The 125,964-nt window shown below is 44.3% G+C and overlaps 1 protein-coding gene across 2 annotated transcripts; it reads right to left on the reverse strand.

Annotated features, from left to right (window-relative positions):
• Nucleotides 1-25,902: 25,902 nt before the first annotated feature.
• GXYLT1 (glucoside xylosyltransferase 1) lies at nucleotides 25,903-95,294 on the reverse strand. Of its 2 annotated transcripts, XM_040343869.1 has the most exons (8): nucleotides 94,999-95,294; nucleotides 85,804-85,896; nucleotides 62,981-63,155; nucleotides 51,192-51,317; nucleotides 46,297-46,548; nucleotides 40,553-40,676; nucleotides 37,611-37,780; nucleotides 25,903-26,346 (listed from the first exon to the last, which is right to left on the reverse strand). In XM_040343869.1, the coding sequence occupies exons 1-8, from the start codon at nucleotides 95,154-95,156 to the stop codon at nucleotides 26,185-26,187; spliced, it is 1,260 nt and encodes a 419-aa protein (XP_040199803.1). In that variant the 5' UTR covers nucleotides 95,157-95,294; the 3' UTR covers nucleotides 25,903-26,184. The 2 variants fall into 2 exon arrangements, with proteins under 2 accessions (XP_040199803.1, XP_040199804.1); XM_040343870.1 differs by lacking the exon at nucleotides 85,804-85,896 and having other exon boundaries at nucleotides 94,999-95,292.
• Between the last annotated feature and the right edge of the window lie 30,670 nt (nucleotides 95,295-125,964).

Here is a 125,964-nt window from a genome sequence, read left to right on the forward strand (position 1 = left end):
TAGTGAAATGATATCCACCTGTGTGCAATCTAAGTGTCACATGATCTGTCATTACATATACACACACCTTTTTGAAAGGCCCCAGAGGCTGCAACACCTAAGCAAACACTGCCATGAAGACCAAGGAACTCTCCAAAAAAAGTAAGGGACGATGTTGTTGAGAAGTACAAGTCAGGGTTAGTTTATAAAAAATATCCAAATCTTTGATGATCCCTAGGAGCACCATCAAATCTATCATAACCAAATGTAAATAACATGGCACAACAGCAAACCCGACAAGAGACGGCCGCACACCAAAACTCACAGACCGGGTGTCAGGGAAACAATACTGCCAGTCGATGTCCGGCACGCGTGCACGGTGGAACGGCACTTTGGCGCATGTGCGTGCGCGGGCCGGTAGAGCGGCGCGCGCGCATGCACGGTCCGGCGGGGCACGGGCGTGCGCACGAGTGCACCAATCAGAATCCTGACCGGCCTATTTAAATCAGCCCAGGCCCCATAACGGGTTGCTGGTTTGTTATCAGCTTCTGCCTAACCCGACTTCCTGTACCTGAACTTTTTTTGGACCCCGATCGGCTTGACAACTCTGCTCTCCTGGACCTGACCCTTGGCTTGTCTCCTCGGGTTTGCTGTTTATCTCCAGCCTCTGACCTCTGGCCTGCACCTGGGACCTGTTACTCTCTCCAGCCCCTGACCACCTGCTTGCACCTTGGATCTGCCTATCAGTCTCAGCCCTTGATCTCTTGTTTTGGACTTATTGAACTGTCTCTGGTATCTGACCCACGGCCTGTCTTCAGTGACCTCCCTCCAGTGTGTTCCCACTGTTCAGCACCACCTGATCTTCTAGCAAGCTTCATCTTCACTGCTGGTAACCAGTGCCTCTTCGCGCCATCCTCCCTCTGTCTCACCTCCAGGGGGCGGAGTGCATCAAGTCGCAAAGGTGAGCCGCTCCTGACAACGGGCAAGGAGGGCATTAATAAGCGAGGCAGCACAGAGATATAAGGTAACCCTGGAAGAGTTGCAGAGTTTCAAAGCAGAGACTGGAGTATCTGCACATAGGATGACAATAAGCCGTACGCTCCATAGAGTTGGGCTTTATGGCAGAGTGGCCAGAAGATAGACATTATTTTCAGCAAAAAACAAAATTGGACATTTAGGGTTTGCGAAAAGGCATGTGGGAGACTCCCAAAATGTATGGAGGAAGGTGCTCTGGTCTGATAAGACTAAAATTTTACTTTTTGGCCATCAAAATTATGAAAGGCAAATCCACTTTGCACTACAAGTGCAAACTAAAAGTGCAAAGTGCACTTGGAAGTGCAGTCGCTGTAGATCCGAGGGGGACATGTCAGGAAAATAAAAAAATGAATTTTAGCTTGCACATGATTGGATAATAAAATCAGCAGAGATTCCCCTCATTTCAGATCTACCCCTCTGATTTACAGCAACTGCACTTGCAAGTGCACTTTGCATTTGTAGTTTGCACTTGTAGTGCAAAGTGGATTTGCCTTTATCAAATAACCCCCATTGTGTCCAGATATGCTATGGTCCCCTCTAAATCAGGCATAGACTTTCCCACACTGACAGTTAATCCCAAGCTTTAGCCGGCCGATTTAAGCCGGCATTCAGTTAGGTCTGATAAAAAAGCTGAAGCTTTGAAACGCGTCACCTGACTTGTCTGTGGACGTCACATCTGGCCAGGCCTCTCATGCATTCCATGCTGATTATGAGAGAGATCGACCTTCATTCTGCAGTCCAGCTTGGATGCACCCAACTTGGGAGCGGTCAACCCACTGTGGTTCTCTGTGGGATTTTTACATTGAATCTGCACTTAGTCTGGTGCAACCTGCTCTTTTCTTTTTAGATCTTAGCCATGAAGCCATGGAATGTTTGGATCCAGTTAAACTAAATTAGAGCACCGAATGAAGCTCTTTTTAACTAAAACAGAAACAACCAAGCATCTTGTAGTGTCTGATTTAACTCATGATTTTTAAAAGTTTAAAATGGAATACAGCACTGTAAAGGGGCAACCCCATTCCTATTGATCATGTTTTGGGCATCACCTGGGAGTTGAAACAAAAGTATTCAACCAACCGAAAACAGTGTCAACATATTTAGGCAGACTGAGCACAAATTCAGCCTGCAGATCAAACTGATGCAGATAAAATTTTTGCTTAGGAGATTTCACAGCTGAGAACTAGGGATGAATACAGAGATATTTCATGTGAGAGGGAGTAATAATATGTTTACAACAACCTCTAAGCACAGGTACACTTAGATAGGCTAGGAAAATAAAGAGCACTGCTATGTTATGACACAAAAATACTTGTTCCAGGGCAGTGGTTCACTAGGTAATAAAAGTCCAGATCAAGAAGATAGCCCTGTGGTATGCAAATCAGATCCTACATTTCTATCCTGACAGCCTCCTTTTAAGTGTAAAATAATGAATATGAAGTTGAATCTGGTGCAAACCAGAATAGTCAGAAACTGTTTTGACCGCATATACACTATTATAACTGAAACTGAATTTCCAATGTCACTGAATAAAATCTTTAAAGCCTTTTTTTTTTATACAGAGCGAAAACACTCCTATATCTGCAGGTTATACAGAAATAATTTGAGAGCTTTTTGATTTTTATCAAAAGTGCACTTCAAACAAGACCTGGTACTCACATGGGAATATGAAGAGCTCATGCTTTTAAACACTAAGTTTCCAGGCAACGTTAATGTATTTCGGGAATTCAAGACCACCAGCATCTGCTAAATAAAAAGAATAAACTATTAACAGTTTGAAGATGGAGAAATAATGTCCAAAACACAAGAACACAGGAAATAGCTGTTAGTGCATACAATAAAGGTGCCTCTTTCTTACAGACATCCATCATGACAGAGGAGTTAAGGTTATCCGCACTTTCCAGAAAAATCAATATAATACATCAGCGTTGACTTGAAAATATTGCTTTGCTTGTAGCCAACTGTCTTCATTGATATATTGGAAAAACATCTGACTGACTTGTGAGAAAAAATGAAGGAAATGTGCCATTCCTTTAACTGCAGAAAAGATCTTGCTCACAAGCACAGATCTTAAAGTGAAAAACATGCTGGGCTGCAATCTTCTGTGTGTGATTGTAAGCTCAGATTTACTATTAGACATGTGCGTTCCCGTTCGTAACGAATGGATTTTCGTACGAATTTGTTAGTATTCGTACATTCAGATCAATTCGAACATCCGAAAAGCTGAAAGAACCAAAATACGAAAATTACGGAATTACGAATAAGCAAAATAACAAACAAGCGAAAATACGAACGTATGATTGGACAATCTTACTAAAATACGAAACACCGAAAAAGCAAAAGAACGAAAATGACATCTATAACGAACAATTTGCATTCCGTATTTTAAATCTTTTGTCTGTTCGTATTTTCATTCGTATGTTTGTATTTTCATTTGTGTGTTTTGTAAATCCGTTTCTTTGTCAGTTTGTAAATTTGTGTACTTGTATCGTTCTTTCGAATGGGCACTGGGCAGTGTAGTTAGTGAGTGATTACTTAATATCTTAGCCAATTAGCTTATCTATTTTGTGCTGAGTCACATTGTACAGTGTAAAGCCTCGTACACACGATCGGACTTCAAACAAACTTTTCCGTGGATTTTTGTCTGAAGGGAGTTGGCCGGACTTTTGAAACCAAAAAAGTTTGTCCGATAGAGCGTACATACGGTCGGATTTTTTGGAGAACGCTCATTTTGACGTTTGTTGGCAAAAAGTCTGACCGTGTGTACGGGGCTTAAGAGAAAGTATATCTTAATATGGATTAGCCGTGTGTTGCTATGTATTTACGAAAGTACAAAATTACGAATCCATTAAACGAAAATTAGTATCTAACAAAATTATGAATTTCGAATCAACGAAAATAAATTAGACAGAATTACGAATCATTCAGTATAAACGAAAATAAAACTGTTACGAAAATACGAACGGGTCCGAATAGGAAAACTTGCGTCTTACGAAATACGAACGGGCCCGAATAGGAAACCTTGAGTCTTACGAAATTACGAATCTACGGAACGAGACGAAACTGAACAAAAAAATACGAAAATTTTTGTTGTGCACATGTCTATTTACTATCCTTAGTTGGGGATTTAGAGTACATATATCATTAAATATGCCTGTGCCAGATACTCATGTTGGGAAAACTGAAACTAATACAATCCACACACAGCTGAAAGCACCATTCTCTGTAAACCAAAACATTCTCTACAGTAAAGGTCTTACATGTATGCTCCACTATGGTCCACGCGGTGGAGCTTACATAGGTCACTATGCAATGCAGACAGACGATGGATGGGTGGGAGGGACTTGCAGGATGCTGTATATAGTTTCCTGAAGAAATCACAGCGCTCAACTTCAGCACTTCTCTCAAGAGTCCCCAGCTCTGATGCAAGCAGTGGACTGGTTCTTGGGAAGTTTCTTTATGTAAATATCAAAATGCGACTGAAACACACCATCCATGCTCAGTTTGGGACTGGCCCTGTCTCTCTTGAAAACTCCAAAGTGGAGAAACTCCTTGCTGCTCCTGAACACACTAAATTGATTTCTACATACTACAATACGCTCACAGACAGGGTTCTTCCAAAAGAGGAGAAAACTTAGGGAAAGGTGGCTGGTTATCAGGAGCGGACTGACAACTCATGGGGCCCCCGGGCAATAGAAGATGATGGGGCCCCCGGGCAATAGGAGATTATGAGGCCCCCGGGCAATAGGACATTATAGCACCACACAGTATACACACACACATACATACAGTATACATACACACACAGTATACATACATACACACACACACACACTAAAAAGGTACTGGAGAGGTGGGTCAGCTATAATATTGGGATTTTTATTAAAAACAGATTTTTACATACTGTCCCTGGTTTTACTGAGGCTGGCAACCCTGTTGGGGCCCCCTAGTGGCATGGGGCCCACAGGCAGTGCCCGAGAGCCCAAATGGTCAGTCCGCCCCTGCTGGTTATCATTCCTGAACTAACGGAGGTACAGTGGGAGGACGTGTTGGCCTCCTATGTGCCTATGGTTCTCTCAGCTAGAGATAAATTCATACAGCTCAGGTACCTACACCAAATATACTAAACCCTGTTGAGATTACATAGAATGGGATGGAAAGACAACCCCACGTCACAAATGCTTGGCAGCGGACAGTTTCCTTCCTCCATATGGTCTGGGAATGCAATAGAATACGCCTATTATGGTCACAAGTGACACAGTTTATAGCCGATACATTTGATCTGCCGAACATTTGTAGCCCGCTGATGGGATTACTGGGAGCCATAGAGGATGAAGTTATGAGTAATAGTATGAGAACGTTGCTTAAACTACTTTTTTTTATGTTAGAAAAATTGATTGTCCTTAACTGGATAAAAAGGGAATATCTCACGCTGTCAGCCTGGAAGGGCCTGGTCAATGCTAATGTAACAATGTATAAAATGACTTATGAATCCAGGTGCTGTCCCAAGAAATTCAACAAGATCTAGGGGAAAGTGGATTAATTCTGGAGACACTGTGCAGTCCGACACTTGAGAGATTCCCTACTGACAGGACGAAGGTGAAATTATATATAGAGTGAGAGATGGATGCGAGAGTGGGGTATTAGATGGAGAACAGCACACAGCATACAAGGTTACTGGGGTGGTTACCCTCATCAGGTTGTTGTAAGATAGGATTGGGATTAATGGGCCAGATTCACAAAAGAGATACGACGGCGTATCTCCTGATACGCGTCGTAAAATTAGGGCTGAGCCCTAGGTGTTCTAAGCCATGTTAAGTATGGCCGTCGTTCCCGCGTTGAAATTTTAAAAATCACGTCGTTTGCGTAAGCCGTCCGTGAATGGCACTGGATGCCATTTACGTTAACGTCTAAACAAATGACGTCCGTGTGACGTTATTTAGCGCAATGCACATCGGGTAATTTTCCCGACGGAGCATGCGCGGTACGTTCGGCAGGGGAACGCGCCTAATTTAAATGGTGCCCGCCCCATTTGAATTAGGCGGGCTTGCGCCGAGCGGATTTACATTACACCGCCGCAAGTTTACAGGTAAGAGCTTTGTGAATCAGGCACTTACGCTGTAAACCTGTGGCGGTGTAACGTAAATCAGATACGTTACGCTGCCGTGGAGCAACGTAATTCTTTCTGAATCTGGCCCAATGGGCCTCTATTTAGGCTAGGCACGTGGTTGGAGTGTTGTTATAAGTTGAAAAAAAAAGGAGCTGAATGTATGTTGAAAAATGCCGTAGAGATGAACAATATATATTGCTGTGTGTACATGATATTGTTTATTCTTGGATAATGCTTTACTTATTGAACTTGTTGACTTGTATATACATTTGTGAAATAAAAACCTTTTAAAAAATATATATATTTATATATACTGTACATCAAAATACATTGATGAGTTGATGAGTCTGAAAGAGTGGGTGCTTCTAGACAAGTTGCACTTGCAAAAAATTCAGTAAATGAAAGGGGTAAGCCAAGGATAATAATGCTGGGGAAGAAAATTGGTCAAATTATAGTGGGAATCTGTGCAATTTTGAAGGTAAGGTTTAAGTTCAGCTTTAAACATAACTATTGTGTGAAAACATTACCTGCATTATGTCCTGGGCCTGGCCATACTCAAGCTATGGTGCCATTGTTGACATGGCATGCCAAAACTGAAGCTACCCAATCCCCTCTCTACCCAGTACCCAGAGAACTCTCTTCACATGCATCTGTGTGTGTGAAGGATCAACAGATTTTAGAGGAAGTAAGAAACCAGGTCACAGTCTTTTTAAATGAAGTCTGAGGGTACCTTCATATGAACGTGTAGATCCAAGAGCTTAAAGAGTCACTAAAGGAATTTTCTTTTTTAGCTAAATAGCTTCCTTTACCTTACTACAGTCCTGGTTTCATGTCCTCATTGTTCGTTTTTGCTCTGATGTTGCTGTAATTCTGCTCTGTTCTGGACACTTCCTGGTTGTCTGTTTCCTTTGGACCACAGTACTGGGAGCTTCTAGTTTCGTTTTCAAACCCTTACTTCTCTATGGCTCTACACAGCACAGAGGCAGCATAACATGCAAAAACGAAACTGAAACTAAAGGTACATTATATGATTGTTTTTTAATCTATTTTTAATCATTTTTAAAAGGAATTATGGGCCAGATCCACAAAGCAGATGCGCCGACTTAACTCAAGATACGCGGCGTAATTGAAATTTACACGGCGTGTGTATATTTGCGCCTGATCCTCAAAACGAGATACGCCTTAAAATCCGTTTTTTCCGTCCCACCTAAAATAATTACACCGGCGCTTTTCTGTGCGCAAATTACGCTAGAAACTCCGCTGTTTTGATAGGCAAAGATGCAAATGAGGGAGATAGGGCGATCCACAAAATTAAGTGTGTGCGCCGTAGATTACGCCCTGTGCGCTTCTGTTAGTTTCAATGTGTAAATTTACACATTATAAAAGGTGCCCTAATTTTACACATGCCGTGTAAAGGTCAGCTAAAGCAACACCATTAAGGAAGAGCTGACCACACACACTTGCTGGACTACAATCTGTATGCCAACATGCCAGGGGCATCCATGCGCATAGCTAGACTAGTGACTTCAGTGACCGAGGGTACCTCCTTTCTGAGGGAACAGCAGTCAGGAGACGCCTCGCAGAATGCATCTTTGCACAGTAAACACACACATTAATTATGTCACAATGAGAATGCATGCATGCACACCCACTGTGGTCCCTAGCACAGACATATCACATGCACATCTAATTGGATTAGATCCAAGTACCCCCCCCCCATTGGTACTTGGGAGCAGTAACGCCACGCCACGGCTCCAATTCTGTTACTGTGCATTAATACACCATTCAGGAACCTGGGATCCCTTCTCCCTGGTCCTGGGGATCCCTTCTCCACCAAAACTGAGGGTGACACCCTTATTTAATCAGGAATGCCACCCCCCCCCCACATTCACACATCATTCACACACATAAACCAAATCATAAGTACAGTTTACCAAACAAAATCATAAAAAAAAAAAAAAGTACCCCTGCAAATTAATATCGGCGGCGTTTGCTCCGTCTGGGCTGCCCACGGGCACGGCCACGGCCAACTGGAGAATCTTAATGGGGGGGTGTTAGCAGGGGAGGGAGTATATTCATGGGGGGTGAGTGATCAGGGGAAGGAGGAGCCTCCCCTGGTGTCTGTCCTCCTGCTGGCCTGCCCTCCAAGGCCACTGCTATCCTTGTGAGACAGACAGTGACGGCAGCCGCATTGGCCTGGCCAGCCCTTGTATTGTCCTGGACAGCCCGGGTATTGTCCTGCACAGCCTGGGTCAGGGCAGTCACCTCCTGGGCCACGCCTGTTGTGGCGGTCTGCAGCTCACACAAACATGTGATGACCGCCAATGAGTTGGTGGCCACATCACTGAGTGACTCCTTCATTACACCCAGGCTGTGCTCCATCTGGGTCAGAGTGACTTTTATCTGACCCAGAGTGCGGGTCTGCCGGGCATTGTCCTTCTGCAGACTGGCCGGCAGATGCTCGGCCACCCCCCTGGTCTCCTGGGTCGCCATCCTGCCTGCCCCTGAGGCTTGTGGCCTGGGAGGAGGGGGGAGAGTGACCCTTGTGGGTTGCAGCCTGTTGGGGGAGGAGTGGGAGGGGCTACTCCTGATGGTGGCCTGACTGCTGCCAGCCTCTGGGGTAGCCTCAAGTGTAGCCTCAAGGGTATCCTCAAAGGTCATCATATCAGAGGCCAAAAGGACTTCCCGGCCAATATGAAGATCTTCTTCCTCCACCCCCTCATCCTCCTCCCCCTCAACCTCCTCATGAGGGGAGGTTTGGCCACTCCCCTCCCCTGGGGAATCCTCAGCAGCCTCTTGTCCTTGGGGTGGTGCAGCAGCCTGGCCTGATGGGCCAGCAACCTCCTGGCCTGATGGGCCTGCAATCTCCTGGTCATCTGTGGAGGACACAAAACAATCACAGGTTTGAGGATCCACACACTTGGCACATCTTCCCTTCCCCCACCCACACATGCTAATCACCAGATAGAAAAACCAAAAAAACTTACCTGGCCCCACAGGAACACCTGTCTGATATCCACGCAGGCCCACCACCTGCTCTGGCTGGAAACACCGGGCCACTGCCCATTCCTCCTCACTCAGACGGATGGGGCAGGGTCCCCCTCCTCCAGTGCCCCTGGCATGGGCATTGATCTTAGCCACCTTGTTCCGGACCAAGCTCTTAATTTGTTTATCTTTTTTTTGGATGCCAGCGGGGGTCCTCGTGTCTCCCCCCCCCTGCCGCATTAATCTGATCCGTAACCTTCTTTAGAATCGCCTTCCTTTGGGCCGGGGAGGTGTTCCGGCTCTCAGGCCCATGTAAATAGCGCCCATATAGGACGATGGACCTAGCAAGGATTTGCTTCTCAACCTGATTAAAATTCAGCTTCCTGCGCTTGGGTGCCATCACAGACACCACTCAGCAACAAGAAGAAACTCACAGGACAAACAAACAAAAATACACACACAACAAACAAAAACACTCACAGAAGAAACACACAAAAAGCAAAACACACAAGCAGACAGCTACTACAAATTCAAAAACAAACACGCAAAAAACAAACACAAAATACAATCAGAAAAAATAAATAAATAAATACACTCAGAAAAAAAAAAAAGAAAATACACTTAGCAGAAACAAACACCAACTACTATCTAATACTCCTCCAAAACTTCTCTATCACACACAACTCACCAACAAACACCGACAAACATTCAGAGCAGAAGCAACTTGCTCTAGGAAGGGTAACACAGGGAAATACTTTTGCAAGGGAAGTGTGTTTGACTGGGGCTATTTATACACAGGGCGATCCTCAAACTAAGTACGCTTGGCCTTTTACCTATCTCACTGATTGCGCCGAGCAAAGTTCTGCACATTACAAGTGAGAAGCAGATTCGTGCGCGCATGCGCAGTACGGCCGGCCCTTCATTTGCATGGGGTCACGGCTCATTACAATGAAGCACGCCCACTTCCTTCCCACTTGCAATAACCCCGCCTTACGCCTCGGAATTTAAGTTACGCAAGCGCAATTTTGTGCGCAAATGTGCTGTGGATACAGCAATTACGACACCAACTTAGGGCACCCTAACTTAAATGACATAAGTTTTGAGTAACTTAATTTGCGGCGCTGGCTGTGGATCTGGCCCTAAGTCTCTATACCCTGTAAACAGTCATTTGAGTAACAAAAAAAAAAAAGTTTCCTTTACAACTCCTTTAAAGCTGTACTCCAGTAGTGACAACGTTCCACACTCTACAAACAAACAAACAACAAACTGCCTAAAGTAGAAATGTTCTGCTATTTAGAGTATTTTGTTGCTTCTATGATCTCTGCTCTTATCAAAGTAGTAACTTTGGCACCTTTTGAAAATAGCTGTCATCGTGATCCACACTTCCCAGGTTTGATCTCTTTGCTGTATTCTCTACTTCTCACTGACTCCTTTCCACCTCAACATGCTTATATGCATAGATGGGAATCTGACCTTAATATCACCCTGGAGTCAGAAAAAAAGAAAATCTGGGACACTACTGTATTGTGTTCCCAAAACATTTTGGTGCTTGAAATTAAATACAAGATACTGTGTATTGTTGGTATCTAGTCTCAACTTGATTTGCACGTTATACCCCGAGGCATGTAAGGATCTGCTTTAGCATTTGTTCAGACCCGGGTACCTGCATGCACATATGGTTGACTTGCCCAATTGTCTATACTCTATAGACCAAAGTTTTACAATATGTTGAAAACACTATTGCATGTTGATATTCTGGCACTTCCTGGGGAAGCTTTGCTCCAATTGAAACCAGATGGGCTTTCTATAATCTACCAACACATTTTTACAGCTAGTTATAGTGAAAGCCTGACTGTTATTAGTGTCAGTAAAGAATAAGATACACTGATACTCACTAACAAGAAACTTACTAACACTGCGCATAAATTTCACAAAACGTGGGACCCGTGGATCTCACATTACCTACTAGATTTCGACTGGCATCTGCTGGACCTGTCCTCTGGCATATACAAAGTCATCTGGTCAGTCTACTGTGATTATTTTACATTGACTGACTGTAGTCTTTATATACATGCTAATGAATACTGCATATGTTCATTGTATAGCTTTATGTGACTGTTGCCACCAAAAAAAGATTGAATGAAAAAAAAGAGAAGTGACACATCTATGTGTTGTACATATACAGTGCAGAAAACTGTGGAGGGGACACAGCAGGTCTTTCCACTACAAGGTGCCTGTAGGAAACTACAAGAGGGGGGTGGCTACAAGACCAGTCATCCTGCACATGAAGAGAAAGCAGAAAAGACCAGTCTTACATTACAATTACAGGCATCTTCCTCACAGCAACAATGTGCAGGAGTTGTTTCTAGGGATGAGCCGAACGGACCAGAACCTTCGAACGGACCGACCGTTCGCGCAAACATTTAGAACCCCATTGACGTCTATGGGACTCAAACGTTTGAATTCAAAAGTGCTCATTTTAAAGCCTAATATGCAAGTTATTGTCGTAAAACGTCTTTGAGAACCCGGGTCTTGCCCCCGGGAACATGTATCAATGGAAAAAAAGTTTTAAAAACATGGAGTTGGACTCGAATACGAAGCTCATCCCTAGTTGTTTCATGTCCAATTACTGCACAGATCTAAATAAAAAACATAAACCACACCATGTAAAAAAAAAAAGAACATGACTTCTCTGTTTAGGCAGCATTTGTTTAGCCAGGATTTCAGCTTTAATACCTACTATGAAATCAACTGATTTGCAGATCTCTGCAGACATGTTTTGAGGTATCACAGACACCTCAAAATTTGCATCGTTTATATCTGCCTGGTGTTAACTTTAACCATTCCATACTCTATCCACAAAAAAATAAAAAAGATTTGGCTTTATAAATACTTTAAGCACCCTGTGTAGCCCTTTGGACTAGGATGTAAACAGGACCTCCATTTCTCTCCAAAATTTGTTTACGTCCCTTCCCTTTTAGTCTTTCAACTCAGACATGCCAAGACCTCCCCTGGCCACTATATGGCCCTAGAATTTTACAGCTAAATGACAGGGCTTAGTGCTACAAGGGGACTGAGCTTAAATAAAACCTGTAGTCATTGCAACATGCCCTGCAATTACATTGATCCATCATAGTAGGCATGTGTTTGTAGAGGGCTATTTATCTGTCTATCAGCATAGGATAGTGGACACCTCAAAAGGTAATTCAATAGTAAGGTCTACATAAACATTGCAGCACTAGATCACAATCCTACAAATATTATGCTGGGGAACGTGTAAACCAGACAGTGACACTTTCAAATTCGGTAATTATATTAAAATAGGACAGTGTTTAAATATTGGGTTAGTAAAAAAAAAAAAAAAAAAAGTATGATGGGAAGGCCTTTAATAAGTATGAAAGTTGAAAACGACTACAATAATAATAATATTAATGCCAGAGGAAAAGCTAACTGTTTTTACAAAGGAAAGCAATCATAAAAAATAAATGATGCACTAGCATTGACATCTGCCAATCAGCAAGCCTATTGGGTAATTAGGCCTAAACACCTGCGTAAACTGCTATGTAATGATTATAGCAAGCTGTGGCATTTTATGGTTACCACAACATATCATTTAGTAAGGACACAAGTGATTATAAAGCCCTCGGGAGGTTGATTTTAGGAGGTATTTAGTGCCTGGAAATTCTGCTCTACCATAGTGTCACAGCCTATAACAATGAGATTGCATAATGTTTGATCAATAGACAAAAAAAAGCCCTAGCTTCAGTGATGGCTTAAAGGGGTTGTAAAGGATTTTTTTCCCCCTAAATAGCTTCCTTTACCTTAGTGCAGTCCTCCTTCACTTACCTCATCCTTCAATTTTGCTTTTAAATGTTCTTATTTCTTCTGAGAACTGCTCACTTCCTGTTCTTCTGTCTGTAACTCACCACCGTAATGCGAAGCTTTCTCCCTGGTGTGGAGAAAGCCTCTTGAGGGGGCGAGCAGGAGTGTCAGGACGCCCACTAACACACAGCTCCTTTCTCTCTCTGCAGAGTAGAGAGTGTCCTGACTTGCCTGCTCGCTCCCTCCCTCTTTTGTGAAAGAGCCCCCCCCCAAACCATATATTTTCTAAAAGCACACAATCAGAAGAATAAAAATACTACAGATTTTTTAGACCCTGCGGTATTTGTGCAAATGTTAATCAAACCAATATATTTGCAAAAAATACACTAAAACCATTATTAGCAGATAAAAACACAGCACATTTTTACAAAATTCCTATAAATATAAAAGCTTAACTTGTATTGAGTTAATAACAAATATTTGTAATATTTAAATTGTGCCTTTTTGCGAAATGGTGAAAATTTAACAGATGCAAAAATGTAAATATCCAAATTTCTCCAAAAATCTGAAGGTTTTAATTTTTCCTTATAGCTTTCAGAATTTGTGAAAGAGCCCCAAAACCATATATTTTCTGAAAGCATATGACCTCTAGAAAAAAAAACGAAGGTGCTACTGATCAAATCTATATATTCGCAGAAAATACATTAAAACCATTATTAGCAGATAAAAACACAGCACATTTTACAAAATCCCTGCTAAATCCCTACTAAATATAAAAGCTTAACCTATATGGAGTTAATAAATACCAAATATTTGTAACTTTTTTGCAAAATGGTGAAAATCGAACATACCCACAAATTTCTCAGAAAAACAGGAGGTTTTAATTTTTCACTTACAGCTTTGAGAATTTTAAAAGACCCATCAAACTAGACATTTTCTAAAAGCACAGGACTTGTAGAATAAAAAAAAGTGCTACTGATTTTTTTGGCACCGCAAAAATTGCGCAAATATTTATCATATCGCTATTTTCACAAAAAATACACTAACATCATTAACCACTTCAGCCCTAGAAGAATTGGCTGCTGAATGACCAGGCCATTTTTTGCTATTCGGCACTGCGTCGCTTTAACTGACAATTGCGCGGTCATGCGATGCTGTACCCAAACAAAATGTAAGTCCTTTTTTCCCCCCACAAATTGAGCTTTCTTTGATCATCACTGTGATTTTTACTTGCCAGATATTTCTGCAGCTCCTTTATGGGGTGTGACATTCATTGTGCTGAATACCGGCTTTGGATTAAAGAGACGCAGAGTGCAGGGCTCAGGGGTTGGGCATAGGTGATACAGAGGTTGGTATTAGTAAATTACCTCAGTAGTAAGTGACACATATACACACATAATTATATATATTTCAACAAGGTATAGAAGCACAACAGTAGCAAGGACTCAGAAGCACAACAGTAATTTCACAAATTGTCACCTGTGGGTTTTTTTTTCAATCACAGTAAAATCCCCTCTTTCTGAGATTGATAGTGGCAACCAAGTGATTTATCTTCCTCCAGATGGTGGGTGAGGCTAGCAGGACTGTGATTGACTTAAGCAGTGGCAAATTAGTCGTCCTCCTCCTGGAAACAGGGACCGCCCCCTAGCACCCAATCTCGTCCCCATCACAAGAGCTGAATGGAACCGTGAGTGGCAAATGCAGCTACAGCAAAGATTGAGAACCAATGTTTCCCATCTTGTACAATGTGTGGGGACACAGTGCCTCCCCCTCAGTACAGCTGTGAATTCTGAGATCAGAATGCATTAGTGATGTGCTGCTCTGCTCATGGGGAGGGAGTTGCGTGCTGGAAAAATAGGCTTTGCGTGCCAGGGGTTGCCTACCCCTGGCCTAGCCATTTAGAGGAACCCAAAATCCAAGGAAGCACCTTCATAATTTCCCAACTATCACATTTTTTGAGACCCTGAAGCACCAGGACAGTAAAAACACCCACAAAATGGCCACATTTTAGACAGTAGACTCCAATAGTCTCAACCGTGGGTCGCAAGGCCTTCTCCCATTAAGATAAAAAAAATGCTTTGGTTTAGGTTTCCAGACGCTTTTAAGAAAGCGTCCTTAAAGTGATTGTAAAGTCTAGTTTTTATTTATTTTTTGTTAAAAATAACAAACAGGTTATACTTACCTGCCCTGTGCAGTGGTTTTGCACAGAGCAGCCTGGGATCCTCATCTTCTCTGGTCCCACTTCGGCTCTCCTTGCCCCTCCCCCCTGTTAAGTGCCCCCATAGCAAGCAGCTTGCCAATGGCACTGCGCTGCTCTCTTAGCCAATGAGGAGGGGAGTCACTGCCAGCCGAGACACTACTGCAACTTCGCTGGATTTAGAAAGACATCTGATTAGTATTAGAGGGGCTGAGGGGGAGCTGAACACAGAAGGCTTTTTATCTTAATGCATAGAATGTATTAAGATAAAACCTTCTGCCTTTACCATCACTTTAAAACACAAGATGTCGTTCACCACCTTGTGACATTTTTGTTAAGATAGCCTACTGCATCTGCCAAGGGCATACCCCATTTTTTTTTTTTTAAGAGTATAGTTTTTATAATTTTGCATACCATAAACAATAAAACAGTGCTGTAAAAAAAAAACAAAAAAAAAAAAAACATCAAAATAGAATGTACTGCATTCCAAAGTTCAACACTGTATTAAAAAGTTATTAAAAGGGGCCACATTGCAAAATGCAACCTTTACAGTCACTCCCACATTTGAGAGCCCTCGTGCGTTGTTTTAAAAAAAAAGAAGAAGAGGAAAGGAGGCAGAAGAGAGAAACATAAAAAAAAAAAAAAAAAAAAGAACATAAAAAAAAAAAAAAGGATGAGAAGCAAATACTGCAGTGGGTGGCACTAAAAGACAGGTTTAAGGTAAGTTCCTTCATTAAATTACAAAATAAATTCAAGGAAGAAAAAAGCAAAAAAAAAAAAAAAGCAGTTCAATGACCTAAATAAGTCAAGAAGTCTTGGAGAAGATGAGAGCCGTATTCAGAAGTTCACGCCACGGGGACCATGGATTTTTAATTACTCCTCTCTATTATAGAGAGAAGCAATTAAGTCTTCCATTTGCATAATCTCATTAATCCAGACAAACAACTGGGACAAATTTGGTGAAGCAGTCTGCTTCCAAAGACTAGTAATGGTAGCCCTAGCTGCATTTATCAGATGAATTAATAGCATTTTCCTTTTTGGTCAATTGTATCACACGCTGGACAGTTGTGTGGAGTTTACCCTCTATAAGTGAAATGGAAAACAGTGTTGTTGATTTACTAAAACTGGTTTCTATGCAGAGCTGCACCAGATTTTGCACTCTCCAATCAGCTTCCAGTTTTTTTTGTCAAAGCTTGATTGAACAAGCTGAAGCTAGAAGCTGATTGGCTACCATGTACAGCTGCACCAGATTTTGCACTCTCCAGTTCTAATAAATCAGTCCCAATGTATACCAGAATGGATTAAGTTAAGAAATTTAGAATCCATGTAACACGGAATAAAGCCCAAGCAGCCCAACATATGAGATAATAGGGCTAGGAGTGAAGAAATCTAAGCAGATTGGAATATTTTTTGAGCTAGCATACATGTCGGACCAAACAACAGATGGGGGATTGGGTTCAGTGGAACCTGCGCCGGGCTTCAAGGAAGGCTCTCCGTAGCAAAGGTGTATTGTATTGGCTTAACCACTTAAGAACCTTGCCTGTTTTTCAGATTTGGGGGCAGATCCTCAAAGAAATTACGCCAGTGTATCTCTTGCGCGTCGTATCTTTGTTTTGGTATCCACAAAACAAGATACGACGGCATCTCGGCTAGATCCGACAGGTGTACGTCTTAGTACGCCGTCGGATCTAAGCTGCAATTTTTCGGCGGCCGCTAGGTGGCGTTCCCGTCGAATTCTGCGTTGAGTATGCAAATTAGCTATTTACGGTGATCCACGAACGTATGTCCGGCCGGCGCATTTTTTTACGTCGTTTGCGTTCGGCTTTTTCCGGGGTATAGTTAAAGCTGCTGTTCTGAGGCGTACTCAATGTTAAATATGGCCGTCATTCCCGCGTAAAATTTTGAATTTTTTACGTCGTTTGCGTAAGTCGTTCAAGAATAGGAATTTGCGTAGAATGACGTCACCGTCGTAAGCATTGGCTGGTTCCGGTTTAATTTCGAGCATGCGCACTGGGATACCCCCACGGACGGCGCATGCGCAGTTAAAAAAACGTTGTTTACGTCGGGTCACAACGTATTTACATAAAACACGCCCCCATCACATCCATTTGAATTCCGCGCCCTTAAGAGATACACTACGCCGCCGTAACTTATGGCGCAAATTCTTTGTGGATTAAAAAAAAAAAAGATAAGTTACGGCGGCGTAGTGTATCTTAGATACGCTGTGCCCAGCGCAAAGGTACGTGGATCTGCCCCTTGGTGTTTACAAAATAAAAAAATTAGAAAATTACTTAAAACCCCCAAACATTATATATTTTTTTTCTAACACCCTAGAGAATAAAATAGCGGTCATTGCAATACTTTTTGTCACACCGTATTTGCGCAGCTGTCTTACAAGCGCACTTTTGGAAAAAATTCACTTTTGAAATAAAAAAATAAGACAACAGTAAAGTTAGCCCAATTTTTTTTTATAGTGTGAAAGATAATGTTACGCCGAGTAAAATGATACCCTAAATGTCACACTTCAAAATTGCGCCCGCTCGTGGAATGGCGTCAAAGTTTTACCCTTAAAAATCTCCATAGGCGACGTTAAAAAAATCTTTTGAGTTACAGAGGAGGTCTAGGGCTAGAATTATTGCTCTCGCTCCAACGATCACGGCGATACCCCACTTGTGTGGTTTGAACACCGTTTTCATATGCGTGCGCTATTCACATATGCGTTCGCTTCTGCGTGCGAGCTCGTCGGGACAGGGTGCTTTTTGTTTTATTTATTTGATTTATTTTATAAATTTTTACACTAAAAAAATAATAAAAATGGGTCACTTTTATTCATCTATTACAAGGAATGTAAACATCCCTTGTAATAGAAAAAAGCATGACAGGTCCTCTTAAATATGAGATCTGGGGTCAAAAAGACCTCAGATCGCATATTTAGACTAAAATGCAAAAAAAAATGTCATTTGAAAAAAATGACAAGAAAATGTCCCTTTAAGAAGCATGGGCGGAAGTGACGTTACATCCGCCCTGCTATGCTATGGAGCCATCTTGCCCTCACTCGTATACCAGCAGAGCAGGGGACAGGACCCGATCGCCTCCGCCGCTGCTGAAAAGATGGATACATTGGTTGTGGCAGCAGCTGCTGCGGTTACCGAGATATCCATCTTTAAAAAAATTACGTATATATACAGTGAGGGGTCCTTAAGTGGTTAAAAGGGGTCAGCTGGATTTAGACTTTAATTTGTCCAACACCTCTTCACAGGTTGATAATGCTGCTGTTCAGGGGTAGATAGTGCTACTCCACAGATACAGTAAGCATTGCCACCCTAGGACAGGAAGTGTGTTTTTGGCCTGATCACCAGATAAAAAGGAAAACAAATGCAGCCGCTACAGATCCTGGTAAGGACTAGTAAACTGCAATATATTTGTTTTTTAACTTAACATGCTTTAAACGAAAAAGGCACCACACAAGATAAGCGTTTTTTATGAACATTTAATAAAACAATTGAAAATATATTTCCATTCCAGAAGACCCAGGAAAGAATTCAAGAGCTGAACAGTTTTAAAATGATCCAGTAGATAGGAAGACGTGAGAAATACCATGTTATGTAAAACAGACTTGAAACTACTTTTCCATACAATATGGCTGATATATGAAAGAACAACCAAAAAGGTTTGATAGAAAGCACATCTGCATTCACAGTTCTTCACAAAAAGGTTAACAATGATTGTCAAAACATATATACAGTACACATGAAAATACATAACATACAAGGCACATAATGTGACAAGATAAAAGTCTTTCCTCACAGTTAAAATGTCCCAAAAACCAAAACTGTGATATCGCATTTTTTAAGAAAAAGTTAGGACAGAGAATATTTGTTAGATGTGTAAGGTCCTGGGGCTGCACATCACCGTTATAATAAAATAGTCAAATTCCCGATATACTAATACACACGCTGTGCTTGGCCCCTATACTGCTCATCAGTGGAGCTTAAAAGAGAAGAATGGGTTGGTTTGATTTTTTGATAGTCATACTTACCTTAGTGGATGCAGCATTAGGCTGATGCTGCAGATGTCCCCCATCATCTCTGCACCGAGAACCGAGCCACCAAACACTACTGATGGCTCCTCGGTTCTCACTCCTCCCCTAGCAGAGCGATGCCCACTGTCAGTATGGCTTCTGCTCTACTTCTCATCGCTCCCCGCCCCTGAGCAGTGGAGGGGCGTGGAGTGGCCTTCTCATCGGCTCGCTGAGACTGCCATCAATCAGGGCAGCTGGCAGATCCCGACTTGGAAGTCGTGATGAGGCGCTGCCCTGACTGATGGTAGTGATGTCAGCGGAGAGCAGACTTCAGACCACTAAAAACGGGCCACAGGAATGCAAAACGAATTGCACGTCTGTGACCCTTAGTGCTGGTTCACACTGCCGCGACTTGGGATCCGACTTGTGTCGCCCCAAGTCACGCAACATGAGAAATTCAATTGACTTAAATGAGAGCCGTCTGAATGTACACTATTGAAGTCGCTCCGACTTCAGAAAAGGTTCCTGTACTACGCCAAGGCAACATGTACCCATTGATTTCAATGGAAGTTGCCTCCAAAGTCGGATCACTGTCTTAACTGAAGCAACCCCTCCCTCCGAGCTGATTATTCTGTGATTGGCCACAGCCAAAGTCGCCTGTCCTGGAGGCAACTTTAAGTCGTGTTGTAAGTTGCTCAAAGTCGCACTGAAGTCGCCTTGCAAAGTCGCTTTGCCCCTGTGTGAACTGGCACTTAGGAGAAGTCCAGCCTTTAAAGCTCAGGCTGGAATTCTCCTTTAAAGTCGATTTAGGCAGAGAATAAAAGACCCCCCCCATAATTTTACTGACGTTTTGTCACCTATTAAACAGCAACCTGAGCTAAAAATTTTTTTTTTTTTTTTTTTTAAAGTGTATTTTGTGCGTGTACTCGAGAGAGGAGCCGGACTGCAGGAGTTGGGAGTAGGCAGGCCTCCCCCAGAGGCAATCTGCCACCTTTCTCCATGCCCCAGGTGGCAATGGCGGGTGTGAGGGGGTCCTCCCACACAGCCCGCCCTACCTGCTCCGCTTTGAAGCCCAACGGGGCAGAGGGACTCTCTATAAGGGAGTGAGAGGATTAGCCCGCTCAACCAGCCCCATTAGTCCTTCGCCTCTCTTTAGAGACCGCGTGGTCAATGTGCGTGTGTTAACCCAATTTAGAGTGCGTGTGTAGGTGTGGTGGTTTTTGTGGGAGGGGGGGGGTGGGCGTACTAAGCACAGGCTTACCTTGCATAGCACACCCACCGGGAGCCGGGCTGAGACCACCATACTCAATTCACATGAAGCCGAGACCGGGATCCGAACCTCTAGCTGCAGAGGTGAATGGCTTGTCAGCGCAGTGCCAATCGCGTTGAGCCACCGCAGCTCCCCCTGAGCTAAAATTTAATCATATGGGTTGCGTGCAGCTAAGCAGACTGACCATGTTAAAAAATAAAATAAAAATTCTCAATTTTTAAACGGACCATAAAAATCTGTTTTGTAAAATGGGAGAAAAAAAAGAGAAGGTAAAAAGGGAAGAAAAAGAAAAGCTGAGCTTTTCCAGGAAAAAGGTGAACCCTTTCTAGCTACTTCTAATTTGATAACCCAGAACCTAGAGCTGTGAACATCAAACCTGGCCTGAAGGTGGAACAGTATGCCAGCTGATTTCATAGACAGGCGTGAGCCAGCAAAGGCATTGTGAGAAACCCAGAACCTATGGAGTTATAACATCCTTCCAAAGAAATAACAAGTGTTAGTAAAATTTGCTACATTTACATTACAGCAAAAGTTAGACACTGGACTTGATCCAAGTTTGACATATACAATTTAAAGAAGGTAAAAACAAAAATACATTCCCTCACATCTGACATCCTGCAAAGTTATAACCTTAAAATCCTCATCTGCCTTGGCCCTCTCCACCTGTCACCATGCACAGGGTGAACGCAACTGGGCCAACGTGACTAGATTTTCCTGCTCCAGTGTAAACCTTATCAGAAAAATAAGTGTCTTGGATTTATGTCATTTTCCAGTCACATACTCGGAACAAGCATGCAGCTAAGAAAAATCAGAATATCTTAAAGTGGTATTAAGCCTAGGTTCACACTAGTGCGATGCCGGGATTAAGCGCGATTACATCTCTGGTTCCCGCTGCCTTGTGCAAACCACTGCGGGTGTCAATAACAAAGTTAATGACACCCCCAGTTTAGTTCACAGATTGCAGTGCGAACTGTGAACTGGCACAGCATCTGAATTGCATAGGTGAGAACACCCATGTGTTTTGATTAGTGTTTATAGTACACTATTTTCTGTGCAAATCTAATCTAATCTACAAACGTATGGCTGAACTCGCATTGCTCAGAGATCGCATGTGATTGGCACCTGCAGTGTGGGAGCGAATCAAATGCGATATCTGCAGTGTGAAACCGGGCTAAAGGTTCAGCTAAAATAAAAATAGTTATATAGAGAGAGATATTATTTATATATTATGCTTACCTGCCCTGTGCAATAGTTTTGCAAAGTTCAGCCTCAATCCTCTTCTTTGGCACTCCTGGCTCCTCTCCATGACCAGTGCCACCAAATGGCCATCTGCTTGCTATGGGGGCACTGGTGCGTGCTCACTCCTGAGCCCCACTCTGTGTGCCCATTAGCCCCGTCTCCCCCCCCCCCCGCCGTTTTCTCATTGGCTTACTGGCTGTGATTGACAACATTGGGGGCCCATGGCTCCCGCTGCTGTCTAAGCCAATAAGGAGAGGAAGTCGCGGGACAGCTGAGGCTCTCGTGCACATCGCTGGATCAAGAGGGGGTGATGTGGAGTGAGCAGCACAGACGTTTTTTTTTAACCTTTATGCTTAAATTGCATGAATGAAAAAAAAAACTTCCGCCTTTATAACCACTTTATCTCTGTACTTATATATGCTGGTGACCATACAGGCTTATCAGGCAAGACATGAATAGTACAATAAAGAAGAAGTGCACAGCGCAGTAACACACAGCAATGAAATACATTGCTCAATGTTTAAACTACAGTTAAACCGATCCAATTGCTGTAGGTTACTGTAGTACTTTGCACAGTCGCTGCACTGTATTAAATGAGCGTGTTAATATTTTGATCAGAAACATAACAGTCTAATTAAAAGAGATAGTAAAAATGTAGCATTCAATGGCAAATAAATCAATATTTAGCAGTAACTATAGTTAAAAAAGCAGTATAGTCCATTGTTTATTTTAGCCATACTTCTCACCTGGATCACAAGAGTGCACCTAATTGTGCTCTTCTGTGACCCAGAATCAGCGGACAGTGGGATAAAGCCTGCTGTCATCACAGAGCTGCTAATAATAGTGGGATCCACCCAGATGCCGATCCGACACCTCTTCCTAGCCAGGTGTGCCAGTGAGTGCTGGAGGGGCAGAGAATGAGTGATCAGCTATGATGTCATCATTCAGTTCTCAGTGTTAGAACCACCGGAGGACAGCTTCATCTATATGGACGAGTATGTAGGTTTGGGTATTGTTTTTTATTTTATGTAACCCACACTTCTCATTTCATATTCATAAATATTTGTCAATTAAATGAAGAACTCAAAAGGTTATCCTAGTGTTTAGATATTTATGGGTGCCTAATGCAGTCCCTAACCATGAGATACAATAGAGGGTTCAACCGCATACTAAACACCATATATTTGCAGCAATGCTAAAAGCAATAACAGCTGCCAGGGTTCACAAATCTGTTCTCATTTAAATTATATAAACAAATAAATGAGCATCTGCCACCTATATTTGGGTGACATGGGGGGGGGGGGGGGGGGGCTGGCATACTAAGAAACAGGTTCTGTAATTCTTCGTTATCAAAAAAATAATATACGTCCACATTGCCTCAATACGAGTTAAAGCGGAGTTCCGGCCACAATTTCACTTTTTAAATATAAATACCCCTGTAATACACAAGCTTAATGTATTCTAGTAAAGTTAGTCTGTAAACTAAGGTCAGTTTTGTTAGGCTGTTACAGCATTTAGACACTTTATAAAATAGAAATTGACTGGGGCCATCTTAAGTGTGGGCATCATGAAGCCAGACTGTATGACTTCCTGGATTTCAGCCTTGCAAATCTCGCACATGCTCAGTGCTGCACAAGCAGTGTCAGATCAGGTTTCAGCACCTGTGCTGTCCAAGTCGCATGATTCTTTGAGACTGGGGAATGCACAGACTCCTGGAAAGTTACACCCACTACATTCCCAGGAGTCTGTGCGGTGTAGGTTAGGAAGCATTAAGCACCTAGGTGCAGGAAGTGGGAAGATTAACTATTCTGCCTAGCAACAACACTTTGAAGGCATCTAAAAAAAAAAAAAAATTAATGACATTTTTTTAAAACTACTGATGTAATGTTATATTTATGGGTGGAACTCCACTTTAAACAGTTAAAAACTACATTTCAAGTTTTACTATATTTATTAAGCATTAACATTTAATGCAACTGCGCGCAGAAGCGAACACGTACGTGAGCAGCGACTGCATATGTAAATGGTGTTCAAACCACACATGTGAGGTATCGCCACGATTGGTAGAGCGAGAGCAATAATTCTAGCCCTAAACCTCCTCTGTAACTCAAAACATGCAACCTGTAGAGTTTTTTAAACGTTGCCTATGGAGATTTTAAAGGGTAAAAGTTTGACGCCATTCCACGAGCGCACGTAATTTTGAAGCGTGACATGTTGGGTATCAATTTACTCGGCGTAACATTATCTTTCATAATATTAAAAAAAATGGGGATAACTTTACTGTTGTCTTATTTTTTAATTAAAAAAAGTGTAATTTTTTCCCAAAAAAAGTGCGCTTGCAAGACCGCTGCGCAAATACGGCGTGACAGAAAGTATTGCAACGATCGCCATTTTATTCTCTAGGGTGTTGGGATAAAAAATATATATAATGTTTGGGGGTTCTAATTAGAGGGAAGAAGATGGCAGTGAAAATAGTGAAAAATTACATTAGAATTGCTGTTTAACTTGTAATGCTTAACTTGTAATACCAACGGCCACCACCAGATGGCGCCAGCTTACACATCTGGTGGTAATAACTTGTAATACCAACGGCTCACCACCAGATAAAGCCCCCCCCTTCCAAGCCAAGTCGCCAGGACCCTCTTTCTAGTCGCCATGGCGACCTGGCGCGCGGGATTTGTCGAATAAGTGATTTCTTATCTGCATAAGCAGCATTATCACGGGGCTTTAGTTTGTGAATGTAAGTAGAGAGGGGAGGTGGAAGTACAAGACTGGACCAGTTTTAATAGTAGAAACTGTTCCAGTATGGCTGAGAGCTTGAAACATGACTGCTGTTGGCCCTCAGTGTAGCTAAGGCATGTGTATTCAAGTAAGAAAATGCTTCATTATTAAAAGGGGGAACTGTAAAAAAAAAAAAAAATTATATTACAGTGGTTGTAAACCCCTACATATAACAACTGAAATGACTAGCCTTGAATGATATACAGATCCTCCTACATAAGTTGTACCTGTTACTCTGCAGTCATCACTTCTCTACAGCCTCCTAAACCACACATTTTACACAGCATCGCTAAGTTCTAGCATGCTGGGGGTGGGGATCTGTAGTCACACACTGCACAGCATAGAGCAGGGAGATGACCGTAACCTGAGACCTGAGTGAAGGGAACAGACACACCCCTCTCTACACAAATTCATAGGTAAACAGGCATAGCTGAGGCTGTCAATCACAGGCTGTGTGCTGGAGCTCCCCATCCCTGTCTCCCTCTTGGATTTGGCATTAGCAGCCAGAAATAACTCATACAGATAGTGGAGCAGGCAGGCAGCAGATAGAAATCACACTCAGGCTCTGTTCACATATGCTGCTGCTGTGGCACAGCATGGGGTCCGGTGCGTGTCTTTTCACCGATTCAGGTACGAATCAGGTCAGAATTTTTGCCTGAATTTGCTGAAATGAGAAACAAAAACACACACACTTTTTAAAAGCGGACCACGGCCGCCCCCATGGCTCCATTGAGAGAAGGTCTTGTCATGCAGGGATTTAATGCATCCAGTTTGCATATGTGTGAACCCAGCCTAAGTGCTCTGGATTGAGGCACACTATAAAAGGACATGCTTTGTTCATTTTTCATGTCAGAGGTTTACACCCACTTAAGGGCTTATAAAAATGTAAATAATCATCAATGTGCCTGGGGATGGGTTTAAGTCTTCTCATATACCAACAGGAACTACTGTCTCCTCCCACATTTATAGTGTGGTATTTTTTTTAAACATTTTCTCCAACACCATTAAAATCTATTTTCCAGATATGCTGGTAGCAAAACATATTTGTGGGTCTATACCGTGTCTCCCTGTTGATTTGTTTGGAAAGGAAATGGAGCTTTATTAAACGGCAGTTATGATGGAACATGAGCAGTATACACAGAAGCCTTTAAAGGACATTATTTGTTCTATTTTCTTCCTTCAGAGCCCATTAATGTCTCTTTATATAGGTGGGAGGTGTAATCCTGCCTTCTGTGCAATCCCATGCTACACATAGCGGAGACGCAGAAACCTGTTTAGTGTGTAAAACCATCACCCTTCTGATCCTGAGAAGAGATGGAACACAAACATTAGTGGTCCCTGTGGATAGGTCTGGCTAACCGTGTAATAGTAGAAAAATGCACACCTTGTTGCTGTACAGCAGTAAAATAAACAGCTGCAGTTCTGATACAAGTAGAATGTTCTAATATTCTTTCCGTTCCCACAAACACCATCATTATCTTTTATTTGGCTTGAATACAAGCTACAGGAAATAGTAAAAATTATTTACACTTAAATGTACAACATATCCCGCTATCTGTACTAGATTATGAGAACGCACAAGGATATGTTGAAAGCTTTTGTTCATTTTGATGGCCCAACACAATGGTTTCCAGTAACGGTGTACACAGCATGTAGTGCTTCCTCTGAACAGAAGCGTATGATTGCTGCCGTTCTGTTCTTTGTGCAATTCCATTTAGTCCACACATAATAGAGCTCTGCCAAAAGCATCACCTTGCATTTGATCTCTGCGCATAAAAGTCGTCAATGCTATTTGTCAGCTGTCTGGTGAACAGTTTGTATATCTTTCCACAGTATGTGTGCACAGTTTTCTGCAATTCCAGTTCTAAAGGATATAATAAAGAGCGGATGAGGTCATCTCCAAAGGAAAACTATGGGGAGAAAAAAAAATAAAATACAATCGTGAATCAAATAAAAAAAAAAAACGAACATAGGATCATATTTGCATTACCCAATAGCATTCTGTAACACGGCTATAGATATACAGTATGAATCCACCTTGAGCATTTTGTATTCTCTTATCAGATGCAGTATTGGTCAAGAGGACTAGAAAGCAACCTCCCGACAAGAATTCCCTCTCAGTATAATCATTTTTTTATAATATCATTCTATGCTGGCATGCCTAAACAGGAGCTGGTGTCTATCTGAAGCAAGATAATGTGTAAGGTCTACTTAAAAAATTCCTGCAAAATTTCAATATCCTACATAAATTAGTGCACATTGGGGAATCGGCTAGTTGTTTTAAAATCCGAGCATTACTTACCGTTGTAGCGGGCGATCTTCTCCGCCACTTCCGGGTATGGGCTGCGGGACTGGGCGTTCCTTCTTGATTGACAGTCTTCCGGTAGGCTTCCGAAAGGCTTCCGACGGTCGCATCCATCGCGTCACGATTTTCTGAAAGTAGCCGAACGTCGGTGCGCAGGCGCAGTTTAGAGCCGCACCCACGTTCGGCTTCTTTCGGCTACTCGTGACGCGATGGATGCGACCGTCGGAAGCCTTTCAGAAGCCTGTCGGAAGACTGTCAATCAAGAAGGAACGCCCACTCCCGAAGACCCATACCCGGAAGTGGCGGAGAAGATCGCCCGCTACAACGGTAAGTAATGCTCGGATTTTAAAACAACTAGCCGATTCCCCTAGACTAAATGAGCATACGTCTAAGGGTAAAAGAGCAAAAACAGCATTTATGGGTGAACTCCCGCTTTAAATCATTCACTGTATAGTCAAAAAATAAAAATAAAAATACATCCCTGATTGATTTGGGACCGGTTATAAGTTGTCCCATCAAGCTACATTAACGTATAGCATTAGGAATGACTTGCACAGGGAGAAAGATGCAAGTTATAAAGAGCAGAGGAGGAAAAAAAAGGGGGGGGGGTGTGTGGAATTGGGAAGGGTAGAGAGGGGGAGGGAAAAGGGAACCCCTGCGTACATTTCTACTAATATGTCAGCATAGAGATACAAGTTCTGTCAGAGCATCTTATAGTTAGCAGCAACAACCAAATCAACATTAATAATTTTATTTATTTTTTTAAAGTAAAGAGAAAAAAAAGAGAGAAGAAAAGAGAAAAGAAGAGGGTCAGCCAGAAGCGCTTTAAGGTGTAGATAGACAACGTATCCATGGATCCCATGTTATATTGAATTTCTTAGTAGGATTGCGAAGGACACAGGTAATTAAGGTTGTTCTTCACGTAATCAAGGGGAACCACCAACTGCTTCCAGTATTTAGCAATAGTTATTCTAGCTGCCAAAAACATATATGATTAGTTTTGTCGATTTTTTGGGGACCTGATCGGGTAACTTGTGAAAAAGCGCCGATTCCGGGGATCTCCGTATATCAACCCCCGTTAGAGAGTATATTAGATTAAATATACAAATCCAAAATCTAGTGACCACGGGGCACTGCCACCAAACATGAAACATTGTACCCATCTGGCCACAACAGGAACAAAAATTGTCTCTGGACAGCCGCACTCTGAACAAATTGTAGCCTTTATTAAAAGGACAGCACTACAAGTCACAGCAAAATAAAATAAAACCCAGCTTAGTCATCGCTAAGCACTAGTTTCCGTGCGAAACACGTCAGCAGTCAAGTTTTATTTTAGATTGTAGATATCCTTCCCCGTAAAAGGCCCTTCAATTGAAAAGAGAACAAGGGGTCCAACCAACCGGTTAAGTTTAGATCGTATAAAAAAATAATAATCTGATTATATCAAAATAGTTAGCCGGAGGGCATCTGAAATGTGTCTTTAAGATATTGCCACGAGTGAGGTTGATCCCCAATAAGATAGTCTCCTATCCTAAGGAAGCCCTTTGTTTAGCCACCACAGGAATAGCATTGGAGTCATTCCGGGAGAGAATTCAGGATTAAAGAATATGGGAGCTAATGGAGTATGTGGGGAGGACAGAGGCTTATGATGTCGTACTCTGTCCCAGACCGCTAGTGAATGGGACAGGGTAGGGCACAAGATAGGAGGGTGGAGACGGCTAGGGAGCCACATTAGAGAACCTATGGCGAAGGGGTGGCACAAGAGGGCCTCAATAGAGACCCAGAGGGGTGCATATTCTTTTGGCCGTTAAGAAAGCTGGGTTATTTGAGCCGCTTGATAATAAGCTTGCAGATTGGGGAGGCCAAGCCCACCAGACTCCAGACATACAGTGTCAATTTATTCATTTGCGGTTTCTTATTGTTCCAAATAAAAAATGGAGAGCATCTAAATGCAATCGCTGTATATCTCCCCTGGGAACCGCAATCGGTAGTCCTAAAATAATAAAGTAACTTAGGTAAAAAAGTCATCTTAATAGAACTGATTCTACCAAACCAGGACAAGGGATAATCTGACCATCGTTGAAGATCCTCCCGAAGTCGACAGAAAAGTGGGGGATAATTGGCCCGATAGAGGGTATCGATCGAGAAAAATCTGTATTTTTTGCTAGAAAATTACTTAGAACCCCCAATTATTATATTTAATATATATTTTGTTTTAAGCAGAGACATGTAAAAAATGTTTTTACAGGTTACCTGTTTAGAGTTACAGAGGAACGCCTAGCTCTAGAATTAGTGTGTGTGTGTGTGTGTGTGTGTGTGTGTGTGTGTGTGTGTGTGTGTATGTGTGTATATATATATATATATATATATATATATATATATATATATATATATATATATTAGTGCTGTCAAGCGATTAATCGCATTAATGTCATAGTTAACTCACGATTAATCGCGCGATTAAGGAGGTTCACCCTTTAAAACATTTTTTTTTTTGTTTTCTTATTTTTTTTTTTTTTATAATATTAAATTGTGTTTTTTTATTTTTTTACATTTTGATCACTTTTATTGCTGTCACAAGGAATGTAAACATCCCTTGTGACAGCAATAGGTGGTGACAGGTACTGTTTATGGAGGGATCGGGGTCTAAAAGACCTCCGAGCCCTAATTTGCACTACAAAGTATTCAGATCGCCGAAAACGGCGATTCTGAATACTGTGTACTTTTTTAAATCTGGCGCCATTGGCAGCCGAGAAACCCGGAAGTGACGTCATGATGCCGCTTCCGTGGTTTCAATGCGGAGACTGAATCAAAGCCGTTTACGGCTTATTGTCAGTCTCCGCCTGAACACAGAACGCGGCGGATGGAGGATCGGGTCTCCCGGTGGGACGGGAGGCCCGGTCAGAGCGGCGAAAGGCGGCGGGAGGGGGGGGGATGTCCCCTCCCGCTCCTCCGGCATAACAACCGAGCGGCTTTTAGCCGCATCGGTTGTTATGTTTGGATAGCCGATCGCCCGCTCTAAACAACGGTACCGGGATGATGCCTGCGGCTGCAGGCATCATCCCGGTATAACCCCCGAACGTTAATCGCGCGCTAAAAAAATTGACGGCGTTAACATGGGTTTGTGTTAACGCCGTTAATAACGACAGCACTAATATATATATATATATATATATATACACACACACACACACACACACACACACCGTATTCCACAGCCCCCTGTGTATAACACGCAGTCACAGTTTACCCTCTATTTTCAGGGTAAAAAAGTGAGAGTGTTATACGCCAATAAATACAATGGCCCGGATTCTCATACCTGGGCGCATCTTTATGCCGGCGTAGCGCATCTCGTATGCGCTACGCCGGCGTAATAGAGAGGCAAGAACAGTATTCACAAAGCACTCGCTCCCTACGTAGCGCCGGCGTAACATAAATTCGTCGGTGTAAGCCCGCCTAATTCAAAGTAGGTGGAAGGTGGGCGTGATACATGTAAATGAAGAGCGACCCCATGCAAATGAATGGCCAAACGAACGGCGCGTGCGCCATCCCGTGGACGCTTCCCAGTGCGCATGCTCAGAATCACGTCGGAACGAACGCCTAAGATACGTCGAATCACTGAACGTAACCTATGCCCAGCCCTATTCACGTAGTACTACGTAAACAACGTAAAATACAACGTCCCAGGTTTGCATGGGATGCGCCTCCTATATGTGGAATAACTTTACGCCGGACGTATGCCTTACGTAAACGACGTAGATTACTGCGACGCAAGTGCGTTCGTGAATCGGCGTATCTCGGTCATTCACATATTATATATACACACACACAAATAAAAGACATTTTGTTTTAAAGAGGGAAAAAACCCCATCCCTTTAAGGCTGGGAGGTGGATGTGACGTCACTCCGGTGCTCCAAGGGAATAGAGCCGAGTGGGGGCTGCTATCTTGCCCTCACTCGGCTTCCTGCCCGACGATCGGCTGCACCGGATGGATTCTGGAAGCAGCAGGGCGGGGGGGTTGGTCTACCTCTCCTGCAGGGCTATAAAAGTGATCTCACAGCGGACCCACCGCTGGGACCACTTATCTGAAAGCCTGCTGCTGTAAAAAATGATACCAGGCCATAACTCTGGTATTTGACATGAAAGTAATGTTTACAGTTAGCCAGTCATGCAGTGTGGCTGTGCACGCACTGCTTGGCTTAACTGCTCGTTTTGTCTACAAGACCCCCGATCTCTTCTTCATGCTGGAAAGACCAAGATCAAAAAAATAAACTGTCTTGGCCTTTCCAGACACGTCCCCAGCATTGTTTACTTCCACTGGCGCAGACGTGACGCGATAACTCCAGGGTCATAGAGATGACTGGGTACCATCCGGTGACCAGAAATCTCAATGTTCAACTTCTGCCGTCGGACGATTCATTCTCTGGCTCAACGATCGCACAGGTGAGCCGGTAGAAGCACTGGAGGGCAGTGGAAGGGGGGGAAATGTCCCCTTCCACCGCCTGCAGGAATGATCAAGCAGCTGAACTACCGCTATGATTGTTCTTATAGTGCAGAGAATCGTTGGCGGAAAAAGACGATATCTGAATGAGGCCTGGAACTGCAGGCATAATTCAGATATCCTCACTCAAATTCAATGACGTCATATGACATCCTTGGGCTGGAAATGGTTAAAGTAGATGCAAACCCATTCATGAAATTTGAGCTGGGCACATATATATGCAGTGTTTTATTATCTCTCTCCAAAGCATGTCCCATAGCTTTGTCCTGCACCTTAGCTCTGTTATCAGCCGGATAACTTCCAAAAGTTCTTCAAGAAGGGGAAGATTGCAAAAAATAGATTAGCACGCTGCCTCCCGTCTCAGAGCAGAGCTGTTTGTGATGAAAGCATTTTCATTCATGACTGAACAATAGGAGTAAAAAAAAAATATATATATTTTTTCATTTATTCTTTAGATGTAGTTTTCTCCTTGGTTTTATTAAAGCAATGCATTTTACTTGCTTTGTTCTATATGCAAACATTTGGGCAACCTATGTGTTATGTGATTGTGGTAACCATTACACCAAGGGGTTGATTAACTGAAGACAGACAAGTGAACTTCCCTTAGGTTAGTGAATGTGTAAAAATAGCAAATCATGTGCACGGAAACAAAAAAAGAAATTGGATTTCTGAGACTACATTTATGATTGTTAACAGTGCTGCCTCTTTCAACTTTGTGAGAGTGTTCTATACATTTCAATGAGAATTTAAGCTATGGTTTTACAATATGTGCAGATGCTCGATGCGTTTCCAAATAGGAGACTGATATGTGAAAGCGGGGTGCACCCATGCCAGGGTCTTCTAGAGGACTTGGATGTATCCATAGGAAATGCACAGATGAATTCTACTCCATGTGATTTAAAGTCACTCCAGCTCTGCCGACTTATTGCCATAGTATATTTGGGTCCATACCTTGTGGTAAGCATACCTGCGGCGACAGATACCTTTACGGTGATGGCATTTACTGCATTGACTCAGATTTGGGGGTACACTCGGGTGACCCCCAAGTGGAGACTATTTTTTATAAAGAGTTTTGGGACTTTTGTTGGTTATTATTATTTTCACTTTATAGCATAATTTACATTGTGTTATTCACATGTGATTTCAACGCAGCACTTGTTTAAAATATATATCAAAAAATTCTCTGCAAATGGTATCAAACTGTCTAGCTAGAAGAATGACATGAGAAGGACAGATCTATATATAAAAGAACAATTGGGAAAAAAAAGGATTTTATGGGATCAATCTGAGTGAGTTCAGAGCAATCTTACATCCCCAAAAGTCCGCTCTCTCATTTTTACATCCACATGACAGCCAGTAAAATATAGTATTGATTTTTGAAGGTTATATACAAGTCAGTCTCTTATATTACAATGAGTGCCAGCACATTTTACAGCTCTTCCGTGGGTTTACAAGTAATAAATTGTTTATTAGAAGGCTTATTTGTAGCCTGAAAGAAAGAAAATTAGATCTGCTTGGCTGAAACCATGCATATATTTGATGTAATAACCTCTGGGAAAGTTGGCAAATAACCAGGCTAAGCTATGACGATATTCCCCAAACTGCAAACCTACATGAAACGACAAAGACATTCTCTCTGGAGAGTCTTAGTACATAGGAACTGGTGTTTATATACATCTAGAGACAGATGGGAACAGATACACGGGCATAATCCCAAGGAGACGGCATCTGTGGGTCAACTGCAATGCGAGAATTTCCTTGATCCAGTTGGTGCAGATGCTAAATTCCTAGACTGAACCATTTATATGGTATAAAGAAATGTAACTCTTGTCATACAGTAGAGCAGCGTTAAACAGAAGCTGGGAGTCAGACTTACTAGGTGATCATAGCTTCATATTAAATCAGGGGTGTTGCGGCATTCCTGGTTGAGAAAGGCTGTGAAGGCAGAGAAATGCTGAAAGGCAGATTATGACCTCGATAAGGGCAATAATGGGCAGCGCCATGGATGTGGGGAGTCTGCTTTCTGAATCCTGAATTGTCCCCCTTCTCCTACCAGTACTGTTGTAAACAATTTTGCCTGGCAGTGCAGGTGCCAAATGTGAATTTGAGAGTAAAGGCAGCCTAGCACAGAAGGTGTCTGCATCAGCCAGGTACAGAAAACTGCGGTTTTTGAAAAGGCTGAGTGTGTGTGTACATATGAATGCGAGTTTATGTGTGTATGTGAATGTACATGTGTGCGTGTTCATGAGTTTATGCATGTATGAATGTGTGTATGCATTATTATACGTTGCTGTTGGGCCTTATTCTCACGGGAGTACTTAAGCACCCCTGTGCAGGCAGTCGGGATGCATCGGCTGCATGGATGCAACTACTGCTCCTGACTTGACATCTGTGTGGGTGCTGCTGTGAGTCCCCGAATGCAGACAGTGCCATTTTGAGGACACACTCCCACACAGGTGACAAATTGGCTGCATGGATAAGGTTAACATAATTGACATTAATGGAACTGCCTGCATGGAGATGCACAGAATATGGTCCTCCGTACACTTGTGTACAAGGCCTTACTCCTGACTCTTACACCCCCTGAACCCTATACTCTGTACGAACACAACTGCTTTTCTAAGCTAGCGGAACTGCTTTTTTAGGCTGGAGTGCCTCGAGACTGAAAATATTTTCAATGAGTGCCATGACTGAAAAAAGTGACATAACAAAAAAAGCGTTTGTGGTAAAGATTTGTGAATGGGCACTGTGGTTTCCCCCTAACAGCGTCACATAACAGGGCCCTGTAGTTAAAGCTGAAGTTTAGTCAAAAATTATTTTGCTCCTATAGCTGACGTGGGACATTATAGGCAAGTAATGTGACTGCCGCTATAGGAGCAAAATTATCTTTTGGATAAACTTCAGCTTCAAAATAAATGTATTTTATCCTGTTATTGCAAGAGCCGACAGACTTATCAGAAAGGGTTCAGAGAGTTTATAGGGCAACAACTGTAATATCTCAGGGAACCTTTCACCCAACTCAAACTAAGTAAAGCTGAACAAAAAGCGGGAATAAATCTTTCATAAGTGCAACTCTGAAGTGCCTAAACCTCTATTATGCATTATTGTTTCATGTCACTAGGTGGTGAAGACAGAAAAATAAAATCAGTAATGGTAAGCTCCCATATTTCTGTACTCATGGGTTCTCCTGAAGGCCTCATGCACACAATGTAGTTAGGCCTGAACTATGCCTAGCATAAAGACACATTGTTTTCTCATAGCTAGGGAGCCACAATTTGGGTGTACAGACAGTCAAAGAAGTGAATGGCTGTATGCCCCTTTATTCGTGTAAACACCAATGTTTCTTTGCATTGGCAATTACCCATGCATGAGTGTACCTCATCTTTTCATAAATAAAGTTGTATGCATATGCGTGGTTAAATGCTGACGAACAGAAGCATCAGGGGTGTACAGAGAATTATTTTTAGGCAGGCAGTGTGCCCCATATGTGGCTCCCCAGCCACGGGAAGATGTGTTTTTATACACCAGGCATATTTTGTGCCCAATTACGTTCATGTGCAGGTAACCTTGGGCTACATTCACATAACTGTTTATCTGTGGATAGTTTGCCACATTTAGAGCAGCATCCACTTCCCTAGACGCAGCAACACTCAGTGCTTTGGCCACATACAAACTTGCCGACTAGCTGTGCCCCGTTTGTGTGTGGCCAAAACGCTAAAGAAACGCTGACCCAGTATGCAAACTGGCTGTGTATAGGGTCACCACAAACGGTTATATGCCAACAGTGGCAGTGCCAGTTGCAGATGTGTACAGGTTAAAAATCTGACAGCTGCAGCTGTTCACACAATGGGGTTGATTTACTAAAGGGAAATAAACTCTGCACTACAAGCGCACTTGTAAGTGCAGTCGCTGTAGATCACTTTAGATCTGAGGGGAAGCTCTGCTGATTTTATCATCCAATCATGTGCAAGCAAAAATGCTTGTTTTTTTTTTTCCCTTGCATGTCCACTTCAGATCTGCAGCGACTGCACTTGAAATTGCACTTTTAGTGCAAAGTGGATTTGACTTTGGTAAATAACCCCCAGTGCATGCAAGCAGCATTTAAAACGGCCAAGAATCTACTGATTGTTGTTGGTGGCCGCCCCTGGCACAGAAACTGCTATGCAGATGTAGCCCCCTTAATCGACTGGTTATCCCCATTCCCGTCCCCCATCCCCTCCTTTGACCATGGTTTTGGATTCCTGCATTGTCCTCATCCCACCAAGCAAAAAGCTAGTACTGGACTGTTGGCGACTATCCGCTAATGTCCAATAGACTTGAAGAGGACATTGCTCCCGCAATACATTAATGTCCCATTTAAGTCTGAGTTGTTAGTATGTAGGAACAGGTAGCACTCGCCACTATATTCACTATATTTTTACAGTCTGCGATGTAGACAACATGGGAGGTTGCGCCATCATCACGAATGGTAATTAAGCAACCAGCTTAGAAGCTGGTTTAGTTGCCATAGGCAAAAGTTTTAACTTTTAGCAAATTCTTCAAACATCACACCAATGGTTCTTTTAACAAGAATGTGGATGGTAATGTAGCGCTACATGTGAGCCAAAAAGCAATTAGGTGTACCTAATGGGGTGTGACCATATATTGTGACACAAAGGATGTAATGGCAAAAATTGCACCACAACAAAATGTGAAATTAAAATCAATAAAGTGAATATAAACAACAATGTAATGCAGTGACCATAAACAATAAAACGATGAAGATGTCATGAGATGATGAGGAACTTCCCAACAGAAATCTTCAAATATGAGGTGGAATACATATGCGCTTACTGCAACTGTTGGACCCAAATGTCATATGACAGTGGATCGATCGAGCTTGGAATGTCCCACAGACATTTGGGTCCAACAGTTGTGGTAAACGCATATGTATTCCACCTAGTTGTTGAAGATTTCTGTTGGGAAGTTCATCACCATCTCATGACATCTTCATCGTTTTATTATTTATGGACACTACATTACATTGTTGTTTATATTGTTCACTTTATTGATTTTAATTTCACATTTTGTTGTGGTGCAATTTTTGCCATTACATCCTTTGTGTCATAATATATAGTCACACCCCATTAGGTGTATACAGCCATTGCTTTTTGGCTCACACGTAGCGCTACATTATCATCCAATTGTCTGAGTTGTGTCAGATTCCTGTGTAGCTGATTCACTCCCATTCAGGGTTCATTCTTTGTTACACATATCTTTGTTTTTGGGTAGCGCACATATTTTTTCCCTTTACATTGTGCCTTTTAAAAAGAAGACTGTCAACTTGTCATGTGTTAATGGGTTTGTCTGTTGCTTGACTATGTGCATGTATGTGTAGGCTTTTAGGTTGAATAAGTCTATTAAAGATTTCAAGTGTAATTTAAAAATTCACATTGAAATTATGAGTACAACTTGACATTATCAGCACAAATAGTTAAAGTTTTTGTTACGCTTATAAAAAAATAAATAGATCTGCTCCCTTAAAAGCATGTTACACAGCACAATGCTTGTGCTGTGTAATTTGGCCCCCTCTGCATCATCTAAAAAAAAACCTGGCTGATCCTGCCAGTTTCTGCCCTCCCCCTGTAAACTGACCACGGTTTATCAGGGCTGCTGAGCCCTGACACTGTGCTCAGTTTACATGCCTCCGTCATCTGCAGCCCTGCTCTGTCCCTTTCTCCCCCTTCCCTCACTGCCTGTCTGCTCGTGACAGTGTCTGTCCCTTCCCCTCCTGCTGCTTTAAAAACTATAATCTATTCACGCCATCCCCTCTGTTATAGAACAATATGTGTCCCAGCTCCTGCTCTTTAAAAAGCACTCAGCAGGAGTGCTTGAACTGGCCCGTTGTAGTTATCAGCGGGGGAGAGGAGAGAGCCATAGAGTCACGTGAGCGCAGTAGAGACACTCTGATATAAGGTATAATCCGTAGATATGGATATGTATACATATAGATCAGACACTGGGAAACATGTTGATCTATAACAGAGGGGATGGCATGAAAAGATTATAGTGGCTTAAAAACCACTTTAAGTACATTTAAAATCAACATCCCAAGACAAACACAAATATTCTACAAATATGGTTATGTCTTGGGGTAATCAGCCTGGAAAAAGATCAAAAATTGTGGGTGACTGCGATCCCGCCAAGACACTCACAAAGGTTGAAGGTCAGTGCGGTGTCAAGAGACACTAAATAAACATTAAGAAACAATGTTCATGAGAAGAATAGGAAGAAAGAGAAAAAAAGGGAAAAAGACGCATAGGTTTTCTACAGAAATAAAATGAAGCTTGTTTAATGCAGGTAAAAGATGATTTGATATTGTGTCTTACATTACGTAGTGCTTCATACACAGCTCTAAAGGCTGGCTGTTTATCATCATGGTATACTCCTCTGTTCCCATGTAAAATAAAAATACCATCTTCAGCTTCTTTACAATTACTTCCATAGATGCAGTGATCAGGACGATAATTCCACTGGCACGGGAAGACGAAAAGGCTTTCTGAATTAAAAACAAAAACAAGCTGAAAGCAGAATTGGTGCGAAGCTACTGAACAAGCTGATCATTAGAGAATGAGACACATGGATGCAATGCTTCATTAAGCAACGGCACAACAATGTAATAGGCAGAAGAATAAATGAAAGTCATATTTAATATTTTGCCAACGTAAAGAATATACTATTGCTACCAAAAATATAACTTGAAAGCAAAAAGGTATGGACAGCCGCACTCCGATAAATGTAAAAAACAATAAAAGCCTTTAAATCAGTAAAAAAACACTGCACAAACAGAGAAACAGCAAACGGTGGGATAATATAACTGTCCCACCGTTTGCGGTTTCTCTGTTTGTGCAGTGTTTTTTTTACTGGATTAAAGTCTTTTATTGTTTTTTAAATTTATCGGAGTGCGGCTGTCCATACCTTTTTGCTTCCATTTATGCTTCGTGCATTGCCTGCACCCATTGGATCTCTCTGAGTTCAGACTCGCCACCAAAGTGCACTCATCTGGAGCGGCGGTCTCTTTCCCCTACCAAAAATATAACTTGCAGTGGATATAAAAAGTACACACAGCTGTTAAAACGTTATTTTTTTTTTACATCACAGAAAGCCAAGACCGAGATGAATAATTTTAGAACTTTTTCCAACTTTAATGCGACCTATAAACTGTACAGCTCAATTGAACAACAAACTGAAATATTTTAGGTGGAGGGAAGTAAAAATAAACGAAAATAATATGGTTGCACAAGTGTGGACACCCTTAACTACTTCAGCCCCAGAAGGATTTGCCCCCTTAGTGACCAGACCATTTTTTGCAATACGGTGTGTCGCTTTAACCACTTTACAACCGGGCCTATTTTGGCACTTCTCTCCTTCATGTAAAAATCAAATTTTTTTTGCTAGAAAATGAATCAGAACCCCCAAACATTATATATTTTGTTTAGTAGACACCCTAGGGAATAAAATGGAGGTCATTCCAACTTTTTTTTCTCACACAGTATTTGCACAATAATTTTTCAAACGCCTTTTTTGGGGGAAAAAACGGTTTCATTAATAAAAAAATAACAAAAAGTTAGCCCAATTTTTTGGTATAATGTGAAAGATGATGTTACGCCGAGGAAATAGATACCCAACATGTCATGCTTTAACATTGTGCACACTCATGGAATGGCGCCAAACTTCGGTACTTAAAAATCTCCACAGGCGACGCTTTAACATTTTTTACAGGTTACTATTTTCGAGTTTCAGAGGAGGTCTAGTGCTAGAATTGTTGCACACGCTCTAATGTACGCGACGATACCTCACATGTGGGGTTTGAACGGCGTTTACATATGTGGGCGAAACTTGCATGCGTGTTCGCTTCTGTGCGCAAGCTCTTGGGGACAGGGGCGTTTAAAAAAAAACATTTTTACTTATTTTTTTTTATTTTTACACTTAAAAAAAAAAAAAATGTGGATCACTTTTTTTCCTATTACAAGGAATGTAAATATCCCTTGTAATATATCCCTTGTAATAGGAATCAGTGTGACAGGTCTTCTTTATAGAGAGATGTGGGGTCAATAAGACCCCACATCTCTCCTCCAGGCTTACAAGCATGAGATCGTGAAAAAAAAATCACTAATCTCAGGCCGACAGCCGCGATTGCGGCTTTGTTTACTTCCGGGTAACGGGCGTGACGTCATAAAGTCGCGCCCGGGCCTCCGACGGTCATAAAGATGACTGGTGACCATCTGGTCACCAGTCATCTCTATGCTTCCCAGCCAGCGCCGATCGATTCACCCTCCGGGCCCCCGATCGCACGGGAGAGCCCGAAGAAGCACCGGATGGCGGCGGGAGGGGGGGGTGGACGTCCCCTCCCGCTGCCTATAAGAACAATCAAGCGGCGGAACTGCCGCTTTGATCCTTCTTATCGTGCAGAGAATTGGCGGGTGATATCTGAATGATGCCTGTAGATGCAGGCATCATTCAGATATCACTGCACAAATTTGAGGACGTCCCAGGGACATCCTCGGTTGTCATGAGGTTAACTGACAATTGCGCGGTCATGCGACATTGTACCCAAACAAAATTGATGTCCTTTTTTTCCCACAAATAGAGCTTTTTTTGGTGGTATTTGATCACATCTGCGGTTTTGAATTTTTGCACTGTAAACAAAAAAAGAGCGTCAATTTTGAAAAAAAACTATATTTTTTACTTTTTGCCATAATAAATATCCCCCCAAAAATATAAAAAAAAAAACTAATATTTCTTCCTCAGTTTAGGCCGATTTGTATTCTTCTACATATTTTTGTTAATAAAAATTGCAATAAGCGCATATTGATTGGTTTGCGCAAAAGTTATAGTGTCTCCAAAATAGGGCATATATTTATAGCATTTTTATTTTTTTTCTTGTAATGGCGGCGATCTGCGACTTTTATTGGGACTGTGACATTGCATCGAACATTTTTGGGACCAGACATTTATACAGCGATCAGAGCTAAAAATAGCCACAGATTACTGTATAAATGTCACTGGCAGGGAAGGGGTTAACACTAGGGGGCACCAAAGGGGTTAAATGTGGGTTCTAGGGAGAGATTATAACTGTGGGGGGGTGGGACTGCCTGAAGGAGGAGATCTATCGCTGTTTATACTTGATATGAAAAATAGCTGTGTCTCCTCACCCCTGACAGAACAGAGATCTGTCTGTTTACATTAAGAGCTAAGTAATAAGAATGCATTCGATTTAAACCGGAAATACAAATGTAAAAATGTATTTGAGAAAAATCTAAAAAAGTACCTGGGTTGTGAGAGAAGATAATATTGAGCAGATCCTGATCCCCCCAAGTTATATTTAACTTGTACTTTTTCAGCAATGGCATCAGGATTTCTCCCCAATGCAGACGAACGGTTGTCATGTCATTCTGTAAAACAAAAATGAAAAGACATCTGTATAAAGATTTATTTTTGTATTAGACATCGTTTACAACACGTCAATATATATTAAACTATATCGCGAAGCACATCACAGTTTCCTACAGAAGTGAAGTCTAAACTGTGCCACCTCCTGAAAAGGCTGAACCAGCTTTACTGATCAGCAAAACCAAAACCACAATGCGCTTTTCTGCGACTACTGAATGATGGGGAAAATACACACCTTTCTCATTGCCGTGTCAAGCAAGAGCTGAATGTTATCCCAATGAAACAGATATCTGCACATTTAGGCTCCGTGCATAGCAATAGAAAATTTATATTAAGCTACAAGCGCTTCTGTGAACCAGACCAGTGTGCCTAAGCACTCCAAAAGGTATCACTATATTAATTGAATGCAGTTAAATAAAAATGCTGGACTATATTCGTACATAGCAATGTGTTCACTTACAGCTAATGTTCATCAAGCATTAAAATTACCCCTCCATCTACCAACCTTACATCATTACAATGCCAGTAAAAATGAAACATGCAGTGTTTGCAATGGCAGCAAGAACATGAATCATGATATGTTCTTACAGCACCACCTTCTGGACATTTCTATGAACTACACAGTTGAATATTTCATTAGTTCTTACAACTTGCAAGGTGAATAAAATCAGTGCCTTTAACAAAACATAAAGCTTACTTTCAATGAAACACCTAAATTAAGGTGCATCCGTGCATTTTAAATGTGCTGCATTTATGAAGAATTGTGCTGACTGCAATGGCAACCTGCAGTCAAGCGCAAAGCACAGCATGTGAGAATTCCTTCAAATGTAACATCAAGCATCAGTAGGGGTGCCTGGTTCGGATCGTTCCTCGGACAGAGTGATGCCGTGTACACACGGTCGTTTTTCGGCATGAAAAAATACGACATTTTTCAGCATGTTCAAAAAACAACGTTTTTCCAACTTCATCATTAAAAACGATGTTGCCCACACACCATTGTTTTAAAAAAATTATGAACAAAGCGCGGTGACGTACAACACGTACGACAGCACTCTGAAGGGGAAGTTCTATTCGCCTTTGGGCTGCTTTTAGCGGATTCCTTGTTAGTAAAAGCGGCTTTCAGCTCGTCTGCATTATTGTGTCTGGTGTCTCATCTTCCTCTTGACAATACCCTACAGATTCTCTATGGGGTTTAGGTCAGGCAAGCTTGCTGACCAATCAAACACAGCGATACCATGATCATTAAACCAGGTATTGGTACTTTTGGCAGTGTGGGCAGGTGCCAAGTCTTGCTGGAAAATGAAATCAGCATCTCCATATAGCTGGTCAGCAGAGGGAGGCATGAAGTGCTCTAGAATTTCTAGAAGCCCAGGTGTTAGCAATGCATATAGCAATAAAACAGGAAGAAGTTCTGGACAGCCGCACTCCAAAAAGTTTTTGCCTTTATTCAAAAAATTAAATCAAAAATACATGCCACAGTGGAACGGACAGAAGAGCTGACCTGTCCGTGTTCATTTTTTGCTGTGTCCAGTTGGGAGATTTCCTTTCACTTCCTGTCCCAAAAAAACAACAGGAAGTGAGAGGAATAAATTTTCCAACGTGAGGGTAAATTCCCCTAGACAGTAACCAGAACATGTGTCCTCATAGAAGTATTTCCAATGGGACCAGATATTGTGGTCAGGGTCAATGGCAAATATGAATGAATGAATGAATGAATGAAAAAAACTTATAAAGCGCGGCGCATGCGAACTGAATCGCTTCTGGGCGCTAGTTGTTCGTGTCTCATGACATCAAAAGAGCAGAGTTTTGATTCGTCTTCTGAAAGTCAGGTGGTTTTCCTCCAACCGAATGCTGGTTGGTAAAGCGTTCCATAGTCTAGGACCCTGAAAAGCAAACCTTCTTTCTCCTTTGGACTTGTATTTGGTTTTTGGTACCCTGACCAGATTTTGGTCGGTGGATCGCAGAACGCGATTCGAATTGTGAGGTTCTATCTTGTCGCAAAGATATTGCGGAGCCTTCCCATGGATGCACTTATGTGTCAGGCAGAGTGCTTTAAATGCAATTCTGTCTTTTACTGGCAGCCAGTGAAGGGTTCTCAACGAAGGTGAGATTGATTCCCATTTTTTTTTCCCAGTCACCAGTCTGGCGGCCGTATTCTGAACGACTTGCAGACGGGAGATTTGGTACTTTGGGAGTCCGAGGTACAGGGCGTTAGCATAGTCCAGTCTGGAATTCACGATTGTTCCCACCACGACTGCTACGTCTTCTTTGGGGATAAATTGAATAAGTCTGCGTAGTAGGCGCAACAGATGGTGCGCTCCGCTGACTACTGACCCTATTTGTGCGTCCATTGTCATGAAGGTGTCGAAGATGACCCCGAGACTTTTGACTTTGGAGCTAGGGGTGATGATTTGGCCCAGAATGGGCGGGGGTGTCCAGGTTGTTGCCAGTTGACTCTTTCGGCTGGCGTGAAACATAAGGAGTTCTGTTTTTGAACTGTTGAGTTTAAGATAACTCTTAGTCATCCAGTTTTCTATCAAAGAGAGACATTTCTCTAAACTGAGATGATGATCCTTTTTGTTGCAGATGCGAAAATACAGTTGCGTATCGTCTGCATAAGAGTGATAGAGTAGTTCTTGGCTACTGATAATATCAAAGAGAGGGCGAAGATAGATGTTGAAAAGCACCGGTGACAGGGGGGATCCTTGGGGGACTCCACATGACACCGTGCGCTTTTCCGACGTGAAACAACCCAATTTAACTGTTTGTGATCGGTTTTCAAGAAAGGAAGAAAACCATGGTAAATCACCTTCTGCGACTTCTGCTACCTTGGCTAGTCGCATCAGTAACAGTTTGTGGTCTACCGTGTCAAAGGCTGCGCTTAGGTCCAGCAGAACCAGGAGACAAGATTCTCCTTCGTCTGCGGCCTCGAGGGCATCGTCCCATATTTTGAGTAAGGCCGTTTCTGTCCCGTGTCCGGGACGGAAGCCTGATTGTAATGGATCCAGTAGATTGTGGGTATCTAGATGCTGTTGCAGCTGTTGTACCACTACTTTCTCCATTATCTTGGAGAGAACATTTAGGCCTGTTATGGGACGGCGGTGAGTTGGGTCCTTGGGATCCAGGTTAGGTTTTTTCAAGATGGGCTGGATTGTGCCCTCTTTCAACAGGGATGGCACTGTGCCTTCCTTAAATGACTGGTTTATAAGCTGTGTGATGGGTGGTGCCAGGATGTCGGCACATTCCTTCAGCAGTTTGGTGGGGATGATATCATTGGGCGATGTGCTGTTCCGCAAAGCACCAATGATATTTTTTGTGGTATCGATGGAGATCGGTTCCAGAGTGAACTTTGTTGATTGTAGAGCGTTTCTGTGGGTGTTTTGTGGTTGATTGACGGTGGGGTTGAGGGGGGTATTGTTTTGCATGATGCTTTCCCGGATTCTTTCAATTTTGTTGATGAAGAAATCCGATAGTTCATTGCAGAACTCTTGGGTGTCTGAGTTGGGGACTTCAAGACATCCTGGGTTCATGGTCTGGGTGACCATCTTGAAGAGTTCGCGGGGGCGGTTTAGGGCGCTGTTAATCGCCATAGAAAAATGATGTTTCTTGGCTTTGAAGATTTCTTTATGATATCATGTTGTTATTGCCTTGTAGATGATGAGGTTATCCTCTGCAGGACTTCTTTTCCAGGCGGCTTCCGCCCTTCTGCGCTCTTGCTTCAGAAGCGACAGCTGGTTGTTGAACCAGCCGGACTTTCTTTTTCGGATGCAGGCTTTGCGTTTCGGTGCTACTAAATCGGCTGACTGTAGCAGGGCTGCGTTTATGGCATCCAGTGTATCTGCGGCTGTTTGATGTGGATGGATTGTTTTGATTCTGTTTCCCAAGGTAGATTTGAAGAGTTCCGAATGGAGCTTCTTCTGAGATCTAGCCCAGTGTATTGTCACCGGCTTGGGTGCTTTTATCACTGGGGGAATTTTGGAGATTATGAAATTAATTGCATGGTGGTCTGTCCATGGCAATGGTTCATTTTCTAAAATGCTTATTTTCAGATTTTGTCTGAAAATTAGGTCGAGTGTGTGACCTGAAGCATGTGTTGGAAATATGAATTTCCCCAGTGAGCACACAGACAGCAAATAGACAGGAGTTTTGGAAAATGCCATAATAAAAATCAAAAAAAGTTTTGGCTTTATGTACACTTGATTTTTCTATACAAAACACAGTAGGAACACGGAAAAAACACCACACAAATAAATTTCACCTTTCTGGGTGGAAGGAAAAGAGATTCATCCCAAAACAAGTCTATGCAGTTGTTCAATACTGACAGGAAAATACATTCACCTACAATCCAGAATAGATGTTACATGCCCAAAACTTTGACAAAAGCGGTTTTCTGATGGAAAATTCTATCAATCACTCAATGGACTGCTTGTAAATAGCAATTGTCCAAGCAAGAAAAAATAAATAAAAGATCTACCATTTTTAATGGGCATTTACCAATAAAACAGATTCAAGAACTGTAAACAGACAGGAAGACTTGTGTGTGCCATTCTTACTGTCTGGATTCTGATAGAAATCTGATTTTTTGTTGTTATTCATAGAACACCAACGTATATAAAAATTCCTATACACCTTGTATACACTAGAGGTAGACCGATATGGGTTTTTCTCTGGCCGATACCGATGCCGATATTTAGAAATCACGGCGGCCGATAGCCGATTTATGATGCCGATTTTTTTGGGCCGATATGTTAAGCCGATTTTTCAGGCGCTTTTGGGCTAAACAGTAAAGTTAGCCCATATTTATTTTTTTTCAACCAAAAGTTTTCATTACCTGTTTTTGTGTAATATATATATATATTACACAAAAACAGGTAATGAAAACTTTTGGTCGAAAAAATAAATAAATATGGGCTAACTTTACTGTTTAGTTTTTTTTTTTTATTTGTTAAAGTATATTTTTTCCCCAAAAAATGTGTTTGAAAGACCGCTGCGCAAATACCGTGTAACATTAAATATTGCATCAATCGCTATTTTATTTCCTAGGGTCTCTGCTAAAAAAAAAATATATAATGTTTGGGGGTTCCAAGTAATTTTCTAGCAGAAAATACAGGATTTTTACTTGTAAGCAACAAATGTAAAAAAAGATTTAGCCTTTAAATGGTTAAACTGAGAATTCTCCTACACAGAGTTCAGTTAATTGATAAGTAGCAACATTGTATATCTTTTCTAAAACTTGGCAGGCTGCCCAGGAGAGAGAGAGAGAGAGAAGGTCTTCTACGGGAAGCACTTGCATTGACTTGTATTGCAGAAGCTTTTTGCAAGTCGCGGTGCTGAACTTATCAATCGGCTTTTTTAAAGCACAAATCGGCCGATGCCGATTAATTTAAAAACGCCAAATATCGGCCGATATATCGGCCAACCGATATATCGGTCGACCTCTAGTATACACCCAACGTCTCATATTTTACAATTCCCGAGCTTCAAAGCGGTTTTCTATGCAAGTTACCTTTTCAGCAAGTTCCAGTAATGGAAAGAAAAGTTTTTTTTTTGCTTTAATGAAACTTGGAACAGGATTACTTATTTCAGTTTGGGAGAAATGTCAGAAACCGCATATATACTTGCCTTAAAGAGTTTCATTCGAATACGAGTCATGTTCATTAACATAACTCCAGAGTTAATGCCAGTCTTTCCATAATAAGGATGCCGAGCAAAGCGGTTATACCATCCTATGCGGGGCTCTTCATGTTCAGGAGCCATAGCAGCAATCTGTGTTGAATTAAATTCATTCAAGAAAGACCAAATATCATCCATAGGACGCAAGAACAGTATGTCTGTGTCAACATACAATAACGAATCCACATCCTTCAGTAATAACTGCAATGCAAAAGAAGCACTGTTAACAGAAATGTTTTAAAACTACAACGAAAAGAGTTATCCAAGAGAGAGAAACCAAATAAAATAGAAAAAAAAAAGAAAGAAAAAAACTTTTCTTAGGCAATTCTGCATCATAGTACTTAAAGTATTACATTATTGACTAATAACTACAAAATAAAGTAAGTACAACCTACATTTTTTCCCTACAATAGGGATGGGCAAAAAGTATCAAGGGTATTGTGTTGCGGTCTCTGTCCCACTTAAGGCGGCCATACACGGTTCGATTTTGAAAGAATTTTCTTTCGAAAATCGTATCAAAGAATTTTCGTACGAATTTCGCACCGTTAGTGGGCTGCAGCAACAGCCGATTTTCGTGGGGAAAAAAAATTTGTTGAGAAATCCGACATGTTGGAAATTTTTTGAAAAACAAAAGATTTTCTGATCAATGATGGGAGAATCGTGCGAGAAATGCAATTGGAAAAAAAAAAAAAAAAAAAAAAAGATTACCGTGAAAATGGCAATGGCAGTGAAGGGGTTAACCACTAGGGGGTGCTGTAGGAGTTAAGTGTGACCTCATGTGTGTTTCTTACTGTAGGGGGGCGGGGCTGGATGTGTGAGGTCACTGATGGTCGTTCCCTATATCAGGGAACAGACATTCACTGGCACTGAAAGAGAAGAACGGGGAAGGTTTGTTTACACACACACCGCCCTGTTTTTCAGGTCCTGTGACCCGATCGCGGGACACCGGCGGCGATCGGGATGTGGTCACGGAGCTTCGGACTGGGGCTCTTAACCACTTCCATACAGGGCACGTATACACCTTCCCGCCCAAGCCAATTTTCAGCTTTCAGCACTGTCGCACTTTGAATGGCAATTGCGCGGTCATACAACACTGTACCCAAACAAAATTGGCGTCCTTTTTTCCCCACAAATAGAGCTTTCTTTTGGTGGTATTTGATCACCTCTGCGATTTTTTTTTCTTGCGCAACAACTAAAAAAAGACTGAAAATTGACAAAAAATACGTTTTTATTTTTTTCTGTTAAATTTTTTGTAAATAAATAGGTTTTCTCTTTCAATTACGGGCACTGATATGGCGGCACTGATGGGCACCGATGAGATGGCACTGATGGACATCAATGAGGTAGTACTGACGGGCACAGATGAGGTGGCACTGATTGGCGGCGCTTGTATGCGGCACTGATGGGCACACATAGGCGGCACTGATGGGCACACATAGGCGGCACTGATGGGCACACACAGGCGGCACTGATGGGCACACACAGGCGGCACTGATGGGCACACACAGGCGGCACTGATGGGCACACACAGGCGGCACTGATGGGCACACACAGGCGGCACTGATGGGCACACACAGGCGGCACTGATGGGCACACACAGGCGGCACTGATGGGCACACACAGGCGGCACAGATGGGCACTCATAGGCGGCACAGATGGGCACTCATGGGCGGCACTTATGGGTGGCACTGATGGCTACTTATGGGTGGCACAGATGGGCACTCATAGGTGGGCACTGGGCATGGATGGGCACTGTGGGGTGGCACTGATGGACACTGTAGGGTGGCACTGATGGACACTGGGGAGGCACTGATTAACCCATGTTGCCAGTCAGTGCCCATTTGTGGGCACTGATTGGCATCATTTTTTTTTTTAATGCTTTTTTTTTTTTGATCTGCCCTACCCTGGTGGTCCAGGGTGGGCTTCCCTGGTGGTCCATGTGGCGATCCGAGGGGGGGCTGCGCTGATAATCAATCAGCGCGAACCCCCCCTGTCAGGAGAGCAGCCGTTCGGCTCTCCTCTACTCGCGTCTGTCAGACGCGAGTGAGGAAGAGCCGTCAACAGCTCTTCCTGTTTACATCGTGATCAGCCGTGATTCGACACGGCTGATCACGTGGTAAAGAGTCTCCGTGAGAGACTCTTTACCGAGATCGGTGTTGCGGGGTGTCAGACTGACACCCCGCAACAACGATCGCCGTGATGCGCGCCCCCGGGGGCGCGCAGCGGCTCAGAATCCTGAGGACGTCATATGACGTCCGGTCAGGATTCTACAACCACTTTGCCGCCGTCAATCTGTCATTGGCGGGCGGCAAGTGGTTAAAGAGGACGTATATACACACGTCCATGTGCCCAGCCATGCCATTCTATCGACGTAGATAGTCGTGTGGTTAAACTTCTCAGCAACTTTATCCCTGACCTGTCTGATGTGTTCCTTGGTCTTCATGATGCTGTTCTCTAAAAAAAAACGAGGGCTTCACAGAACAGCTGTATTTATACTGAGATTAAATTTACAATTATTTACTAATTAGGTGACTTCTGAAGGCAGTTGGTTCCCCTAGATTTTAGTTCGGTGTATCAGAGTAAAGGGGGCTGAATACAAATGCACGCCATACTTTTCACATATTTGTAAAAAAAAAAAAAAATGAAAACCACTTATCATTTTCCTTCCACTTCACAATTATGTGCCACTTTCTGTTGGTCTATCACATAAAATCCCAATAAAATACATTTATGTTTTGGGTGCAACATGACAAAATGTGAAGGCACTGTGTATGGTCAGCTAAGGAGAACTAAATCAAAACTGGGCAAATCCCAAAAGATACAGGTCATCAATTACCTTACAAATTTAAACTTTTATACAGTTTGAATGTTTTTTTTTTCCAAAATAACTGTTCTCAAAACCATTTGATACACAAATAGTTAGTATTAGGCCCCTTTCACATGGTCGGACCTTTTAAGTCAGGGATCGACAAATCCCGGGCGCCAGGTCGCCATGGCGACTAGAAATAGGGTTTTTTTTTTGTGAGCTGGTGCCATCTGGTGGTGAGCCGTTGGTATTACAAGTTATTACCACCAGATGTGAGATGGCGCCATCTGGTGGTGGCCGTTGGTATTACAAGTTAAACAGCAATTCTAATGTCATTTTTCACTATTTTCACTGCCATCTTCTTCCCTCTAATTAGAACCCCCAAACATTATATATATTTTTTATCCTAACACCCTAGAGAATAAAATGGCGATCGTTGCAATACTTTGTCACGCCGTATTTGCGCAGCGATCTTACAAGCGCACTTTTTTGGGAAAAAATTACACTTTTTTTAATTAAAAAATAAGACAACAGTAAAGTTATCCCCATTTTTTTTAATATTATGAAAGATAATGTTACGCCGAGTAAATTCATACCCAACATGTCACGCTTCAAAATTGCGTTTGAACACCGTTTACATATGCGGGCGCTGCTCACGTATGTGTTCGCTTCTGAGCGCAAGCTCGTCGGGACAGGGTGCGTTTTCTGGCTCTTAACTTTTTTAGCTGGCTCCTAGATTCCGAACAAATTTGTCAACCCCTGTTTTAAGTCCACCTGTCAGTTTTGTCGGCGGACCTGAACGGCCAACTCCATGTAATCCTGGGATGTTTGTCAGTTTGTATCGTAGTCTGTGCCCCCCGTAAAGGAGATTCACCCTCTCTATTTGTCCTGTTTAAAGAGGATGTCCCCTCAAAAAAAAATATTAAAAGCCAGCAGCTACAAATACTGCAGCTGCCGACTTTTAATATCAGCACACTTACCTGTCCTGGAGTCCAGCGCCGTCCGCGGAAGAGGACGAGCGATCGCTCGTCACTCTGCTGCGCCCACCGCCATCCTTGGTGAGGGAACCAGGAAGTGAAGCGCTCCTGCTTCACTGCCCGGTTCCCTACTGGGCATGCGCGAGTCGCGCTGGGCCATGCTGACTGGTTCCCGCTGTGTTCTGGGAGCTATGTGTTTCCCAGAACACGAGGGGGGTGGGTATTTTGATGTCCTGCCGCAGTCTACTCGCAGACTGTGTGGCCGGAAATGGGTGCAAATACCTGTCTTTAGACAGGTATCTGCACCCCCCTCCCCCTGAAAGGTGTCAAAAGTGACACCGGAGGGGGGAGGGTTCAGATGAGCGGGAGTGGAGGGTGGAGCTCCGCTTTAAAATGATCATAGAAAGTAAAAGAAAATCCCAGATTTTGGGTTGTCCCCAGAAAAGTAATAGGAGGGGACATTTTGGACACTAGTTTCAGCGAAGCAGGGGGTCCCCAAGGACACCCCTCAATTTGGAGGGATTTCCTCTCACTTCCTGTTTGGCTATGGGACAGAAAGTGAAGGAAAATTTCCGCAATGGGACACAGATGGCGGAAAAAAAACTGACAGAGGTTATAACCCTCCTATTCTCTATCCAACATGATGAAAAATACTTTTTTCCTACAGTTCTACTTTAACTCACTTCTGCTGTTTTAGGGCTGCACAAGCAAGCAATCTATTCAATTTTTTGGAAACAAACACCAACTCCCTGAAAGCATCGCCCAGCTCATATACTGTATTTGTACATCTATAGTCTGAATTAAGTTTTTTCAGTTTTGGATGAGTGGGGAAGGGGGAGGTTTATATTGCTGTATGTTCCACGGGGTATAGTCAACGTCTCTATCTTGGTGACCATTATCAAGTAATAGGAACTGATATTTTATAGTCACTAAACAGGAGGTGTGAAAATCTTCCAATGGGAAAACGTGTTCTGGTGATCTGAGGATTAACCCACACTTTGTTTCATATTTTGCGGCTTCCTTTAACTGAATTCTGGATACAGAAATAAACTGGAGATTACCGGCAGGAACAGTCTTTGTGATGCACAGGGCTTAAAGAGTTTTCTCCATTCTGCTGCATTTTCCGGTGGAAAAGATATAGGGTACAAAGTATATTTAAATTTCTTTGCATTCCCCCAGCTGTTTAACTGAAAGACAAAAAGAGTAAGCAAAATTTATCAGGCTTATTCAACAAAATCGGTGCCGATAGCAATGATGTCTGCAAGGCACGGTGACCCAATGCAACTAATTCAATATGAATAAAAAAAAAAAACACAATGAACTGTATATCCCAGTAAATTACAATGCAAAATGGTTTTCAAGTTTAAACAATAAAGTTCACCTTTCCACAACACCAAAAACGCACATATTTTTACAGGTACAAAAATGTGCATTTTTTTTTTTTTTTACACTGCAGCCTGCAAAGCATTGCACCCGCGATCAGCAAGGATCCTTCCTTCAGACTCTTAATCAGCTGACTGCCTGTACCTCCCGCATGGGCAGACCATTACTGAAGGGCAGGAAGAATAAATGAACAAGATCGCACACTAGCGGCTTTGACAGCCCACTGGGAACTACAAGCCATCTGCCATGGTGGATGATGGTACTTCGGTAGTTCGTTCATTCACAGGAAACTGAATAAAATGACACCAGATGTGGGGGCAGGATCCCACACAGCCATGTTTTTTTTTTTTTTAAAGTGAGTGTGGATGTGGGGAGAAGATCCCCACCCACTGTCACAGAGTGGAAAGCGCTGGTGGCGGGAGGTGGGTGTATAATGCTCCTAAGGCTCAGTTCACATATGTGAATCGGATGCATTTTGAATTGCATCCAATTCACATAACATGCAAACCAGACCGGCTTTCAATAGAGCAATAAGCTAAACAAGCTTACCACCCCCTAAGGGGCAACAAGGACCCTTAACTACTTCAGCTTCAGAAGGTTTACCCCCTTCATGACCAAGCCATTTTTTGCAATACGGCACTGCATTACTTTAAGTGACAATTGCGCGGCCATGCAACGCTATACACAAATAAAAATTACGTCCTTTTTTTTCCCACAAATAGAGATTTATTTTCGTGGTATTTGATCACCTCTGCAATTTTTAGATGGATAATTTTGAGAAAAAAAATAAAAATATTTATATACACAGGGCTCAAATTTTTTGCTACTTGCCAGGCCTTAAGAGTCACTCGCCACCAGTTTCCCCACCCCTAATTCCACTACTAAACACGCCCCTCATGGATGATTTCATGAAATTATACTGTTAAATGTTATTTGCAGAATTCAGTTACAAAAATACATTTTAACAATATTAACATAAAGCATCAGACTACAGAGTTCCCTTTACATCACAGCCCACAAAGTTGTCCCTTATATCAGAGTCTGCAGTTTTCCCCCCCAACATTATGGTCTGCGTTTCCCTTATTAGAGTTTCCACCTACATCAGAGTCTGCTCTCTGCAGTATTGCCCTTTACATCCGAGTTCCCCTTTATGTCAGGGTCTGCAGAGTTCCCCCTTATGCCCAAATCCTTTCCAGTCCTTGTGTGTGGGCAGATGTGCCAACTGATTCTTCCATCGGCATATCTACTCGACACCAGAGGGCCAGAAGACTGTCCAGAGCGGGACTGAAGATTCACTTTAAAAGAGAGATTGTACAGTGTATGGCCAGCTTACAGGAGATTGTACAGTATATGGTCATCTTACAAGAGATTGTACAATCTCCTGTAAAATGGCTATACATTTTACAATCTCCTGTAAGATGGCCATACACAGTGTATGGCCAACTTACAGGAGATTGTACAATCTAATTGTACAGTTTATGGTCATTTGCAATCAGATTGGACAGTGTACGACAATCAGCAATCAGACCGGACAGTGAATGGCCATCTGCTCTCTCCTCCTGTCAGCATGCAGCCTGGCTTTGCTCTGCAGATGTGGAACTATAAGTCCCAGAACTTTATAGGCAGGTAGTGGGTAGGAGCACAGCTCCTGTACACTCTGATTGGACATTAGTAGTAGTGAGCTTCAATTCCCACCATACCTTGGCATGGCTCTGCATTGTCGTCTGGGACTTGCATTCCTCCCTCTCCCTGGTTGGTATTACCTTCTAGTGGGAAGAAAAACTGTACCATCCCCGCGGTCTCTGCTCCCCGCCTCTCCTGTACTCGGCCTCCTCCGGGCACACCAACCAGGGCTCTGAGGCGGCAGCCGGAACTAATGCGATACCTCCGCACTCAGGCCGCCGTGTTCCCAGGCCGGTCCAGCTACCCTTGCGGCAGCCTGTAATTCATAAAAGGCGCCGCCGCCGTGATGTCACCAACTATACGCCCGGCTGTCTGCCCCCTGTCTGAGCCTGGGCCGGCCTCAGCACTGTGCTTGCACAGTTCTAAAGCCTGCCCGTGGCCATTTATTTTATGGGCAGCAGTCGTCTGTAACAGACAGTTGGCAACCCTGCTCCATGCTCGCCCTCAACTTATTTCAACTCGCAAAATGCGAGCAGGCCAGAGTTGAAATTTTGAGGGGTGTATGTATATATGTATATATATATATATATATATATATATACACACACATTATATATATATATATATATATATATGTATATACACATATATATATATATATATATATATATATATATATTATACACACACACACACACACACACACACACACACATATATATATATATATATATATATATATATATATATATATATATATATATATATATATATATATATATATATATATATATATATATATATATATATATATATATATATGTATGTATGTATGTATATATATATATATACACACACACACACATACACACACACACACACACACACACACACTTTCTGCTATAAAACACATCAAATGAAAACTACCGGTATTTTTAAAAATGTCATCAATTTAGGCCAAATATGTATTCTGCTACATATTTTTGATAAAAAAAAAAAATCCCAATGGTATCCTTAAGCTTTAGTGTCTCTTGCACGTAAATATGGTAATCAGTGCAGTCACCAGCATATTGCTACGCAGGAGAAAGGAGGCAGAGGCTCATCCTCGCTGTCTAAGGAATTGAGGATTGCGTTTGTTAGGTCCCACAGAAAGTGCAGGGCCCGCAGAGGCGATGCCCAACTCAGGCACAGAAACATCCGAGGGTAAGGTCAACAGCGGGGGGCAATTCTTGCTTGCCTTGAACTCGAACACAACCTCCACCAAGGAGACAATCAACTCCAGGACTACCAACAGTGCGTCTGTCGATTTAAGGTCCCAAAGAACCTGCCCCCTTTATAGGGGATTAAAAAAGGAAGGAAGCATGCACCTAGGACTCTATACTAAAACCCAGCTAGGCAAGGCACCACCCAAGAAAAGACTAAGGGGGAGGAGGACAAAAAAAAGATACTCACCGGCCAACTACAGCAGACAGAGAGAAAGAAGTACTTGAGGAAGGACTCACCACCTCTATCAGACCACAAATAGGAGTGCTGTAGATTTGCCTTTAAGATGAGCATCATGGAAAAGCGCATCCTCCAAGTCCCAGGACCCCCCCTGGCACTTAAGAGAAGAGCAAATTGGCCTGTATGCATCCTCTACCCAGCTTTCATGCAAGTCTATGGAGAATGGTCCACCCCAAAAAAGAGCACCCCACAAATCCACCCAAACCCTGGCTGTTGATTGAAGATGTCTCACAGGATAAAATTCCAGAAAAAAAAAAAAAAAAAAAAGAGTTTTACTAGCTAGGGCTGCCCATATGCAGTGCTGTGTTCTTTTCTGCCTAGTGTACTACTCCTGTAGGTTTCACTATAAAATCCTATCAAAGAATAGAAGAGCTGTGCCCATCAAAGGCAAGAGGGGAAAAGGAAAAAAATAAATAAATTAAAGTGGATGTAAACCCTCACATACACCCAGTGAAATGAACAGCCTCAGATGATACACAGTAATGAAACCAATCTCCCTACATAAGTTTTACATGTATATCTGCTGTCTTCAGCTTTATATACTGTTTAGAAAGTTCAGATTGTGTTAGATTTTCTCCCCGCAGTGAAGCCTGGGCATACAGTCAAGACAGCTGATTGGAGTTAAGACACACCCCTCCCTTTCCTCATAGGTGGAGACTTTCAGAGCTGATCATTGAATAGTTAAGGGTTCTGCTAATCTATTTATAGTGTCCTCCCCAACACAAAGAGTTATCATATGCTGATAACAGAAGAACAGGAGAGCGCTATGGGACATAATAATTTGAAGAGAGATGACAAAACACTGCAGATTTATGTGCCCAGCTCAAAATTCATGACTCGGGTTTACATTCACTTTAAGACCCCTTTCACACCGAGGCAGTTTTCAGGCATTTTAGCGCTGGAAATATCACCTGTAAAAGTGCCTGAAAACTGCTTCCCATGTTGCCCGAATGTGAAAGCCTGAGTGCTTTCATACTGGCACGGTGCGATTGCGGGACGTTATAAAAAGTCCAGCAAGCAGCATCTTTGGGGCGGGTTTTTGGATTGCTGTATACAGCGCTCCTAAAATGCCTTGCCAATTGCGATGAATGGGCGGCACTTCCGAAGCGCCGCAACATGGGTGTGGGGTTAAAAGAGCCCCGCTAGTGTCCGAAAAACGCTGCTTGTTTTAGCGGCGCTTTAATGCCAACGCACGTGCGGTCCCAGTGTGAAGGGGGTCTTAGGGATAAGTAAATTGTAACTATTTTACAAGTCCAAATTCAGCGAAAAACGCTTAAATTTAGAGCAGGAAAGGTTTAGAACCTCTGTCAAGTTTTAAATGCCATAAAAGTTTCCTCATAGCGGAGATTTCGCTTCTCTTCCTGTTCTGTCCAACAGTTAAAAGGGAAAAATCCCTCATAGGGACAGAGAGCAATACATCTGACGGGTTCTAAACATATAACTCTACTAGTTATTGTGTTTTTATTGCTGCCTTTGTGACCCATTGAAGGGTATTAACGGGAGGTGGATTGACCTCACCTAATTTCTAGATTACTCCTTTACAGGTATTCACTTAGCACCAACCATTTATGACACACTTTACATTTAAATTAGTCCATGACCCCAAGGAGCTTACAATCTTACATGCCTACATACACATACTGGGGCCAATTTAGACAGACCCAAATTACCATACCAGCACGTCTTTGGTTAATTAAACATTAAAAGCAATACCCACCATATAAACAAGTGTGAAAAAAACAGCCGTTATGATATGGATGTACTGCTATGTTTGAGCATGGGGGTAGAAGTAATGACTGAACCTCTAAAGCCCCGTACACACGTAGATTTTCAAAATGACCGACCGTACGTTTTTTTTTAGTGGCATGCTAGTCTCCTGTCAAAAGTGAAGACACAATACGAAAATTTACGTACGACAGGATAAAGGGATTTTTAATACAGCTTACCTGTAAAATCCTTTTCTTGGAGTACATCACGGGACACAGAGCGGCATATTCATTACTAGTGGGTTATATGGAGTACCTTCAGGTGATGGACACTGGCAATCTCAAACAGGAAGTGCCCCTCCCTATATAACCCCCTCCCATAGGAGGAGTACCTCAGTTTTGTAGCAAGCAGTATGCCTCCCAAAATGGTCCCCATAAGAGGGGTGGGAGCTCTGTGTCCCGTGATGTACTCCAAGAAAAGGATTTTACAGGTAAGCTGTATTAAAAATCCCTTTTTCTTTCTCGTACATCACGGGACACAGAGCGGCATTCATTACTATGTGGGATATCCCAAAGCAATGCTTACAATGAGGGGAGGGAGACATCTTCCCAAGACAAAAGGATTTAATTTAGAGATATACTTAAATCATAATAAATCCAACTTAGTTGAGAAAAAAATAATTTAAAATTTTACTCAAAGGGGAGCCCCCGGAATCCGAGGGTCTCAAACTGCAGCCCGCAGCACTGCCTGCCCAAAGGCTGTATCGGTATTCCTTCTTACGTCCAACTGGTAGAACTTTGTAAACGTGTGGACCGAAGACCAGGTTGCCGCCTTGCAAACTTGAGCCATAGAGATCTGGTGGTGTGCTGCCCAGGAGGCGCCCATGGTCCTAGTAGAATGAGCCTTTAATGATAACGGAGGAGGCAACCCCTTCAAGCCGTAGGCCTGAGTGATTAACTGTTTAATCCACCTCGAGATGGTGGATTTTGCAGCTGCCTGCCCCTTTTTGGGCCCATCCGGTAAAATGAACAACACATCTGTTTTCCGGATCTTCTCTGTAGCTTTAAGATAGGCCTTCATGGCCCTGACAATATCCAAGGTATGCAGCAACCCTTCCTTTCTGGAAGTAGGTTTAGGGAAGAAGGATGGTAATACCAAATCCTGGTTTAGATGAAAACTGGATATAACCTTTGGTAGGAAGGAAGGATGAGGGCGGAGAACGACCTTGTCCTTATGTAAAATAAGATATGGTTCCTTACAGGATAAGGCTGCCAGTTCCGATACTCTCCTGGCGGAAACCATGGCAACCAAAAATACTAACTTCCTTGTCAGTAAAACCAAAGGAATTTCAGCCAACGGCTCAAAAGGTTGTTTCTGTAAACTTGACAGAACAAGATTTAAATCCCACGGACAAAGTGGGGATTTAACTGGAGGATTAATACGTAAGACCCCTTGAATGAAGGTCTTAACTAGCGAGTGGGTGGCCAGCGGCCGCTGAAACCACACTGACAAAGCTGAAATCTGTCCCTTGATTGTGCTTAATGCCAGTCCTTTATCCACTCCTAGCTGGAGAAAACTTAATACTCTATCGATGGTAAATTTGCGAGAAAGCCATCGCTTGGACTCACACCAGCCTACATAGGCCTTCCAGACCCTGTAATAAATCACCCTAGAGACCGGTTTCCTGGCTCTGATTAGGGTAGAGATTACTTTCTGAGACAGACCTCTACCCCTGAGAATCAGGGATTCAGCTTCCAGGCCGTCAAATTTAGATGCCGTAAGGCAGGGTGGAGGATCAGACCTTGCGATAGCAGGTCTGGCCGTAGAGGAAGAGTCCAAGGGTCTCCCACTACCATCTTCAGGATTAGTGAATACCATGCCCTTCTGGGCCATGCTGGAGCTACCAGGATAACTGGTATGTGCTCCACCCTGATCCTGCGCAGCAGGCGGGGTAGTAACTGGAGCGGGGGAAATGCATAAAGAAGTTTGAACTGATGCCAAGGGCAAACTAACGCATCGGTTCCGCAGGCCCTGGGATCCCTTGTGCGGGACATGAACCTGTCTAGCTTCTTGTTCAGTCTCGATGCCATGATATCCACGTCCGGCACTCCCCATTTCTGGCAGAGTGTCTGAAAGACCTGTGGATGCAGAGACCACTCCCCCGGCAACAGAGTCTGGCGACTTAAGAAGTCCGCCTGTAGGTTGTCCACTCCGGGAATGAATATAGCCGATATGCAGGGCACATGGGCTTCTGCCCACAAGAAAATCAAGCTCACTTCTTTCTGAGCGGCTTGACTCTTGGTTCCCCCTTGGTGATTTATATATGCCACCGCCGTGGCATTGTCCGATTGTATTCTCACCGGGAACCCCTGTAGTTTGGACGTCCAAGCCCTGAGGGCTAGTCGAGCAGCTCTGAGCTCCAAGATATTGATGGGCAACTGCTTCTCTGCCGCTGCCCAAGTGCCCTGGCGAGTGCAACCATCCAAAATTGCTCCCCAGCCCATCAGGCTGGCGTCTGTGGTTACTATCTTCCAGGTCACAGGACTGAAAGTCTTTCCCTTCAGGAGATTCTGAGGGTTTAACCACCAAGATAGACTTTGCCGCACTCTTGGTGAGAGTGGCAAAGGAATTTCTAAGGCCTGAGGCCTCTTGCTCCATGCTGACAGGATGGCTGCCTGCAGGATGCGAGTGTGGCTCTGAGCGTACGGAACCGCCTCGAATGTGGCCACCATCTTGCTTAGTAGTCGCATACATAGGCGAACAGTTGGCCTTTTCTTTCTTAGAACTATTTGTATTAGCTCCTTGATGGCCTTGACCTTTAATAGGGGTAGGAACACCTTTTGTTGTTCTGTATCCAATCTCATGCCGAGATATTCCAGCTGCCTTGTGGGCAGGAATGCTGACTTGTCTCGATTTAGGACCCAGCCGAACCTCTCGAGGTACTGAACCGTGAGGGCCACTGCTCGTTCCAGGCCAGGAGACGAGTGGTCTACGACCAAGAGGTCGTCCAGGTAAGCCAGGACCGTGACCCCTTGGGTCCTTAGATTGGCTAGGATTGGGGCTAGGACCTTCGTGAATACCCGGGGGGCCGTAGCCAACCCGAAGGGGAGCGCCACAAATTGGAAATGACGCTGAGCCACCGCGAAGCGTAGAAATACTTGATGTGGCTGAAAAATTGGCACATGAAGGTAAGCATCCTTTATGTCTATGGACGCCATGAAGTCGTCCTTCTGGAGCACGGCGACAGCTGACCGAATAGTTTCCATCCGGAATGAGCGGACCTTTAGGTACGCATTTACTCCCTTTAAGTCCAAGATTGGCCTGACATCGCCGTTGGGCTTTGGGATAATAAACAGGTTGGAGTAGAACCCCAATCCCTGTTCCCGGACTGGTACTTCTACTATCACCTTCTGGCATAGCAGATGATTCAATGCCGCCATCAATGCGGCTCTTTTCACAGGGTCGCCTGGTACTCTTGACTCCTGGTAATGAGGAGGAGGGAATTTTCGAAATTCTAGTTTGTAGCCCGTGGTCACGGAAGACCGTACCCAGCAGTCGGGAATGCTGGCCTCCCAAACCTCTGCAAAGAGACGCAGCCTTCCCCCCACCATCGTGGGTGGGGGCGCCCCTTCATAAGGCCGACTTGGGGGCTGGCTTCGCAGGCTTGCGGTACCACTGCTTCTTGCCCCCCGTGGCTTGGCCCTGCGGCTTATTGTTAAATCCTGATCTTGCAGGAGGCCGTCGATACTGCTTGGTATTAGAGGGCCCCTGCCCCGGGGAGGGCTGGCGCTTAAATGCGGGCCCTCGGGCCTTCTTCTTGACTGGCAAGAGAGTGCTTTTGCCGCTTGATATAGTCTGAATATATCTATCCAGATCTTCTCCGAAGAGAAGTCCTCCATGGAAGGGAAACCCTACCAGGAGTTTTTTGCACGGGGGCTCAGCCTCCCAATTCTTCAACCATAAGAGCCTTCTCATATGGATTAGAAATAAGGATAAACGTGACGCCTGCTGGATGGAGTCCTTGATAGCATCCACCGTAAAGCATATAGCCCTGGGTATATCCGAAAATTCCTCTGCCTGTTGGGCAGGGATCAGTTTAAGCATTTGCTTAGTCTTATCTGATAATGCTTGGGCAACTCCAATAGCAGCCACAGCGGGCTGAACTATCGCCCCTGCTGAAGTAAAGGAGGCCTTAAGTAATGTTTCCAAGCGTTTATCAACCGGATCCTTAAACACCTGTAAGTTTTCTACAGGGCAAGTTAAAGATCTGTTCACACAGGAGATGGCTGCGTCCACCGCCGGGGGCGCCCACCTTTTGGAGAATTTCTCCTCCATAGGATATAAAACAGAGAATTTTTTAGGTGGTAAAAAGACTCTATCTGGCTTGATCCAATCCTGAAATAAAATCCTCGAGTAGAGGATGGACCGGAAAAACTGCGTTGCTTTGAGGCGCTCTTAATGAGCCTAAAGCTGAAACCGCCGATACTTGAGGTTCTGGTATGGGTAACTTAAATGCCTCATGGACCATGTCCGTTAAAGCTTGAACCCACAAACTTTCCCCTTGGGAGGTTGAACTAGACTCCTCAGTATCCGGATCCTCGATCTCTGAACCACCCTGGTCCAAAACGTCAGGATTATCCAATTCCCCTAGGGAAAGGATCTCTGAGTCTGAGGGTTCCTGCTCGGGTGACGGAGACCTAGTCCGCTTTCTACCCGATATAGCCTTAGCTATTCTTTTTGCCATTCTTTTCTCTAGTTCTCCTAAAGAAACAGCAAGCACCCTCTCAGTGACAAAGCCGGGGTTGGACTGAACTGGACCAGCCCCAGCACCAGATCCCCCAGGTCCCATCAGGGCGTGCCCTGATATGTCCTGTGGGGAGAGCAGCGGCATAGCCATGTCTGAGCCCTCGGATTTTGCGGGGGAATCCCCACCCTTTGTACCCTCTGACCCAGAAGCCATGGTACAATACCGAGGCACACCTGCTATCACCCAGCCACAGACGTAGCTAAGGGGATCTGCCGTTTTGGGAACGATAGAGACTAACGCCCAAACTGAGAAGGGAGATCAGAAGTACTTTCCCTTTTTCCTCTTCTTTTTTCTTTTTTTTTTTATATCTTTTTTTTTTTTTTTTTTTTTTAAGAGGAAAAGAAAAATACTCTGTCTCCTAATAAGTACTGCCAATAGCCATCTGCTGAAAAAAAGGAAAAGGAAACCTATCTGTAGGTTTGACAGTCTATTCTTTAGAAAACGACTGTAATCTTTCCTTCCGCCACTGGGTGTCCTCAGCGAGCTCCGCTCTGCGTCCTCCTCCTCTGTAACTCAGGAAGACACTGAGCTTTTGGCAGCTACTGGAAGGGCCTCCCCTTCCTATATGTAAATCGCCGCCCACAGGGATGCGCCCCCACCCCAGATCTCGGGCGCGCGCACCCGTCGGCGGGGGCCATCGCACATGGAGGAGGACGGAGCGGCGCAGCACCCAGGCAGGTAAGCCCTCAGGTAGGTCACAGACCTCCTCTTAGCATGGGAAACACGGCTCCTGTATTTCACAGAGATCCCACACCTAGCGCAGCAGACCCAGCTAAACAACACTTACCAGGGAGGACACCTATCACTGGGGGAAAAAGATTTGAATCATCCTGTCTCTGACCATAGACATAGTGATTCCTTGCCAATGCAGAGCATACCCAGGCATGACCCCCTGTGCACCTCCCTCCAGGGAATCTGCTAAGAACCAAGTTCCGCAGGCTCCCCAATACTTACCTGCTCCATGCCGCAGGACTTTTGCACAGCAAGAGGTCCAATCTTCCCCCATCTCCGTGGGTGGCGTCTAGACCTTCAGGCCCTGGGTTCCTATGAAGGAGCCACTGTCCTGGGCCCATATAGCACCCTGGCAAACAGGAGCTTTAGATGCCCAAGGTTCTAAGTCCTGGGCCCAGGGTCCAGCTCTCTAAAAAGAGAAGCGTTATGGGCAAACCCCATGGCTTTGGGGTCCGGATACTGTCCACTTTAGCACTGAGGCCGTTGGACAGATCCGGTTAGCCTGCCTTGATCCCAAGGATGTGGAGGCAAAGCTAAACCATGACCAACACCTAAGACACTGGCGAAAAAACTGAGGTACTCCTCCTATGGGAGGGGGTTATATAGGGAGGGGCACTTCCTGTTTGAGATTGCCAGTGTCCATCACCTGAAGGTACTCCATATAACCCACATAGTAATGAATATGCCGCTCTGTGTCCCGTGATGTACGAGAAAGAAAAGTCAGAAGTGACACAATGTGTTGAATAGTTTTGTATTTATCGTTTCATTTCTGAGCATGCGTAGTCTTGCTCTTACAATTTTTTTTCGTACTAATGAAACGAAAATCGGTCATTGAGTTCACATCTGAATTTTTTTTATAGTTTGCGCATCCAGCTTTTGTTTGAAGGAAAAAGCAAATTCGGCTGTCGAAAGCACCGTACCAACGATCTGAAAATAGCCAGACAGCTCGGTGTATAAATGTTTCCATTCGATTTTCGCATTGTCTATACGGCTCTTTATAGAAAGTTTGTCTCTAAGACGGCTACACAGTTCCTGCTTTGCACTACACTGCTAGGTTGATCAATACATACTTTTCCATTTGGGATGATCACTTACAATAATAGTGAAGTCACTGTGCAACTGGTCCTCAGCAAAGATGTGAACCTGAAGAGGTTTTCTACTAAACAGAAGTGCAGATTTCAGCATCGTAATAGTCTCTTCCAGTCTACTACCACAAGCCACAACTGCCAAGTGCATAGTGTCCAGGCCATGTTTTACAGGAAGATTGTATCTGTAAGACAAAGACAAAAAATACCACGTTATAATGTAAGCAGAGTGGAAGAAACCTTTTTAGAACGCAAATAGACCAACCTTTCTCAACCTTTTTACTTTTTCCAACGACCTCTGAAATAATTTTCAGATCTTGAGGAACCCCTGTTAAAACCAATTAATTGAGGCAGGGAAGGGGTTAAACACTAGGGGGCGATCAAGTGGTTAAGTGTGTTCCCTCAGCGTCTTCCAATTGTAGGGGGGACTGGCTGCCAATGACATGACAGATCACCGTTCCCGATTACAGGGAACAGAAGATCTCTGCCATGTTACTATGCAAAACAGGGAAATGCTTTGTTCACATAGGCATTTCCCTGTACTGCCTCTCCTCGCTACGATCACGGAGCCGCGCGCACCCACTATCCTGCTATTGTGAACTGACGTACAGGTACATCAGTTTGCGCAGGAGTGCCATTCTGCCAGTGTATATCAGCGTGAGCCGGTCGGCAAGAATTGCACGGCAGGCAAATGGGCATGCCTGTACCGTCCCTTTAAATTTGCCACCCAGCGGGCGCCCGCCACGTACCTATACCGTCCCTTTAAATTTGCCACCCAGCGGGCGCGCTCGTCACGTGACTCACGAGTGCGCCCGCAGGTCCCGGGAACTCGATGTTCCCGGGCGGCCCATGATTGCGGTTGGGAGAGACCCATGTAAACACGGCATTTACCTGTTTTTCCTAATGACAGGACAGTGATCTCTGCTTCTTGTGATCGGGAGCAGAGATCACCGATGTGTCACTCGTAGCAATGCCGCCTCAGAGTTAGAATCACTCCCTAGGACACACTTAACCCCTAGTTCTTAAGCCCTGCCAGTGTAATTTTTACAGTAATAAGTGTGTTTTTATAGTACTGATCGCTGCCATTACTAGTAAAAAAAATGCCATAAAACAACCTCCTATTTTGTAGACGCAATAACTTGTGCGCAAACCAATCAATAGACGCGTATTGCGTTTTTTTTTACAAAAAATATGTAGAATACATATCGGCCTAAACTGAGAAAAAAATGTGTTAAAAAAAAATTGGTGATATTTATTATCGCAAAAAGTGTTTTTTTCTAAATTGTCCTTCTTTTGTTTATAGCGCAAAACAAAACAAAAAAAAAACAAAAAAAAAAAATCGCAGAGATGATCAAATGCCATCAAAAAGCTCTATTTGTAGGGGGAAAAAGGGAGTAAACTTTGTTTGGGAGCCACATCACACGACCGCGCAATTGTCAGTTAAAGCGACACAGTGCCCAATCGCAAAAAGTGGCACGGTCATTTGGAAGCCAAATGGTCCGGGCTGAAGTGGTTTAAGTACTAATTCACAACAAACTTTTGTGAATTAGTACTGCTTGGACCTTGAAGAAGGGGACATACCCCAAAAGCTTGTTCTGAAAAATTGAATGTTAGTGCAAATAAAAGAAAGTTGTCACAACAGTACTCTAAAATAGAGAAGTTTTTCAAAGTGGTCCATATTCAAAGGCTAATTTTAAGTAAAGTTATGCTGGAATAGATTACTAGACATTAACCACTAGCCTACCACCCACTGTCATATGACGGCAGGACGACAAGGCTCTCATTCTGGGCAGACGTCATATGACGTCCGTCCATTTAAACAGGGCATGCGCGCGATTGTGTGCACGCAGCCCTGTACTGTCGGTGGCAGCGTATCACTGAGACACCGGTGAACAGCCACTGGGCATGGCTGTTTACCATGTGATCACGGATGGTAACCCCACAGTACACGGCGCATGCGCGCGATCACGCTGCACATGTCCGTCAGTTCCATTCACAGCCGATCACTAAATGTAAACACAGAGCTGTAACTAACTGTTACCAGCTCTTCGCTCCTCTCACACCGTTTCCAGTGTGAGGAGAGAAGAGCCAGGAGCAGTGAGTTACAGATCTATGTCTAGTAGTGTCTGCACTAACACCCCACCTGTCCCATTGCCCCACCCCCCCAAATTGTCATATGTCACCCCATAAAAAGTTACGGAGTAAAATTGTACAAGCTCTGTGAGAGAGTCACAGGATATCCGTATGCGTTTCGCATATATGAAGAAAGATTCCCAGCTCCAGCCCCCTGCCTACATGGGCACAACTGAAGAAAATCGTATGGGACCTGGCTTACCCACTAATGAAAAAAGTGTATCATATATACCTTTACAATTTCTATACCAGGCTGCCCCTTTTCAAACACTTGTACATCGCAAAAACTCTGGTCTGCGGAACCTCCAGAAAAAATAGAAAGGGCTACCCACAATCCATAGTAAACACCATTCACGATGACACTACAGTTGTAGTTCAGCGAAGACGAGCTCCCATTGAAAAACCGACATGTGTCCAAGATTATAATCTCTACATGGGGGGGGGGGGGGGGTGGATTTCAATGATCAAATGATTCAGCCCTATTTGTCAATAAGGAGGTCCCGATTCTGGTACAAGAAGGTAGCAATTAATTTCATCCATTTTGGCCATTTATAATTCCTACATAGTCTAAACCAAATCCACAGAAAGCCCCGCCCCCTTCCTAAAATGTATAGAAGTAGTAGTCACCTTCCTCATCTATCAACAAAGACCCCCCAGAAGACCTCCGCTCTGATGCTGTTAGCCGCCTTCTTGAACGCCACTTCCCGTACAACATTCCACCATCCGAAGCAGGCTGAAGACGGCAAAAAATATGTCGTGTGTGCAGTAGAAGAGGTTTTCGAAAAAGATACCAGCTACCATTGTCCCTCCCAACCTGGCCTTTGCATTGGTGAATGCTTCGAATTTTATCATACATCCTTAAATTAGCCCATATTTTTAACCATTTCCCCATTTTCATCATCTGTGCTGACCATTTTCCATGCTTCCCCAAATAACCATGCCACTGCCTTCCACGTGAACCGACCTTGGCCTGTTTTGTGACCATGCTTCTACCCACCCCTTGGACTGCTTGCACGTGAACTGACCCTGGCCTGTTTTATGGACTATGCTTTTGCCTACCACTTGGACTGATCTGTTGCCCTGCTACTGTAGTACACAGGGGTCTCACATATGCGATGGGCTCCAGAGTACTTTTTCCAGATGGAGAATTTTTTTTTTTTCTCCAGGGTTTCGCAACTTCTGGATTAGGGTCGGGAGTCTTCATAGAGATTTGGGTGGGTCGAAGCCTCTACCCCTGTGCACAGGTCTTACCCGATGGACCATACCTCTGCCTGCTACCTGGTCTGTGCAAATAATTAGCTGTAGCAAGAGGCAGTATGTTTATGAAGCGCTGGAGAGCGGTACAATAATGAGTGTCTGCAGGTAACCGTGTACCAGGACCAATATTATGGCTGTGCTGGCTGTCTATGCTTGGACAATTCTTGTGGACAAATGCTTTAGCTGTGCTGACAATATCCTTGTGCTGACCATAGACAATATTCCTGCCTGCTGCCTCTTCTGTGGACACTACTAAAAGCACAGGTAATACTTTATTTTTACCCTTTCCGCAATAGAATTTATTTTGGATTGTAGTTTTTGGTATGTACATGCTATGTGTTAAAAATATGAAGGGCCTTCAAAAATTATAGGTTGCCAGGAAATTATATATGTAATGTATGCTCCTAGAACGCCTGATGGTGCTACTTGGATGTTGGGCCTTTGTATGTGGCCAGGCTGTGTAAAAGTCCCACACATGTGGTATCCCCATAATCAGGAGGAGTATCAGAATGTATTTTAGGGTGTCATTTTTGCTATGTGTTGGAAATATCTTATAAATGCACAACTTTGTGTAAAAAAGAAAATTACATGAAGATTAATGGAGGCTCCACCTAACTATTCTAAGACACTGGCTGAATGAGCGCGACACGTTCTGCGACTGACCGAAATCCGTCCAAACCATGTTATTGCCAAAAATGTATTGAGATTTAATTTTAAATATATATATGTATGACAATTTAAAACGGTTTATTGATTGATATATATATCTATATATATTTTTGAACATGTTACCAGCAGCAGAGAAATAGAAGTTCCTCCTGCTTATATTTCTGTGCAGACAGGCTGGGAAAAAAAGATCTGTGTCATGTGACAGCTGTATATCAATTAGGAAAAGGGTACTTGGATATTTATTTTTATTAAAACAATTACAGGGCCATCATCTATATACAAATGTATAATAGAAGGGACAACGTAAATTAAAATGTGTGTGTTTAGCATCATTTTAACAAATGGGTTGTAATACATGTCTTTCCTCAAAGCAAACCTTGCACCTCACCAATAAAATAATTTCCCACTTGTAGTGCTCGTTTATGCAGCAGTGAATTACACATTGTCATCTTCTCACCCACTGCTTATCTGCTGTAGATCCTAGGGGTTCACATCTTCACTGGTCTCATGATTCAATTACAATTATACAGTCCATGATTCAATTTGATTCTGCGATGCATCAGGATGCATCACGATTACTGCGCAAGTGCACATGGTTAAAAAAGTTCAATACAAAAATTAAATCAAGCAGTCAGAAAGACTACATTTTTATCCAGGGGCAGAGGGATAGGTGGGATAGGAAGATGGGGGGAGGGGGCAGAGGGATAAGTGAGATAGGAGGATGGGGGGGCAGAGAGATAGGAGGATGGGGGGCAGAGAGATAGGCGAGATAGGAGGATAGGGGGGGGGGGGGAGGGGGTTAGGCGAAATAGGAGGATGGGGGGGTAGAGGTATAAGCGAGATAGGAGGATGGTGGGGCAGAGGGATAGGTGAATAGAAGGATGGGGGGGGCAGAAGGCTAGGCAAGATAGGAGGATGGGGGGGCAGAGGAATAGGCGAGATAGGAGGATAGGGGGGAGGGATAGGCGAGATAGGAGGGGGCAGAGGAATAGGCAAGATAGGAGGATGGGGTGGGGGGGGGGGGAATAGGCGAGATGGGAGGATGGAGGGGAGGGACAGGTGTTAATGGGGGCAGAGGGATAGATGGGATCAGTGACACCAGCTCTCAGTGTCAGTTGATTTCCCATCCTCCATGCTGCTCAGTGTGTTTTCCCCTTCTGGTGCCTCCAATGAAGACTCTCCTGATGTCGTGTCTCCTCGAGCTCCCCCCCCCTGCAGTGTACTGGCTGTTAGCTCATCAGCTGACTTTCTGCTTCAGTAAAGAGGAGGGGGCTTTATCCAGCAGGCAGGCTCTGCCTTCGTTTCTCCTGAAAAAGCAGAGCACGGAGCGACAGATGAGGTCATCAGAGATCAATTCAGCTGACCCGCATCATCTGTGCATTATATTCAACACCCCTAGTAGATCTCATCGTACACTACCATCTTTGTTTTCATGTCATTGGCAGCTGGCCCTCTCTTCCCGATCCTTATATGGAAATGTAGTCTGAGCTTGGGCCATGAAACCAAAGCAAAGCTGCCAATACAATAACCTCATAGAAGATAAATACATTATTAAAAATAAACCATGTGGGGCTCGATAATTATAAATAATGCAGAGCCAGGATGTCCTCTGTATACTAATGTGACAGTTCTCTGCTGATGTGAGGAGTTTAAGCTACGTCCCATCAGTTAACCACTTGCTTACTGGGCACTTAAACCACCTTCGTTCCCGGAGCAATTTTCAGCTTTCAGCACTCTCACACTTTGAATGTTAATTACTCAGTCATACAACATTGTATCCAAATGAATTTTTTGTCCTTTTTTTCATAGAAACAGAGCTTTCTTTTGGTGGTATTTGATCACCTCTCGACTTTTTATTTTTTGCGCTATAAATGAAAAAAGGCGGAAAATTTTGAAAAAAAATGAATTTTTCTTAGTTTATGCGATAAAATTTAGCAAAATATTAATTTTTCTTCATAAATTTTGGCCACAATTTATACTGCTACATGTCTTTGGTAAAAATAACCCAAATTAGTGGATATTATTTGCTCTTTGTGAAAGTTAGAGAGTCTACAAGCTATGGTGCAAATCATAAAAAAAATATCACACCTGTTGTACCGGTGCCTATCTCATTTCTTGGGGCCCTGAACACGCCAGGAAAGTACAAATACCCCCCAAATGACCCCTTTTTAGAAAGTAGACATTCCAAGGTATTTAGTAAGATGCATGATGAGGTTTTTGATGTTGTAATTTTTTCCCACAATTCTTTGCAAAATGAATATTTTTTTTATTTTTTTTTTCCCCCTCACAAAATTGTCATTGTAATAGGTTATTTCTCTCACATGGCATGTGTATACCACAAATGACACCCAAAAATACATTCTGCTACTCCTCCTGAGTATGGCGATACCACATGTGTGAGACTTTTTTACAGCCTGACCACATACAGAGCCCCAATATGCAGGGAGCACCATCAGGTGTTCTAGGAGCATAAATTACACATCTAACTTGTTGACTACCTATTACACTTTTGAAGGCCCTGGAGCACCTGGACAATGGAAATGCCCACAAAGTGACCCCATTTTGGAAAGCTAACACCCCAACGTATAATCTATGAGGCATAATGAGTCTTTTGAACGATTCATTTTTTTCCAAACGTTTTTGGAAAATGTGGGAAAAAAATGAAAACACATTTTTTTTACGCAAAGTTGTCCATTTATAAGATATTGCCAACACATAGCCTGTACATAGCAAAAATTACACCCCAAAATACATTCTGCTACTCCCCCTGAGTATGGCGATACCACATGTGTGGGACTTTTTCACAGCCTGGCCACATACAGAGCCCCAATATGCAGGGAGCACCATCAGGTGTTCTAGGAGCATAAATTACACATCTAATTTGTTGACTACCTATTACACTTTTGAAGGCCCTAGAGCACCTGGACAATGGAAATGCCCACAAAGTGACCCCATTTTGGAAAGCTAACACCCCAACATATAATCTATGAGGCATAATGAGTCTTTTGAACGATTCATTTTTTTCCAAACGTTTCTGGAAAATGTGGAAAAAAAATGAAAACGCAATTTTTTTATGCAAAGTTGTCCATTTATAAGATATTGCCAACACATAGCCTGTACATAGCAAAAATTACACCCCAAAATACATTCTGCTGCTCCTCCTGAGTATGGCGATACCACATGTGTGGGACTTTTTCACAGCCTGACCACATACAGAGGCCCAACATGCAAGGAAGACCAACCGGTGTTCTAGGGACACATAGCATACACATGACAAGAATTACACACCAAAATACATTATGCTAAGCAAAGGGTAAACAAAAAATGTACCTGTGGTTTTAGTAGCGCAGTTGTCCACGGGACGATAGCACTGGTCCAGGCAGCAGGCAGGGACTTGGTCAGCAAAAGAAAATGCAATTGTCCAGGCAACAGGCATGATGGCATAGGTCCTACAGGCAGCAGGCAGAAGTAGGGCCTCGTTCAGGACAGAATGGGGACAGGGGTAGAGGCTTCTCCCACCCAAATCTCTTTGAAGCCTCCGGGCAACCAGACCCTAATCTAGAATGAGAAAACAAAAACAATAGTTTTCTTCATCCAGAAAAACAATTCTGGAGCCCCTCACATGTGAGACCCCTGTGCTTTGAATCCCACTAGTCCACTGGCAGGGTAAAAGATCAGTCCAAGAGGCAGGCAAAAAGAATGGTCAAACGGTCCAGGGTCAGTTCCAGATCAGGCAGAGGTATAAACAGAATCGGTAGGCATAAGCGTGGTCAAATAACAGTCCAGGGTCAGTTCCAGATCAGGCAGAGGTATAAACAGAATCGGTAGGCATAAGCGTGGTCAAATAACAGTCCAGGGTCAGTTCCATATCAGGCAGAGGTATAAACAGAATCGGTAGGCATAAGCGTGGTCAAATAACAGTCCAGGGTCAGTTCCATATCAGGCAGAGGTATAAACAAAATCGGTAGGCAGAATCGTGGTCAAATAACAAGCCAGGGTCAAATACAGAGCAAGCAGAGGCATAAGGGGTGTAAAGGTAAATGGCAGGAAGTGACTAATAATTTAGTAAGGAATGATAACGGCGGAAACAGCCGCCTATGCAGAGGCCTGGTTGGGAAGGGCATTGGGCACAATGAAAACGGGTGTCTCTTCTCACTCCATCTTTGGAGCACACCCGGCATTTTTTTTGGGAATTTCGGCCTGTTGGTCCGGGAGGGATTTTATCTGGGAAGTGGCGCTCGTAGAGTCGGCTTACCACATCGGATCGAATGGTTGCTGGTGGGTTGCTGGTGTATAAAAGGGCAGTGGTGATTTCCTCCTGGAAGTAAAGGTAGGATTTGGGTCTTGGAGTGGATTTTCGATATAATACGTACGTGTTGTATATGGCCAAATTGAATAAGTAAATTGAAACTTTTTTATACCACTGGTATGATCGTCTTGTGGAAAGGTAGGGCTCGATCATTTGATCATTGAAATCGACACCCCCCATGAACTTATTGTATTCGTGGATACATTTAGGTTTCTGGATTTGCCCATTCCTCCTTCTGATGGTAACGCATGTATTGTTGTGGATGGTAGAAAGCACGTACACATCCCTTTTGTCCCTCCATTTCACGGCCAGAACTTCCTCATTGCGTGCACTCGCCGTCTCCCCTTTTCTTAGCTTCTTGGTGACGAGGCTTTGAGGAAAGCCCTTCCGGTTCGACCGTACGGTGCCGCATGCGGGTGTCTTCTTTCTATACAAGTTTCGGAAAAGGGGCAAACTTGTGTAGAAATTGTCCACATACAAGTGGTAGCCTTTCTCCATGAGCGGGTTTAGGAGTTGCCAAACAATTTTCCCACTGGTTCCTATGTAGTCTGGGCAATTAGGGGGGTGTAGCTGGCTGTCCTTTCCTTCATATATGTTGAAGGCATAGGTATATCCGGTGGCACGGTCACATAATTTGTAGAGCTTCACTCCATAGCGGGCCCTTTTGGAGGGCATAAATTGCTTTATGCCGAGCCTGCCAGAAAATTTGACAAGTGACTCGTCAACACAGATGTTTTGGTCCGGGGTAAACAACTGGGGGAAAATTTGGGAAAAATAATCTAGTAGTGGCCGAATCTTATAAAGTTTATCAAAATTTGGGTCATCTCGGGGAGGGCACTGGGTATTGTCACTGTAATGTAGGAATCGCATAATCATTTGATATCTGGACCTGGGCATTTTTGAGGAAAAGACGGGCATGTGGTATATGGGGCGTTTTGACCAATATGAACGTACTTCGTTTTTGTGGTTTAGTCCCATACAGAATACGAGGCCCAAAAAAATTTTAAACTCTTCCACTGTAAGGGGTCTCCATTGGAAGGGACGGGCATAATAGGATGTGGGGTGACTGGAAATAAATTGTTGGGCATAGAGATTGGACTGGGAAACAATTGAGGAAAGCAAGTCCTCAGTAAAAATTAAACTGAAAAAATCTATTGGGGCAAAATTTTCTGTGTCCACTTGGACTCCTGGCTGGGCAGTGAAAGGGGGAATGTTGGCTTCTCCTGAATTAGGAGGAAGCCACAAGGGGTACTGAAGGGAATAGGGAAGGCTGGCATGGGACCTACTGGTACGTGACCTTGCTTGGCGAGGTGTTGCGGTTCTGGTGGATGGCACAGCGGTGCTGGTGGATGGCACAGCGGTGCTGGTGGATGGCACAGCAGTGCTGGTGGATGGCACAGCAGTGCTGGTGGATGGCACAGCAGTGCTGGTGGATGGCACTGCCTCCTTAGCAATACGCCTTCGTCTGGCGGGCGGACCCTCTTCCTCCTCTTCTTCCTCTTCTTCCTCTTTCTCCTCTTCTTCCTCCTCTTCCTCATCTTCCTCCTCTTCCTCATCTTCCCCCTCTTCCTCATCTTCCCCCTCTTCCTCCTCTTCCTCCTCTTCCTCTTCACTGCTAACTATCGGCTCATAGTCAACATCAGATCCGGCGTCTGACCTTGCGGAGGAATCCGAATCGCAGAGCTCCCCGTTGCTCTCGTCGGCCGCAATAATTTCGTATGCCTCCGTAACTGAAAAAGATCTTTTAGCCATGACAAAAGATGGCACGTGGCACTGATGACACTGACAGGTGGCACTGACGGCAAATGGGACTGGCAGATGGCACGGGCAGATGGCAGATGGCAGGTAGCACTGATGGCAGGTGGCACTGATGGCAGGTGGCACTGATGGCTGACGGCACGGGCAGATGGCACTGGCGGCAGGTGGCACTGGCGGCAGGTGGCACTGGCGGCAGGTGGCACTGGCGGCAGGTGGCACTGATGGCTGACGGCACTGATGGCACGGGCAGGTGGCACGGGCAGGTGGCACTGATGGCTGACGGCACTGATGGCACGGGAAGATGGCACGGGCAGGTGGCACGGGCAGGTGGCACTGGCGGCAGGTGGCACTGATGGCTGACGGCACTGATGGCACGGGCAGGTGGCACTGGCAGATTGCACTGGCAGATTGCACTTTTGGCAGGTGGCACTTTTGGCAGGTGGCACTGATGGCAGGGGCAGGTGGCACTGATGGCAGGGGCAGGTGGCACTGATAAATGGTGGCACTGATGGCAGGGGCAGGTGGCACTGATAAATGCACTGGCACTGGCTGATGGCACTGGCTGATGGCACTGTAAGGTGGCACTGTAAGGTGGCACTGGCAGGGACTGTGGGTAGTGTTATGTCACTCACTTTTACACACTGTAAACGGCTTTCTCTCCTCACACGCGGTCTGTGTGTAAGGAGAGAAAGCCGGCGATGAGAGATGATCTCATATGTTTACATTTGAGATCATCTCTCATTGGACGGCTCGATCGAGTGCTGAATGGCCGCTGTGATTGGCCATTCAGCACGATCTGTGATTGGCTGTGTCCGAGGGACACGGCCAACACAGTTTTCTGCAGAAGCGCGATCGCGGGGACGCGCTTCCAGCAGAGAAACGACAGGCCGTTTAAAAACGGCCACTTGGCACTTCAGGTCCGCGCTGCAGACGTATTTTTACTATAGCGCGGATCTGAAGTGGTTAAAAAAAGTACACAATTACAGCCTTTGTGACCACTCTATACACAGGGCTCATATCTTTCCGGTGAGCTGCCCTATGTACACAGCAGTGGTGTGTTTCACAGTCTGCCTACCGGCACCAGACAATGGATTATTTACAAGTTCTGTGTTTACCAGCACTTCTTTTCCTGGACCGTGCAGAGACCCTATGATGATGCCAAACCTTGAGCATGTACAAAAGCCTTGCACCTCTCCTTTCCCTGCAGGAGCGAGTCTTTGTGGAATTTTGTGAGTGATAAAAACTATAGCCTTCTGGGGTATCTGACAAATGCATTCCAGGGAGCAGTAGTAGGGCAAAGTAACTTGTGCAAATGCTCCATAGATAAAACTTATTTTCATTTAAGACCCCTTTCACACTGGGGCATTTTTCACGTTCTTTTGGGCTAAAAATAGCGCCTGTAAAACGTCTCCCCTGCAGTCTCAGTGTGAAAGCCTGCGCTGGCATGACGTTAAAAAAAAATCCAGAAAGCAGCATCTTTGAAGCGGTGTATACACCGCTCCTGCCCATTGAAATTAATGGGCAGCATGGCGGAACCGCCACTGCAGCGGCGCTTTGCGGGTGATTTTAACCTTTTTTGGTCGCTAGCAGGGGTTAAAAGCGCCCGCTAGCAGCCAAATACATCTGCAAAAACGACAGTAAAGCACTGCTAAAAATAGTGGCGCTTTACCGCCGACGCCTCAGTGTGAAAGCGTGTTAACAGAAGTCAGTGCAAATAGTGAGGAAAACACAAATGGGGTGCGATTTTGAACTGTCAGATTGCACTGGTGTGAACTAGAGCTGCATGATTCTGGCCAAAATGAGAATCACAATATTTTTTACTTAGACTAAAGATCACAATTCTCTCATGATGCTCGAGGCGTAACATCATGTTTCACATTATACAGAAAAAATGGGCTAACTTTCCTGTTTAGTTTTTTATTAATTCATTAGTGTGTTTTTTCCCCCAAATAAATTGCGCTTGAAAAACTGCTGCGCAAAAACCAACGTTAGACCTACCGGTAACGGTATTTCTATGAACCTTCCAGGACGGCACCCGAGAGATGATGGCTCCTCCTGCAGGAAACACAATCACATGACAGTTTAAAAGGCCCCGCCCTTCCCCTTGCTCCTCAGTATGCAATAGAGTAATCCTGAACTGGTTCACAAGGGACGTAGTCCTTATAGGTACTTACCTTTTTTCCCTCCACATAGGGTGGGAAGTAGGCCTGCCGTCCTGGAAGGTTCATAGAAATACCGTTACCGGTAGGTCTAACGTTGGTTTTCTCTTACCACCTTCCAGGACGGCACCCGAGAGGATAATTGAGTAATAAACACAGGCCTACCTTCAGGGTGGGACCACAGCTTGTAGCACCTTTCGACCAAAGGCTAAGTCTTGCTGTGACAACATTTCCACACGGTAGTGCTTCAGGAATGTATGATGGCTGGACCAGGTGGCCGCACTGCGGATTTGTTCCCAGGAGGCCCCTGCTTTCTCAGCCCAGGAAGTTGCTATGGCTCTGGTAGAGTGAGCCTTGATCTTTTTGGGAGCTGTTGCTCCAGTACATACATAGGCTTTGGATATTGCTTCTCTAATCCATCTTGAGACTGAGGCTTTTGATGCCTGCAGTCCCTTCCTGGGCCCAGCGTGTAGAACTAGCAGGTGGTTAGATCTTCTAAAACTTTTAGTTCTCTCTAGATAAATGAGAAGACACCTTCTCACGTCTAACAAATGAAATTTCTTTTTCGTTCTTTGGTTCAGAGCAAAAGGACGGCAATAGTATGTCTTGCGTCCTATGAAATAGGGATGCCACCTTCGGCAGGTACAGGGGGTCTGCTCTGAGGGTGATCCTATCTGGCTGTACCCTCAGGAAGGGTTCTTTCATGGATAGCGCCTGCAAATCCCCTACCCTCCTGGCCGAAGTAATGGCTAACAAAAAAGTCAACTTTAAGGTTAGAAACTTAAGGGGAACCTCTTCCAGAGGTTCGAATGGGTGTATAGATAACGCCTCTAACACCCTAGTTAAGTCCCAAGGCGGACAATTATATTTTTGGACTGGAGAAATTCTTTCTCTAGCTAACAAGAAACGTTTTATAAGGTCCTCTTTCGCCAATCTTTTATCCAGATAGACTGAAAGAGCCGTTATTTGGACCCGAAGGGTACTAACTTTTAATCCTAAATCTACCCCATCCTGGAGGAAGTCCAGGATAACCGGGATAGAAGTTGAAGCTACCTGTCTTTCCTTACGCCAGGAACAGAAGGTCTTCCATACCTTTTGGTAAATTTTTTGAGTTACTGGTTTTCTGCTCATGAGAAGGGTATCTATGACCCTCTCTGAGCAGCCTTTGCGTTCTAGAATCTGGCGCTCACTAACCAGGCTGCTAGCTGGAAGAATTCCGGCTTTGGATGGAGTACTGGGCCCTGCCTGAGGAGATCTGCCCTGTACGGGAGCTTCAGAGGCTCCACCATTGCCATGGCTCTTAGGTTTGCGAACCAAGTTCTTTTTGGCCACCATGGTGCTATCAGAAGAATCTGGCCTGGAGACCTGCTGAGTTTCTGAAGAACTCGCGGAATGAGCGCTACCGGCGGGAAGGCATAGGCCAGCCCGAAGCGCCAGGTCTGGGATAGCGCATCCAGACCTTCCGACTGTAGTTCCCAGGAAATCGAGAAATACCTTTCTACCTTCCTGTTTAGTCTGTTGGCAAACAAGTCTATTTCCGGTTCCCCGAAATACTGGACTAGGTGTTGAAACACCTCTGGGTTCAGTTCCCATTCCTCCTCCCTCAACTTGTGACGGCTGAGGAAGTCTGCTTCTATATTGCTCGTCCCCTTTATGTATATGGCTGAGATAGAGAGTACTCTTTCTTCTGCCCAGGTTAGTATTTCCCTGGAAAGTTCTAGTAGGGGACTGGACCTGGTCCCTCCCTGGTGACCTAGGTACGCTACTACTGTAGAGTTGTCTGAGCTTACTTGGACTTCTCTGCCTCTGATGTCTTCCTGGAAGGCTATTAAGGCTTCCCCCACTGCTCTGAGTTCTTTGTAATTGGATGACCTGCGAGCTAGTGAGCTGTCCCATTGCCCCTGCGCTTTTTTCCCCTCCAGGTGGGCGCCCCACCCCCAGGAACTGGCATCCGTGGTAACCTTCACTGGGTTCCACTGAGCCCACGGTCGCCCTCCCCTCAGGTTTTGGGGAGATGTCCACCACTCCAGGGAGGACAGAACCTGGGGGGTGAGTAGTATATCCTCATCTAAGGACTCTTTCCTTTTGTCCCATGAGGACAGGAAGAAGAAGTGTAATGCCCTTGCATGAAGCTGAGCCCAAACCACCGCTGGGATGCTTGCTGACATCAGGCCTAGAACTCTCAGAACATTTCGTCTGGAGAGTTTGGGGTTTTTGATAAGGTTCCCGACTGCTGAGGCTAGTTTTAAAACTTTTTCTTCTGGTAAGAAGAGTCTCTGCTGCCTGGTGTCCACTACGTATCCCAGGAAGGTCTTGACCTGTTCTGGGTTGAGGGAGGATTTTTCTATGTTGATTATCCACCCTAGGCTCTCTAGGAGTGCCATTGCTTTGTTGGCATCCAGCGTGACTTGGGCGGCTGATTTTCCTGAAATCAGCAAGTCGTCTAAATAAGGTATAAGGGATATGCCCTGAAGGTGCAGGTATGCCACCGCTTCTGCTAGGACTTTTGTAAAAATCCTTGGGCTGGAGGTTAGCCCGAATGGTAGTGCTCTGAACTGCCAGTGGAAGGTTTCTCCTTCCACCACGACCGCAAACCTCAGATATACCTGGTGATCCATGTGGATTGGCACGTGGAGATAGGCATCTTTGAGATCTAGGGTCACCAAGAAGGCCTCCTTCATGAGGTTCTTTCTTACCGAATAAATACTTTCCATAGCAAACTTTTTGTATTCTAGAAACTTGTTCAGGTTTCTCAAGTTTACTATTAGACGGTATTTCCCGGAGGGTTTCCGTACTACGAAAATATGGGAATAAAATCCCTGGTACTGCTGAGCTTTTGGTACTGGTACTACCACTAGTTGTTTGGCTAAGTCCTGTATGCCCTCCAAGAGGGCAGACCTTTTCAGGGTATCCCTGGGAAGGTGAGTAATGGTGATCATGGTGGGGGGTGTAGCCAGAAATTCTAGGCGATAGCCTTTTTGAATTATTTGGCAGATGTAATGACTGTTCGAAATTTTTTCCCATAGGGGAAGGAATTGAGATAGTCGACCCCCCACTCTGACTACGTCGTCACTTGGACGGTTTGTCGCTGGGTTTTGGAGGAGGGAAAAGGAGGTTGTTCTTCCTGTTCCCTTTGCCAAAGTTCCAACGCCTGAAAGGTTCCTTTTTGGCTTTTTGTCTACCCTGCCCCTGGGGGCCTCGAAAAGTTTTCTTGAAACCTTCTTTTTTGGGTTTAACTGGGAATTTTTTACCTTTTTCTGATGACCTAGCCAGGACATCATCCAGGTCTTTCCCAAACAACAGGGAACCTTGAAAGGGGATGCCACAGAGTTTTCCCTTGGATGTAGCATCTCCTTCCCAGGCCTTGATCCAAACTGCCCTCCTAGTAGAGTTAATGAGGGCTGCTGTCTTGGCTGCTGCCCTGGCTGCTGCCCTTGCAGATTCCGTAGCTGCATCTGCTAGGTAAGCAATCGCCTTCCTTACTACTGTAAGTGACTCAACTACCTCCTCCGCCTCCGAATTCTGGGCGAGGTGGTCGGTGAGTGTCTCTACCCAAACATCTGTATTCCTAGCTACACATGCTGCTGCTAAGGCTGGGCTTAGTGCTGCCGCATTGGCCTCCCAGGCTTTCCTAAGGAGAGACTCTGCTCGACGGTCCATCACATCCTTGATGTTACCTGTATCCTCAAAGGAGAGATCAGACAATTTAGTGACTTGCGACAAAGCCGCATCAAGTCTAGGAAGCTTAAAAAAGACTTCCTCATCTTCCTGGGAGAAGGGGAACCTTCTTTTCCAGGTTTTTTGTTTGATTATTCTCCTTTCAGGGTCTCTCCACTCCTGAAGGACTAACTCCTTGAGGGATTTGTGCAGGGGGAATACTTTAGATTGAGCGTCACTCAGGCCCCTATAAACTTTATCCTGTGCTGAGGTAGGTTTAGGGGTCTCAGGAATTTCCTCTGTGGCGTAGATAGCCTGGAGGAGACTCTCTAGATCTTCTACAGCAAAGAGGTGTTTTCTTGGACGTGTGTCCTCCTGAGACTGACTAATGGAGTCTCCATCTACCTCCCCTGAGCTGTGCCTAGACCTAGGTAGACTGGCTACCTCACTCTCTTCACCATCTGCTTCCCCCAAAGGGGGATTTTGTGAGGGTGTAAAGAAAACACTTGGGCCCTTAGAAAAGGGGGTCTCCTGAGAGGAAGTGCCTTCCTTAGGGGTAAGTTCCTCTGTTTCAGTCTGTGCCGACTGCCCGGCTGCCTCCCGAAAGGCTTTGACTGTTGCTAACATTTCTGTTTGCATGGATGAGAGAAAACTCTTCATCATGGCAGCAGCCTCCTTTCCCGCCAGTATATTAATACATTTGTAGCAGAAAGGTTTTGTGTAGGACTTGGGGAGCTTCTCTCTACAATTCCCACATTTTTTAGAGGAACTATGCCCTGTAGCGGAAGGAGACTGAGCTGAGGCCTCCTGGGGTCCGCTGGGGGTTTCTGAAAAGACATGAAATGTACATTTAAATTGTCTTTCCCCAAGACTGCTGGCTGTACTGGGGAGGGGAGGAAGTAGACGAGAAGGGACCAGATCCTGCTCCGGTCGTTCCCTAAAAGTTTGGGAACTCTCACCACTTCCCCCCTCCCTTTCCAGGGGGATTGGTACTTACCGCCCCCCGACCTGGATCTGCCAGCGGTCGTGTCGGTCTTTCCGTCCTCTTCCATGAGGAGGGTGACTCGGTCCTGGCTGTCGGTACTCCTGTACTGGTCACCGCAAGCCGACCCGTCCACCACCCACGCTGTCTCCTCGCTCCACTGGGAACTTCCGGGTTACGCCGTCCGGAACCGCCCACTTCCTGTGATGCAGTTCCTGTCTCAGAATGAGGCCTGGAGCGCGGCGTTTTTACGTCTGGAGACCCGGGAAAACGGCGATTCGAATGGTGGTGGATTCGATAGCACGCAGTGATGGCTCACCTCCCCGCAGCTCAGAGCACTGGTGCTTCCATAGGGCGACCTGTGAGTTTGGACCGAAGTCTACAGGTAAGTTCAGCCCTCCCCGGCCTCCCTTAAACCTGTCTCACAGGGGTACCTTCGACCCTCCCCGGTCTCTAGGTTTCCATAAACAAAACAAACGTGTCGCTGTGTTGGAGAAACACAATCAATACTGAGGAGCAAGGGGAAGGGCGGGGCCTTTTAAACTGTCATGTGATTGTGTTTCCTGCAGGAGGAGCCATCATCTCTCGGGTGCCGTCCTGGAAGGTGGTAAGAGAAAACAGCGCAACATAAAATATTGCAACAACCGCCATTTTATTCTCTAGGGTCTCTGCTAAAAATGTAATTTATATAATTTTTTATATCATTTCTAGACTTTAAGTGGTGGGAGGTGCTGTCCATTTTCGTCCGATCTCTCCAAAGGAATCAGCGGCACTCTGACAGGCCCCTCCCCGCTCAGTGAGCGGAGACGGACCTATCATCCGCCAGCTCAGCTGAGATCAACAGAGAGATCTCCTGCTGAGCTGGTGGACTCTGCTTAGCAGATCTGCCTCATGTGAATGAGGCCTTGCATACCAAAGTTCATTCCTTTGGTCTAAAAGGACAAAGTGGTAGGCCCTGTATACAAGGGCGGACCGTTCAGGTCTGCCTTTCAGTTTTTTAGGCGGACCTGAATGGAAGCTCCAGCAGATCTATGGAGCGACGGATGTCGGCGGTAACATGCCCGCTGACACCCGATACGCTAAATTCAGATGGATGGAAACCCTGTTTTCCATCCGTCTGGCGGATCGTATGAAAATGATTTTTATAGGTTACCGGTACAGAGGAGGTCTAGAGCTCAGCGAAGCTGGCCCCCCTACAATCAGCACAAATAAAAACTCAAGTGTGTTTCTTTAGTGCTACGTTTGTGCTGTTTTGTGCCGCAAAAATTTACGTTTGTGCTGCTTTTATTTTGAAGATATTAGCAATTGTTTTTTCCAGACTATGACATCACACAGCCCCCCTACAACCCCAAATGACACAAAACTGGTCTCGTTGGTTAGTGCTACGTTTGTGCTGTTTTGTGCTGCTAATATTTCCGTTCTATCTTTTATCGTTTTTGCGTTATTAATGACTTATTAAAGGTCACCAAAGGTCACACAGCCCCCCTACAACGCCCAAATGACACGAAACTGGTCTCGTTGGTTAGTGCTACGTTTGTGCTGTTTTGTGCTGCTATTATTTCCGTTCTATCTTTTAGCGTTTTTGCGTTATTAATGATTTATTAAAGGTCACCAAAGGTCAAACAGCCCCCCTACAATGCCAAAATGACACAAAACTGGTCTCGTTGGTTAGTGCTACGTTTGTGCTGTTTTGTGCTGCTAATATTCATGTTCTATCTTTTATCGTTTAGTGTTATTAATGATTTATTAAAGGTCGCCAAAGGTCACACAGCCCCCCTACAACGCCCAAATGACGCAAAACTGGTCTTGTTGGTTAGTGCTACATTTGTGCTGGTTTGTGCTGCTAACAATTTTATTTGTGCTGTTATGGTTTTTAAGTTATAACAGTTTATTTGTTTTTTCAAACCCCACTCACTTTGTCCACCCGTACAATCAGCACAAATAACAACTCAAGTGTGTTTCTTTAGTGCTGCGTTTGTGCTGTTTAAATTTTCTTTCTATCTTTTATCGTTAAGGTCACCAAAGGTCACTCAACCACCCACAACACCCAAATGACACAAAACTGGTCTCGTTGGTTAGTGCTACGTTTGTGCTGTTTTGTGCTGCTAAAATTTATGTTCTATCTTTTATTGTTTTTGTGTTATTAATGATTTATTAAAGGTCACCAAAGGTCACTCAGCCCCCCTACCACCCCGAAAGGACACAAAACTGGTCTCGTTGGTTAGTGCTACGTTTGTGCTGGTCTGTGCTGCTAAAATTTTTAGTTATGGTTTTTAAGTTATAACAGTTTTTTTGTTCTTTTCAAACCCCACTCACTTTGCCCCCCCCCCCTGTACAATCTGCACAAATAAAAACTCAAATGTTTTAGTGCTATGTTTGTGCTGCTAATATTTTTATTTGTGCTGTTATGGTTTTTAAAATATAGCAGCTTGTTTTTATTTGATAACAACCCATTCACTTTGCACCCCATGTTATTAAATCTTAAAAACAAACAAACAAACAAAATGGAGTTTGACTGCTACCTGCCCTGACCATGGCTTGTCTCTGGATTCTGCCTTCTGTTCTTGCCTGATCTAACTCCTGTTGCTGATTTGGCTTCTGACCTGACTATCCTGTTGTCTGCCGTCTATGCCTGATCTGTCCGACCATTATGGACCATTATGCATCCTGCTCATCAAGCCTGCTACAGCTCTTCAGTCCAGCAAGGTCTCACCTGTCTCCTGCTTCCAGCTGCTTACCCACAGTATGCTGCCAGCCAAGCTCAGTGCCAGCTTATATGCCACCAGCCGGTTCTGCTGCCACCACGCAGTCTACTGGACTTATCACAGGCACCCATACCTTGCTGTGCTCCAATTGCTGCTGTCTAACCAGGAGATCACTAACCAGGTATGGGACAGGAGGGCAGGGTGGTGTCATTGTCTGGGAAAAAACTAATTGCTTATATCTTAAAAATAAAAGCAGCACAAATTTGTATTTTTATGGCACAAAAAAGCACAAACGTAGCACTAACAAATAGTATGTTTGTTTTTAAGATTTAATAACATGGGGTGCAAAGTGAATGGGTTGTTATGAAATAAAAACAAGCTGTTATATCTTAAAAACCATAGCATCACAAATAAAAATATTAGCAGCACAAACATAGCACTAAAACATTTGAGTTTTTATTTGTGCAGATTGTACGGGGGGGGGGGGGGTGGGGGCAAAGTGAGTGGGGTTTGAAAAGAACCAAAAAACTGTTATAACTTAAAAACCATAACAGCACAAATACATTTTTTAGCAGCACAAACCAGCACAAGTGTAGCACTAACCAACAAGACCAGTTTTGCGCCATTTGGGCGTTGTAGGGGGGCTGTGTGACCTTTGGTGACCTTTAATAAATCATTAATAACGCAAAAAAGATAAAAGATAGAACGGAAATAATAACAGCACAAAACAGCACAAACGTAGCACTAACCAACAAGACCAGTTTTGTGTCATTTGGGCGTTGTAGGGGGGCTGTGTGACCTTTGGTGACCTTTAATAAGTCATTAATAACGCAAAAACGATAAAAGATAGAAAGGAACTTTAAACAGCACAAAACAGCACAAACATAGCACTAAAGAAACACACTTGAGTTTTTATCTGTGCTGATTGTAAGATGGGCAAAGTGAGTGGGGTTTGAAAAAAAAAATAAACTGTTATAACTTTAAAACCATAACAGCACAAATAAAAAAAATTGCAGCACAAAACAGCACAAACGTAGCACTAACCAACGAGACCAGTTTCGTGTCATTTGGGCGTTGTAGGGGGGCTGTGTGACCTTTGGTGACCTTTAATAAGTCATTAATAACGCAAAAACGATAAAAGATGGAACGGAAATATTAGCAGCACAAAACAGCACAAACGTAGCACTAACCAACGAGACCAGTTTTGTGTCATTTGGGGTTGTAGGGGGGCTGTGTGATGTCATAGTCTGGAAAAAACAATTGCTAATATCTTCAAAATAAAAGCAGCACAAACGTAAATTTTTGCGGCACAAAACAGCACAAACGTAGCACTAAAGAAACACACTTGAGTTTTTATTTGTGCTGATTGTAGGGGGGCCAGCTTCGCTGAGCTGAGGTCTAGCACTATAATTATTGCTCTCGCGCGAACGTTCATTGCAATACCTCACATGTGCGGTGCCAACACCATTTACATATGCATGCGGGACTTCCGTGTACGTCCGCTTCTGCGCACAAGTATGGAGGGATGGGGATGCTTTAAACATTTTATTTTTACTCGGTTTAAAAGAAAAAAAAATGTAAATCACTTTTCCTATTACTAGAAATGTAAACATCCCTTGTAATAAAAATAAGGATGACAGGTCCTAGTTATGGAGAGATCTGTAGGGAAAAAAAATTACTACCACCCTAGACGTCTCTCCGGTCCTCCAAGACAATAGAGGCAATCCAAGCCGATTTGGTCTGACTTTGCCTCTGACCAACCAGTTGTACCCTCTGATTGTTTCATGGGTGCTCCACTAATAATAGTAAGGGGGGGGGGGCTGCGAGAAGGGGTTCAGTGGCTTATGAGCTCAGACTGCTTTCATGAGAAAGACCGCCATAACCCCACTAAACCACTTGCCAACCGCAACGTATACATACGCATTGTTGTGGTTGGCAAGGGGTTAAACAGCAAGGTTGTAACTACATGATGAAGTGGATCTTTACACCTTCGCCACCCTCCCCACCCAAATTTTTTTTTTTTTTTTAACAATCCTTGCATACCTGGTTCTGGGACCTGCACATAACCCACCTAACGGATCCAGTGTTGTCCTGCCGATTCTCTTCTGCCCCCCACTCGGTCCCACGCCGTCATTTTCTAGCATGACATCATCTGAAAACCGCTGGTGCTTCCGTGTTTAGCTGGCAACTCTCCTGATGACACACCACCACTAGGCCTGCTTCCCTCCTTTCTCAATAAAAGACTATGGGCCAGATTCACGTAGCTCAGCGGATCTATAGATCCGCTCGATCTACGTGAATTAAGATCCGCTCCCGCAAGTTTAGGAGGCAAGTGGCTAATTCACAAACCACTTACCTCCAAACTTGCGACGGCGGATCCTAAATCCGCCGGCGGAATTCAAATTCCGCGGCTATTGGAGTGTACTATTTAAATCAGGCGCGTTCCCGCGCCGATTTAAATGCGCATGCGCCGCCTGGGGAATTTCCCGGCGTGCATTGCTCCCACTGACGTCACTAGGACGTCAGTGGTTTCGACGTGAGCAGGACTTGCGACGCGCGTGTTCGTGAATCGGCGTACGCAAACGACGTTGGAAAATCCAAATTCGACGCGGGAACGCCAGCTATACTTAACATTGGCTGCACCTGATGAAAGCAGGGGTAAGTATACGACGGGAAAACCGCTACGGAAACGACGTAAGAACACTGCGACGGGTCCGCGTACGTTCGTGAATTTGCGTATCTCGCTGATTTACATATTATTTATCGTAAATCAGCGGGAACGCCCCCGGCGACATTTTTAAATTGAAAAAAAGATCCGACAGTGTAACACAGTGTAACACTGTCGGATCTAGCCCTATCTATGCGTATCTGATTCTATGAATCAGGCGCATAGATAGGACCAGTGTAAGTCAGAGATACGATGGTGTATCTGTAGATACACCGTCGTATCTCTTTGTGAATCTGGCCCTATGCCTCCTGGGATATGTGAAGTGCGGGCCAGGGGGTTTCTTATTGAAATAAAAAATAAAAACAGCTTGCACAGCAGACTGGACGAGGGGTTTGCAAAACTTTTGATTCTACAAAAAAAATCCATATCTATCAACAGCTATAGATTCTTTATAAAATGTGCTCCTCTGAAAATGAAGTCATTTAACAGCTAGCTTTCCTGTATGCAACAGATCCATTCCATAAAACAAGTCCTACCTAAAAGCAGCTTCCCAAAAGCAGTCCTTTCCACACACACCAGTGGGTAGCATCCAATAGGGATTCCAGAAAGAAACAGAGAAATTCTTACACCTGACAGAATGAAACACAAAAGTTTTCCAGCTATTAGTATGTAATGCTTTTAGAAGAAGAAGAAAAAAAAGAAGAGGCTATAAATCCTACCATGCAACAAAAAGTGAAGACTAGTCCCCTTCTTTAACCACTTGAGCTCTGGTAGGTTTCATCCCCTCCCGGCCCAGGCCATTTTTTGCTATACTGCACTACACCAATTTAACTGGCAACTGGGCCGTCATGCAAAACTGTACCCAAACAAATGTTATATCATTTATTGTTTACACAAATAGAGCCTTCTTTTGGTGCCGTTCGATCACCTCTGGGTTTTTTTGTTTTTTTTTTAGATATAAAAGAAAAAAAGAACAAAAATGTTTTACTTTCTGCTATAAAACATATCCAATAATTGAAAATTGAATTGAGTTTTTTATTGTCTAAATAGGTGCATTGTTGGTTCACTTACCTTTTACTTAGATTTCACTTCTAAATGTTTTTTTTTCTTTGTCTGAATTTCTCATTTCCTGTTTCTCCTCAGTAAGCTGTTCTGGCTGACTAACCACCACTCGGATGATGGAGGCAAGCTTACTGAGGAGAAAACGGAAGTGAGAAATTCAGACAAAGAAAAAAAACATTTAGAAGGGAAATTGAAGGAAAAGGTAAGTGAACAATGCACTAGCTTAAAGGAACCCATTTAGAAAATAAAAAACAAACCTTTACAACCCCTTTAATGCATAGATTGCATTGAAGTAAAAAAAAAAAATCTTATAGCTTTACAATCACTCAATAAAATTATTTTGGTTACATTTTTCTTTAACCGCTGATGCTATTACCCTGGCAAGTGTTTTGCAACTTTGCAAAAAGACGAGGGGAAAAAAGCCCCAGGGACCACAGCTCTCAACCTTGGTTGCCCCCAATGCATGTGGCAAGGAAGGAAGGAAGGCCTAAGACAAGAATTAACCACTGCCGCCAAAGACAAATTGACGGCGGCAAAGTGGTTGTAGAATCCTGACTGGACGTCATATGACGTCCTCAGGATTCTGAGACGCTGCGCGCCCCCGGGGGCGCGCATCGCGGCGATCGTTGTTGCAGGGTGTCAGTCTGACACCCCGCAACATCGATCAAGGTAAAGAGTCTCTCACGGAGACTCTTTACCACGTGATCAGCCGTGTCCAATCACGGCTGATCACGATGTAAACAGGAAAAGCCGGTAATCGGCTTTTCCTCACTCGCGTCTGTCAGACGCGAGTAGAGGAGAGCCGATCGGCTGCTCCTGTAACGGGGGGGGGGGGGGGTTTGTGCTGATCGATTATCAGCACAGCCCCCCCGAGGATGCCCACTGGACCACCAGGGATGCCCACTGGACCACCAGGGATGCCCATTGGACCACCAGGGATTAAAAAAATTAAAAATAAAAGGTATGCCACCCTAGACCACCAGGGATGAGGACACAAAAAAATGGATGCCAATCAGTGCCGCAATGGATGCCAATCAGTGCCCACAATGGGTATCACTGATTGGCAGGCATTGTTTGGCACTGATTGGCATCCATTAGTAAACACATACAATAGTGCCCATCTATGCCCATCCGTGCCACCTATCAGTGCCCATCCGTGCTGCCTATCAGTGCCCATCCGTGCCGCCTATCAGTGCCCATCCGTGCCGCCTATCAGTGCCCATCCGTGCCGCCCATCAGTGCAGCATATTAGTGCCCATCAATGCCACCACATCGGTGCCCATCAGTGCCGTCTTATCAGTGCCCGTCAGTGCAGTACCATCAGTGCCCATCAGTGAAGGATAAAACATACTTATTTACAATGTTTTATAATAGAAACAAAAATAAAATAAAAATTCTAAATTTTCGGTCATTTTTTTCTTTTTTTTTGCAGAAAATAAATATCCCAGAGGTGATCAAATACCACCAAAAGAAAGCTCTATTTGTGGGTACAAAATGATAAAAATTTAGTTTGGGTACAGTGTAGCATGACCGCGCAATTGTCATTCAAAGTTCAACAGCACTGAAAGCTAAAAATTGGTCTGGGCGGGAAGGTGTATAAGTGCCCTGTATGGAAGTGGTTAAAGTAAACATAAACCAAACTATGAACTGTGACAATTTGAACACAAAAAGCCCACAATGATAAAAGTGGGTAGCCCAAAACGAACAGCCAACTACACAAAATATGCAAGGAGGATGCTGTAAGGATGAGCTCCGGCGTGTTCGCACAGCCCACGTGCAGAGCCCGCCAAGAAGTCGGTACTGCGTTGCGCTAATCACAGGCAGGGAGACATTTCCCGTTTTCTGCAGCCGAGCATCGGAACAATGTCTCCATGCCTGTGATTAGCGCAGTGCCGACTTCCTGTCGGGCTCTGCACATGGGCTGTGCGAACACCCCGGAGCTCATCCTTAGTTGTGAGTACAGGAAAGAACGTGCTATTTGGTATGAAATCAATGTGAAAAAACTACAGCGCAAACACACCATAGTGCAGTAATAAAAGCATATACATTTATTAAACAATAAAACTAAGTGCAGGTAGGTACTGTGGACTATGGTGAAACATTAGAGACAACAGCCTCACAAAGAAAATCTCTCTGGCCTTGGCAACAGGCAAGTGACAGCATAGAAAGCGGGTGCCAATCTTAGTGTGGTGTACAGTACCTGAAAGAGTGGGGGCGCTCTAATACAGGATGTGCGTTACTGGTCAGATCACCAGGTGGAAACGGGGGGGGGGGGGGGATGGACGAATGCAGCCACCGCATAAAATTATTTAGTAAGCTGCAAAATCTTCCGTTTTTGGTTTTGGGTTTAATATTGCTTTAACCACTTAAGGACCCCTTCACGCCGATATACGTCGGCAGAATGGCATGGCAGGGCACAGGCACGTACCTGTACATTGCCTTCAAGAGCCCAGCCGTGGGTCGCTAACGCTCGCGACCTGGTCCTGTTCTCCGTGACCGCGGACGCGATCGCCGCTGGTGTCCCGCGATCAGGTCACAGAGAGGAAGAACGGGGAGAAGCGAGTGTAAACAAACCTTCCCCGCTCTTCCTAGTGTGGCTGTCAGTGATCGTCTGTTCCCTGTGTTAGGGAATGACGATCAGTGATGTCACACGCACAGTCACGCCCCCCCACAGTAAGAACACTCCCTCAGAACACACTTAACCCCTACAGCACCACCTCCTGGTTAACCCCTTCACTGCCAGTGTCATTTACACAGTAATCAGTGCAGTTTTATAGCACTTTTCGCTGTGAAAAAGACAATGGTCCCAAAATAGTGTCAAAAGTTTCCGATGTGTCCGCCATAATGTCGCAGTCATGAAAAAAAATAAAAATAAAAATCGCTGATCGCGGCCATTACTAGTAAAAAAATAAATAAATATTAATAAAAATGGCATAAAACTATCCCCTATTTTGTAAACGCTATACATTTTGCGCAAACCAATCAGTAAACGCTTACTGCGATTCTTTTTACCAAAAATATGTAGAAGAATACGTATCTGCCTAAACTGAGGATAAAAAAATGTTTTTTTATATATTTTTGGGGGATATTTATTATAGCAAAAAGTAAAAAATATTGCATTGTTTTTAAAAATGTTAAAAGTGTTCTTGTTTATAGCGCAAAAAATAAAAACCGCAGAGGTGATCAAATACCACCAAAAGGAAGCTCTATTTATGGGAAAAAAAGGACGCCAATTTTGTTTGGGAACCACGTTGCACGACCGCACAATTGTCAGTTAAAGCGACGCAGTGCAAAAAGGGGCCAGGTTCTTTACCTGCATATTGGTCTGGGTCTTAAGTGGTTAAAGCAGAACCGTCATCTAAAAAGGAAAAAAAGTTTTGCTCTTCCTCCTCCCGAACATTTGGCACATCATTTCCAGCTGGATGGCCACAGCAGTCCGAGTAGATGTTCGGCCCCCTTTCCTTTCCCCGCAGCCTTCTGGGACACATCACATGTCCCAAAAGACTGTGGGACCAATCACAAAGAGCAGCTCGCTCGTGCGCAGAGTTAAGCTGCAAGGCTTTACTGCTGGTATCACTTAAAGCGGAATTCCACCCAAAAATGGAATTTCCGCTTTGCGGATTCCTCACCCCCTCCAGCGTCACATTTGTAACCTTTCGGGGGGGGGGCACACAGGCCCCAGAAGACAGCAGGAACCAGTGAAATTGTGCATGCGCAGTAGGGAACCAGAACTGGAGATGGCGGCACCTCTACCCAAAGGACTGATCTGCTTCAGGTGCCGACATCGTGGGCGCCCTGGACAGGTAAGTGTCCATATATTAAAAGTCAGCAGCTGCAGTATTTGTAGCTGCTGACGTTAAAAAATAAAAATCGTCCGAACTCTGCTTCAGGATACCTGTGCCTGCTCCCGAAGCCGATTGAAGAATCAGCCCGGCTGTGGATGGCACTGGATCCATGAACAGCCAAGTGTCCTTATTAAAAGTCAGCAGCTACAGTATTTGTGTCCCCAATTCAGCTAGGGATTGTGCAGTTGTGGTGGCAACTCTGCACATGCTCAGTTTTCAGTGGGTTTCTATGCTGAGCATTTCCTCCCCATCACATCTGAGCAGCCCACATGACTATAGAGTGACACGTGAGTGTATACACAGTGGAAAACAGCAGCCCACTACCTCCCCTCCTCCTCCATGCCCACAAACCAGCTAAAAACAATGGGGGCGGGATAATACATTTAGATTGTTGGAGGCTTCACCTCCCTGTTATTCTAAGCACAGGCTGCCTGAAGTGGCAGAAACCTGGTCACACCATGTTATTGTAAAAAATAAAAAAAAATAAAGATTTGATTTAAAAAAAAAGATTTGTATTACAATTTAAAACAGTTTTAATTTATTTTTACTCTGTATTCCAAAGGTTGTGTTTTTTTAAACACGTGGCCAGCACAGAGGACTAGAGACTCCTCTTGCTAATGTTTCCCTGCAGACAGGCAGGGAAATATCTGGGTCATGTGACAGCTGTATATCGATTAGGAAAAAAGTACTTAACATTTTTTTTTTATTATTATTAAATTATTTAAATACTTAGTGCCATCATCCACTGTCAGAAATAGAAGGGACAAAGATGAAAAATTAAACAGTGTGTGTGTTTAGTATCACTTTAAAGGGGTTGTAAACTTTTTTTTTTTTATAACAAACATGTTATACTTACCTCCTGTATGCCCCAATCCTCCTCTTCTGGGGTCCCTCAGCGGTGCTGGTGGCTCCTCCCCGCATGGAGTGTCCAGGTCCTCTCCTAAGGTCCTGCTTCTGTGTCCATTCACGCAGAATGCCGGACTCTGTCCCGCCCCCCCCCGTCATTTTAATTTATTGACAGCAGTGGGAGCCAATGGCTGCCATGCTATCAATCTATCCAATTAGGACACGAGACACCAACTAGAGCTGATGTGCTTGTTCCCAGCTGGAGGATGACAGCGTTCAAATAAGTAAAACGGGGGGTTGCAGCACTACAGAAGGTTTTTCACCTTAGGCTTCTTTCACACTATGGATTGTATGTCCGTTTTATAATATCCGTATTACACCTATTAACGGACGTTTATTAACGGATTTAATAACGGATACATACGGATAAATATTTTACCATTCTTCCTTTATTGAAAACGGATAATGTTTATCCGTATACATCCGTTATATCATTCCTTTCTAACGTCCGTTAATAAAAACCATTTCATCCTTTCTTGAAGTCCAGCTCCAGAAGTCGTATGGATATTCAGGGGAACCCCGCCGTCAATTTAAAACAAAAGTGACGTGCGGTTCCCGGTAAATATCCATAACCAGACCCTTCAGGTCTGGTATGGATATTCAGGGGAACCCCGCCGTCAATTTAAAACAAAAATGACGTGCGGTTCCCCCTAAATATCCATAACCAGACCCATTATCCGAGCACGTTGACCTGGCCGGCCGCAGAAAAGAGGGGGGGACAGAGTGCGGCCCCCCCTCTCTCCTGAACCGCACCAGGCCACATCCTCCCCATGTTGAGGGCATGTGGCCTGGTGCGGTTCAGGAGAGAGGGGGGGCCGCACTCTGTCCCCCCCCTCTTTTCTGCGGCCGGCCAGGTCAACGTGCTCGGATAATGGGTCTGGTTATGGATATTTAGGGGGAACCGCACGTCATTTTTGTTTTAAATTGACGGCGGGGTTCCCCTGAATATCCATGCTCAGTAAAATTAACGTCCGTTAACATAACGGACATTTACGGAGACATTTACTAACGTCCGTGTGCCATAGACTTCAATGTTAAAATATAACGGACGTTAATATATCCGTTACTTGCAACGGACAAAAAATTGACAAAAAATAGTGCAAGACCCGTCACATATTCCGTTATAACTAACGTCCGTATGTTATAACGGACTATTACGGATCTTTACGGAACATAAAAAAATCCCATAGACTTTAATGATATTTTATAAAGGACGTATAACTTCCGTTTTTTAACATTATCTGACGGATTTTAAAACGGATTATTTAAACGGATTTATTTTGTAGTGTGAAAAGGGCCTTAGTGCATAGATTTTATTAAGGTGAAAAACCATGAGGGTTTACAACCCCTTTAAGGGTCGGTTCACATTAGTGTGTCACCATAGTTGTGCGACTTTACACTCTCTGGAACTTAAGCCGCATCATAGTACAGGACCCTTTTCACACTGATTGGAACAGGTGCCACTGAAATCAATGGGCTGCAACTTGTCATGAGACTTTTTGTGTTCAAAGTGGCAGGACAAGTTGCAGTTGTGTAACTAGAGCTTCAAGATAGGAATTGTGCTTTAACGTGGAGGTTGGCTGTAACAAACAGCAAGCAGGAAGGCTTACAATGAAATTGTAACGTGCAGTATCTCTAATGCAGATAAAATGCCCCTACCTGTCTGCTCTGGAACTGTAAACTCAGCTGCGCATGTACTGGGCATGGTCTCTGTGTGCCGAGTGACAGCCTCCTGCACAAGCCATCATACCACACTGGCCAAACACCAGGGCACAGAAAAAGATGCCAGAACCGGACCTTTGGAAATGTATTAACCCCCTTAAGTTCCATTCCGTCGACTTCAGGAAATCTCTCAGTAGATAGGGTGTGCGGGGGTGCTTTATCATTGGGGGGGCTAGTGACCAGGACATGACATTGGGCACCCAACAAGATGGTGACTTAGGAAGGAGACAGTGGTGAAGCTTTTGGATGCCAGGAGGCCTCTTGCTGGACTGCACCGATAGGCAAGTGAGCGCGTACCTGAGGCCGGCGACAGGCAAGTGAGCGCGTACCTGAGGCCGGCGACAGGCAAGTGAGCGCGTACCTGAGGCCGGCGACAGGCAAGTGAGCGCGTACCTGAGGCCGGCGACAGGCAAGTGCGCGCGTACCTGAGGCCGGCGACAGGCAAGTGCGCGCGTACCTGAGGCCGGCGACAGGCAAGTGCGCGCGTACCTGAGGCCGGCGACAGGCAAGTGCGCGCGTACCTGAGGCCGGCGACAGGCAAGTGCGCGCGTACCTGAGGCCGGCGACAGGCAAGTGCGCGTGTACCTGAGGCCGGCGACAGGTAAGTGCGCGTGTACCTGAGGCCGGTGACAGGTAAGTGCGTGTGTACCTGAGGCCGGTGACAGGCAAGTGCGCGTGTACCTGAGGCCGATGACAGGCAAGTGAGCGCGTACCTGAGGCCGATGACAGGCAAGTGAGCGCGTACCTGAGGCCGATGACAGGTAAGTGCGCGTGTACCTGAGGCAGGTGACAGGCAAGTGTGGGTGTACCTGAGGCAGGTGACAGGCAAGTGTGGGTGTACCTGAGGCAGGTGACAGGCAAGTGTGGGTGTACCTGAGGCCGGTGACAGGCAAGTGCGGGTGTACCTGAGGCCGGTGAAAGGCAAGTGCGCGCGTACCTGAGGCCGGTGAAAGGCAAGTGCAGGTGTACCCGAGGCCGATGACAGGCAAGTGCGCGTGTACCTGAGGCCGGTGACAGGTAAGTGCGCGTGTACCTGAGGCCGGTGACAGGTAAGTGCGGGTGTACCTGAGGCCGGTGACAGGCAAGTGCGCGTGTACCTGAGGCCGGTGACAGGTAAGTGCGGGTGTACCTGAGGCCGGTGACAGGCAAGTGTGGGTGTACCTGAGGCAGGTGACAGGCAAGTGTGGGTGTACCTGAGGCCGGTGAAAGGCAAGTGCGCGCGTACCTGAGGCCGGTGAAAGGCAAGTGCAGGTGTACCCGAGGCCGATGACAGGCAAGTGCGCGTGTACCTGAGGCCGGTGACAGGCAAGTGCGCGTGTACCTGAGGCCGGTGACAGGCAAGTGCGCGTGTACCTGAGGCCGGTGACAGGCAAGTGTGGGTGTACCTGAGGCAGGTGACAGGCAAGTGCGCGTGTACCTGAGGCCGGTGACAGGCAAGTGTGGGTGTACCTGAGGCAGGTGACAGGCAAGTGCGCGTGTACCTGAGGCCGGTGACAGGCAAGTGCGCGTGTACCTGAGGCCGGTGACAGGCAAGTGCGGGTGTACCTGAGGCCGGTGACAGGTAAGTGCGCGTGTACCTGAGGCCGATGACAGGTAAGTGCGCGTGTACCTGAGGCCGATGACAGGTAAGTGCGCGTGTACCTGAGGCCGATGACAGGTAAGTGCGCGTGTACCTGAGGCCGGTGACAGGTAAGTGCGCGTGTACCTGAGGCCGGTGACAGGTAAGTGCGCGTGTACCTGAGGCCGATGACAGGTAAGTGCGCGTGTACCTGAGGCCGATGACAGGTAAGTGCGCGTGTACCTGAGGCCGGTGACAGGTAAGTGCGCGTGTACCTGAGGCCGGTGACAGGTAAGTGCGCGTGTACCTGAGGCCGGTGACAGGTAAGTGCGCGTGTACCTGAGGCCGGTGACAGGTAAGTGCGCGTGTACCTGAGGCCGGTGACAGGTAAGTGCGCGTGTACCTGAGGCCGGTGACAGGTAAGTGCGCGTGTACCTGAGGCTGACGACTTTTTCTGGTGAAGATCCTAAACATAATAAACTGTAATGATCTGATGTCAGCACCATGAAGTCCTCCGTCACCCTTCCTAGGCACTCAGCCCTCTCCCTCCCTTCACACTGACTGTCTACAACACAGGGCCCTCTACCCGGAGGACTGGGCGCACAGCTCTGGCAGCAGACTGGGATAGGTCTATGTACCTGGCTCTCTGGGGTTGCTCCAGCCGCCAGCGGGGAGGTGAGATGAGCGGCTGCCGGGTCTCGGTGTCTCCACTCCCCCTCTGTGTGAGGGCGTAGAGGAGAGAGCAGAACCCGCACACCAAGCAGAGCCATACCAGCCGGGACACCGAGCGCCTCATCACACATTCCTTCCTTCCAGGCTGATCCCCGGCCTCAGCCCAAAGCCGAGCCGCTTCCTTCCGGGAGATCCCAGCATTCACCGCTTCCTTCCGGGAGATCCCATCATCCACCACTTCCGGGGCAAGCGCGGAGAGAATGACGAGGGCGTATGCTAGCGTCGATGTCATCGTGTAGCGCTCTCCTCCCTCTGCTGCCCTCTGGCGACCTTCTGAAGATCTTCAGCTTCTGTGCTGGAGGGGAACTCTGTATTCCAACAGTGCAATGACCTCAATTAATGCTGCAAATCTGAAAATTCCTTCAAATGACAATTTCTTTAAGGTGAAACTTAAAAAAACAAAGTTTGTGAAAAAGCAGGCTTTTTAATTCAGAAGATTCTCCGATAACAACCGATCAATACTCAGAAGATGGAAATTATATTGAGAAAAAAGGGGACCAATAGCATAACTGCGTAAAATGAAACTATTTAATAGTAAAGTAAAAAACTCACATAAGTAGATAAAATCAAATGTACACATCCACAAGTGCTGAGCTCGTCTCCTGGCGTCAGGCTGTGTCTGTACCCGGTGCGCCAATCCCAACGCGTGTCGTCACGTGACTTCATCAGGGTCACGATCCCAATGAATCGTGAGTCGTGATTCTTAATGTAATTTCCATCTTCTGAGTATTGATCGGTTGTTATCGGGGGTCAATAGCGTATCTTAGTCCACATCAGGCTGACACTCTGAGGGGGATACGAGTTCGGTGCTCGTGGATTGGCGCCTGCTTTTATTTATTTCAAGTTAGTGCATCATCTTGAGACCTACTCCTATACATCATTGAAGTTCCCTCACAGTGTCACGCTATATGTACTTTCTGTGTTTGTGTCTTTTCATGATACATATCGGCCACTGAGGCCACTTCAGCAATAGAGGAGAGATTTTTTTGTCAGTTTCCATATGCATTCAGATCCGTGGCATTTTTTTTTTTATTTTAGATCCGTGGAATTTTAGCTGTTTGGCTCAAACAGCAGCGAGGTGAGCTGCTAGTGCACATAGAGGTGCACATCACTGAAGATTTCATACACCACGCTGCATCTTTGGTGGAGGTGTTTCATTCAGACACTGACTGTTGGATCATCTTTTTTCGCTGTGTATTTCTTTGGGACATTATTTATGCTATATGTTTTTGCTTCTGACTTTTCTACACGTGTGATTGTGTTTACCATTGTTACTTATTTAGATTTTTTATTTGATTACACGCACTGAGGGCCAGATTCTCGTCCAGCGGCGTATCTCTGCGGGGGCGTAACGTATCCGATTTACGTTACGCCGCCGCAATTTAGACGGGCAAGTGCTGTATTCTCAAAGCACTTGCTCCGTAAGTTGCGGCGGCGTAGCGTAAATCGTCCGGCGTAAGCCCGCCTAATTCAAATTTGGATCAGGGGGGCGTGTTTTATGTAAATGTACTGTGACCCGACGTGATTGACGTTTTTCCCAAACGGCGCATGCGCCGTCCGTGGAATTTCCCAGTGTGCATTGCTCCAAAGAACACCGCAAGGACGTCATTGGTTTCGACGTGAACGTAAATGACGTCCAGCCCCATTCACGGACGACTTACGCAAACAACGTAAATTTTTCAAATTTCGACGCGGGAACGACGGCCATAATTAACATTGGTACGCCGCAGTTATGCCTCATATAGCAGGAGCAACATTACGCCGGGAAAAGCCTAACGTAAACGGCGTATCTTTACTGCGTCGGCCGCGCGTAGGTTCGGGAATTCGCGTATCTAGCTAATTTACATATTTCAACGCGTAAATCAGCTTACACGCCCCTCGCGGCCAGCGGAAAAATGCAGTTACGATCGGACGGCGTAAGAGACTTACGCCTGTCGGATCTAATGGATATCTCTGCGTAACTGATTCTAAGAATCAGGCGCATAGATACAACGGCTCGGATTAGGACTTACGATGGCGTACTTGGCGCTGCACCGTCGTAAGTCCTTTCAGAATCTGGGCCTGAGTGTTTACTGCTAGATCTAGCAGTATCTTAGTTTTTCTTTTCACTGTACTGCTTCCACTCCACCCCTTTTTCTCCTTTTCCACGTATCACCCACCACCCCTCTCCCTCCTCCCTTCCCCCATCCCCTCCACTTCCCCACAGCGCAGTCTCCATTATTTTTATATATACACCATTTTGCCTGTTAGGATCAGATCCACAGGTCACTGCTGCAGTTCCCCCACTAGTCCCACCTGACAGCGCGGGAGTTCTCCACCATTTTGTATAATCGATGGTTGTGTGTGTTTGAGGGGACAGCAAATTTACATTGTTATACAAGCTGTACACTCACTACTTTACATTATAGCAAAGTCTAATTTCTTCAGTGTTGTCACATGAATAGATATAATAAAATATTTACAAAAATTAAAGGGGAGTACTCACTTTTGTGAGATACTGTATACACAACATTCCAGTGTGGTTGTACAGCGAGTCTGATTAATACAGATCAGACTGGATTTCTCAGTCACCCTAAGCCCCTATTAGAGATACAGGGTGACTTAGACATAGGAGGTGCATGGGAAACTGAAACAACAGTTTCCCAACCTCCCCAAGGGATTATGGGTTCCATGGGCCCTTCGCCCATAAGGACCCTCATCACATCTCTCCCCTTTCGGCAGCAGACTAACACAGAAGGAGACCCCAAACTGATTGACTCTAAAGGTAGTCAGTAGTTCCAGTACGCCAAATAAAAATTGTCCCAAACATAGCATTACTCACCCAACCAACCTCTGGCAGAGAACATACCCGTGGCAGGAGAGAAGTGCGAAGTGCGGACTGGCCCTTCTCCCTTTCAGCCACTGGAGAGAAGACGGGGTGGCTGGGCTCACTTCATCATGCTGTTGGGGATTTGAGCCAACTGCCTAGCATCCCTGGGGTATACAGATGGAGACCGCATCTTTTGTTAGTTGAGGGCAGAGGCCAGCAGCACCCGGCCCTGTTGCCAGCCCTTTTGTTGGGTTGCTGGCAACATTCTGGGGTGCCATCTGCTGCTGGGAAGGGAAGCCGGCTGCTTCACCTCCCTTACCCTCATCTGGTTGCTGGGAGGACATGTCTGGTACTGTTTCCCAGGTGCATGGATCTTTTCCGTGGAGGAAAGACCACCATCTTCTCACCCTGGGCCTTTGGGAACTGCCACAAGGCAGAGGTCTTGGACCCTTTGTCCAGTTGTCAGCGCTTCAGCTGCAGAAGTTTCTGGTAACTCCACAAATGCTGCTGGCAGGAAATCCCACGTCCCTGTCAGTGTTGTGGGAGAAAGGCAGACTGTCTCTTCTCTCCGGGAGGCTGAAGCTGCTTTTGGTGCTGGGCTAAGGTTAGCAGTGCTCTGCCCTGTTGTCAGCACTTCAGCTTTGGAGACGGCAATCTCCAGAGTTTTTACTGTCGATTGTCTGGCATGCTGCTGAACGTGTTCTAGCAATTTCCTGTATGCCCTTTACAGATGCTGTTCCTTACTTGGCAAATAGTACAGATCAGGTTTAAGGTCCGAGACCTCTGCAAGACAGAGCATAGCCTCTCTGTATTCTCGCAGGTACTCAAGGGTAGGTTCCCCTTCATCGCCAAACGCAAACTGATCTGTTGCATACCAGCGACCTGGAGGGCTCCAATCCAGAGTTCTACCCAAATCTGCTGCCTGAGCTCCAGTTATTCATCCGCAGATACAGTCCTGGAGTATGCTGAAAGGACGATCCACAGCAGCCCCGGGAACTCTGATGCCAAATCCATATCTCCGCTGGGGTGACCAAAGTCTGCTGCCTTGATCTTGGGTCCAGTGTGATTGTACAGTGAGTCAGTCTCGGTCACCCTGTGCCCCTATTAGAGACACAAGGTGACTTAGACATAGGAGATGCATGGGGAGCTAAAACAAGCATTTCCCAACCTCTCCAAGGGATTCTGGGTTCTATGGCCCATCCGCACAAAGTGACTCCCATTACAGGGAAGATTTAACAGTGGAAAGTGCTATCTCAGCCGGTCTGTTAGCCTGGAGAAGGGTAGATGAAGGAGGAGGAGAATTCCTTGCTATCCTAGGCTACAGGTTGTGCGTTTCTATTGCAAGATGCCGCAAGAGAAAGGAGCCACCCTGCAACAGGAAACTCTGGGCAGCAGTCATGGTAACAGTTTTTACTAGAACATAGGTAAGAATTTAGGCTGGGTTCACACTGCCACATGGAGTGGCTCAAAGCAAGGGTCCAGTGTGTCTCCGTTCACCGTTTCAGGTTCCGATTTCAGTCCAAATTGTTGGCTGAATTCAGACCTGTAATAGATCAGAAGAGGCACAGGACTCCTGTGCAATTCGCTCCAAAGATGTGTGAACCAGTTCCCTAGAGAGCCAGTCACAATCTCCTGACATGCGAATTGGATGCAGAGAAAACTGCATCCAATTCACAATAGTGTGAACCCAGCCTTAGACTTCAGACACACAGCTTAAAAAACACGCTAGACGCATTTAGGCAAGTCTAATGTTTGGATGTTAATGCATTCCAATGGCTAGAGTTCTGGCATTCAGAGGGGCTTAAGCAGATGCCTGTGTGCATGAGGCCTAAAAGATAAAGTAGTGGCAATCTGAACAGTTCCATTGCCGGCAATGGGGTATGGCTTGACATGCGATTTGGAACTGTTAAAGTGGTTTTCCACCTTTTTTTTAAGTTTATTAAAAGTCAGCAGCTACAAAAAGTGTAGCTGCTGGCTTTTAATAAACAGACACTTACCTGCTCCAGCGACGTGCCGGCCGGGGCTCCGCTCCTCGCCCCCCCTCGCCGGCCGGCGTTTTAATTCTTAGTGTGGGCACCCAGCAGTGACAGCTTTTGGCTTCACGGCCAGGCACCCACTGCGCATGCGCGAGCGGCAGTGCGCATGCGCGAGCGGCGTGGCGCCGTCCGATTGGACAGGCGCTCGCCTACAGGGAGGGGCTGTAAAAAGGCGATTAAGCTAATCGCCTTTCCAGCCCCTCGGTGGAAGGAGGAAGTGGGACAGGAAGACCCCTTCTCCTGAAGCCCCCACTCCCCCCCCAAAAAAATTACATGCCAAATGTGGCATGTAAGGGGGCGAGGAGTGGGTTAAGCGGAAGTTCCATTTTTAGGTGGAACTCCTCTTTAAATCTCATGACACGTCGTATCGGTGTGAATGGGGCCTGAAAGCTACTTTAAACCATCTAAATTCAAGAAGTGGAATGAAACATATTGCAGTTTGCCAGTCCTTAGATGTGGTAGCTGCATTGGTTTTCTGCTTGCAGACTTTTTTTGCACCTGCTGATCCTGCTTGTGGCACACCCCCTGTCCTAGGCCAATAATGGTCACTCCGCTATGAAAAAGCAGCATTGCTACCCTAGGGCAGGCATGGGGGGGGGGGGGGGATGCAAGAGCTACACAACACCTTTCCCTCTGTACTTCTTCATATTAATATTTCAGGACGCATAACATTATTTCATAATTTAAGATTTCAGGTAGATTCGACATGTTTTTGCACTTCTAAAGCTGGATACACACTATACAATTTGTTAGACTTTTTCGAGATTTACCAAAACCATATAATATGAGGTCACACCTAAACACTTTCAATTTGTGTGCAATCAGGCAGGCCAGTGTATTACATAGTTGAAGGTAAATCTAACAACAAAAGTTGTATAGTGTGTATCCAAAACAGATACAAAAAAAAATATGTTTTTATTAAGTAGACCAATAGTGCACAAATAAGAGAAGCTCACTGTTGGAGTTTACTTACATTTTGAGGGCCCCTTCAGGCCTATGTAATGTGGGGAGACATGCCTTCCCATAATGTATAGCACTTTGTCTGTTGCCGAGCCATACATTTAGAATGGCATATCAAAGTGCAAGTACAGAAAGTGCTAACAGACCCTAACAGCAGCACATCTCAACGTACAACAGGGAGAGCTGTACTCACCCAGACAACTGGATGCAGAGCTGGTGTGAGGATTTTTGACACCCTAGGCGAAACCTCATTTTGCAGCACCCCCTTTGCCCTGCCCATGTATACCCAACCTTTTAAATAAAACGCCCATCAAATGCAGCCTCACCAGCGCCCATGAATGCAGCCTCACCAGCGCCGTCAATGAATGTTTGCTTGCTTCCATTCATTCAGGAGTTGGGACACAGACACAGTCCTCCGCCACCACTGCGCCTCTGACACTATGTACGAACAGAGCGGCGGCTGCCTGCTGATGCTGAGACTTAGTTGCTTATTGCAGAGAGAAGAGAGTAGAAACACCAGTGGCCGGGTCTTATACATAGCCAACCAAGGGGGACCAGGAGTTTCTCTCTGCTTCAAATTTTAGCAGAGTTATTCCAATGGGCAGAGGGGAATGTCACAAACCTCACATGGGTCAGGGTCAGAGGTTTTACCTTCTTTTGGGGCAAGCAAAGCCTAATGCCCTGTACACACTCTCTTTTTGTGATGAAAAAAAAATGAAATTTTTTATCATGAAAAAAAATGAAATTTTTCCAACTTCATCATTAAAAATGATGTTGCCCACACACCATCGTTTTTGAAAAATGATGAACAAAGCGATCGCACTCTAAAGGGGAAGTTCTATTCGCCATGAGGCTGCTTTTAGCTGGTTACTTGTTAGTAAAAGACGATTCGTGCTTTTTTGTCTGTTACAGCGTGATGAATGTGCTTACTCCATTATGAATGGTAGTTTTACCTCCCGTCTCAAAACTTGCTTCTGGGCATGTGCGGGTTTAAAACATCATTTTTGCCCACACACGATCATTTTTTATGACACAAAAAATTACATTTTAAAAAATGACAAACAAATTCAAGCATGTTCAATTTTTTTTTGTCATTTTTCAGAAGACATAAAATGACATTTTGCCCACACAGGATCATTTTAAATGACATTTTCCACCCATGTTTTAAGTTTATTAAAAGTCAGCAGCAACAAAAAGTGTAGCTGCTGGCTTTTAATAAACTGACACTTACCTGCTCCAGCATTCCAGCGACGCGCCGGCCGGGGGTCCGCTCCTCTCCCCCCCCTCCCCGGCCGGCGTCTTCATTGTCACTGTGGGCACCCGGCCGTGACAGCTTTCGGCTTCACGGCCGGGCACCCACTGAGCATGCGTGAGCGGCACTGCGCATGCGCGCCCGGCGCTGTTTGATTGGACAGGCGATCGCCTGGGACCTGTCACGTGTCCCAGGCGATCGCCTACAGGGAGGGGCTGCCAAAAGGCGATATGACGTATCGCCTTTGCAGCCCCTCGGCGGAAGGAGGAAGTGGGACAGGAAGTCCCCTTCTCCTGAAGCCCCCACTCCCCCCCCCAAAAGAATTTCATGCCAAATGTGGCATGTAAGGGGGAGAGGAGTGGGTTAAAAGGAAGTTCCATTTTTGGGTGGAACTCCTCTTTAAAGAGGAGTTTCTAACCATTTGCCTAAATAGTCCTTAAAAACAAGAAAGTCTGCATTAAGAACAGTCATGGTCACAGCATGGTAGGAAACAGCTGGGGCTATAGTTGAAACAGACCACCTCTTTATCCACTTCCAAACCACCCACTGTCATTATACATGATGTGTTTGAAGAGGAATACCGTTGTTATGGTAGCAGCTAGCTACCATAACCCCGGTATCCTCTTCAAGAGTGGGCGGTCCTCTACAAGATAAAAGTGGTCTCTGCGGCGGATACGCCGCAAGATCACTTTTATCGGCGGCGGGAGAGGGGCCCTCCGCCGCTTACCAGAGCCGCTGTCAGCAGCGGAGGCGATACGGTCCTTTTCCTTGCTGTGCATTGAGACGAGTGAGGAGAAGATGCCCCCCCACCCGTCTCCATATCACTGCATAGCGGAAGCGACGTCAAATCGTCACTTCCGCCCATGCGTCTTAAAGGGAAATTTTTTTTGTTGTCACCTTTTCAAATGACAAAAATTTATTTTTATTTTTTTCCCAAATAAGTCTAAATATGAGATCTGAGCTCTTTTTTAAACCCCAGATCTCATATTTTAAAAACAGTGTTAAAAAAAAAAGTAAAATAAATAAGAAAAAAAAATATTTTTAAAGCGCCCTGTCCCGACGCACTCATGCGCAGAAGCGAATGCATACGTGAGCATCGGCCGCATATGAAAATGGTGTTCAAACCACACATGTGAGGTATTGCCACGATCGTCAAAGTGAAAGCAATAATTCTATCCCTATACCTCCTCTGTAACTCAAAACATGCAACCTGTAGACATTTTTAAACATCGCCTATGGAGATTTTTAAGGGTAAAATTTTGACGCCATTCCATGAGCAGACGCAATTTTGAAGCGTGACATGTTGGGTATCAATTTACTCTGCATAACATTATCTTTCACAATATAAAAAAAAAATTGGGCTAAATTTACTGTTGTCTTATTTTTTAATTAAAAAAACATTTTTTTTCCAAAAAAGGTGCGCTTGTAAGGCCGCTGAACAAATACGGTGTGACAAATATTGCAATGACCACCATTTTATTCTCTAGGGTGTTAGAAAAAAAATGAATAAAGTTTGGGGGTTCCAAGTAATTTTCTAGCAGGAAAACTTGTTTTTAACTTGTAAACACAGATAGCTGGATTCAGAGACAGTTACGCCGGTGTATCAGTAGATACGCCGTCGTAACTCTGAATCTACGCCGGCGTAAATTTAAGCGTATTCTGGAAACCAGATACGCTTAAATTAGGCTAAGATACGAGCGGCGTAAGTCTCCTACGCCGTCATATCTTAGGGTGCATATTTACGCTGGCCGCTAGGTGGCGCTTCCGTTGAGTTCAGCGTAGAATATGCAAATGAGCTAGATACGCTGATTCAGAAACGTACGTGCGCCCGGCGCATTTTTTTACGTCGTTTACGTAAGGCTTTTTCCGGCGTAAAGTTAGTCGAACAAATAGCTGGCCTAGCCAATGGCCGTCGTTCCTGCGTCAAAATGTGAAAATTTTATGTCGTTTGCGTAAGTCGTCCGTGAATGGGGCTGGACATAATTTACGTTCACGTCGAAACCAATACGTCCTTGCAGCGTACTTTGGAGCAATGCACACTGGGATATGTCCACAGACGGTGCATGCGCCGTTCATTAAAAACGTCAATCACGTCAGGTCACCAGTCATTAACATAAAACACGCCCCCCTGTTCCACATTTGAATTAGGCGCGCTTAGGCCGGCCCATTTACGCTACGCTGCAGTAACTTAGGAGGCAAGTGCTTTGTGAATACAGCACTTGCCTCTCTGACTTACGGCGGCGTAGCGTATATGCGATACGCTACGCCGCCTCAAAGTTATGCCAGTTTTACTGAATCTGGCTGAGGCCCCCGTACACACGGACGGACAGTCCGCTGAAAACGGTCTGCCGGACCGTTTTCAGCGGACATGTCCGCCCGGAGATTTCTGTCTGATGGTTGTACACACCATCAGACAGAAATCCGCCAACTAATGTTCACCTCCCTAGCTAAGGAATTAATGGTGACACATCCATCTTCAAGCACCAACTGCTCCACTTTCACCATCACACTTGGTTCTGTGGCAGTTGTCGAACAACCTTCTCTTGGGTCATCCTGTATATTTGTGCGACTACACTTGAATTCTCTCTGCCATCATTTGACAGTCTTATATGGTGGACAAGCCTCTCCATACACAGCTAACATCTCTTCATGGATTATTTGGGCAGCTTTCCCTTGAAGATGGAGGAACATAATTACAGCTCAGTATTTACCGTAACTTTGTCTGGCATGACACCTACTCCATTTCTCTTGGCTTCAACTATAATTCACCATGACCTACAAAAATTGTCATGCATATTACTATATTACACCCCCCCCCCCCCCCATTAACCTGCAAGATCCCTAGCACATCCAGATCATGGTGAGAGTAAGAACTTATTGGCCTCCATTCGTAGTATCCTTGAGCTTTAAGGAAATACATGTCACCAGGTCCTCTTCTATTGCCAAGTTCTCAGAAGTGGATGGGGCGCCATTCTCCTAATCCTTGTAACGGTGCTCAAGGGCAAGCGAGAGGAACTTAGAACTTAGAGGGAGGACCTGGAGAAGAGGATGAGGAGCTTATGTTCAGAGATATAATTAGGAGAAATCTGTTTTGTACTGTATTTGGTCTTATAGCAGCACCAGCTTAGATGTATAGCATTTTTAGGGTGTGCCCACAAAGTATCTTTTTGTATTTTGTATAGACCCTGACCAGGTCTCTTGGCTGGAGCACCCCTCCCCCTCTTCATTACCTCACATTAGTGGCCACCAGGGTATAGGAAGAATCCCTTCAGTTCTCCCACATAGAGGAGTATATCTCCCATGGTTGAGACCCAGGTTCTTTCATTCTATTACTAGGGTAGGACCCACTAATTCGGGGTACTTTGTCGCAGTAAATGGGCTTAGCACTATATAACTATATAGTGTGACCAAACCCCTGTATTTATGAATATGTTCAGGTATTTTTAACTAGCCTTGCAGGGTAAATGTCATTTTTGCATGTGTGCGCTATAATCTGTTTTGTACTGTATTTGGTCTTATAGCAGCACCAGCTTAGATGTATAGCATTTTTAGGGTGTGCCCACCAAGTATCTTTTTGTATTTTGTATAGACCCTGACCAGGTCTCTTGGCTGGAGCACCCCTCCCCCCTCTTCATTACCTCACATTATTGGCCACCAGGGTATAGGAAGAATCCCTTCAGTTCTCCCACATAGAGGAGTATATCTCCCATGGTTGAGACTAGGGTTGTCCCGATACCAATACCAGTATCGGGACCGATACCGAGTATTTGCGGGAGTACTCGTACTCCCGCAAATACCCCCGATACTAAAATAGAATACTTGTTTCCCCCCCCCCGCCGCCGCAAACCGCCGCCACCGTTAATCAGCGTGCAGGGAACAGCTTTCGTTTGAATAGCTGTATCCCCGCCGCGTATAACTCCCCCTTGCGCGGGATTGGACGGATGATCTGTCCAATCCCGCGCAAGGGGGAGTGTCTATACGTGGCGGGGATACAGCTATTCAAACGAAAGCTGGTCCCCGCACGCTGATTAACGGCGGCACGTGCGGCATCAAGGTATGGGGGACATGGCTGGAATGTGGAGCACATGGCTGCATTATGTGGGGGACATGGCTGGAATGTGGAGAACATGGCTGCATTATGTGGGGGGCATGGCTGGAATGTGGAGTACATGGCTGCATTATGTGGGGGACATGGCTGGAATGTGGAGTACATGGCTGCATTATGTGGGGGACATGGCTGGAATGTGGAGGACATGGCTGCATTATGTGGGGGACATGGCTGCATTATGTGGGGGACATGGCTGCATTATGTGGGATACATGGCTGCATTATGTGGGGGACATGGCTGGAATATGTGGGGGACATGGCTGGAATATGTGGGGGACATGGCTGGAATATGTGGGGGACATGGCTGTAATATGTGGGGGACATGGCTGTAATATGTCGGGGACATGGCTGTAATATGTGGGGGACATTGCTGCATTTGGGGACACATTTAAAAAAAGTATCGGTATTCGGTATCAGCGAGTACATAAAAAAAAGTATCGGTACTTGTACTCAGTCCTAAAAAAGTGGTATCGGGAAAACCCTAGTTGAGACCCAGGTTCTTTCATTCTATTTCTAGGGTAGGACCCACTAATTCGGGGTACTTTGTCGCAGTAAGTGGGCTTAGCACTATATGACTATATAGTGTGACCAAACCCCCGTATTTTTTAATATGTTCAGGTGTTTTTAACTAGCCTTGCAGGATAAATGTCATTTTTGCATGTGTGCGCTATAATCTGTTTTGTACTGTATTTGGTCTTATAGCAGCACCAGCTTAGATGTATAGCATTTTTAGGTTGTGCCCACCAAGTATCTTTTTGTATTTTGTATAGACCCTGACCAGGTCTCTTGGCTGGAGCACCCCTCCCCCTCTTCATTACCTCACATTAGTGGCCACCAGGGTATAGGAAGAATCCCTTCAGTTCTCCCACATAGAGGAGTATATCTCCCATGGTTGAGACCCAGGTTCTTTCATTCTATTACTAGGGTAGGACCCACTAATTCGGGGTACTTTGTCGCAGTAAGTGGGCTTAGCACTATATAACTATATAGTGTGACCAAACCCCCGTATTTTTGAATATGTTCAGGTGTTTTTAACTAGCCTTGCAGGATAAATGTCATTTTTGCATGTGTGCGCTATAATCTGTTTTGTACTGTATTTGGTCTCATAGCAGCACCAGCTTAGATGTATAGCATTTTTAGGGTGTGCCCACCAAGTATCTTTTTATAATTAGGAGAAAGGCTCTCCTGAAGGGGCTGAGGATGGAGGTATAGAAATATCCAGGAAAGATGCATCAGTCCAGATTCAGCAGACCCCCATCTGGGCTGCTAGCAGAACTAGAACTGTCAGGTCCCCCCCACCTCCAGTCCCCCTGTGTTTCCAATCCCCCATCTGTGGGAGGGGAATCCCCTTGGGATACTTACTACAGATGCTGCAGTGGGAGCATGTACCCGGTAACCTTCGGTTAGAAGGATGTAGTGCATCCAGACACCCCTGCGTTTCCAGGCTTCAGTTTGAGTGTAGAAAATGTACTCTAGTAAATAAACTGATCTCTGCCATTTTACTGCGAGTCACAGACAGCACTCGGATTCAATTCCTGACAGAGCAGAGTGCAACAGGGTAAAAACCCAAACTTAACTGAATCCAGGGACACACTATTACAGAATGATGGTGATTCTAAAGGGGGCAAGTCCTATCCAGATCTTAACCTTCACCCATAAAGCAGAATTCAGGGACAAGGCTGTACCAACGAAAGGACCACAGCCTTGGACCTGTTTAGCACCCTGCCGCTAACTCAAAGCAGTGCACATCATATCAATGAGAGGTCCAAATGCAGAATCCAGTGTTCAAAGCAACATTAGTGGACCCCACATCTTCCTTCCTCCCTAAGGCACAGGTGTCAAACTCATAGCCCTCCAGCTGTTGTGAAACTACAAGTCCCATGAGGCATTGCAAGTTAAAAGCACGACTCTCTCAGGCAGAGGAATGATCCCCCTGAGGAAGACACGCGATTAGCCCTGAGTCATCACATGTAGGAGAGGGGCCAGGATGGTGGAGGAGCTTGGATACATGCTTGTTTGTACATGCTGCTCACACACACAAGTTTGGAGAGGAATCCTATGCTTAATGCTTTTATGGTTTGGTGTGGAAGCACCTAAAATGTGTGAGTACCCCAATATGTTTTCTAAATACATTTTTAAACTAGCGATAATGCATTATCCAGCCTCCTTCTTGTTTTAAAATTGAGGACAACTTCTCTGGATTTTCCTGTGGTATCCTGCTGAGCCAGTTTCACTTAGAGCCCAGGAGTGGTTCAACTGCTTATGACAGGGGTCTTCAAACTACGGCCCTCCAGTTGTTCAGGAACTACAATTCCCATCATGCCTGGTCATGTCTGTGAATGTCAGTGTGTTACAATGCCTCATGGGATGTGTAGTTCTACAACAGCTGGAGGGCCGTAGTATGAGGATCCCTGGCTTATGTGGACCAAACTTAAGTGTGCGGTCACACTGTTGGTAAGTCAGCGCATTCACGTACGTGTGTGAAGTCATCCTCTTCTGATCAGGAATATCATCACTAGATAGTAATACATATAAATACCCCAATTTGCACTTTTGTCTGTGGATTGATGAAAATTGGGAGAAATAATAAAACATTTTTTTGGGGACACTTGATATTAAGGAATAAGGCTGGATTCACACCTATGCAGTTATAGTGCTTTTTGCATTTTGCACTACAGCCCATTTAACATTGTTTCCCATGGAACACGTTCTGTAGTGCAAATCTGCAAAAAAAAAAAAAACCTAAAACTGCATAGGTGTGAATACAGCCTAATACTACATTTCTTTCACCGTGAGCTTGCTTGTTACACAATTTTTTTTTTTAGCAATATTGGTTTTCATTGTTTATGGCACTATCTATGCATGTGTAAGGTTCAGTATCACACAGTGCAGATTTTTATTTTTTTTGTATTAGAGGCATGACGGGACTTGAAGTTCCACAACAGCTAGAGAGCCGCCAGTTTGACTAAGGTCACTAGTGGTAAAAAAACTGAAGGCATGCTGGGAGTGGGATGGGTTAGGCTGGGCTGTCCTTTCTTTACAGCTTTGTCAGTGTGCAAAGGCCTGTGTGTTGTAATGTATAAATCAAGAAAAACATTTTTTTTAGTGTTTGGAAAAATTCAAGGGTGGATCCTAAATGTAAATGATTCAGCAATATGCACTGTATACAACATGACTACATAGGAGGTAAAAACATTCAGGCACAAACCTGGCACTCTTGATAATGAAGTTCAGCATAAATGAGTTAAATGTACCAGATACTATAAAACATCCAATTTAATAAAACCTTCTTTAATGTTCACTTCTAATTTTAAGTATGCTGTTTTACTTATCTTTCTTTTTAATGGACTGACTTTATTACAACATGGCTTATACTCAAGCTTGGCAGGAGATGGAAAGTCTCAGGCCCCGTACACACGGCCGAGGAACTCGACGTGCTTGGCACGTCGAGTTCCTCGTCGAGTTTTGGGATGAAGCCGCCGAGGAGCTCGGCGGGCCGCCTTCTCCCATAGAACAACGAGAAAATAGAGAACATGTTCTCTATTTTCTCGTCGAGCTCCTCGGCGGCTCCATCGAGCCAAAACTGTACAGACGACAGAGTTTCTCGGCAGAATCCGGGTTTTGACCGAGTTTCTCGGTGAATTCTGCCGAGAAACTCTGTCGTGTGTACGGGGCCTCACAAACATTAATAGGGAATGACACATTTGCTTGGTTTTAATCACACTGCACTCCATCAGAGGTTTACCTGGAGCAACAGAGGAATGCAGCAAAGAAGGTTATTGAAAAAAACAGGTAATGCACATTTTTTTACAAGGCAAAACATAATGCAGAGAAGAAAAAAAATAAAAAAAGATAAGAATGAGTATTAAAAAAAAAAAAAAAAAAAAAAAAAATCAGACACCGCATCCCCATGAAGGAGACAAAATTGGAGGGGCTGGAGGTCACTGGCCTTGGGACTTTAAAGGTGTGAGTTGGCAGTAATGAGGTCACTAATGGACTCAAATTGAAATTTGAAAAAAAAACTTTATTACAAACTTCATTAAAAAAACATGAGACAATAGAATAGAGACATCATTTGTTCCCTTAAAGCGGTGGTTCCCCCTAAAACACATTTCTAACAATAGATTCGTAAGACCCGTTACACTGCGGGTAGGCTGGCTTTTTTTTTTTTTTCGTACATACCGAGATCTCGGCGTCTCGTCCCTTGGCGGTGGGCGTTCCTATTTGATTGACGTTCCTCGGACGGGCGCATACGTGACGTCACGACTTTCCGACAGAAGCCGAACGTCATTGCGCATGCGCCGTATAGAGTCGGCTCTATACAGCACCTGCGCAGCGACGTTCGGCTTCTTTCGGAAAGTCGTGACGTCACGTATGCGCCCGTCCGAGGAACGTCAATCAACTAGGAACGCCCACTGACAAGGGACGAAACGCAGAGATCTCGGTATGTACAAAAAAAAAAAAAGCCAGCCTACCCGCAGTGTAACGGGTCTTACGAATCTATTGTTAGAAATGTGTTTTAGGGGGAACCACCCCTTTAATATTACATTTTTAACAGAGAATACCACTTTCTCTACATGTTTCGCTCAGCAGAGCTTCTTCAGGAGTTAGGTTGTGGTGTCTGTTATGCTGGGGATAACAAAGAGGAAAAATAAGTACTCATGTTTAAACATTAAAATGTAATATTACATATTGGCATAGATAGAGTTCATTATGCAAATTTGTCAACATTTATTAGAATATCATTTTAAATAAAGGAGGCACGGAGTTTACCACTATTGCGGAATATCTCGGCATAGATGAAGAGTAGACATTTAAACTTTAAAAAGCAAAAAGATTTTTTGGGCAAGTGCACAGAGATGTTACTTCGCCCCAGTGAAAAAGGGAATAGCCGCTCCAGGTGGGAACCCAGATGAATATCCTCCGTTGTAGACAACTCAGGTGCAGGCAAAGCAGGAACAAAGATTGTCTCTGGACAGCCGCACTCTGAACAAATTGTAGCCTTTTATTAAAAGAAGGACAGCACTACAAGTCACAGCAAAATAAAATAAAACCTGACTGCTGATGTGTTTCGCACTGAAACTAGTGCTAAGTCATAGCTAAAAGTGTCATTAGCTATGACTAAGCACTAGTTTCAGTGCGAAACGCGTCCTATTTAAACAGCCGTCCGCATTGTCATTCTGCGGTAAAGGATAATTTATAAAAAATATTTCCTGAACGCTCCCATCTTGCTTGTGGGCACTCTGAAGCCCACAAGCAAATCCTTCCGGGATATAGTGAATGCTGATGTCCCAGCATTCACCGCTCTATCCCACGCATGTGCAGTGTTGACGGCGCTGTCAACACTACACGGTTGCCATCACAACGGCCGGCGTACTGAAAAGCTCACGCCCCGTTGTGACGACACTCACGTGTCAAATCACGCGAGAGTGCTTCTGGTGGGCTAGAGAATGGTCTCCTGGGCAGCGTCGCGCTGTGCTCCCAGGAGACACTGTGGCGATGGCAGCTAAAGCGGGAGCAAAACCAGGAAGTGCCTGGTTCATTTAACAAAAACAAGGTATGGAATTGATTTTAGATTTTTTGGACAGCAAACTTTCTATATAGACACTAAGCCCGTGTGATTAACCTTGACTTTAAAATCCGGGTGAACCTCCGCTTTAAATGGTTGTAAAAATAAGATACAAGAGAGCGCATGCGCGGACGGCGGAGGTGGATGTTTCCCTGAGCTGCTCCGCACACCCCCGGCACATATAGCTACATTGAGCGGCTTTCCCAGCGCACCCATCCGGCGTTACTGCTCACCCGTGTCCCTGGACGGGACCGCGATCTGCCACATGTCGAATCGGCAGACCGGGAGGTCTCAGGGCGGCTGTCGCAGCTCCACTCGGGCAGCGGGTAAAGATTCCAAGATGGCGACGGGCTCCAGCTCCCACATGTCTCCGACGATCGGAGGCAACACAGTGTCCCAGCTGCCACAGCCTCTGAAGCAGAAGGCAAAGCTGAACCCCCTCGCACAGGGAGGCTGTGTCTCAGGCTCCTCTACATCCCCTCCAGCTGCAGGTGAGAGCAAAACCAATCCCTGCATGTCTCTAAGCCCTGTCAGCACTTCCTCTCAGGCTGCAGCCCTGTCTCCAGGCCATGAATCATATTCCTCCTCGGTTATAGATAAGGAGATGGCTGATATTATACTTAGCCAAGCTAGCAGCCATGACCCTATATTGGACAGTTCTGCTGACCCCTCTGGGTCCCCCCCAGCTCAGCCTCAGTACTCAGGAGATCCTATAATCCTTGCCCGTTTTGCTGATTTATTACAGAGGGAACTGACTAAAGCTACTGATAAATTGTCTGCTGAGATAAGACAGGATTTCCAGGAAATAGGCAGCCGCTTGGAGAGCATTGAATCAAAGGTAGATGACACTATCCACAGAGTGTCCCAAAATTCCAATATGATCACGGATCTGCAAGATCGCCTTAAGGAAGCGTACACGAAAATTGATGACCTTGAAAATCGCGCTAGGCGCTATAATTTCCGTATTAGAGGTCTTCCGGAAACTGAAAAGGACATTTCTTCCAGTGCTTATGCTCTTATGCAACTTGCTGTCCCAAATGTTGACGAAATTCATTTGGAAATAGATCGTATACACAGAGCTCTGGTTCCTCCGAAACCCGATGGCCCACCCAGGGATGTGATTGTGAAGCCCCATTTTTTCAAGGTCAAAGAGGCGGTTATGCGCTATTCCAGAGATCATCCAGATCTCGAAATCAACGGTTATAAGGTTCAAGTTTTCGCTGATATTTCTCAGGCCACGATCCAGAAACGACGCTCTTTCAAGCCTTTGCTCACTCCCCTGATTGACCGGAATATCCGCTACAGATGGAACTATCCTTTTCGGCTACAGTTCACCTATAATGGCAAATCTTATTCGTTCTCAACCTTCAATGAGGGTGAAAATACCCTCCTGAAGTTAGGTTTCATCTCACGCAGCCCGTCACCTCGGAATCAGCACGGATCCAGCAGCTCTCCTCCACCGCTTTCCCCTCTTTGGTCCTTCCAGTCGAAGAAGAATCCATCAACCTCCCGTCGAGTGATCTGAGGGTGGTACTGTCATTGCTGATGTTTTTCCCCCTTTTTTTTTTTTTGCAGCGGCTTCTCCGAGGTCTAAATATAGACATTAGTTGCTGTATGTGTTCTTCTGCCTGCCTCCCCCCCCTCCCCCCCTTGTTTTAATAATTTTTTGTTTCTTGATTTTTGTTTTTGTTTTCGGGGGGGGGGGGGCTGGTATGTTTTATATACTTGAATGCTATTTGTTACCACAACTGTTCGAGTTTTGGTGTTGCATTATACTCAGGTATTCTGAAATTGGAATTTGCCTGATATGTGAACCGTTCTATAGTAGGTTTTTTTTTTTTTTTTCTACTGACTTTATAGTTGGTCCATTCTATTTACGATGGGTCTGGGCCTTTAATATCTGACTTCATGTTTGTGCCGGGGGGGGGTCTATGCACTCTCTCTATTGGTAGGACTCTTTCCATTACTTGGTTTTGGCAAAGACTCCTCCACCCCCAGAACTTTTGTTCTGGGACATTATTCTACTTGTTCTTATATGATTGTAATATCTTGCTTTTTTTCTAGATGCTACTCGGAGCCGGGAGCTTCCTGGCCTGAATATTCTCTTTCTTTCTTTTTCCATTACTTTTTCTTTTTCTCTTTTTACTTTGTATTCTTGAGGGTCAACCAGAGGTCTGCCCAGTCCCTCTGGATTGTTCGGATTCCGGAAGGAGGGGTGAGTTTACATTTTGATACTTTTGTTGCACTTTTTTCATGCCTAGAGTAGACAATTTTGTCCGCCTACTTTCCCATAATGTCCAAGGTTTAGGGTCTCCCTCCAAGCGTATTAAGGCTCTCACACACTATAGATCAGTAGGGGCAGATATCATTGCCCTACAGGAGACTCACTTTGGCCCTTCTTTTACTCCACGGTATATTCATAAAAGTTTTCCTACATGCTATCTTGCCAATGCTTCGGAAAAAAAAAGGGGAGTGGCTCTCTGTTTCTCCAATCGAATTTCCTTCACTGATACTAAAGTCGTTAGAGATCGGGAGGGACGGTACCTTTTAGTAAAGGGATATCTGGGAGAAAATTTGGTAACTTTTTTGGTTTATTATGCTCCTAACACGAATCAGGTGGCGTTTTTCCGTTCCCTCCTACAAACTTTGGCCCCTGAGTTTGAGGGAGATGTTATCTTGGCGGGAGATTCTAACTTGGCATTAGATCTTATAATGGACAAATCCCACACAGTCTCTTTCAAATCCCCTTCTAGACAAAGTCGTAAGTTTGCTCAGTTGCTATATCACTTTGACCTTGTTGATGCCTGGAGGGAAGCCAATCCAACCTCTAGGGATTTTTCCCACTTCTCGAGGGCCCATAATCGTTATTCTCGCATTGACCATGTTTTTCTCCTCTCGGGACTCCTACCTAAATTACGCTCGGCCAAAATAGTCTCCACTCCGTGGTCTGACCATGACCCGGTTTTACTGCAACTTTCTGACCTAACGACAAAAATAGCTAAATCACATTGGCGTTTGAATGAATCCCTTCTCAGTAATGAATCCTTCTGTCTGGATATTTCTATTCATTTAAAATCATATTTTGAGTTCAATAAAGCAGATGATACTTCCCCGGCAATTAATTGGGCCGCGCATAAAGCGTCAGTTAGAGGGTTTCTTATACAGCTGTCCTCCAGGATCAAAAAAGCACGGGAAGAATTGGTAGCTACTAAAACTATCGCGACCCTCCATAAACAATCTCCTTCCCCTGCCTTGCTGACCAAGCTTGAGCAAGTGCGATTGGAACTTAACATTTGCCTCACTACGAAAGCGGAAAAACAATTGCGCTGGTCTAACCATAGGTTTTTCACCTGGCGTGATCGCCCAGGATCACTATTAGCGCATAAACTTACTCCTAGATATTCTCATTCGGCTTTGCCAAAAATACGTCTTTCAGGGGGACATATTTCCCAAAATCCCGAAAAAATTCTTCAAGAATTCCATAAGTTTTATGTTGATCTTTATGGGCAACCCCAGGAGGCTTCTTCCTCATCTATCAGGGGGTTTCTGGGGAGTCTATCTGTTCCCTCTATTGAAGAGGCACACAGAGAACTAATGGACCAGCCTTTCTCTTGTGAAGAGATTAGCGATACTATTAAAATGCTGTCACTCTCTAAATCGCCAGGACCGGACGGTTTACCTAATAATTATTACAAGAAATTTTCTGAACAGTTAGTACCACATATGGCCCTTTATTTTAATTCTTTGCGGAGTGGAGGCGTGGTCCCTTTTGATGAGAATAGGGCTTTCATTAGCGTTATACCTAAACCCAATAAGGATTCTACAGATGTTCTTAACTATCGTCCCATCTCATTAATCAATTGCGATTTGAAGGTTCTTACGAAACTCTTAGCCTTACGCTTGAACACATTTTTAGCAAAATATATTCATAAAGATCAGTCGGGATTCATTGTTGGGCGCCAAACACTAGACCAAATTCGTAGAACTATAACGTTGATTTCAGCTGTCCGGTCTAATTGGGATTCCCCCCTATCTCGTGAGCTTTTACTTCTATCATTGGACCTTCACAAGGCCTTTGATAGTGTAAATTGGAATTATTTATTTACTACTTTAGAGATTTTTGGGTTTGGCCCCAACTTTTTATCCTTACTGAAAACTTTATATGGATCCCCATCAGCTCAGGTTTCGATAAGGGGTTTCAAATCATTGCCAATTAATATCAAACGTGGTACGAGACAGGGTTGCCCGCTTTCACCTTTACTTTTCGCTCTCGCTATCGAACCCTTAGCTATTGCAATCCGGTCCCATCCTAACATTTCTGGTATTAGCTGTGGGCAACAAGTCCATAAATGTGCATTGTTTGCTGACGATGTTCTCATGTATATTACCGATCCTACAGTTACCCTCCCCCACTTAATGTCATTATTAGATCAGTTTTCTGGACTCTCTGGTCTCTCCTTAAACCCTAACAAAACAACGGCCCTTAATGTTTCCCTTCCCCACTCCATAGTGCAGAACCTTAGGGATGATTTTCATTTTCAATGGGCACTACATTCTCTCCCTTATTTAGGGGTTCAAATAACGTCCTCTATTGAGACGCTTTACAAGGCTAATTACCCCCCTTTGTTTAAAAAATTGAAAGACGATCTTCGTCGATGGGCTGACTATTCTTTATCCTGGTTTGGCAGGATAAACTCTGTCAAAATGACGCTCCTACCCAGATTACTTTATTATTTTCGAACTCTACCAGTGGCTATCCCGAGAGGAGACTTACAGTGTCTACAGGCTGAGGCCCTCCGCTTTATATGGAATAATAAGAGATCTCGGCTGAGCAAACAGACTTTATATGCCCCAAAAACTAAAGGAGGTCTGGGCCTCCCTAATTTGCAAAACTATTTCCAAGCTGCTCAGGTGGCTCAATTAGCTTATACTACAGCGGCTGGTCCCACGCCCCTTTGGGTCTCGATTGAGGCGCTCGCCTGTTATCCTCTGGCTATAGGAACGTTGATGTGGCTTCCCAGTCGACTACGCCCTCCTATTTTATGCCCTTCTTTATCACATTCATTGGCGGTCTGGGACAGAGTACGCCACCGGGCATCCTTAGCATCTCCCCACACTCCTTTAGCCCCTGTTTTTTGTAATCCAGAGTTCCCACCTGGTTTGGCACCACAACCATTTCATTGGTGGTTGAATAAAGGATTGCTTAGAATTGGGGACTATCTTAATGGTCATCAGATACATTCTTTCCAACATTTTAAGGATGAGTTACAGGTACCTGATAGTGAATTGTTCCGATTTAACCAAATAATATCTTTTGTCAGACGCAAGCTCAATCTTGTTACAGAACCACTGGCTCTCACACCATTTGAGTTGGTTTGCCAGGCAAAGGGGCTAGTAGCAGGACGGGTTTCTGTGGTCTATACGTCCCTCGCAGAACCAAAATCAAAGCTCCCTTATATGAAACATTGGGAAAAAGATCTGAATATTGTTTTTGAATTGTCAGATTGGCAAGATATGGCTTACAACTTATCTAAAATCTCTATCAATACCACGTTAATCGAAGCCAACTATAAAACTCTTTTACGGTGGTACTTGGTACCGACTCGGGTGGCTAAAATGCATGTATCTGCTTCGCCTAATTGCTTTAGGCATTGTGGTCAATTGGGGACAATGTATCATGTTTGGTGGCAGTGCCCTACGGCGATCAGGTTCTGGATCAGGATTTTTAATTTGATACATTCAGTGACGGGGGTGAATATTCGTAGATCCCCCGAGATAGCTTTATTTCACAGATTGCCTGATGAGGTGCCCGGGACATCAGTGAAATTAATCTTGTACATTTTGCTAGCGGCAAGAATCGCAATAGCCCGTCAGTGGAAACAATTGAGTATCCCCCTGGATTTTGTTAAAAATAAGGTAAATTGGATTATGGTAAATGATAAACTCACGCATATACTCCATAATAAATCGGAGAAATTTGAGAAAATTTGGGACCCCTGGATTCAGTATATCTCGGTTCCCCAATGAGCTCTGAGTTGACCCTCTTCTGCTCTTTTATTCTCTTACCCTTTTACTTTTTTCTTGTTCTTATTTTTCCTCTCTTCTTATTTTTAATTTATTTCCTTTTTCCCTCTTTCTCTTTCTTTTCTTCCTTTAATGCTTGTTGTGTTTGACCATACGGTATACTAGGTCATTTTGGAATCTTATCTGATCTTTAGACTCTCAGGAAATGGATAAAGATTCCTTGTTATGTATTACACGGTATTGCTCTTTGACTTTTAATTTACTTATGTTAGATTGTATAATGGTGCCCAAGCTCCTATTGGGGCTTGCGGTGATTTTGGCCTGTCTCTATTTGGGGCTAATTTTCTATTTTTTTTTGTTTATTGTATCTCTATTTACAAGGCCTTAATACTGTGTAATGATTGGAATCGTTATTATTTTTATTTTCTGTTTTCCTTCATTGAAATGTTATTTGTCTAACGAGTGGCCTGTGTGTGCCGACTATTCTGTTCTTTTCTTCAATAAAAATATTGAAATATAAAAATAAGATACAAGAAAGGAAGGGGAGAACAAAAAAAAAAGAACAAAGGGGAAGAGGAACAGAAGGCGGAGGGAGAGAATAGTTCAAGGAATTTGAAACAGGAAGGGTTTTAGTATGAATTAGTATGATTAATTATGTATGAAGTATGAAGGGTATGATTTAGTGCAAGTATGTGGCACATTTACATTGTATACTTTTTATTCAATAAATGTACTGTACTACTGTGACAGTTTTGTGTGGGCTTATTGTGGCTACTGGGCTTGCCTTTGTCAATATTTATTTCTAGCTGTGTGCGCATTACTTTTTGATAATTTTCATTATTTGATTCTAAACGCTATTTTTAGCGCCCTGCATTATTGTTTATTTATATAATAATTGAATAAACATCCCTTTTAAAACATTTTTTTTTTTACTAAAACCAGTGCAATCTCTAAATGTGCACCGAGATGTTTCCCCTTTATCCCATGCTTGGTTTTCCTCTCCACTGGGCTTGTACGGACTCCCAGGGCACACACTGATCGGTTCCTAATCAATGTTCCGATCCATGTTTGTCTCGTTTATTCGAGTTATTAACTGTGCTGCGCCCACTGGCTACCCTTCACTTTACCAGCTAACCAGATGTTTCGGACGGATTTTGCATGATTGTTTTGTGCATCTTATGCCTGAATCATCCTGGTGCCTTCTACCACTGCTGACGCATGCAGTGTGGGCAAGATAGATTTTCCAACATGGCCGCTGTAGATGACAACACCATGTCATCAGCGTGCTGATGGTTCCAGTCCTGGCGCATGCGCCGTGACACTCCTTTTCACATCCGCGGCAGTGATGTCAGACACTGCAACGCTGGTTTGGGACATAAACGGCGTGATTCGTCGCTATTCTCTGCCAGTTCCACGGAGGGGAGAGTTGAGATTACATCTCTCCCTCCGATCATCACCGAATCCCACCGTCACGCGATTCTAGGTAAGGAAATTCATCGCTCTATGCCTTATTTTTCTTTTCCCGATTAATATTCGTGATCAGATTGCCGCTACCAGGTTTTTATATACTTTTGAAATTTTTGATTTTTTCTTGTTCCAATGTAATGTCCCCAAATTGGGGATTGTCCTGCTGATGATCAGGACCACCTCTATTTGTTCTTTGTGGACAACAGACTTCTTGTGCTTATTATAGCCCTGTCTTACTTACCTTTTTAAAAAAAAGACACCTATATACATCTAAATTGATTCTATATCAATGTGCAAAAAAAAAAAAAAAAAGGTACAGCTATGCATTCCTTTTACTATTGCTACTTTCTTTGATTTAGCCTCTCCATTCCCTTTACCTTTCCATAATAACCTAATCTCATTATGTGGAAGAAAAGATGTGTGTTGGGACTTTAAATGGGGCAGTGGCTAAGATTAGACCACTGTCCCCATCCCTAGTAATTGTATACAAGGGAGATGGGGAAGGGACAAAGTGTAAAATTGTAACAATGTAAAAAACGGCCTAACATTGGATCTGTGGGTGGAACCATGGCTAGTGGTAACTACCATGGTCTCCATCGTCAATGGAAGAAGGCATATATAAGGGGAATGGGAACAGGGGGGAAGGGAAGGGTAATAGGGAAAGATGAGGCACAGGGATTGTGGGACTTGAACATGAAACACAACACCGGAATATATTGAATCAATTAATAAGGTACAATGACATTTATTGGATACAATAGAGCATACCAGAAGTGAACATACATCACAATAAATATTATACAGAATAATAATAGGCATGATTGGTAAATCAAAAATTATTACATAATAAAACATACCAATACCTATAGTGTACCATAGTATGCATCACTGTAACCAAATGTAAATGTAAGACTATAAAATAAAAAATAGGTAGTTTTGGTTACCAAAACATAATGAACAAGGTCAAATTGACAGTGTAAAAATTAATTAAATGATCCATAATTCTCAGAGATAGAAATCAATGATGTAATAAAATTGCTGGGACAGAACATCAGTAGGGAGCTCGACGCGTTTCGTGGTTAAACTTCCACTCATCAGGAGCAAGTAGGGCCTGGATAAATCTGTAAATATAATAAAATATAATACAAAAGTTCACTAAATGGTAGTTTAGTGATTGTGACTGAAAGAGTAGGGGGCATAGGGTAGAGTCCCAATACTCTTACCTCTGAGTAGATTGACAGTCAAAAGTAATAAGTGGTAACCAACGATGACATCTAGGAGCGTTGTGGAATATAGGGTCCCCGGGGGGGAACTGAGGTAGTGGCGATACGGCAGCAGCTCAGCAAGAACCACTGAGAAATGGACTATGGATAGAAATGGAATCCCCAGGTCATTAACCATGGTTGCGAGCAGTGTGCGGTAGCAGTCCATGGGGTTCCTGTAAACATATTTGGTAATGATAGAGTGTCATTGTAATGACTAACAGCAGTGGGAAAATAGAAACAATAGTGACACGATCCCCAGGTGAGATGGCTCAAAGGGGGAAAAAGAGAGTGTCAAAGGAGTGAAAATGCCACTAAAATGGTGACTCAAACTGGGCAGGCATGTAATTGCCTTAAATATTAAGTGAAAGCATAGTACAGTGAGTATAGCGTGAAGGACATGAGCCCAGTAGTTGGGCATAGTACATAGTCCATAATAAAGTACAATAAGAAGATACAATAGCATAGGGGTAGCTAGCATAAATATTGAAATACCAAACCAAGGGAGCGGTAACCCATATAGGAAACACCAGTGAGACAGGTTAAACTGACACAAGGATACATGACTGGAGAAGTGCCATCAGACAACCAAAACAGGTTTCAAGTTACCTGAAGCAATGGGTGGACAGCAAAGTCCGTACCGGTGTAAGCCGATTAACAGCAGCCCAGGAAATGGGCATAGTAGTTGGTCCATGTAGATAGTGGGGGCCAGTAGAAGCGCCGTAGACCAGCACCAACGCCACGCTGCGTGTTCGGGAGGGGAGGCGTCCACAGACAGGCGGGGACGCTCTGAAATAGGCGCCTGACCCTCCCACGTGATACACGCTGCTAGATGGTTCTTGCCGGGCTGCTGCCGTATCGCCACTACCTCAGTTCCCCCCGGGGACCCTATATTCCACAACGCTCCTAGATGTCATTATCGTCGGTTACCACTTATTACTTTTGACTGTCAATCTACTCAGAGGTAAGAGTATTGGGACTCTACCCTATGCCCCCTACTCTTTCAGTCACAATCACTAAACTACCATTTAGTGAACTTTTGTATTATATTTACAGATTTATCCAGGCCCTACTTGCTCCTGATGAGTGGAAGTTTATCCACGAAACGCGTCGAGCTCCCTACTGATGTTCTGTCCCAGCAATTTTATTACATCATTGATTTCCATCTCTGAGAATTATGGATCATTTAATTAATTTTTACACTGTCAATTTGACCTTGCTCATTATATGTTTTGGTAACCAAAACTACCTATTTTTTATTTTATAGTCTTACATTTACATTTGGTTACAGTGATGCATACTATGGTACACTATAGGTATTGGTATGTTTTATTATGTAATAATTTTTGATTTACCAATCATGCCTATTATTCTGTATAATATTTATTGTGATGTATGTTCACTTCTGGTATGCTCTATTGTATCCAATAAATGTCATTGTACCTTATTAATTGATTCAATATATTCCGGTGTTGTGTTTCATGTTCAAGTCCCACAATCCCTGTGCCTCATCTTTCCCTATTACCCTTCCCTTCCCCCCTGTTCCCATTCCCCTTATATATGCCTTCTTCCATTAACATTGACGATGGAGACCATGGTAGTTACCACTAGCCATGGTTCCACCCACAGATCCAATGTTAGGTCGTTTTTTACATTGTTACAATTTTACACTTTGTCCCTCCCCATCGCCCTGTTTTCCCTCCCTTTCCCAATTGTATATAATCTCATTATGTGTTTTTCCTGTTTTCCGGCAAACAACCTTCCCTTTTTTTCCCCCCCTTTTCTACGAGCCTTGAGGAGGACCACCACTGGGACGAAGTTACATCTCTGTGCACTTGCCAACATTTTTTTAAAGTTTAAATGTCTACTCTTCATCTATGCTGAGATATTTCGCAATACTGGTAAGCTCTGTGCCACACTAATGCCCATACTCTACAAAACCATGCTTTCATGTCCTTTATTTAAAATGGTTTAATAATTGACAAATTTGCATAATTAACTCTATGCCAATATGTAATATTATCACATTTTAATGTTTAAACATGAGTACTTATTTTTCCTCTTTGTTATCCCCAGCATAACAGACACCACAACCTAATCTCCTGAAGAAGCTCTGTCGAGCGAAACATGTAGAGAAAGTGGTATTGTCTGTTAAAAAGATAATATTAAGCGAACAAATGTCTCTATTCTATTGTCCTTTTTATACATTTTTTAATAACGTTTTTCAAAATTGCAATTTGAGTCCATTAGCGACCTCATTACTACCAACTTGACACCTTTAAAGTCCCGAGGCCAGTGACCTCCAGCCCCTCCAATTTTGTCATAATGCACAGAGAATATGCAACTGTGTGTTGCAGTGTACTATAATTCAGGTAATACTGTTGGTCAGGGGTCTCCAAACTCTCCAAGCAAAGGGCCAGTTCAGGTCCTTCAGGTTTAAAGGGGGCCAGACTGTGACCAGAAAATGCCAAGGCATCATCAGTGCCCCATTATTGGTTTTAATGGGATGAATTGTTGATATTAATTAAGAGCATAGTACCCCATTGATGGTGTCAGCCAGGGGAATAGTGTCCCCATCATTGGTGTCAGTGTGCCAGATAATTTTATTATAATATTTTCTGGATCACTTTTATTGCTGTCACAAAGAATGTAAACATCCCCTGTGACAGCAATAGGCATGTGACAGGTACTATTTATAGAGAGCTCTGGGGTCTATAAAACCCCAAACCCCTCCTCAGCCCTTAAAAAAAAAAGCATTCAAAACAGCAAGAAGCGTTTTTGAATGCTTTTGATTTTTCAAAAATTGTGCCATTGACATCTGGGTCAACTGGAAGCGATGCCAGGTCATTGCTTCCGGGTTACTATAGAAGAATGCTAATCAAGACTTTGTTCGGCCAGCCGATTGACAAGTCGACCACCCAAAAGTGGGAAGGGAATGTCCCCTTCCACTGCTTGCAAACACAATCCAGCAGTTTGTTATAGCTAGCAGCTAGGATTGCTTTTACCAGTTAGCCAACCACTGTCTCTAAGAAAAAAAAAAAACACAACAACAGTAGCAGGATAATGCCTGCGGCTGCGTACTGGTCAATAAAGCGGAGTTTCATCGATTTAGAAATCGGCAGCTACAAAAAGCGTAGCTGCTGACTTAATAATCAGACACTCACCTGTCCCACGGTCAAGCAATGCGGGTGCAGGAAGCCTTGCTCCTCTTCCCCCTCCTCTCTGCGGCATTCTAACTCTGGGTGCCCGGCTGTGGCTTCACATACAGGCGTGCACTGTGCATGTGCGAGCAGCGCGCTGTTAATGGCTAGGCAATCTTCTGGGACCTGTTGCGTGTCAGAGAAGATTGCAGGGAGGGAGTGAAGGTGGAGAGGTGATCTTCCTTCCTGTGCCGTGGCACCAGGGGTGGAAGTGGAATCTGGGTGCCTCTAAAAACAGGGTACCAGCTCCACCCCAAGAAAATGACATGCCAAGTGTGGCATGTCAGGGGGTCACCAGCACCTAAAGTGAAAGTTCAATTTTTGGGTGGAACTCCGCTTTAAGTGGATAATAAAGTCTGATACAGCTGTACAATGGGAATTGTTTTGGGCAGAAGTAGTTAAAGAGCACTGCTGAGAGGGAATAAGGGCTTAGGTGCCCTTTCCCCAATATCATATAGCTTTGTTTTAATCCTTACACCCACATTTCAACATCCCATTAACACTATAAAAAAAGGCACGTAGAAAGCAATGCATGACATATAGTACCTTCCACACCCAACCACAGTAGGATTTTGTTTTATCTGAATTTGATTGACGTTCAGTAATGTAGTCAGTACGGTTTTAAAAGTGTTTAAACACATTACTACAAGTATACACACACACACACACACATACACATCACAAATACCAGGAAGTACAAAAAGACATTAACCAGGTAATGTTACCTTTTTATTTTAGGTGGTTGTAAACAAAAATGCAAAACCTGTATACATAAAAATATTTTATTGGAACATGTACTGATACTAGCCTGGATTTTAGTCATTTTATCACCCTGGGAAACAATGAAACAAACAATGGAAATTTGTTTTGACTTGACATTAAAATGGACACTGGAACTAATAATCACAGTACCAGGCAACCACAGCCTTTAAAATAGCATATCTGCATAGGGCTTGGGACAGGAATTATAGTGAATTAACAATGTGGACCAATAATTCATCTGAACTCACCAAACCGGTGTGAAAACAGTGTGTAAACAAATAATAGTAAGCAATTACTGTACATTCAATTGAACCGTCTGATTTCCCTTGACAGCAAGCACAAAATAAAAAGGAAGCACAATTTAGGTTTCGGCAATTCATACGTATATTAAAAAAAGTAGGACAATTATAAATTCCAGATAAATTATGACTTTAATGTGTCTTAGAGTGGTTGTAAACGCTGTTACACCACTTTTACCTACAAGTAAGCCTATAATAAGGCCTACCTGTAGGTACCATGAATATCTCCTAAAAACTTGCACAGTTTAGGAGATATTCACTTTATCTGCATGTGCCGACGTAATCGGCCTGCTCGTGCCGTTTCTTTAGGAGCCGTGCGCAGGAGTGACGTCATCGCGTCTCTGGCCAATCTCAGCACCGGAGCCCACGAACCTGGAAATAACTCCGGGAGACATGTAGCAGGTCACAACGGTGTGCAACATCTTCGATCTAAGGTAAGTATTTCATACTAGCCCATTATGCTTTTGACTTGCAGGGTTTTGTTTTTTTTGGCGTTTACAACCACTTTAAAGAAGTTCTCCAGCATAAGTAAAACAATTTCCATTTGATACCGACTAGTCTATTTAACAGAAACAGCAGACACATAGCAGCAGTGGCTCCATTTGAATATGAGAACATTTAGACAATGATATTTAGAGACTTCAGGACTAGAAGGAAAGGCCATTCGACACTGGTGTGCTTTAAAACTATTCCCCCTGTCAGTTTTTTTAGGCGGACCCGATCAGACCCTCTATGGAGTGGTGAATCTCGACAAACACCCACCGACATCCCATTCGATCCTATCCGCTAAAAACAGACAAATGGGGGGATCTATTCTCCATCCATCTGACAGAGCAGACCGATCCTCTGGCGGAATCCACCTGTCTGAAAGGGGCGCAATTCCTTTTTAACTCTTAACACTGCAGCTATGCTGTGCTTTGAAAAGTCCTGCATGCTGTATCTTTGGTGCAGTATTTCAAACGCTCACCAAAAAGGCACTTTCCATTGTAAGTCAATAGGAATGCACTGAAAGCACATTAGTGCAAGAGGGCCCTAAACAATAAACCCGCTTTTATATATCTGTTTGCCCTGCAAACATTGTAGCAGAAGTTGACGTGGAGAAAAAAAAAAAGGTTTACATTTTTT

This window comes from Rana temporaria, chromosome 3 (assembly GCF_905171775.1).
Source record: "Rana temporaria chromosome 3, aRanTem1.1, whole genome shotgun sequence".
Classification (NCBI taxonomy): Eukaryota; Metazoa; Chordata; class Amphibia; order Anura; family Ranidae; genus Rana; species Rana temporaria.

Bases quoted from the DNA above. Each gene is read 5' to 3' on its own strand.
- GXYLT1 (XM_040343869.1), bottom strand. From the start codon at position 95,156: ATGAGGCGCTCGGTGTCCCGGCTGGTATGGCTCTGCTTGGTGTGCGGG. The intron at 46,549-51,191 runs GTAATCTCCAGT...TTTGCATTGCAG, and splicing joins CACAAAGACTGTTCCTGCCG to TTATTACTGAAGGATGTGGA. The intron at 37,781-40,552 runs GTACTTTTTTAG...TTTTTAATTCAG, and splicing joins TATCTTCTCTCACAACCCAG to AAAGCCTTTTCGTCTTCCCG.